This window comes from Beta vulgaris, chromosome 7, assembly GCF_026745355.1.
Source record: "Beta vulgaris subsp. vulgaris cultivar EL10 chromosome 7, EL10.2, whole genome shotgun sequence".
Taxonomy (NCBI): domain Eukaryota; kingdom Viridiplantae; phylum Streptophyta; class Magnoliopsida; order Caryophyllales; family Amaranthaceae; genus Beta; species Beta vulgaris.
The window spans coordinates 4,719,024-4,837,598 of record NC_079208.1 but is presented as its reverse complement, the minus strand read 5'-3'; the positions used below and the strand labels follow the sequence as shown (position 1 = coordinate 4,837,598).

Here is a 118,575-nt window from a genome sequence, read left to right as displayed (position 1 = left end):
AAAATACATTTCAACTACTGGCCGGAATTTTGCTTTGCTTTCAAATAGATAAACATGTCGGTGATTGCACAACCGCTAAAAAAAATGGCAAACAAAGTATGGCTAGTCCTAAGGAAGGAGATATTAGTAAAGGCCATAATTTGACAAGCACGCAACCCAAAGGAAAAAAAGGGTGCGGAAAACCTGCAATGGTGTGTTGTCCAAAACACAAAAAAGCAGAAAGAACATGTAGTGCAATCTAATCCCTCCGCGCATCATAGAGACTTAGTATATCTGGCACTCGGAAAAGAAAATGAAACAAATCCTTTAGCATACGAAAAATATGGAAGATAATAATGTGTTCCAAGAGGATGTGAAAAGTCCAATCTCATATTTTCCTACTTTGTTTTCTTTGTAAAGTTTTCATATCCTATATAATCTCCCCCCCATTTTGGGTTCTCTTAAACATCACTCCTAAAAAGTGCATGCTTTCTCTATCCTCCTCATTTATACTTCTAGCTCTCTCTCCCCAAAACACTATGGTTTAAATAGTCGATCTCCCAATCCAAGAAGAAAGAGAGGGACCTCTCTCTATCCCCATACCTTTTTGGCCTGACCTTCAATAGGGGATTTCTAATGCCCCGAATTGTTACCCTGAAATCAATCACTCCAACTCTCTTAAGCTTCATCTCTCATTCTCGTGGGTCGACGACAATGACTTTCCCATAAATTTGGATCAACAAGTTCTCTTGCTTCCGCCAAGGTTATATAGGGGGATGGATTGCCGAAGTCATACCAAAATTTGCGTATGGTGCAACAAGAAGATATGTAAGGTTGGTTCCTGCTCACGTTCTCAGATTGCGGTTGTGATGCAAATTAATAAGGTAGTAAGGGATGGTAGTGGGGCGGGTCAAGTAAGAGACCTTCCCCGTCCCCGCCCAACTGGGGTGGGGATAGGTCTAGATATGGCGAGGATGAGAATCAAAATCATACCCGCAATGGGTGGTGAAGCGGGTGTGAATTTTATGCTATACCTGCACTATCCGTGCCCACACTATCGCTCCGCCCCATCTCTTCCCCGCATATTTATTATTAAAATCCTATTTATATACTTTTATTATATAAGTGGGTGTGGATAAATTGGGTACAACGCGGGTGCGAAGCGGGTGCGGGTACCCATGTGGGCAGTGGGGCAGGGATGCATTTAAATACGTACCTGTTATGGGGGGGATGCGTCTGGAATTTTTCACCACAGTAGGTGGTGGGACAGAGATGGGGATGAGAATTTTATACGAGTACGGGTGTGGAGGGACCATCTTCAGTACCCGCCCCGCCCAATTGCCATCCCTAGACTAGTAGGACTAACTCTGAAACGGTGGATAGAACATTTAATAAGGGAGTTAGCATGGATCCCAGTTCCATGGGAACTCCAATTCATCTTAGACCTGATTCCCGTTCTCCTCACATCCGAAAACTTCTCACAATTACAGAGAATTGGGGAGTGATGCAATCGGGAGGATTAACAAATAACTCAAAATAATGGTTTCATGTAACATCGACATGCAACAAGATAAAATTGAAGGGTGCATGGGGGGCTCTGAAAGAAATGGGATCATTGTCGAGCCTCAAGTTGAGAATCCTCGACGAGGAAGATCCAATACTAGAAGTTCATAAAGAAGATCTAGTTCCACCATAACTATCTAGGAAGGACGCCACCAATTAATATTGGTATGCCGATTTTGCTATGAAATGCAAGATGGGTGGCGTGCCCTAATTTCTGCCGAAATATGAAGAAACTATTAAAAGATCACAACCCTGATATGGTGGTGTTAACTGAAACTCATGTGGGAAGAGAAACTATGGAAAAAATAGTCGAAAGCTTGCCATTTAACTCGTTTGATACAATTGATCATTGTGGCATGTTTGTTCTCATATTGTGGAACAATGGTGTTATGTCATTTACTGTTATCACAAAAGAGGGTAGAGCAATCCATGATATTATTAAAGTACAAAATTCTAAGCCTTTTTTTTTCCAGTTATTTACGCTCATACAAAGCATAGAGGAAGAGTAGAGATGTGGAACAATTTAGAGAATATGAGTACTACTGTGGAGTTATCTTGGGGTTTTTTTGTGGGATTTCAATCAAATTGTGGAAGCCAACGAAAAAATTGAATGAAGGAAGATAAATAAGAGAATGTTGAGAGAACAATGAACAATTGCAACCTTTCAGACTTGTGCGGGTAGCAAATTTACATGGTATAATAAAACAAAAGATGCTCCGATATATGAAAGGCGATTGATTTTGGGCTTCTTCGAACTGGATTCATGAATATCACACGTATCCGGTTACGAATTTGCTAAGAACGTCCTCGAGCCACAACCAGGTCTTTCTCAAGCTTAATAATAGATTAGTTATCTTTGGGCCAAAACCCTTCAAATTTGAGCCACATTGGGTAACTATTCTGTCTTTTAGTTCTCCGGTTATGAGAAATGGGACCATTTTCTTGGTCAATTTCAAGAGAATTTGGCTGCACTAAGTGACGACATTCCTAATTGGGCCAAAACCCATGATAAACTCCACAAGAAAAAAAATTGTTAGACCGTTTAAAAAAGTACCCAATATGCTCTTGAAAATAACCCGAATAACGCATTCCTTCTAAATTTACTTGTTAAGGAGTGGAATGAGATTCTTCTTTAAGAAGAAATTTACTGGCACACTCGTTCTAGGTCTAATTGGGTTATGGAGGGGTATAGAAACACCAATTTTTTTCAGCTATCTGCTACCATTAGGAGAAAAATCAAATCGTATTAATTTACTAAAATCTGACGTGGGAATTGAAATTGTGAACCAAAAGGAAATCGAGGATGAATTTAATAATGCAACCTAAAATTGTCTAAAAACTATATACAGAAATTACTTATCAGTCACTCTCTGTGTCTTGGAAAATGAAAAAGCAACATATCGTCTCTCGCTCCTCCGCCGAGGCTGAGTAACGCTTTATGGCTACTACTACTTGTGAGTTGATCTAGCTCAAGGCTTTGTTTGTTAGTCTTGGTATTGCTTATTCGCGTGCTATGCAAGTCTTTTGTGATAGCCACTTAACTTTATATATTGCGAAAAATCCAGTTTTTCATGAACGCATAAAGTATATTGAGGTGGATTGTCACTTTGTTCATGACACCATTCAGGCTGGGGTCATCTCCACTCATCATGTTTCTACTATGGAATAACTTGCTGATTTATTTATCAAAGCCTTAGGAAAACGTCAATTTCAATATATGCCTTTTCCTTTGCATATATATATATATATATATATATATATATATATATATATATTAATATATAATATATATATATATATATTGTATTTGTTATATTAGAGAGTATTATTTTTTGAATCCCGTTATCTTTATAATAATACACTTGAGTTCAATACAATAAAGGAAAACACAATTCCTGGCCTACACTCTGTTGCTTTTTCAGTTAGTGGATGATTATTTCAAGATCAGGATCAATTGGAACTTGAGTACCTGTTGTTTTAGACTTGGACATAAAAGAAACAAAGAAAAATGTGTAGTGAGATTGCGTCAATCGGAACTTGAAGTTCCAATGAGACAACAAAATAGTTCAAATAATTAATCAAAAAGCTAAAAAAACTAGCCGTCTCCCCGACAATGACACCAAAAAATTGATGAGTTTGAAAAGTAATACCACAAGTGCATGATGTCTGTTGTTGGCACAAACTTATCAAATACGGGTTGATCCCACAGGGAGAGGATTTTTATCGATTTCCACTTAATTATAATAAACTATCTCAGAAAAACGAATGTTTGATTTGAACAAATAATTAAACTAGAAGCAAGTAATATCAAAATGTTGGTTTAATCAATAAATTAAAAGTCTAGGGCATACGTTTGGTCAATCATGCTCATACCATTCAAAGAATACAAATCAATCCAATAATAATAACTAGAGGGCGAGTAATAAAATATGGTTAATCCTTCGGTCAGGTATTAACACTTTCAATTCAACCTATGCAGTACGATCGCTAACATATTCAGAATTGCCAATTGTAATAAGCCTCTAAGAATATGATCTTTCAATTTTAATTCCTATTAGCAATTTAATTAACTCTTGATATTGGTCAATTACGAGAATCAAACTATTTAAGACTTATCAATTGTAATTACTCACATGCAACTCTAATCTATAAATCTATCAATTTCAAAGTAAAAATATCATGGTATAAACATGACTTTCCTCCCTTTACCCTAGAAAAGAGACTACTCACTCATAATTAAAATAACTAAAGTAAAATCAATAATTAACCTAGAATTCATGATTAAGAAATAATGAAAACAATAGTAACAAACAATAATAATAAAGAAGAAAACAATATCAAATATTAATGAAGAAGAATGCAATGAAAAATACCTCTAAAATTTAAATTAATGGAAGAGAAGCAAAAACTAGGGTTGTAATTAACACCCCGATAATTCTCTCTTTTTAGAAAATACTTTTATAATGAATAAGTAGAGAATTACCTAAGTATTATCGCCCGTGTGATAACGTATCGTCTTATTCAAAATTTTGCAGCGGAAAACAATTAACTAACCTTTAACTTTATTAAAACTTCAATAAATAAATAAACAAGTGTTTAGAACTTAAACAATCTAATTTAACCAACTCAAACAAATTAAACTTAATAAAATATGCAGAATGTAAACTATACTAGTTACACATTCTCTCCATTCCAGATTCCCGATGATGCACATTGGCGAACCTGTAATGTCAGTGCTATACTGAATCTGCTTACCAAAATGATCATCACAGGATCAATAAGGCAAAACCATGATCACACACACAAACAAAGCACGTAATTAGCAAAGCTGAGTACTATATACTAAACATAAGCATTCCTAACATGATGCTAAAGAATAATGTGCAGGGACAAATAATAATATAATCATATAACATTCTGCAGACAACTTTTACTGAACTAAACTCTAAACATCTTTTTATTACTTTAAAATGAAATAGTTATTGGACCAAACTGTCCTACCAAAAATGCTTTCACTAAGAAGAAGAAATCCGGTAGCTACCATGTATCCCAGAATGACCTGCGATATCGAGGAACCTTTGAAATAAAAGAGGGATGGTGATCAATCCATTCCTAGATAAAGCCATGGCAAACTCACCATGTACTCCAACTCCCCATGTCCAACTCTAGACGTGCACTGGTCTAAAGTCTACAACTATTCTCGTCACACTTTATGTTAATACCAATTATTACTTGTTATGACACACACATACAAGCAACACATAAATAATCAAATAATCACAATGAACTTCTTTTATCTTAGGATTTAATAAGTGATCACAACTTACAACCCAAACTTAATTTTCCTTTAATCCAATCCATCTTATTTGTCGAACCTAGCCAACAATCCAACTTACCTTTACATAGGCATAACTCCAACTTACCAAATAAGGCCCACAGTCTCATAAGATAAAAATAATACTTGTCAGGAATACATGAATAACATGATTCAATCTCTACAACGTATATTTATTCCTCATGCGACACTACTACAAAAAAGCCTAAAGAGACCCCCCTAAAATCTCATTTAGAGACCACATGAGAGGTGGTCTACAGCTCACAGGTCTCTCAGGATAAATAACCACTTTGCGGGTGGTTTCTTAATTTGATAGAAGAGACCACTTCATTAAAATAAGTGGTTATTTATGAATTTAAATAGGGAAAAAAGAAGAAGGATAAGGCGCCACATTTTACAGATAGGTGGTCTTTTTTATCTTACAAAGAAATCATTTTATTATCGCGAATTAATAAATAAACTTTCTCTTCATGCTTGTATCAAATATCAGTGGCGTATCCAGGAATTGAGCCACGTGGGTTCGGAATTGCTGGAACATAAATTCTAAATTACATACATTTTATTATCGAGAGTTATAGTTTTTAAAGAAAAGGAAACTTTCAACAATTGTATATAACAAAACTTCCATTCTTGATTAGCAACTACTGCACATATGAAATCTGAATGACTAATAATGAACAACTAATCAACACGGCGACAACACTAAAAAGCTCTTTGCATTTTGGGTGATATTGAGCTCTGTCACGAATTTTGTTAGAAGTAATGTATAAAAATAAAAAATTAATGTATGCACTTTTAGTTTAAAATGCACAGTTAAAAAATTATAAAAATATATAACATTAATTTTTTACATTTTAACACACTTCTCATTACATATCATATAAACATATGAGTAGCGAATCAAGTAATCGGCAAAACGAATTTTTGACTAACTTTACTTAGGGCCTGTTATCCCCAACTTATTTTTTAGTTCAGTTCCATTCAATTCAGTTCAGTTCAGTTAGGTTAGTTCAGTTCAGTTCAGCTCTGGACAATACTTTTACTCTTACATATCACTATTCATTTCAGTTTTTATGTCGAAGATAGAACAGACCCTTAGTGCATAATTAATTTAAATTAAGCTAGAGAAAGAGGAAAAGATTTAAACCAAATTCATTATCTTCTCAAATCTCACATGTATTTCATCAAGTCTATACACATTATAAAAGTTGTTTGTGAATAGGAAACTATCTTCAAATAACATTTCTAAACAATAGCAACAATAGCAAAGGATATCTTAAATATCCTAACATAAAGAAAAAGAAGAGCGAGGAAAAAGAAAAAGAAGGCATTGAATAGCGAGGGAAAAAAAAAGACACTGGAATAAAACTTCCTCTACGGAATCGATCCAGCGACCACCTTGCGTATGACAAGTTAAGTTAACCTTGCACGCAGAGGTTACCACAATAGTATATTTAACATAATATACGTGTTTTGTTTAATATAACGGTTTTTATTTTGCAGTTTCTTCATGTTTTTTACCCGGATCCGCGTGGGTTCAGTTGAACCCACACTGGATCCGCCACTGTCAAATATTCCATACAAACATACAATCTAGTATTCATATAAATCTCAAATCACATGCTTGCACACAGGCATAAAACAAGTAACAATCAAATATTAGAAATCACATATATATGAACATAACAAGTTCCTATACATGATACTAAATTTCTTTCCTCCTTAAATCATGATACTAATCACATATCACGCAATTATGTACGTACCTCGTGTATACTAGTCTGCAGGCCACTTTTAATCCCTTAAAAGTCTCCTACGAAATATTCTCCGCCTAGAAATCAATATAACCGAAATTAATACCCTTAAATAAAAATTATAGCAACTCTAAAATAGTTAAAATCCCTTAAATACGTTCAAAGCTGATTTTAATATCAAAACTTCAATTACTTTTAATCCTAGCATAGTATGACATTCTACTAATTAAAACTCTTAAACTCCATTCATAAAACTTTCTGAAATTCCAGCAACTTTAAAAATAATAAACCTTCTTTAAAATATATAAAAATATTAAAATCATATCCAAATCAATCTCATAGTATCTAATATGCTACTATGGTTTTCTAGCAATTAAAACCCTTAAAATTCATGTTTTCATGATTAAAACTACAATCTAACCATAATAACAAATCTGAATTTTTATTCTTATAATTTAAAATATATATGAATCAAGATTACTACTTAGTAAAACAGTAAATTAAACTAATAATCATGATTAACATTAAAAGAAACATAAAATATAGTCTTTAATGGAATCTTGAGGAAGAAGAAAAAAAAACAACCAACAAAGGAGGAGAACAAAGAGGCGCCGAGCAAAAGGACGCAGAACAGAAGCAGCAGCAGCCGGCGATGGTATGGGTGATTTCGAACAATTGGTGAGGTTTCTTGTTGAAGAAGAAACGTTACTTGAACAAGAAGAAAAGAGTTTGAGAGGAGAAGAAAAGAACGTGCAAAGAGGAGAGAGAAAGGTCGAGTGAAGAATGGCGTGAAGGAGAGGGCAATTTAGATCCTGCACCAGGGTGTAGGATGAGGAACCTACACCTTGGCCAAAACTACGTAGTTTTGATGCTTTTAGGAGGGCCAAAATTTGGCAGGCCTTTTGGCAGAATTTTTAGGTGGGCCAGCTCTTTCTCTCTCATCACTCACTCATCACTACTTTTCTTTCTTCCATCATCTTTTTCTCTCTCATTTATTTTTCAAGAACCATTTCAATTATCCTCTCTCATTTATTTTGTTCTTCATTTATTTCCCCTTATTTTCATTCATTTCTATTTTAAATTTCCAAATGTTATATTTGATTTTATATTCTGTTTTGCATTTTTAAAACTTTTTTTAATGTACAAATGCATATGGTTTGATGTACAATAATATACGAGTGTACATTTGGGGATTTTCAGTGATCAAAGTATTGACCATCAGTGTACATTGTGATTTATCCTTATTTACGTTGGTTGCGGAACCTTTTTTTTATTATTAGCTCCACCTACAGTTGCATGTACATGCACGTACATTGCATGTACACTTTGTTGACATTCATGTACATTAAGTGGGTTACAATCATGTTGTTATGTGTTGACCTTTTAATCTAGTACCCATATTGAGTTTTTTTTTTGTTTTTTTTGTGTCTATAGAATATGTTATGCATGCATGTTAGTGAAGCTAATGTATATTTAGTCATACACAATGATCATTAACGCAATTTAATGTACACAGAACAAAGTCAGCTCTATAAATAACTTGAACATTCAGTCATAACAACATTGTACATTCAGGCTTAATAATTGAACAATCTTGCTAGAATAATTGTACATTGAGTCATATCCAGTGAACATTCAATCAAACAAAATGTATCCTTATTTTCAGTGATCAAAGTAATCATCAGTGTACATTGTGATTTATCCTTATTTACGTTGGTTGCGGTACCTTTTTTTATTATTAGCTCCACATACAGTTGCATGTACATGCACGTACCTTGCATGTACACTTTGTTGCATTCATGTACTTAACTGGGTTACAATCATGTTGTTATGTATTGACCTTTTGTTTATACCCATATTGAGTTTTTTTTGTGGCACCTGGAGCACTATGAGGTATAGGACAGTAATTGTACATATTGAATTTCATTAGCGAACAAACATCAACACACCAGTGTACAAAGATTGCAAATTACTCACTTGACATCAGCTTTAGAAATTGGGTTACTTTTATTCTATTATGTTTCTTTGTACATTCTTAGCTTCGTGGTTGTTCATTAACAAAATCAAAATGTACAATGACATCTCCCCATAAAATCGTCAAAACACACAATGAACAATAATAGACATCCAAAACAAAAAAAAACTCAATACGAGTATTAAAACAAAAGGTCAACACATAACAACATGATTGTAACGTTAACCCAGTTAATGTACATGAATGTCAACAAAGTGTACATGCTAGGTACGTGCATGTACATGCAACTGTAGGTGGAGCTAATAATAATAAAAAAGGTACCGCAACCAACATAAACAAGGATAAATCACAATGTACACTGATGGTCATTACTTTGATCACTGAAAATCCCAAAATGTACACTCGTATATTATTGTACATCAAACCATATGCATTTGTACATCAAAAAAAGTTTTAAAAATGCAAAACATAAAATAAAATCAAATATCAACATTTGGAAATCTATAATACAAATGAATGAAAATAAGGAAGAAATAAATGAAGAACAAAATAAATGAGAGAGAGAGAATTGAAATGGTGCTTGAAAAATAAATGAGAGAAAAAGGGAGGGAATGAGTGAGTGATGAGAGAGAAAGAGCTGACCCACTTTCATAAATACTACCAAAAGCCTGCCAACTTTTGGCTCCCCTAAAACCATCAAAACTACGTAGTTTTGGACAAGGTGTAGGATGCTCATCCTACACCTTGGTGTATAATCTACGGATTGGAAGGAGAGAGGGAAAAATAATAATCTTGTGTGGGGTAAAATAATTGGGTATTAGGATATTTATAAAAGGCTTCCTTTTTGGGCTTAGGAAAAAGAGATCGATAAAGTTTAATGAAAATTGATGATGAACAAGATAAATAATTTGGGACTTTAATCATCAATATGACTCTTTTTCCTTTATCCTTTTAGGATTTTTAGGTTCCCCAATTCCATTAGACTTCTTTTTCAATATAAATTAGTATTTAAAACTTTTATCAAAGCATGCTTAATTATAATATTTTCAACTTTATTAAGTCATGAAAATAATTTTATTTGACTTTTAAAATAGTCAACCTTTTTAAATAGTCAAATCATTTTAAAACTAATTTGTGTTTAAATATAAATATATATAAATACTAAAACATATTTATAAAGTCCTTTAAAATTATGGGGATTACAAGGGTTCCAAGGAAAGAGATGAAGAGGAAACGTAATACTCAAAACTAGGAAAATAAAAGTGTGCGAGAATAAAAGTCAATCCCTCTTTTTGTATATAATACCTAATGTAACCAAATAAAATAGACTCCTCCTCCAATTAGGAATAGAAAATAAAGTCACAAAGGAAAACAAGGAGAGAGAGGCGTGGAATCCTTAGCCGCCACTCGGCCAAACCTGCGCCCGCAGGTCTAGAGGCCGTGGAATCCTGCGGGTGGGAAGTACCGACGTGGAGGAAGTCATCGTCGAAGCTGCGGGCGGGTATGTAGTACCGACATGGAGGAAGTCGTCGTAGAAGTCGTGGGCGGGGGAATTAGCGCAACAAGGACCCTGCGGCCAGATTCTCAGCGCTGTAACTTTTACTCTAGAGTGAACTATGGGGAGTGTGACTTGTCGATTAGAAGCTCTTTGAGTCCGCTTTCAAACCCAATTGGAATCGCATCAATCCAATGTATAGAAATCAAGATATGACCAAAACAGTGAACATGTGTCATCTTCATCATTTCGTGACTATTGAATTTCTTCGATTACAACTTCTTTTCGTACTTAGAAGGCTCCTCATCGGAGCTAAGAACACTTCATTCAACACTAAAGCTCGCATAAAAACATCCACAAGCATAGCTCCTCAGTCTACAATATCGATTCATCGACTTCCACTTCAACTATCATCCAATTCGCCCGTATTTACTTCGAATGCATCCAAATAGCTATGAAACTACCTGCAACATAATGAAAACCACAAACAAAGTGTAATATATCCCAAAATGAATAAATTATGCAAAAGACACCTAAAATGAAACTATATGAACTAAAATGATCTAATAATGCAACCTAAAAATGCCTAAAAACTATATGCAAAAGTCAATCTCCCGTGTCTTGGAAAATGAAAAAGCAACATACCGTCTCTCGCTCCTCCGCCGAAGTTGAGTATCGCTTTACGGCTACTACTACTTGTGAGTTGATCTGGCTCAAGGCTTTGCTTGTTAGTCTTGGTATTGCTCATCCGCGTGCTATGCAACTCTTTTGTGATAGCCAGACAACTTTATATATTGCGCAAAATCCAGTTTTTCATGAGCGCACGAAGTATATTGAGGTGGATTGTCGCTTTGTTCGTGACACCATTCAGGCTGGGGTCATCTCCACTCATCATGTTTCTACTACGGAACAACTTGCTGATCTTATTACTAAAGCCTTAGGGAAACGTCAAAAATCAATATCTCTTGCGCAAGTTAGGCTCTTGGGCCTTTCCCTTTGTATGTATTGTATTTGTTATATTAGAGGGTATTATTTTACCATTAGGTTATATATAAGAAAAACGAAATTCCTACTCTCTATAACTTATAATATCATCTCATAATCTATTTATCACCTTGTCATGAAATAACCCAAAATATTTTACTAAATAATAATTATGAGTGCAACCTCATATTTTTTCCAATCATATCTTATGATGTTTTTACATGAGCCAAAAATACACAATGGGGGTGGCCTGGTGCCTGGTGCCTGGTGCGTACTTGGCCATGCTTAGTGCTCTTATACGAAGTTAAGGATATGTATCACTACTTCATCAGTGACATAAACTGGCAGTTCCCCTTTTCACAAAAAAAAAAAAAAAAAAACTTGTAAATACTTGTAACAAAAAAATAATAGATTTATTCCCCCAAGATCTGAAAGAGGTGGTACCATGAGGGAACAACGTAAGAGTAAGTGTCCAGCGTGGAAGAAAGGACACGTGTCAATCAGAGATACCCTAAAGTTGCCTACACTTCACATGTGTCCACTTTGAAATGGAGTTATACACCTGGCTTTCCTACCCCCCACGCGACTTGTGAAATTCCTAAACTACCCCTCTTCTGCCGCCCTCACATCCTGACCAAAAAAATATCTCAACCTCACATAAAATTATTTATACCACTATAGTAGTATACAATATTTTCATAATAGTTGGCCCCTATAAATTGGAAATAATTTTTTTGGTGCAATCCTTACTTTTCTTAGCTTGTCAGTAACTAATAGCAAATAATACACCAATACATAGTACTAGAAATATTGTCCATTGTTTTTTCTACCATGAAGTATATTATAACTATATAGATTAATAGATATACATGGACCTTACAATTTAGTCTCATTATATTACACAAGTAACGTTATATATTTAAGGGTTTAGTTGTTTATTATTAGACCTACTTTTAATTTTTGTTGTAGTTAGTAAGGAGGAATTAATATCATGATAAGTTTAAGCGGTGAGTCTAGCGATGCCTCTTCTGAGGCATCTACTGGTGGTGGTAGGGAGTTTGAGATAGCAAGAGTTTTGGCTAGCTTAGGGAACAATAATGATATTGATCATGAGGCGGCGGCCGCGGCGGAAGAGGAGGAGGAGGAGGAGGAGGTGGTGGTTAAAGAAAGTAGTGGCGGCCGTGGCGGCGGCTGCGGTGAGTGTATGGAAGGACAAGGATTTGATGGTAATAATAGGTGGGGGAGTAAAGGGAAGCGGTGGAATAATAGTAATAGTAATAGTAATAGTAATAATAATAATAAGCGTGTTAAGGAGGTTTCTTCATTGTCACAACTTCATTCTTCTTGTCATTCTCCTTTGCCTTTTGATCTAAATCTGGTACGTATTTTTCTCTTTTTTTTGCTTTGTACTAGTATGTTTTTGCCTTTGATTGTTTTCTGTAGAGATAGCTAGAAAGCATGATTAATGGTCATCATGTAGACGATTATGCATGGTACGACATTTAACATTTACATCCGGTCTGCATGCATGTACATGTATCGATCCTCTCACATCTCTTCATGTGGAGATCAAGAAGCACATATATGATGCATGAAAAAACGAGGGATAGATGTACTATGCTTTTGGCAAGATCGTGTTATAATTTTTGAGCCCGTATGCTCATTATATACTATCTCCGTTTCTGCGACGATTTGACATAAAATATGAGTAGAAAATGTCTAATCATTGTAAATAATATAAAACAGAGATAGTAGTCAAGATCTTAAATATAAAAATATTATGCATAGTTTGTAAAATTATAAATAATGCATTCTACAAAATATATCGATCATTGTTAAAATATTTTTGACAAATAAAACTTGGGTGGAATATACAGAACTTGTAGCAGATTTGAGTTATATTTTGGTTGGTTCATCTATGATATTAACTGGACTGATGCACATGTACATCCCTTATGTAATATCACCTTATTATGAGTTCACTGACTAAACTAATAAGAAATGACAATTGTTTATATTGATTGGTGGGTAAATTTGTTGCTACTCGTTACTCCCACTTTTTTTTGTTAAAAAATTGGTATATAATATATAAACTCACGATATTGGCTGGTTAGAAAATTTAATAGTCATATATATAAGCCACACCTCCTCTAAAACGAAACCCATGGTAAAGGGTTTCCCTCTGTCACTTTTTCCTTTTATTTTATTTTAAGCATGATATATAAATAAGGATGAATGTGCCTTATTAGTTGGAATCAATATTGCCATATCTGATTAATTAATGCACTATTTGTTTCCCCTCAAAAAAAAATATTGCCATATCTGGTGACTAATAAGGTTAGAGTACACCGAGTAAGGGTTAGTCTCGTATAGACATAGTGAAAGTTTGGCCTTATGATTTTAATTAGATTATGAAATCAAACTTCATTATGAGCTTTTTGGGGATGAGGTTCTTCTTATTATCCCGACCTAAAAACTTGACTGATTATACATGTAAAAGATGTTATTTTAGTAGCGTTCTTGCTCTTACTTATGAAAATAAGGAGAATGTCACCCTAAAATATCTAATAAAAAATTGATCCTACAAACTTTTACGATTAAACAATATAATAGAAATACTCGTTTCCTATCACTAAATGATAGGGGGGACACATGTCACTTTACCTTTCATAAGTTTGAAAAACCTTAAAGTTATATTGTGAATTTGTGATATAAGAGAATATTTTTAGAGTCATATATTTTTTATATTAGAATCATAATATCTTTAAGTTGGTACCTCTTTCATTACTTATCAATGTTTTTATTTAGAATCTTGATTCTTGATTCTTGATACTATTTAGAATTACATAGAATTATTTCTTAAGATTTTCCCAATAGGTAAGAAAATCATAGTTATGTGTGGTCTGATTTGATTTGTCAAATGTTATAATCTTTTACTAATACGTAACATATATTAATAGTCAATGATGTGCATCGACCAATATTGTGCAAGTCAAATTAAGATGAGTTTACATAATGCACAAGTATTTATCGTTCTTTTCTTATGAATATAGGATCAAGCTACTGTATTTCAAGATGAGTTTTGTGTGGATAATGATGTGAAAGTTGAGGAAGTTTACGAATCAGCTGAAGCTGGTCCTGTTCGCAATCAACCGTATAATGGTGGGAGGTCAAGACATAATCTAACTGAGGTACTTCGCATACAATTAATATACGTTGAGTTAAACTATTTAGAGAACTGTTCTCTACGAAACATGAGAACATATATATACTTTGAATCTTCCTTTTCTATTTCGTGATCTGATTAACCTTTACTAGCCTTTTGTTTTTATGATGCACATTGTGATTTAGGCGGAAAAGGAAGCGAGAAGAGTACGTAGAATATTAGCTAATAGAGAATCAGCTAGACAAACAATACGTAGGAGACAGGTATTGATGAGGCACTATTTACTATTGCCATAGCAATATTTCCCTTACTACTATAGTTGCCTTGGAAAAATCGTTATGCTTTCGTTTCTACATATACTGAATATCCTGTGTCATTGCATAATCTTTGTAACAAGCATACATTATGATAAATGCATGTTAAAGTATGTTCTGATAGAATCTGTGGCGCACACGGAAGTTTTGATGGACCCAAATAGTATCACAAAATTGCATAGTCATTGATAATTAATTGTACAAGTTTGTGAGAGCTCATGTCTCTCATTCACCTTGGTAGAACCCTTTGTTTCTACCTTTCCTACTATCTTGTGTGGAGCTCACTTGTTTGGCTCCCTCTTTCAACTCATGCACATACAACACATATTTATAGTTGTTGTAGTTCTAGTTTTTAGATTTCTCTACACTTGTCTAATACCTTTGATTTGTACAAGATGTTTCTAGATACATCACTTCATGTTTCATTACACATCTAGATTTTTCTAGACTAACCTCTAACATGTTCTATGCACGTCTAAATTTTCGTCTTCAATTGCCTACCACTACTTGTGTGCCACTTTATTGTATTGGTTGAAATTATTAGTATGGCCCGTAATCTTTAATCATATGTAACCAGTAAGACAAAGTTGCATATAAAGAGTGCACATAATGTGGGACAAATAATGTGAGTTTTGTTTATCATTTACTACTTTCATTCCACTGTAAAGCTAACATCTTTGATTTTGGAATGTCTTAAAATTAATCTGTTCTTCTCACTATTTTGTGGACATTTTCGATAATGGGATGTTTCATAGTTAAGTATACAACTTATATTCAATACTTATGCTAATTTTATCTTCTAGATTACCTTTTTTGCACTACCTCTTTTCCCTCAATCTCTGTGCACTTAGAAGAGATGTTAACTTAATAGTATGTGTGAGACGAAGTAAGGAGTATTTCTTCTCAGCTCCGCCCTTGTTGCTCACATGGAGTTCTTGTATGCAGAGCTTCGGCCTGTTTGTATTTTGACCTTATGCCATTGTGGTTCTGATGTCTAAACTCTTTAAGTATTCACATTTTCAAGGCTTATTATGAAGAACTAACAAGAAAAGCTGCAGAGTTGGCTTCTGAAAATGAGAGTTTAAAAAGAGTAAGTATGCTTTTCATCTCTGTGACATTGCTACAGACAATGGTTTTCTTGTTGCATTATAACATATGTATTTTTCAGTCTGATCTGAAACTGACAATCTCTCCGTTTCTCGCTTTCAATTACAATCTCATTGTGCGTCCAAAAGAGCAAGGAGTTGGCAGTCAAGGAGTTTCAGTCTCTTCATGTAACAAACAAAAATCTCAAGGGGAAGGTAAATCTGTTCATCATTATCATACTTCATTACAATAATTCATTATATGGTTTGACATAAACTATCACATATTTGACATTCCATAGTGTCATGCAGTTGTCTCAAACATTAGGCTTTAGACTTGGAGAAAGTAAGGAACAAGCTGAATCATCCTGTACTGAAACACAATATCTAGGAAACTGCTCACAATATATGTACAACACTTTATCAGCAAATTCTTTTGTATTCCCTGCATGTATGCCGCCCTCAGATTTGAACGTAGTATGTCAATCAAGCCAACAACTTTACAATCCCAACATGCTTACCGAGCAAGAGAATGCCTCGAATATCAGTGGACAAAATATGCCCTGGTGTATATTACCCTGTCCAGTGCTGCTTCCGGTATCCAGCATAAAGAACGGGAACCACCAACTTCCTTCTTTCCTTCTGAAAGATAAAGACGAAGGCAGTTCTGTTGATTCTAAACATGCTCATAGTCCGTGTTCAGTTATTCGTTGCCTACACAACTGTTCTGTGGTTATGCCAGAAGATAAGAGGAGTCCATTGTCGTGCTGCTCGAGAGGTAGGTTTTCCTTAGAGCGAGAGGATTGTATCACTCCACATTCTCAACTGAAGCCCGATTTTGATACTACACCAGAAAAGAAAAAAGAGCGCACTTTGGAGAATAAAGAGAGTAGTACAGTTGCAGGAGCAGAGGCCAGGAGAAAGCGGAAGGAGTTGATGAAACTGAAGGGCCGCCTCCACTGCCATCTGTTTGGGCGAGAAAATGGCTAAGATATGAACTTATATGTTCCTTATACTTATTTCTAACTCAGTGATGGACGTTTTATTCTCATTTTAAAGGGAATATACTTTCACCCCCCTCAGAGCCATGCACGACAGGGGACCTAATGATGCGCACGGTTGGTTGAACAAGGCTGTGAAGACATAATGGTGTACCATGCTGGTTGGATAAGACTCCAGTGGCTTACAATGGTTGGTAGTTACTTGCTTCTGTTGGTGGCTAAAAGAGCATTTAGTAAGGGGAAACCATTTTGTTTTGTAGGCTTTCATCAAAACAAGGGAGAGTTCAAGATCACTTGAAGCAAGTATGTGGCTGAAATTCTTAGGATTTTAGTAGTTTGTAAATTGATCTGTACTACTAGCAGGCTGTTTTCAAGAAATATTGTTATGTTGGCTTTCATCATGTATGGGCAAGACTGCATAGAAGTGAAGCCCAAGGTTTTTCTTCTTTTATAATGTTTTCATTTTTGAAATCGTAGTCGTTTTTATGCTAATGAAGCCCGAAAGTGGCTGAAACTTGAGATGTTTGTACGGAACGTTTCCATTGCCCAATGCTACATAGGAACTGACCAGATCTAGACCTTTGCAGGCTCTATATCGTGTTGTCGTCGTCTTGTTTTCATGTTATGGGTTGGTGGTTTCTTCTCTTTTCACATAGTAAAAGTCAATACAAGGTCAAATTTACAGCTGGGTTAGTGCTTTTTTCTGTTTTCATGTAGTATTGCCAATGCAAGTTCAAATTTACAGGTGACAAATGAACGAAAACGCGACTAGTTAGCACCAAAGAACCAATGAAGTTCAATCAATGAGACCGCGACCCCTAAATTAACGCTCCTAAGTAGAGGCTCAGACGATCCATTTTCTTAGACTATTGACCTGTAAATGACAACAGGACTTCTGACTCTATACTTGGAGTCATTCCACTCTAAGAATGCAGAGAGAGTATAAGGCGTATCATCAGTTATAGTCCCTTGGACCAGAACCTTGAAGGACTGTTTTTGGTGTGGCTTTGTGAATGTCAGCACATCAGGAATGACTTTGATAGCTAAACCCCTGGGTGATGTCACTGTGGCCTTGTAAACTGCAGGTCCGTATCCCACATGAGTCACAGACCGATGGAAAACTTTTGAAATTTTCGTGTCACTGGTGGGAAGTTGTACGTGCAACGACGGGTAATTCAGGCCATCGGCACCCTGGCCAGGCTTGACTTTCGAGCAGTTATAATGAACCTTTTTGTGCAACCCTTGGATGAGTGACAAGGTGGTTCCGTTGTACCCTTCCCTGCATAGGTACCGAATATAATCATTCCCTGAGAGGTCATAGATCAGGCCCGGATGGACTGCAGCAACAGGGTTGATCAACCCGGATCCTGAGTCCAATGGGTTCTCTGTGCCATTGCCGTTTACTGGTTTAGCTGCAGGGTGTACAGAAGAAAAACAATCAGCATCTTGTGTCATAAGTAAGCTATAGGAGAAATGTTGTGGTGGTAAAGGCCTGATTTGTCAAGTTTTGAACAGAACTTAAAAGATCAATAGTGCAATGTTAAGGAAATTGAATATAGTGATGTCAAGTTGCCTAGTTAGGCCATGTTCTTTTAGTCTGAATTAATGAAATTGAGTTCAGTTCAGACAAATTCAGTTATTTTTCTCTCACAATTTAATTCAGTTTAGTACAATTCAATTCTCAAAATTGGCATAGAACTGTTTTTTAATATATCTACCTATAAATTTATAGTGATCAAAACTATTTTTCACAATACTAAACATGCCATGGTAATATGGTATGACTTATTTTAAATTCAGTTTTGTGGTGTGAATACATTATACTTCATATTTACAGCTGCAAATAGCCTGCAATAGTGGACACACAATGTACGTATTGATAAAACTAGCATATTAGTAAATGATTGAACACCCTCTAGTAGGGAATAGCGATTACTCACCAGTGGTCATGAGAGCGGATTTGATGGCGGCAGGCGACCAATCGGGATGGAACGTCTTGACGTAGGCAGCTGCACCGGCGACATGAGGGCAAGCCATGGAAGTTCCGGAGATGATGTTGAAATAGCTGAAACGATTGTCTAAGTTTTCGTTTGTGATGGACACCAGTTTTGAGTAAGCAGCAAGAATATCCATCCCAGGTGCACTTATATCAGGCTGTATCATTTATTTACTTGATTACATCAATGACAAATCTCATTTCATCAATTGCAGAATTCACTCCCTTGTTCAAAAAGATTGTCTACTTTTTGATATGTAAGGGCTTTTGTTTCAGTATTGTTGTCTATAATATGAGAGTTTGAGACTATGGCACTATTCTTTTACACATTTTCGGTTTAGTTCAGTGAAATTTTATAATATGTTTAGAATGCCATGCATAGTTTAATGGCATGATTATTAAAAGTTATTATTAGCATCAATATAATAGTGTGATTAAAGTACAAATTTTAGAACCGTGAGTGTGTTAGATATATGATCTATCAATAGGGAACCAGATATTACCACTTCATAAAACTTGAATGAGCAAAAATGACCCCCCCCCTCCCCTCCTCTCCCCCCTCCTCCAACCTTTCCACAAAAAAACCCCCTGACCCACCCCCACCCCCTTTGAAGATTAACTCCCTTGATTGTTCTGTGTCCTTGCAGGTTCATGCAGGTATCAAGGGTATTGAAGGGAAACCTACTAACTCGACTCCGAGATCGTTCAGAGACTCTTTGGTCCCGGTCATGGTATATGATGGGAAAACTCATGAGAGTGAATCTCCTCCCCCCTCTTTTGACGAGAACAGTGAGATTTTTATTCCCATTTCAAAAGTTGATTACCAAGTCTTGTGTAATCCGTGGGCTAGCTCGTTAATCTCAAAGCCATGCGGGGAATCTTTTTCCTCCGAATTTGTGGCATCTCACCTAAGGAAGATTTGGAAGCTTGCCTCCCCATGCATAACTATCCCCATTGGAAAGGGATATTTCATCACAAAGCTTCCATCAATGGATGAAGTCAGTAGGATATTGTCTGAAGGACCATGGTCCATCAATGGTACCTTCCTAGCCGTCCAAAAATGGACCCCGGGATTCCAAGCATCGACGGCAAAAGTGCGTTGCTATCCGATATGGGTGGAGCTTCATGAGTTACCTGTAGAATTCATGTGCGAAAAAATGCTAAAAATGATTGGTAACAGCCTTGGGACATTCATTAAGGTGGACATGAAGGCCATTGATGAGAATAGAATGAGGTACGTTCGTCTATTAGTTATGATGGACATTTCGGGGAAGAAAAAAGAATCCTTATGGTTAGGTCAATTCAAACAACTCATCACGTACAAAGATTGGCCAAGGCTCTGTGAAAAGTGTGGAAGAGTTAATTCTCACGAAAACTCTTGTACGCTCCACGCCGGAGAAATGTCGTCGGTAAAGGCGAAGGAAACTGGTTCAAGAATAACGAAAAATCATGAAGAAGAGGTTTCAAAAGGGGAAGACAACTGGCGCCATATCAAACAAAAAAACGGATATGCGGGCCCGGGCCAAAAAGGAAAAATGTGGATACAAAAAAGAAACCCAGACAATCTAATCCAAGATTTGCAGAAAGTAGGCAATCCTTTCCTAGCTCTAAATGACACATACTCACTAAAAATCCTAGACCAGAGTAGGGGGAAGCTTCCCAAGGCTGCAACCTCAATCCCATCTCTCTGCCCTCAACCGCCACATAAAAAAAATTGCTTTGCAGGGAGCCATCTTATCCCTCAAAAAAAGGCTGAACCTACTCAAAAAAATTTCATGATGGCCTCCTTATACCCAGTTAATAAAATCCAGCATTCTTTTAATCTTCCCTTACAGAACATACACCCTCCTTCCATATTTGCTCTCTTAGAAAAAATCAACCAAAAAGATAATGGCTTCAAGCTCTCAATCCGAGGAGAAGAAAGACCCAGGTCTTACTCCCTTTCTTTTTCCACCAAAACCTCCATCTCAGGTCCATTTGATTCTGACCAAGGCTAAGAATGTCACGACGAGGACTCGTCCGCACTTAACGTATCCAGAGGTGTGGGTAAACAACTACTACTTCTACAGGATGGACATGATGGGCAATTGGTCAAGAGTTTACCCACGTGTGTTGAAAGAAATCATCCTGAAACCAATGGATGTTCCCCCTATGTTGCTGAACATGATGATGGTGTATCCGGAGGAGCCGGGGAGGTTGGTCCCAGCCCATATTCCCTGCCTAGCGGACATATCAAAAATTTCAGAAGTAGTGGGAGTGTACCTCAAATGGTGGATGAAGAAAACCATAGACGAGTTCTCAAGCGAAGCAATACCGTGGGAACTTCAGTTTCTCTCCGACCCCGTACCCGTACTTCCTCGAGAGCGAAAAGCCCTATCAATTACCAAGAATTGGTTAATGGTGCAAGCGGGAAGCGAAACCGACAACGTCAAATGGCTTCACCTCACAAAGGTTTGAACCCAGATTACGTTAAAGATGGCGTGGGGGGTATCGACTATCGACACAAAATGGGGGGATAATGTCAGGGATAAAGACCAAGGTCAATGGAGAAATTCTGTACAGCTCCAAGGCAGAGAAAATGGTGACGCTAGATTACAACACTCACCCAGAAATTCTAGCGGAAATCATGAACCTCCAACCATTAAACCCGGGAATGTCGATTCTATTATGGAATGCTAGGGGAGTGGCTCGGCAAGGTTTTAGGAGGAACATTCGTCAACTTATTCGGGACCATGATCCAATGATCATCATCATTACCGAAACTAGAGTGGCTCGTGATAGCATCGAAGAGATTGTTAGTAGCTTACCATTCAACTCCTTCGAGACTGTGGAACCGCAAGGATATTCGGGTGGCATTCTTATGATGTGGAATGAAGGACTTCACTCCTTCACTACCATAACTAAGGAGCCTGGAGCAATCCATGGAGTTATCCAGGTTCAAAATTATCCATCCTTCTTTATTTCAGTTCTTTACGCAAATACTAAATATAATGGAAGACTTGAAATGTGGAACAACCTAATTGAAACTAGTAATACAATTAATCTCCCATGGCTAGTTACTGGAGATTTTAATGAAGTAGCTTTTTCTCATGAAAAATTTGGTGGGAATCCGCCAAAAGAATACAAGATGCGCCGGTATAAAGATACTATGAATGTATGTGGGTTACATGATTTGGGTTTCATAGGAAGTAAATACACTTGGTTTAATAAAAGAAAAAACTACCCCATTTTGGAAAGACTAGACAGGGCTTGGGCTTGTGACAACTGGGCCCTGACGTTTCCGGATGCAGTGGTTAATAATCTTCCCAGACTCTCATCTGATCACAACCCAATATTGATTAGCTTAAAACAATCGACTAATAATGGGCAGCCTAGGTTCTTTAAGTTCGAGCCCATGTGGCTACAAAATCCACCTTTTGACCCCTGGATTAGGCACCAGTGGACTGAAACACACAATAGCCTATGTAGGAAGCTTGTTGATTTAAGTAATAAAATCCCTGGTTGGGTTAAAAATGAGGATAGCCTCGCTAAGAAAAAAAAAAAATCCAGGCCCGTATCATTGGCACCCAACGAGCCTACGAGGCAGACCCTAACAACACCTATCTATTTGGGTTAGAAGAATCTCTCGTTAAGGAGCTTAATTTGATCCTTGATCAAGAGGAAGAGTATTGGTTTATTCGCTCTAGGACTAATTGGCTTTTAAATGGAGACCGGAACACCCATTTTTTTCACCTTTCAACTATATTTAGAAGAAAAGCTAATAAAATCTTAATGTTAAAAGATGAGTCCGGTAACTCTATTTCTAATCCCATTGACATTAACAAGGCAATCTTGGACCACTATAAGAGCCTTTTTACTTCTCAACGTTTAGCCTTACCTCCTGACATTCTTTCTACGGAGTCCATTGATTGTAGTGGGGAGCCTAACCTGTTGGAAACAAAAGAGGCTATTTTCTCCATTGGGAGTAATAAAGCTCCTGGGGACGATGGTTTTCATGCTTTCTTTTATCACCATTTCTGGGATACTATTAAAGAAGATTGTCTCTCGTGCGTTAAAGAGATTTTTGCTTCTTTGACCATGCCAAAGGATCTAAACTCCACTCTTATAGCTCTTATTCCAAAAATTGCTAACCCTTTAAGATGAATAATTTCAGACCAATAAGTCTTGTGAATACTTCTTATAAGATTGTCTCAAAAATTTTAGTTAAAAGAATCAGAACCTTTTTAAAGGACATCATTTCCCCTAATCAAAATAGTTTTATTCCGGGCAGGGGGGCGGAGGAAAACTTCATTATTGCTTCGGAAATTCTTCACTCAATGAATAAAAAAAAGGGAAAAAAAGGGTTATTTGCCATGAAACTAGATTTGGAGAAAGCTTATGACAGACTTGAATGGCCCTTCATAGAGTACTGCCTTAAAAGAGTCAATTTTTCCTATAATACTATTAAGCTAATAATGAGTTGTGTTTCAGCGGGTCAAACTTGTATTCAGGTAAATGGGAGCCGTACAGAATCTTTCATTCCTTCCAGGGGTATCAGACAAGGAGACCCCCTATCTCCTTATCTGTTTATCATATGCCTTGAATATCTTTCTCGCACTATTCATGAAGCTTGTGCTTCTAAAGAGTGGAGACCTTTTAAGGTTAGGGGGGGAGTACGGAGATCTCGCACCTATTTTTTGCTGATGACATACTTTTCTTTGGTGAAGCTAACCTTTCTACCCTAACCTCAATGAAATGCATCATGCAAAACTTCTTTGACATTTCGGGCCAAAAAGCAAATGATTCGAAAAGTATGATATTTTTCTCTCCAAATACTAATATTGAGATGAAGGATGACTTTGAACAAGAACTGAACATATCCAGTACGAAGGACCTGGGAACGTACTTGGATTTCCCTCTTTGTCACAAAAAACCTTCTAAGAATAAGCTTAACTTCATTATTGACAAAGTTGCGAGCAAACTTACAGCTTGGAAAGCTAAGAGCTTGAACAAGGCAGGTAGGACAATCCTAATTAATGCAACACTCCAAGCTATTCCTAGATATTACATGCACTTAATTGACTTTCACATGGCTATAAAAAATAAACTAGATTCGTTATGCAGTAATTTTTTTTGGAATAGCAGTGATAACAAAAAGAAAATTTCTTGGATTGCTTGGAAAAACACTTGTACACCAAAGAGTGAGGGGGGTCTCGGTTTGGTGTTACATAGAAACCTAAATATTGTAAGCCTCGCTCGTCTTTGCTGGAAACTAGATAATAATAGTATGTGGGCCGGAAAGATAATCCAGGAAAAATATTTTAGGAAGAATCATGAGCCTATTAGTTTCAAAAAAGGGTCCCACTTATGGAAGAGCATTGGAGTAGGGTGGGATAGTTACAACCAAAGCTTAGCGTGGGAGGTTGGTAATGGGGAGAACATAAGTCTTTGGAATGACAAATGGGTTAATGGTGAGAGCTTAAGGTCATTAGTTCAGGGGCCTTTGGAAAGAAGTGACTACTCTATGAAAGTAGAAATCCTTAAAACGCATGACATTTCCCGAGTATCGACTATAACCTTAACCCAGGAAATTGTGGATAGAGTTAGATCCGTAAGAATTTCGAATGTATCTGATAGCACATTTTCTGTTTGGACTCACTTAGGGAAGTTTAGTTCAAGGAAAGCCTCGGCTGCCCTCTACCCTTCTAAGACCATGGAAAACTGGGACTGGATATGGAAGGGGCCAGGAATGCCGAAACACCATTTCTTCATGTGGCAAACTAGATGGAGTAGAATGCCAACTAACGAGAATATAAACATCCGTATTAGCAACCACTCTAGAAACTGTCCTTTTTGCCCTGACGCTACGGAAAACATGGATCACATTCTAAGGTCATGCCATAGAGCTACTGAAATTTGGGATGCTGAGGACTTTAATGTAGTCAAGAATACAGACTTTAATACTTGGCTAAAAATGAATTACACTAAAGATAATAACGTTAATAAGGATAATATTAGTATCCCCTCGAATGTCAGATTTATTTTTATAATTTGGGGAATTTGGCTGAGACGCAATGCGTGGGTTATCAATAGAAAGAACATTCCTTCCCTCTCCTCTATAAAAAATTCCCGTTGGGCCGCCACCGAATGGTTTTATTCACAAAACCAACCTAAGGTGGGTAAAGCTCCCAACAATCTTCTTTCATCCTATAATGTTACCACTGCATCCTTGGGGCCTGGGCCTCGCTGTTGGAATCCCCCTCCGCGAAATAGTCTGAAAATAAATGTGGATAGTTCCTTTATTTTAAATTCAAAGGAGTCGTGTTTAGCGGCTGTGTGCAGGAATTCGATCGGTTCTTGGATGGGAGGCATTGCGATGAAGACATATTGTATTGATGCCCACGAGGCCGAGATTCGAGCAATATATATGAGCATCCAGTGGGTTCACCAAAACCAATGGACATCAACCATAATTAGTTCGTTGATGAAATAAATAACAAAAGGATGATTAAAAGTAATTTTTGTAATGTCATTAATGCATGTAGGGAGTTGCTCCGAGAAACAGGCGATCACAAGCTTTGGCATGAAGGTAGAGAGACCAACAGGATTGCTGATTCATTAGCAAAATATGCAAGAGGAAGGCAGCAAATCCAAATTCTCTACAAAATTTTCCTTTCCCTCCCCCGGTCTGTAATGATATTCTATTAGAAGAAACTCCAAACTGTATTCAGTCTAGCATGGTGTATGATGACCATGGCTGATGTTCTGTACGCTTTAAACACGCTTTAAACTCTGTTATGTTAATTGTTCGTTTGCTACCAAAAAAAAAAAAAAAAGATATTACCACTTCAAGGCACGAAAACTACGCTTTTGTATTAGTTTAATTCCACCCCTTTAGGATCAACGGGTTAACACTAATGAGATACAACGGAGAGAACAATTCACAAAGATGATCTTGTGAGTGAATCAACAAGAACTTTTGTGTTTGTTGTTTGTGAAGAACACATGAGAAGAAAAGTACAAAAGTTTCTCTCAAGAAAGCAAGTTTATGATAATATGAAAACTGAAATTTTCTCTCTAATCCACATCTGAATGGCAAAGGTTATATTTATATGACCTTCTTAGATTAGTGTAGTTATGGCCTGAATATCCTTCTAATCCTCTGATTAAATTACTAAATGTCATTAAAAGGATAAACGTACACAGTACAACGGATATGAACCGTTCACACAAAAATTCATGCTTCGAATCAGGAAGTATGGCGCGACCCGCGAAACAAATCGCAGGCCACGACAACACCCAGGTCGCGGCCAGTGACAACCTTTCTGTTTCGCTTGATTGTTTCACGTGTTCTGCGTCTTCTAATCTTAGCATACTAGAGCCCTCCTCTTTTAGTATAATACCATATGAACTTACAACCCCATTATACTCTATATTTTCCAACAAAGTGCCTTATAACAAAGCTAAGGACGAAGAAAGTAGTGAAATTATTACCTTGAGGATGTTCCTAGCTAGTAGTTGGGGACCTCTTGATGAAAATGAAGCAACCACAGGTGCTTTTGTTGTCTTAAGAGTTACTGTTTTGTATATGGTAGCCTGTGGTGACCTGTATTCACAATCTCAATTTTACTTAAATCATGGAAAGCTTAAAGAAAAGACTAAATATGTATAATATGCCCTTAAACTTGTAATAACTTTTAAAAATATGTCATGCATGAGTTAAAACTAATTATATCAAATTGTAAATTAAAACCAACTCCAATATAATCCAATAAAAATGATGAAAAAGGAACCTTGCAATCCTAAGTATATCATGAAATCATAATAAATCTTACTCATAATAAACTAGTTTCTAATAAGTTGAGCAATTATCATTGTGTAACTATTTTATTTGTTATATAATTTGCAAGGATGTATCATTTTAAAAGGTCAAACCGTCTAACACAAGACTAACTGTCGACTTACTTGGTCGTGTTTATGTAGTCGCCAATGAGGTGACCATCCTCGGCAGAAACAAAAGAAGCAGGGAGGAGAGTGGTGGAGGCCATATCTTGAAGTTCATCAAGAGCAATGATAGTGCCAGCTCCATGGCTCGATCTCACCGTCCAATCAGCAGATGATAACCCCAAACACAACACTATCTTCCCCTTTACCTTACTCTCCGACAAAGTACCCGCATCACACATGCTGCCATATAAACAAGTTTAGTATATTGTTATCATTCAAGTATTTACCTATAGCTTAATTTGACTTGAAAGTTTATTGAATATTGCATTTAAGGATTATATATTAATTTGGCTTAATAATGTGTGGTTATGTGTTAATGTGTGCTCACAAATATAGAAATGACATAATTTATTAATACACCACAAATATAAAAAGGATGTCTTGACCTGGCGGTTAAGATTGAGGTGTTGTGAATGATAGGTCACAGGTTCAAGTCCCCCCCCTCCCCTTCTTTATACTTTATACTGCCTTCGTGGCTCATATGGATCAAAATAAAAAAAAAAACTATAATATACTTTATATTAGCAAAAAGTTCGATGATTGCAAAAATGATCTAAGATGATAGAGAAAAATAATGGTTTTGCTCTTATGTTTGAGCTATATGTTAGAGAGCACTTTAAAATCTCTATTAAAGATTATCAAATGACAACTTATTTCGTGGAGAAAAAAGAAAAGAAAAAGCTCGTACCTTACATTGGTGAAAGGACTTTCGGTGCCGTTAAACGCAGAAGCAGCACTTATTAAAGGATACATGGTTTTCTTAGGTGAAAATGTATTGATTGACATCCCCTGAGCCATACAAGAATTACTAACATCAATCAATTTTAGTCAAAATTCAATGTTTTGGCCATCCATTAAAAACTTCTACATCTCATCTGCAAAGAGTTAGGTTATTTACCCAATGGTTCTTCTATTATTAATAGAAGAGGTGTGTACTAAACTTGTGCTTATAAACAAAAGAATAGCACACAGAAAGCAAGATTAAGATTGTCTGTTAATATACACTTTTCATCTAAAAAGCCTTTGTACTGCAAATATTTATCATAACGAGTACCTAAAGTTTTTCAGATATAAGTTGAGTTGTACAAAAATGACAAACGACCAAACCATAAAGAAGGAGAAAGGCTAGATATCTAATTGTTAAATATCTAAATGTGAAATAGAGAAACTAGTAGGTCCCGCTTTAAGTGAAATTACAAAACTACCCCACACACGCAGATATATAACAGTTAAATATCTAGGCTTTCTCTGGAAAAAATAAAATAGAGGGAGTTAGAATTTACTTGTAGTTTCATGCCATTTCCAAGCTCAACCACAGTCCTGAATTCCCTATCAACATTAGTGGCACCAACCGTCAGCACCCAAGGGGCAACATTACTTATACTCCCTTCATCAGGTCCTTCATTCCCTCCTGCACAAACTGTCAATATCCCCTTCTTCATGGCATGAAAGGACCCTATGGCTACGACATCGTCCATGAAGTTCTTTGTTGGACCACCAATTGAGATCGAGATGATGTCCACTCCATCAGCAATTGCATCGTCGAAACCAGCCAACAAACTCATGTCCGAGCACCCAAAGTTGCCACACACTTTATACATTGCAATGCGGCTATTAGGCACTCCACCTCGTGCTGTTCCTTCAGCTACCCCGAATAGGCTTGCACCGTTCACTGATCTTCCTGCAGCTGTCGATGATGTGTGAGTTCCATGCCCATCTGTGTCGACTGGGGTTGGGTCCATTCCGATGTCTGGTCCTAGGTTGTAGTACCTTGCTCCTATCACCTTCCTGCATATATATAACTTAAACTTGTCAAGAATCCATTCGATCTCAAATGATCCATCATTGATAAATTCTTATGTTAGCTTATTATTTGTGTTCCCATAGCTGAATTGAATCTTTCCTAATTACATCCCAACAAGTACCATGAATCTTTAGAATCCATATTATGCAATGAGTTAGTATATATTCTGATTTGTTATGATGTTATGTTATTCTAGATTCCTAGTTGCTTCTTGTTTCCCTCATTAACATGCATAGGCTTGGTGTTAACTCTTCTAGTGTATGTATATATATTGTTGTACATGGAACATCATTACTCGAATAAATAAGATCATTTTCCTTATTTTCTCCACATTTTATCATAGTACCAAAGTTCAAGGCCTGAATATTTTAGGTCAAGATTATGGACAATTCACATGTGAGAGGGAATATCCAAATTCCATGAACAAACCCCGCGTGTGAGTGGATTTGTTGTACTACATTGAACAATAAACGAAAAAAATAAACAACTATATAAGTTTGATGAGTTACTTCTTTCCTATTCACCTATTCGATATATGTGATATAGAGTATAAATTTACTCGAAAAAGGACATCTGATTTGCAATTGTATAAAGAGAAAATGACCTATTACATCCGGTGAAATTTAGGCCTTTCTCACATGTTCCTTTCCATTTGGACGGGGGAGGACCATATCCTTCGTCACTAAAGCTTGGAGCATCGATATAAATTCCTATTACCACAAATGAAAATGTTAGAAAGTACTGCAAGACATACATGACTAATAAATACAATCCATATACTTGTCTGACTCAAGGATGACCTAGTTGGTTGGAGATTTGTGACAATGATAAAGTAACTATTAGATAAACCAAGACTTGTGACATGGAGTACTACCTCCATTTCTTTTTAATCTATACACTCCTTTTTTTTTAACTTGGTATGTTCCTTTTTAATTTACACATTCTTCCTTTTTGGTTCAGTATGTTTCTTTTAATCTATACACGATTAATTTTACTATTTTTTGATAACATATTCAATCTATTTCATCCCTTTTTTCCAACAATATGATCTACATGTTAATTATAAGGGTTTTTTGTCAGAAACCACCTTTTAAAGCAAGGTTTTTGTCAGAAACCACCTTTTAAATTTTTTTTTGTCAAGAGAAACCAAAAGGCAAAAATATTTTGTCAAGAGAAACCTGAAGCCACTAATGACGTTTTGACCATTGTTTAATATGTGTTGACTTTGATTAAGGTTTGTTTGGTGCTTTTAACTTAATTAACCAAGTTTAATTAATTTATCTCAACAAAAATTAAGCACCTCCACTTACTCCCACCCACCACCAACCCCTGCAATCCAAGTTCATCTCTCCTCCACCACCACAACCAATACCACCACCTCAAGACCCAACCACCTCCAACAGCAGTCCAGCACCACCACCCCTTGCAACCCAAATTTGAGCCTCCCCATCACCAGCACCAAGCTACACAATACCACCACCACCACTTCGCCTCCACCACCCCTAATTTGAGCCTCCCCATCCCGAATTCAAGCCATTTACATGTCATTCGAGTCACCCATCCTTAATTTGATCGACCCAACCCTTAATTGAGCCACCCACATGCGAAATCGACCACCCATGCTCAAATTGGGTTTTTGAAAATGTTGTTGGTTCGATTTGGGTGCTTTTGGGTGATTGGTTCTTCGACGGTTGTTGTGTCGAGTCGGTGATTGTTCATGGGGTTGTTGATGGGGAATTGATTGTAGTTCGTGGTGTTTGTTCGAAGTCGTTGGAGATGGCTGAGAAGGGGATGCGCGAGGAGAGAGAAATGGAGATGGCGGTGAGTGTCCTGATGTTCGATTTGGTTGTTCGAGGGTGGGGTGTGCTGGGTGGGCTGTAGGTGGTCTTGGGTGGTTGGGTGAGTGTTCAGGTGGTGGTTATTGGGTTGGGTGGTGGTGATTGGTTGGGTGGTGGTATTGGGTTGGGTAATTAACTTATTGTTAATTTTTGTATTTTTTGGGTAGATTAGATAACATCTCTATATTAAAAAATGAAGGTTAATGTTTTTAATTGAAGTTTAAGCATTGATTAGTGGCTTGAGGTTTCTCTTGACAAAAATATTTTGCTTTTTGGTTTCTCTTGACAAAAAAATTTTGCTTTTTGGTTTCTTTTGACAAAAAATTTTTTAAAAGGTGGTTTCTGACAAAAAACCTATTTTAAAAGGTGGTTTCTGACAAAAAACCCTAATTATAATGACACACCATCAAATTTTCCTCTCCATCTTTTTAAGACGTCATTTGGTTCACCTCAAATTCCACTAGAATTTGGATTTCCTAGGAAGTACAAAATAAGATAGTTGTTTGGTATGCAAGAAATAGAAGATTCATGGAAAATAGAATTTCCAAGCAAATAGAAATTCCTATAAAGTGTAGGAAATTAATCACCAACCCTTCTTGATGATTTAAAATCCCTGTGTCAATGATAAATTTCTATGCTCAACCAAACGCCCAAAGCCACTCCCTAGGAAATAGACAAGAGAATTTACTTCACATGAAATAAGACTTCCCATAGGCATTAAGTTCCAACGGTAACCAAACGAGTCCTAAGTTTATCTCTCACTTTTCAGTTCCCTTCTCTCTAACTTTTGGACTTCCCCCTTAATTCGTTGATTCTCCCTCTCAAACTGTAGCGAGTAAATTTTACAAAAAAAAAAAGAAAAAAAAAAGAGAAAAGAAAAACACATTTGAGTATTTAACAAACCAGTATCCAAGAGGCCAAGAATGATGCTGCTTTCTGTTTGATTATTCCGTTGCCTCAAATCTTCAGGCATTCCCAAGTAATCCCATGATCTTGTTGTGAGAAGTTTCCGCATCTTGTTTGGAAATACTGATACAACATTTCTTTTCTCTGCATTTATTTTCCAAAAATGAGCTTTGCAAAAATTAATTCCAACTTTTAATGTACTACAACTAAATTATGTAAAAAAAAGTATTATTGGCTAATTACCTGATAATCTACTTGCTTCATGAGGTAATAATCTCGCTGCGAATCCGTTAAAACTCTTCCCATAGCTGTGTATCTTAGCTACTCTTGCTATACTTTCACTGCCACATTTCGAAATAATTACAGCACACAAATTTGCATATGAGACATGAGTATCATGTCAAAATTCTAAGAGAAATAATATGCAGTCTTTAGAAAGCTAAAAATTAATACTACTATCAAGCAATAAATAAGGGTTGTGATTTTTTTTAACCCCGTTTGAGATCTCATGGTAAATTAGTAAGATGAAGGACTCTCTTAGATTAAAACCTCTCGTAGGTTAATCTGGCTTGGGTTTGCAGGCAGACACTTTGAGAGGGAAGGACGATGAAGGAAAAACCTCTTCCAAGATTCTTAATCAAGTTTAGGGTATAAATATTGATAGTCTTAAGGGGAGTCTTGAATAAAGACTTTGAGAGTCTTGAGCAAAGAGTATGCAATAATGTTGAAAGAAAAAGATGGGAGTCTTGGAGTGAGTTTGATAATCAAAGACTCCATCCAAGACTATGACATGTAAGGAGTGAAATTTCTAGCCACTTAAAAGTTGACATTTGTCCCTTTTTTTTTTTGGGTAAAATCAATTTAAAACATAGTCTGTGAAGAGTCTGAGGGATATAGTATAAAATTGAAATGAATATGGAGTGAGTCTGTAAAATTAAAAAGTAGTGGAAAACTGATGTGGCACAGTTTGAAATTTGGAGTTGAGTTTGAGGGATAAAATCACCCTTAGCTTGGTAAGAGTTTTGCTATTTGAGGTCATAAAATTTCTTACTAACGTTCTAAATGCAATATTTTTATATCATAATATGTACCTACTTGAGGGAGAGATAGTAGCTCAGTGGGGTACCAACCCGAATTACAAGACATTGCCCATGGTTCGAATCCTCGTTCCGACAATATGTTGAGACATTTACTGTCAAGTTGTTTTAGGCTTGTAGAGGTTGGTTTGCCAATTATCCTTCCTAATAAAAAAAAATAAAAACAACATGGCAGATGCCTCTTCCTATGGTGGAGCGCCTGCCACGGACACCCACTTCAGTGATGGGTTGTCCATGGCAAACGCCTCCCTCTTTCTTTTTAATAAAAAAAGAATATATTTTCTTCTAGGAGGCGATACAACAGGTGGAAGGCGGTGGGGTGTGATAGGGGTGAAGGTGGTGGTGGAGCGTTAAGGTGGTGGTTGGGGCGTGAACTCCAAATGGGTTTCTCCAAAGTATGGTGACGGTGGTGGTACGGCAGTGGCGACGTCAGTGGTGTGTGACGGTGGTGGTGTGGAAGAAGAAGCGGAAGGGGAAATGAGGGAAGGGAAGAAAGATAGAAAAAAATAGAAACTATACAAATATATTATAAAAATACGTATTTAAGGCGTTAGTAAGATTTTATAGAGTGTCGAATAACAATTAAGATAAATAACCATTATTCTAAAAAACCTTTGTGTCCCCATTTAGTTGTCACAAATAGACGTATTTCTCCTCGTAATTACATATACGCCATGTGCATTCACCTAAATAAAATCATGGCATATATCATAATAGATCGGTATTTACAAATTTTGATAACTTTGTTATTAGTTGCAAAGCGTTCTTTCACAACTTTGATCAAGGACTCTTTTATTCTGCGTTATCATGATGAAAAATTACTATATACACTTCTTTTGTGTGTTAATACTAATTTCATGTGAGCTAAACACATAATTTAAGGAAGATATTAGAGAAATAAATGGATTTAACAGCAAGTCTTCTATGTAGTTGGCCGCATGATTACAACCATGTGTTCAGAGCGGTTAAAGACAAGCTAATTATGTTAACATATAAGTAACCCTTAATAATTATAAGTAATCGCTTCTATATTAACAAGTAACCTTTTTTTTTTGACAGGAAAAAAAAAAATTTGCTTTGACAAATAACCTAATATAATAAGTAACTCCTAATAGTTTCTAAGACAAATAACCCCAACACAGGCCATAAGTAACCCCTATATATGGTTAGCTAACCATTTTTTATTTTTTTTTCGACAAGTACAAACAGGTTAAACCTAATGGATTAACTTACCTAGTCTAGCAGCTACGGCCAATCTGTGTGCCGGGGTAACATCCAATCTACCTACATACTTTATCTCACAGTAATTGAACTTACTACGAATGGCTTTGATATCTAAAATAAGGGAAGTTATTTCAAAAGCCTGATCTTGACCCTCACAGGCACGTACGGCTTCCTTAGAGTCTGAGTGGATTTGAAGATGTCTGATGCCTTTGGCCTGAGCTTCGTAAAGGCCTTTATGAATTGCAAAGGCTTCCGCTTGAAGAGCTGACGATGCCATGACCATTTCATTTCCTTCAAAAAGTTTTTCTTCATTTACATAGGTCGCCCAACCAATCCCCGCCCTTGGAAATTTATTACTGAGACTTTTCCAAGCTCCGTCCACAAGGATAACACATACCTTGCTGACTAGAACTTCCTGGTAATCCGGGGTTTCTCTGCTGGTCATCAACATTAAAAGAGGTTGTGGTCCTGTAAGACTCCTTTAATCTGTTGCTCTCACTGCAATCCTTCACCAGGTCGTTTGTTCGTTTTAGAACTATTATTGGATTCTCATATAGGTGTCTGAATACAATGTTATTTCTGTAGATCCATATCGACCAGAGAGTGGCTACGAACACCTTGGCTCTTTCAGATTTCACTCCTTCAATTTTCCAGAAAAACTGGAGAAAATTTTTTGCCCAATCACCGAAGGGAATGAATTTACTAGAGGTGGTCTTGATACCAAGATTAGAGCTCGGCCAAATACGGGTCACAGTATCACAATCTCGAAACAAATGGCTTTCATCTTCCATATGCTGATGACAAATGTAACATTCCTTTTGCAGAGCAACTTTTCTCTTAATCAGATTGGAGTTGGTGGCTAAAGCCTTATGGAGCAGTCTCCACACAAAGAACTTCCATTTAGGAAGTAGATCAGTAGCCCATAGCTTACTCCAAAAACGAGTATCATTTTGATTCAATCCTAAACTTCCTTTACTCATCAGGAGATGGGCGTACACATCCTTCACTCTCAAAGTCCCCGACTTGGATCCTATCCATTTAAAATGATCTTGACACTCCTCCTTAGGAATATGAGTGGAAAGAATTTGAATAGAGGTACTAGTCGAGAAGACTTTCCATATAAGGGCTGGATTCTAGGATTTTTGAGATGCATGCATCAGGTCTCTTACTTTTTGAAGTCCAAGAGCTTCCAAATCGATGCCTTGCTTTGTCTCAATACCATCGCCCTTCAACCACTTGTCCTTGAGGATGTATGTGTCTGCACCATCCCCAATTACTTTAGCGAATCCTTCTGAACAATCTTGAATTGCTCTGCAGAGTCCCCTAAATCCCCAGGAAGTTTTCCCTAGTTTGTGCTTCTGTAGAACCAAGTTGACCGGAGAATTTCTGTATTTAGCGCAGTAGATCTGGGATATTAAGGAATGACTTGAATTGTGGATCCTGACAGCTTGCTTTGTAAGGAGGGCCTTGTTAAAAAGATTGACGTTTCTGATTCCTAATCCTCCTCCTCCTTTAGGAAGCTCCAGAGTAGACTTATTTTTCCAGTAAATTGGTTTTGAAACCCGGGAGCCCGCCCACAAGAAACGGGCAAAAATTTGAATTTAGCTTGTCTGCCGTTGTCTTGGGGATGAGGAATACACTTAGAATATGTAAGCTAAGCATGGAAAGAACATTGTTTATGAGCATGACTCGACCAGCTATTGAGAGAGAGAGATGATGCCAGCTCGAGAGGCGTTGCTCGACCTTTTCAATCAGAGGGTGGAACTGTCTGGTATTTCTTCCATTGACCTCGATGTTACATCCCAAGTACTTCCCTATGGAATCTGCAGAAGGAGTATTAACAATGCTTCTCATTTGATGACGATAATCCAATGGTGTGTTTGGGCTGAACATAATGAGAGATTTGTGATAATTGATGACTTCTCCCGAAATTCTACTGAATTTTGTCAGAATGTTTTTAACTCCTTCGCAAGATTCAGGTGAGGCTTTGAAGAAAATTAAGGAGTCATCTGCAAAAAATAAATGTGAAACAGCTGGTCCAGTTCTATTGAGTTTAATGCCCTGAAAATTTTTATCCTCAGTTCCTTTTACTAGCATTCTAAATAGAATTTCCATAACAAGAATAAAAAGATATGAAGATAGAGGATCTCCCTGTCTGAGTCCACATGATGGAATGAATCTTTTTGATGGCTCTCCATTTATAAGGATTGAGTAAGAAACCGTCGTGACACACTGCATGATCCAATGACGGCAAATAGCGGGAAACCTCATCTGAGAAAGTAACCAATCAAGAAAACCCCAATCAACCTTGTCATAAGCTTTGAACATATCAAATCTTCAGAGCCGCTAAGTGAAGCTTTCCTTTAGTTCTTTGCTTAATTCCGCCCACCAGTTCATGAGCTATTAAGCAATTATCCGTCATAAGTCTACCTGGGACAAACGCATTTTGATACGGGGAGACTATGCTCTGCAAAATTGGTTTGAGTCTATTCGAGATGATTTTAGAGATGATTTTATAGATCACATTGCAGAGGCTTATAGGACGGAACTGACTTGCTTCTTCAGGTCTCTCCTTCTTGGGGATTAGGCAAATGTTTGTTTGATTCCACTCCTTTAGAATATAACCCGTGGAGAAAAAGTGAGAAACTGCTTTCATTATGTCTTTCCCAACCAGAGGCCAATACTTTTGATAAAACATCGCAGGAATTCCGTCTGGACCGGGAGCTTTGAGGCTTCCCATCTGAAACACTACTAGCTTAACCTCTTCAAAGGAAACTGGCTTAGCAAGATTTTGTTGCTGCTCTTCAGTAATGTGTGGAATCAAGTTTTGTATTGTAGTCAGCTCTTCCCAATATCCTTCATCATGCTGAGCTCCTTGATAAATATGAGTAAAATGTCGTATTAATTCATCCTGAATATCCTTCTTACTTGAGATCCAATCACCATCTGCCGTTTTGAGCATTAGAATTTCATTGCGTTTGGAGCGTCTTTTTGCTTTTCTGAAGAACCATTTGGTATTTGTGTCCTCCCAGGTTTTCCATTTGCTTTTTGCTCTTTGCTGCCAATATTGAAGTTGCATTCTAATTTTCCCTATGGCTTCTTTCCTATACTCCTCGTCCAATAGCTCTCCTTGATCACATGGAAGACGGGCTTGGACTTCACCGCAATTATTAACGCATTCTTCCCAGCTAATGTTATGAGATTGCTTATAATCTTTGCACCATTTGAACATCAAAAATCGAATTTGGTGACATTTCTTTGCCAGTGCAAACATTGGGGAACCATTAATCTGGGTTTGCCACTGATCTGAAATGATATGAGCAATTTCCTTGAAATCGAGACACCAAGCTTCCATTCTTATGGGCGTTCGCTTCTTTGACTTTGGCGGAGAAGTGAGTAATAGAATAGGACTATGGTCTGAGACTAGTATAGGAAGGTTCAACACCATTGCCTCCGGTTTCATGTGAATCCATTCTTCTGTAGCATACACTCTATCAAGTCTTTCATAGATCCTATCCTTTCCTGATCTGTTGTTGCACCATGTGAACGGTTGACCATGAAAAGTTAGTTCAGATAGACCCAAATTGCTTCTCCATACCGAAAACTGCTCTTTACCAGGTATACGATCAGAGCCCCCTAATTTTTGGCTGAGAAATTCAACTTGATTAAAGTCTCCCATGATCACACTATCCAAGTTATTTCCATTTAAAAATTGTGTGATGCGTTCCCATACTTCTTCCCGAGATTCAACATAAGGTGATCCATACAGCAAAACAAAGTTCCATTTATATATATTCTTATCAACTACATCATTTATAATACAAGCAAAATGATTAGCAGAGGAGGATCCGACTTCCAACTTTACATCATTACACCAAAAAACAGCTAGCCCACCCGCGTTATTTATTGGAACAACGGTGGCAACATTGGGGAACCCTAAATACATAGCTATATTGTTAATAAATGGGTCATCAGACTTAGTTTCCGAAAGGAACAGGATATGAGGAGAGAACTTGCGGACAATCCAACCCAGGAACGGAATTGTAGGGGAGTCCGCCATCTTAAGACCCCTACAATTCCAAGCCATAATTCTCATGGGGCTTCCGGAGACTGTTTGGGCCCAGTCTCCAAGCCATCTTCACCGAAAAACACCCTGTATTTGAACTTCTTAAACTTATGAAATATTTCCTGCCTTTTTTCCGCAATCCACTTATGAAGGTCAAGGGTAACTTCATTTATAAACTCCTCAAGCAAATGTTCAAATTCTTCAAATTTTCTTTTTTTCTCGCAAACTAGTGCTTGAACCACCACTCGCTTGGGCCGCGGAGGACGACCCGCTGGACGACGTGGGGCTTCATTCTGAGCCTGAAGTTCTTCATTGGCATTATCAGAAGAAATAGGAGACTTTATTTTGAGGACTTTACCTGCCAATGGGCTAGCTTTGGAACTAGTCTGGATTTCATCGTTTTTTACCTTGCTTTTTTTAGAACCACCTGCTTTCTTTTTTTGAATTATCTTGACTTCACGCTTGTCAGGAACTTCCGAATCCTCTATCAGTTTTCCAGTGTTCTTGGTCGTTTCCATCTCCGCAGAATGCTCACATATTGAGTTGACTGGAACCTCCACAAGACGGTTTTCTGGATTCACCACGTTCTCTATGACATCATAAAGTTCATCAAAAGACCGTTTGCCCAGAACTTTTTCGCCACCAGCTTTTGCATCCATTATAGGATCCTGATTACTCTGCCAGACCGGAAAAATTTGCAAGTCAGCAAATTCCGACGCCGGCAGACCCGCCACTGCTGAGTGAAACGAACTAGACGACCCTGTTTGTAGAGAAGAGTGAGAACCAGGGAAATGAAGAGGAGTTTGAGGAGAAGGGTTAGAACTTTGGCCTTGAATGAAGTTATGGAATTCGTCCCAGTTTATTGGGTCACTTATAGTGAAAGGCTCAAACAGTGGGTCCCTTGCAAATATGGCATCGTCAGGATTAAAATAGGATGAAGTACTGTTGGAGATAAGAGGATTTTCCAAATTGTTAAATTCATTTGCGCTGACGTGGCCGAATAAAGCATCATATTGGAACTGCTCCTGATATTCTTCAAAGGGTACTATTATATTTGTTTGGGGAGTATTAACATCAATATTCTGTGGGTCATTTGGGGATAAAGGAAAGAGAGGGGTTTGATTAATAGAGTTGGAAGAGTGAGGTGATGAGGTAGTTGAAGCCATTGGGCCAGGATTTGTTTCACATGAAGTGGAAATGGATGGAAGAGATTTAAATGAGGAGAGAGATGAAATATTACTGTTTAAGGGGTTGGGGTTTAAAGGGAGAAAGGATCCGATTTGGTGAGGTTTTATCAAACTTTTCGGGTCAAAGAGATTAATGTGAGGGAGAAGAGAATTAAATTCAGGAGAGAGAAAATTACGGCTCCTGCAGCCAGGTTGGCGATTTCCATCTTTTGGCTCCGGAACAGAAGTGGCAGTACTTTGTAATTGCATTAATGGCTCCGGAAAAAACCCGCGAGTTTTCTTTCTTGATTTTTTGAAGGATGGCTTTTTACTGAAAAGACTGATTACCCTTTGCCTTTAGAGATTTTTTGTGCATTGCATGGGGATCACCCGAAAGCTTTTCTAGCCCAGCCCATGCACTAGGCCCGCCAATCTCGAAGTGGGAGTATCTAGGTCCGAAATTTGACGGGTTTGCTGATGGGCCTGAATTCTCATTACCATCACTACCCCTCTCATTGGCTCGTGGATCTTGATCCGGGGATGCATTTTGCATATCTTCATCATTTGAGGCATCAGGATCATCACCATCGCTATCATTGTTCGAGCTGCTACTTGAATCACTAAAAGGAGGTGGAAGGCGAGGCTCATCTAATTTTACTAATGTCGTCATGAAATCCGGAGACTAAGGAAGGCCTATTATTTTATTCGAATACAATGATGCATTTGGACTTCCGAACATAATTGGAGTTTCTGGGATGCAAGCTGTGGAAATAGCTTTTTCAATTGAAAGCTTAGCTTTATCCCACGGGCGAGAACACGAAGAGCTTTTATGACCAATTTTACCACACCTCTTACAAAAAACATAAACTCCTTCATACCTGAGATCGATCCATATTACTCTCCCCTCTTGCATTTCAAGAAACATACCTGGGAGAAGAGGTGCCTTGACTCTGAACCATACTAGAGCTCTAAACTGCTTTTTTAGACCCGGTTGACTCGAGGCTTCGTCGAAGTATAGGACCTTCCCTAGTCGTGAAAAAATTAGACTCGCTAAGGATTTCGAGCTAATAACGAGCAGAATGCCCTCAATTTTAACCCATAAAGCAGATTCCGAAAAATTAAACGATTTAAAGGAATCTAAAGGTTTCCAGGCTTTAATGATAAGAAGGGCTCCTCTGAAATTCATTGTGTCATATAAACCAAGTATATCTGACCTATCTTGAGTCTCACGGCATTGAAAAAAGTAGAGGCTACCCTCTTTATTAACTGTTATACGACCCCTAGTGAACCATGAATCAACCCATTCTTGCACCAATCTCACGGGAAACTCCCTTTGATCAAGGAATTTGCCTACTAACATTGAGGATGCATCTAAAGATTGGCTACTAAACTGTTCAATAGGAGTTTTGAGAACAGGGCCTTGTTTCCGGTGCCAAATTACGAAATTAGAAGTTGATTGGGACTGTTCCATTGGACATAAACTAACTATCGATTTAGCATGAAGTATGATTTAGAGGAGATTGAAGAAAGGCTACTATGATTTGAGTTTGCGGAAAGACTTCCAATGGAGAATAAGTTAGGGGTTCTATTGAGAAAAAGTGAAACGTTTTAGGTAGAGAATGAGGTGAGAAGGATATATTTCTAGAGAGAAGATGGACTTCTTAGAGAGAGAACCTCTCTTTTTTTTTTTTTTCAAGTATTGCTACTTTGCTCTAACTAACTACTAACATGTATTACATGGTTAGCTAACCATATATGTGGACTAGCCACATCAATAATTAATAGTGCGCTTGACCGCAATACCGCATATGAAACTTTGTGTTTTCTAAAGTAATTTGTCCATTTACTTCATCTAATCTCTTTCTGAATTTGCACACCTAACATATTAAAATAGATGAAGTACTCCCTCTGTTTCAAAATATAAGGCATTCACGCTTTACGAAAATTTGCTTTGATCACAAATATCTCTCAAATACGATAAATAAAAATTATAAAAATTATACCGTTGGATTCGTCTTGAAAAACACTATGATAATATTATTTTTTTTTAATTTTTTTATCAACATAAATTGAGAGTAATAAATGGTCAAAGTTCGAACTCGAACCTCGTGCGTGCCTTATATTGTGAAACGTAGGGAGTATAAAATAGTGAAATATGGTCAAAGTTTATGAAATTTGACATTAGAGGAAAATGTTGACACTAATAACGCAGAAAGATGTATAAAATGATGTTATACAAACTGAAAAAAGCAATGAAAAAGAATGAATGAAAATACATACTCTCCGATGGCTTCAGCAAGCAAGCTATGATGATGCTTCACCACAGCTAGTCGTTCTATCCCTTGTGATATATCCCCCATGTATACTATATACGACTATATCATTTCAAAGGTATTCCAAAATATAAAATTACATGTTAGTTTCTCTATATTTTACACTTGTTAACCTACACAATGTCACTTTGACACTTGCTAAGCAGAATTCCCATTAATATTAATAATGCCTGTAATTACAAACAAGTAAAAGTTATAAAACATACGTTGTTCTTTGAAAAATATATGATGAGATAAATCTAATAACACAATCTTATGTAATTATATTTTTCCTATGTATAGATCATAATTCACAAATGATGGTAAAAGTGAAGTATGTGAAATAGGATTAAGTTCCAAATTGTGTAAATTAAAAAGAAAAGATAGAGTACTTATCTTAGCTAAATATATACTACAAATTTACTTTTTCACTTTTCAATTTTCTCAGTCACACCATGTAAACACTTTAATCATAACCACCAATCAATACACGTGTTAATCTACGTTTTTTAAAACTATTTTCGATACATACTCAAACATTGATATCTTGAATTACGCATTTTATGAATATTGATGTTCTGATGTTACATTTGGAGTAAAACCTAGCAATTGATAATGTATATTAGTGAGAATTTACAACCAACACTAGTAGTATAATCAGTTGAGACATTCCAACCATGAATATTAACAAAACCATAGTAGATTAAACTAATTAATACATTAATAGATTTTACTCGAATCTAGAATTATTTGTATTTTTAATGTGAAGTTGAATCAAAATCTTAACTATTATATTTTCAGAGAATAGAGTAGATCCACACATTTACACTATAATAAGAGACTATATACTATTAGTAAGACATATAAAAATTCCAAGAGTAAAAATACCTTTCTTCCATCATCGTTTAATCCCTGGATCAATGTTACTCCAAAGTTTATAATTAACAGAAGAATTATTATGTTCTTCATCTTTCTTTTTTCAATCTCTTTAACAGATACACACACTACTGAATAGTGAAGAGAATTTTATCTGAGCAGTAAAACATTATTAAAAAAAAAAAAATAGTATTTATAGTAGTTGACGAGGTAGCTAAGTAGAGTTGTTTTTGGCTTTCATTAAGGATCTCAAAATTGTTACACTCATAAAAAGGAAAAAAGGATCCCAAAATTTTTATACTTATTAGATCTCCCCCCATGCACACCGGGACGTCCGTTTTTTTTTTTTTTTTTTTTTTTTTTTTTTTGAGGGGAGGGTCCGTTTCACAAAATGTTTTTAGGGTTGATTGTGGAAATTTTATGTTAGGATTATTTTCTTTAGCTTATTATTATTATTATTATTATTATTATTTTTTTTTTTTTTTTGAAATATTTTTATGGTATTCTTTGAAATAATTATTAATAATATTAATCTAAAGATGTGAAAGGGGATTAAAAGATTTTGAGAAGATATATTAGTTATGGTAAATAAATCTCTTGAATATTTATCAATATCAGTTATTTTGAAATGAAGTAGGAGTTGTCAGTTTGTCAACCCTAGAGGCCTAGATTCAGTTCTATTATTATGCATTATGCTATGCTATGTATATATAATTTCTTTCAAAAAGAAAAATATATATATAATTGTTTATTTCATATGCATAGTGTGCTTAAGCTTTTTTTTTAATATTATCTTTAATCCAATCATTGCATAAAAGAACTATTCTAATCAAATTCATTCGAAGTGAAACCAAAACTCGTATGATAATGCGCCATTTGACAATAGACCTAATATGTCGTGCCAACTAAGCAAAATCGCATCACCTTATTGAAGTCATATAAAGTACTGTTTGAGAATGTTGATTTTATTTGAATTCTTGAATTTGAATTTAAGAATTATAAATTTCAATATTGAATGACAAATTAATTATTTGGGAAATTTAGAAATTCTAAATCCGTTATTTCAAATCCAATGCATGTTTGGATAGATTTTAGAATTCTAATTCCACACTTCATCACTACAAACGAGTTTTTCACCACCATTATAAAAAATTAGCTACAAAATTTTAAATGTAAAACAACTATAATAAGGCTTTGTTTATCATTATAAAAAAAATAAAGGAAAATTTGAGAATGAGGAAGATGAAGCAAAAACCATAGCTGCTTTGTTTATCATTTATCAAATTGTACAAAATGGAATATGGTGCCATGGTGGTGAGGTAGAGGAGAGAGAGAGTTGACAAGGAACCCATATGTTTATGGCCGAGAGAGAGAAAGTATGAGTTTGTCATTTATAAATATTAAGAAGTTCACCAAAAAGAAATAAAAAAGGAAAAAAAAAACGATTTCAGGAGAGAAGAAAGAGAGCAATAGTGTAGCACAGGAGTGTAGTCTGATGTGATTTCAAATTACATGGTTTCAAATGTCATTTCGAATCCTTTCTTGTATAGGCTTTTTTTGGTCGTGTGGGTTTTGGGCTAATTTCATAATTGAAATTCTTTGTCCATCCAAACATGTTAATTATCCAAATCCAGCATTTTAAATGAAATGCTCATATCCAAACAGGCCATAAGCAAATTTAGTTAAAGAGTTAAAAAGAAAGAGTCGAGCAGGCTAAATAAGCACTTTTGGCCTAAACCGCCTTTTGAAAGTCCGGCAAATCCCCCAAAAAATCAGGTTGAGGACAAGTAGGCCTAAAGCAAAAATGGAAATTCAGGCCAATGCATTCTTCTTGAAGCTTTTTTAGCTCAATAATGTGTCAATTTATTCAATTTCTTTTTTAGAAATAAGTAACCCTATATTTACTAGAAGTGTGAAAAAAGTGATAGTTGGGGTAGGGAAAAGGTGATGGCCAATTGCTAGATCTGATTAAATAACGTGATAGTCGCATAAGTATAAACTATAAAAGATCGAGTACAATTACGAGGATTATATTTGAAGAAGGCTTCAATATATAAAACAAAAAACCTCCATTAAATGGGCAAAAAAAGCAAAAATATATAATATTCCACAATCGATTTACTCTCCACACGACTATGTACGAGCTGAGTCAAGTTGTAACTTGTTCAAGCTAAGATTGATCGAATTACGAGTTTGAACATTATAGCTCAAACATTCTATTAGATATATAGTTTGTGATTGACTCATTAAGCATTTGACTTGTTTGAGCTTAGTTAACCATCTTGCTCGTTTATTTTGCTTGTCATCACATGTTTGAGGTCAAACAAGCTTGATCTAATTAACGAGCCTCGTGATATCTACATCAAAATGGAAGTTCATTATAGATCATATATACAAATTTTCATCTTTTAAGATTTGTTGAGGTCCACAAAATGTCATCTTTTAAGATTTGTTGAGGTCCACCGAGTTTTAAACGAGTTATTTGCAAATATTAACAAGTCGAACATCCCGTCAAAAAAAAAAAAAAAAAACAAGTCGAACATGAGAGTGTTCAAATTAGGATCATTTAAAAGCTTTTAAGATTTTTGTTTGTGCTCTTTATTTCTTAGCAAACGAGCTCCCAAGGTCTTGTTGGCAGGTAATTATAGAAAATAGTACTCCTTCAATCCCATAATATAATGCTTGTTTCTCTTTTTTAAAGTCAAATTTTAAAATATTTGACCAAATATTCTCATTTGTATATGTAAAAAACTTATTCATGCGGAATCTTGTTAGATTCGCCTTAATGTGTAGTTTCATAATATTAACTTTTTATATTTTTTATTAATAAGGAATTAAAGATATTAAAGGTCAAAGGTTTATCTTGAAAACTGTGTAAAAAAGGAACAAACACTATATTATGGTACGGAGGGAGTAGTTCATTTGCACCTTCTCCCTCTCTCACCTATCTCCTTACTTCTCTATTGACCTGTCCATTATCGACCTACAACCCACTGACCCAGGTGCTTTTGCTTAATAAGTGACCTAGTATTTACTCGACCAACCTCCAAATGCGACGCTCAATAACCACACAGGTGACTAGGTGAGAAGAATAAGATTAAGATCAGAGCACTACGATAACTATAATCTAAATTATCTATAGGTACATAATAATTTACCTAGGAGTTCACCTCCTTAACAGTTTATTATCAAACTTAGGGGAAACAATCTCTTGACACCGCACAATTCCAGCTGCTCCACCATAGCACAACCATCTCTCACTTCCCTTGTTCATATTCCATCTGACTTTGTACATAGAGACAATCTTTGGAGGAGGAACTTCCACTTGCTTACCTGCTTCCTCTTTAACCTCAGGCTTCCCATTCACATTGTCCCCATCTCCGTCAGCGCGTACCAGTGCTAGATCTTGATTTTCCTTTCTCGATTTGCTTGTTTTTTCTTGTCCGCCTTTTGGATTCGTCTGAGCCTCTCTTGTGTCTCCATTTCCAGACTCTTCACCGTAACACAGTGCTGCAATATTGTGGGGGGTTTCGTTACTGCAGATGACAAAACATGCTGAGCAGAAAAGATATATAAAAGCTTACCAAGAGCCTGATCATCTGGTTGTTGGCTTTTTTCAGTCCCTTTTCTAGTCCTTTTAGCATGATTTAAGCCAGATGCAACAGTTCGCGATGGCCTAGGTGTAGTTGTCCATTCGGTTGCTGACTTTTTCATCCGGTGTGGAGAGCTTGGTAGTTGAGTGTTAATTGTGACTGCTGGTTCTTCACTAGCGAATGAGCCACAGAGAAAATGTGGGGCTCGGTATCTTAAGGGGTCTTTGTCCACTGCCTTGTGTGTTAGCTGGTTACACAAATATAATCAAGCTTAGCTGTAGCGCAAGAAGCTTTCTCAAATGAGATGAACTGAGTAAAAAAAAAACCCAGAAATTGAACTCATCACATGCTCGACTTTAATCAGCTTCTCACCCCCTCTGCTCCAAACCCTAAACAGCCCTTAAAAGAATACTCTCGAAGGAGAGGCTCCAAATGTTACTCCGAGTTCTAAGCAGAACTGATTTACTTGATTCAAAACATGCTTCCCTGGTTTCACCAGGTTTTGATAATTTCTGGCTAATTTACTACGCCAGATAGTCAATTATCTCCTGATTGACCTGGTTTAAATGGCCATCCAATGTGGTCACCACTCACCAGAACACGGACATATAAGCACAGAAGACCAGCATTCAAAACAATTTACCTCACATCAAGGCCTTGTCTCTCAGTTATAAGATGCATATTTCCATGTCTTGCCATTGTTTACAGCAATTTAATGAAACTTGAAAACATGTTTTCTAGTGATCCATCCAAAGTGGGAATTCGTGGCTGATGCATATAGTCATATAGTCATATAAATGCCAACTTCGGAGATGCAGAGCTCAGTCCAAAAGGACATACCATTCAAAAAATAATAGTATCCCGCTATTAGCAAGTGAGCTTTCCACGTAAGAAAGATATATCCGTTATCAACCTAAAGATACGCATAGAACTAGAACCTACTAATTGAATAACAGTGTCGACAGGTGATTTAACAGAAAATGGGACAAAGGAACATGGCTAAATCTTCTTCCAGGACTAGTGAACAGGTGGTATCCAAAACCCAACACTAAGACAACAAGAAGATGTCACTAGAAAGAATTACTGATGGAAATCTATGAATTGAGCAGAAAGTCCGGGTCATGTCAGTTCCACTCTTTTCAAGGAAGATAGGAAATGCAGAAGAGCATAAGATTGATGAAAAGCTTGTGATGATTGTTACATTATTAAAGGGACCTTCAGGAAAAACAAAGACAACATAAATGAAATTAACAGGAATTAGAGGTGCAACTTACCTGAAAGTAGAGGACAGTTCCATCTGCACAGCAATATGCAACCATCCCTATATAAGGAATAGTAATGTCAATCAAAGATTGGAGAAGGATAGCTACCCTAGAGAACTGGATGAAATAAATGAAATCCATAATGTTATAGAATTTGGCTTTCTTTTGCTTGAGTTGAACAAGATAAGGTGACTGAAAAGGGCTTCTATACAGAAAACTCAGAAATCATTGGATTACTAGACCAGAAAGTTCAAGCATGGGAATATGTACGAAATCTTTAAAGCTGAGAAGCTTAGCATGTATCAGTCAACACCAATATTATAGAATTCCAAGGCACACAAGATGAGGCCAAAACACTTTCTTAGTTGTGCTAAAATGAAAAAGAAAAAAAAAATGCCACAAAAATAAAATAGCAACCCCACCTGTTAGTCTTGACACATGAATGCTCCATACGGCAAATGATGAGCAACAAAAACTGTGCAATCCTTGTTGCTGAGTCCCACTAAAAGGCTGTCCAGTAACTGGAACATCATACGCAGCTTTTGATAAGCTAACCATCCTTAGTGTTCCGTCATCATAGGATACAAGGACACATCTTGACAGAAAAAGCATGTCATGTAAGTAGAGCAAGAAAGAAAGATAATCAGTCTAAGAGAACAGAAGGGAAAGATAACATTTGACCAATACTGAATATATGACGAAAATATTGACAAGAGCGAAAAAAGAAACCAGAAAAAAGGCACATTACGTGAAAATCAGAGCTATGCAATTAGCTCCATAGTTTATTAAGTCAAAGTATGGCTCCACAAACTGAGAAGTGCTTCAAAATTTTGAAAGACTCCATGTTTCCAGCCAAGGTCCTAATAATTAAAACCAGATTATATTTCTGGGAAAAGGCCTTAAGAAACAAACTTCCAAGATATGCACTACTGGAGGCACAAACTCAGTCACTCTCTTAATTTGGTGGATGTTGAAGAATACTTAGTTACTGACGGCCTGTTTGGTAAGCTATCATACATGTTGATAATGATAATGCCTAGTGTAAATTTGTAAAGTAATTCCCTATGTTACTCAGACACGGATTGAGTGTCTACTCGGATACGGGTGTCCAAGTGTTCGATTCGGCTATTTTGTAGAAAAAAGTCAAGTTTTTAGTTTAATTAAAGTATCCAAGTAAAGTGTCGTGTCGGACACGACACCCCTTTTTTTGAGGTAAATGAAGGTGTCGGAGTAACGCTGGTAATTCCCATGCAATATCCAATTATCCATGGCAATGCTACTTTACCCCAAAACATCTATATATCCCCTTCAATACCCTCATTACCACTTGGGATGGTGAAACTGTGGCATTGAGTGGTAATAAAAAGATTAAAAAAACATATATTTGGGGATGAAGTTTCATTACCATGGATATCGACATAAAATTTTCTTACAAAATTACACTAATATTCATAGCTTAACACCATTTATTATCATCCAACAAATGGGCTGTTAGCCGTTAGGGAATATTGTCATCATAATTTGTAAATTATTCCATTATCATGAGGAGCTTGCAAGGAGTTGAATGTGCTGGTATAGTCTTGTGCAAGAAGAGCATCCCGTTCAATTGAATCCCTTGGTTTGATATGGTTTACGCGTTATTAGTTCCCAGAAGAGTTAATATGCCCATTAGCTAAACCCTTTCTCACCCTGCCTCAACGATACGGTAAGGACCTTCTCAGGGTGGAATTTACCTGCGGCAGGATCTCTTGTGTTCTGGAATGCTTTCCGCAACACCATCTCCGGGGAATGAGTTCATAAACAGGATTCTTTCGAATCGCTTCCTGCTTCTTCACTGTTGATGTATATGGTCCTCTTAATAACTCATATGTTGAATATTGAATCCTGACCTGGAATTAAAGCAGCATATTGTCTAGCCACTTCCTATATGCTATGGAAAAAATAAGAGAGAGGAAGTACAGGGTCTTTGGATTAGCATTGAAGACAGATCTTGAGACAAAAGTGCTGACTCTATCAAAGAGATGGTACTCTTTATTTTCAATGTTTGAATTTCAAGAGCACCGGCATTACACCCTTAATTGTGAATCAAATGAGTATCTATAGGACTATATAGCTTCTTTTTCTTGTAAGGTTGACCTTCCTATAAAAATGTTCCTTTCATTCAATAACAAGTGGAGGCATTTCTCTCGTCAAACTTTGACCGTTGGCTAAATGGCTACTAAAAGAAGTTTGTTTTAATTTATAAGAAGAAAGTATTACTGTATATTTAGTAATAAATACTTCATCCGTTTCATATTACTCGCTACACTTCTCAATTCACGGACTCCTAGGTAATTTTTGGAAAAGAGAGAGGTAGAGAGTAAAAAGAAAAAGGGCCCATGTGAGAGGAGAGACATAGAGAGAGTTTATTGCCCAAAAACGAAGTGTAGCAAGTAACGTGAAACTTCCCACAATGGAAAGTGTAGCGAGTATTATGAAACGGAGGAAGTATAACTTTCATTGGATTATTCTTAATTAAATCTATGAGTACACTTGTGTATGTATATTGAACTTTCCCATTTGAACTTGCTAATCATGTCAACAAGTACGCCAATGCCAGCCTAAGAGCATTAGCCTGTGGAGAAATGGTAGGAAAGGACCGAAAGGTGCCATGCCTACCTAGGTTAATGTGGCCATGTGGGTGCAAAAGGGAAATCCAAGAATGATGTGGGTCCAAAATGGAAATCCAATTAATTATTTAATTGGACTATATGATACTTGGGTTTGGGTGATTTTTCGAGTCAGAAGTATAAATGGTGTATTTTCTGGCTTTAAATTCATGAAGGCCCATGTTGTGAGTTGGATCATTAGAACTTTATCTTATAATTTTATTTGTTTTTAGGTTAAGAGATTTGTTATTTTTTTCCTACGGATTATGTTAGTCTAATAACCTGACATAAAAGGGTCATTATGTATAGGGGAGAGCTGAGTTTATGGAAATTGATCAGCTATGTGCTATCTTTAGGTTTTGTAAAAATCAAAAATACTTATTGCGTTTGTGCTGATCTTGTTGACTGCAATTGACAAGAAACCCTCAATTATCTTTACCTCTATTTGTAACTATTTTTAAAAAAATAAAACTAAGCCTAGCAAAAAACTTTACCGAAAAATAATAGTATAAAAATTCCTAATGATCCAGCTAACAGCATGGGCCATTATTAATATTATAAAGTCCAACTAAATAATTAAGTTTGGATTTCCCTTTAGCACCCAAATCGTAAGTTCCAACATATTAGGCACATTGCTAATCTTAAGAACAGTGACCCAATCAAAGCGGATTAGTGTAGATCCTGCTACAAGTAAAGCTTGGGGGAGGTCCATATATAGTAAGGTCTTATCCATCCCTATTCTAAACAATAAACTCTTTAAAGACACACCGAAAACAGTATCTTGAAGACAAAGTAATAAAGAGATGATGTTATGAATAAGAAGATAATAGCAGTCACACACAAATAGAAACGTGAATGATAGAAAAATATTAGCAACGCAAATTAGTAGAATGTGTTTCGAAGAAGAATCCACCATACCTCGGATCAGGCACCCAATCAAGACCATATATATGACGCTGCGAAGGATGTGCATCCCACAAAGGCCGGAACGGATCACTGCAGATGACACCAAGTAGTAATTATTAGTCAGTTTATCGAGGTATACAGTATAGGACAAGGGCCACATAATTGAACAAAACAGATCTTATTGAGGTACTACACTACTAGTCCCTTTCTAGTTCATTTATCTTTATCCAGGCTACCACAAGCGCTTCACTTTGCACTAATGGATTGATGTCATCATTCTTTGCAGTATTTATTCAGTCATCATTCAAACAATGTTCTTGAGAAAGTAACATGATATAAAATGATTTTTACTTTTAAATCAAACAGTTACTAAATTACCGCAAGTCCCAAAATTTCAGCCCTCCATGACCAGCAGTGACAATAATATTTGAACTCTCAGGGTCACTGAAACAAAAGAAAGGATATTAGGTATCTCAAAAAATTACACATCTAAACTACTAACGCGAAAAGTAAGATAATTTCTTTGCTGGGAATGGAATCACACTACCGCAGAAAGAATTATTAAAATAAACAAATTGGTTCAACCATTATGCTTCTTTATTTTTTATATATTGCTACATAGCAATTATTTGTTGCCATATCTGATCAAGATTGAAGGTAATAACTTCTCAGTCATTGCTCATCCAATGAGTAGGAGTGCATTTATCTAGCCAGTAGCCACTATAGTTTATACAACCTAAAACACTAGTAACAATAGTTTTTCACATAGTAAAGTCAGCTTATTTGTAACGAAGTATAATGAATGATACACAATGGAGTTTCTCGAAAGATGGACCTGAGCAACTAACCAGTAATACATCAGTAATAGGAGTCACAGAACGCCATCCTAAAAAAAATACCCCAATTACAACATATGCAATTGCAAAAAGGCATTATTTTAAATTCTGGAACCTATAAATATTAATCTCCAATGTTTCATCAGTAACGGGAGTCACAGAACACCATCAGTAATGGGAGTCACAGAACGCCATCCTAAAAAAATATACCCCAATCACAACATATGCAATTGCAAACAAGGCATTATTTTAAATTCAAGAACCTACAATTATATCCAATGTTTCATCCTGCTCCGACATGGTCAGGAAAAATGAAAAAATGACGTTGTGTATCAATCAAGTAACCTACCCTTCATAAGAAGCCCAAGTAAGGGATCTGATAGGACCCGTCTCTGCACTAAAGCATAGCAGAGGCCTGGCATCTGTAGTCAAAAGCAGCGCTTAAAGTTAGCAAATCAAATCTGTGAACGGCACAAACAGTATAGACGTCTCCTTTCCAAGTTTAATTCTATAGGTTAAACATTCCTGCAAACAGGATTGCATAACTAGTTACTAGGTGGCTTCATGCCGAAGCTGACTTAGCTCAAACCCAAATGTATTCTGCAAATTAGAAAAATGACAGTTGCCTATCATTTAATAAAATAAGAGAGGGGGACATGATGAAGAAGACTAGATCTATCACTCGTAATAACTGTACCTTCAGATGGAACATCTGCAGAAAACTTCCACAAAGCAACCTGCATTAACTTTCAAAATTAGAAGCACAAATAATAAAAACATAATCAGGGTCATTGGAAAATTGGTCTTCAAATTATTTAAAAGAGAGAACTGGGATCACAAATGTCACAATCACCAGTCAGGCACCATCAATTACATGAGAAACACAAAGAAAAAGTAAAGGTTCTATGATGCAATGAATATGCCAGAAATTGACATGCAAAGCCAAATTGATTAAATTCCTACCACTCCATCATGACATCCAGCCAATATCAAATCGTGTGGAGGGGAAGCCGACCATTCCACAGTCAGAGGCATACTGCAAAAGTTGACAAAGGTTAAGTACAAGTTGCCAAAGAGCAAAGACACTTGTCGAAGGTTCTATTTTCAAAATAATAAAGACGATTAAATGTCCAGAACAAGATTAGCAGGAACTCCATCTATCTATACCCATAACTGACCATTTTGTTTCCCAATGCCCTAATTTGCACTTAATAAGTCAATAAGATAGATTTCAGACCATGATACAATGCCCTTTAGCCACTCGTACCATAAGCGATAACATACAGTGCAGCTTGTGTCCAGGCATGAGTGATTAGGATGATGTTGGACTACGTTAAACCTTTTTCCAACTCCATCTCAAGAAATATACAATTGATATACTTCCTCCATTTCTAGATACATGCAACATGTTGACTTTCACAAATGTCAATGCACTACTTTGACTGTTAATATCTTTAATTTTCGATTATTAAAACTTACAAAAAAGTGATATTTTCAACACATTTTGAGACTCATCTAGCAATGTCTCATATGATAGCATTTGTGTGCGTGTATATATATATATATAAAATAGGATCCACTAAAAACTAAAAATTGAAAACCGACCTTTTTGCTCATTTTGCAGATTTTTGCTACTTTTATGATTTTTGCTCATTTTATGTTTTTGCTTATTTTCAGAAACTTTTGCTCATTTTAGCAAAGTTTCGCTCATTTTACAAAGTTTTTGCTCATTTGAAGAACTTTTGTTCATTTTATGTTTTTTGCTTATTTTATGTTTTCGCTCATTTTAAGAAACTTTTGCTCAGTTTACAATTTTTTTGATCATTTTTAGAAACTTTTTGCTCATTTTATGTTGCAGTTTTCAGCATAAGGAGTGGTTTTCACGTGATCCTATTCCTATATATATATATATATATATATATATATATAGGTTTAAGTTCATATGAGAACCACCCTTATGGTGAGAACCGTGAGAACCACTCATTTTTCCTCATTTTACGAAGATTTTGATCATTTCATAATATTTTTGCTCATTTTTTGTTTCACTTATTTTATGATTTTGCTCATTTAACAATTTTATGCTCATTTATCAACGTTTTTGCTCATTTTACGTTTTGCTCATTTTACTTTTTTTTCTCATTGAACTTTTTATGGTCATTTTACGTTTTTCTTCTTTTATATTTTTGTTCATTTTACGTTTTTGATAACTTAATGTTTTCTACTCATTTTATGTTTATGCTCATTTGTTACTTTTTTTTGCTCATTTTAGGAAGTTTTTGCTCATTTTAAATGGTTCTCACGGTTCTCACCATAAGAGGGTTCTCATTAGAACCCAATCCTATATATATATATATATATATATATATTAACTTTGAAATGCAGTCAAAGTTAGTATTTGAATAGTGCAAATTTTCAAATGTTGCATACTTGCATTTATTTAGAAATAAAGGTATTATAAGATTACAAAAATCAGAACACGTCAGATAGTTAACTTAGCATAACTTTCTCTTATTAAGGTTACCTTGAGGATTGGGTGTTTGTTCAAGAGACAAATAATTCCAAAAATACGATTATCTTCTGATCCTTTGTGTCCTAAGACACATCTAGTTCTTATTTATCTAAAATAGTGTAGAATATAAAGATCAGAAAGTAGACTTGATTTTTGTTCAATCATCAACGCAGCATTATGTACACATAACAAATATATACATTGGGATTGAAATGTGGATCAAAAGATGACTGGCTGAAATATATAAAACTTAAAACATAAGAAATTCCCACCACTCACAATAACTGCTTAGATTATAATATTCAAGTGTACAGAGGCATCAGATGTACTTTACCTCTGTCTATCACCATTCTTCAGTATTGAGCATCGGAATACCGGCTTCAATTTTGCAAAGCGAGGATCTGTACCCTTTGCATGTCGAGATGCATATATACAACTGATTACTTGAGGAGAAGGAACCTCCCACCTGCATATAATGTAAGAGACATAAAGAACTTGTGCTAAATTAAGAGTTGACATCACCAACCTCAGTAACTTATGGCAACATATTGCTTCTACGGGACATCAGACATTCAGGAATCAGATATATTAGGGTAAAACCAAGTTCTGTTTTCAATATTGTAGTGTCTCCCTTCAAAAAGAAAAATATTGTAGTGTCATATTAAGAAGCAGCACATAAAATATTAGGACTTAGATCGTATTCACAACAAGAGGATGAAACATACAACTAATATGCCCAGAAAAAGTAATTTTATTAATTCTAAATACAAGAAACTTTCATCAAGGATATAGAACAATTTGGCAGATTGCGGAAAAAACAATTATGACAACTTAATTTTAAGAACATATAGTCTACAATGAGGCTTTGGCTCCAGTAACTTCAAATGGAATGACCCCATGGTCCGCTCATGATTTCTTTCTCAGCAGTGCCAAAATTTATTACAAATCAATATAGCAAAGCTACTATTATTAAGAAAAAATAGCCTACTGATGGTAGACCTACAGGGGGTTTCCTTGTGGAATTTTTATGCTCTTCTGCCAGCAATAATGCAAAAAATGGTTAAGAAAATAGATAAGAGCACAGCAGTTTTTAAAAAAAGTAACAAATCTCAATGGCATGAATAGCTTTCAGCTCTTGTAAGTTTTGAGGAGTTTCAAATTTGGAGAACTCTCTTGTAGCGAGAAATAGGTTGAATGTTAGACCAATGATTTGGAAAATCATAAACATAAAAATAATTGGAATGACACCTATAGGAAGGTACATCTAGCTTAATAGAACATCTTCAGTCTGAGTTAAGTCATTAAGCACAGTACTACTTATGTCTTAGATTCACCCTATTAGCTTGACTGAATTGAAAGTTAAATGCCATGTGGGTATTTATGATATGCATGTTGGCTGCTTCTTCTGTATTGACTTTTAGGCGTGGTTAAAGTAAGATTTCTAGATTCTTTGGATATAAGACACGTACAGCTTTTATAAGCTTTTAATGGAGGTATCAACTATTGACAATCAAAAGCCTTCACACAAGATCTAGTTTTAGTTGAGGTCAATACAAATGTCCACTATAACAACTATATAGATCCATAAGATGCAGAGTTTGAATTCTGCGGCACAAGCGAAATAGGAAAGATGTTGATCATAGGGGACTTCAAGTTTAGGACTGACTCTGGGGAGAGATTTGTAGGACCTACATTTCCCAGTCATCAATCACATGTAATGCTAATGAGTAATGATCTTTCTGTCGATAGACAGAGTCAAGTCAATGAGGAATCGATCTTTTCATTTGGCTCTGGTGTTAAATCCTATGTTACTTTGCACTCTTCATTTTATCTCAAGTACTTGTGTCAGAGTCTCGACACTCCACACGGGTATGGAGTATGGACACTTTGACGCTTCATTTGAGCCAAATTTATGGAAAAGTTCACAATATAGTCGTGTGGAACACTCAGGCGTACCCATATCAGACACAAGTACTAGGGTCTAAGCAGGTTAATTTAATACGTGTTCTTTTAGATTGTTGTCATGACGAATGACAATCAAACGGGGCCCTCACATAATAGTCTAGCTTACGCACAACTCAATTCTCTTGCTTGCGCCAAATACACGAGAAAGTTGTGAATCTTGCACGTGGCTTGCACCTTTTTCACCTCTAGGCAAGAGTACACCAAACTAGTGCAGCCAAACAACACGAGGAAGGGAGAACAGAAAAATCTCAACAACGTCATTGAATTGTAGATGCAGATGAGAGGTAGACACAGGGAACTTACACTTCCACAGATCCATTGCCAAGAACAACAGCAAGATAGCCCAATCTATGCTTGTTAAAAGATTCGTCAGCATTAAGGGGCCGCCATTTCACATCCCATGCAACCTTTCCATCATGACCCAGGCACAAGACAGCTCTAGGGAGAACATCATCCTTTAGAACATGACCAGCACCAGAACCCAGATCTGTAAAACTGTCACGCACAACATTTTCTTCTAATACCGTGTTGTCTTTTTGCAAGTAATTTTCGCCTAGGCTTGCAACGGAAGGTCCCTCACCCATATTTTCAGATGGTAAACCACTGTTGTCAGGATCCAGGCTATTACATGCTTTTGACTTTCTCGACCTTCTCCTTAACACTGCAAGTGTGCATTCCAAATCAGTTGCAAGCACTCTTTTACTGGTATGCCTTTTGTCTGTTTGTTCAAGCGACCCTGACGTCTTAACTAGGTCGTCAGTTGCTGGTGAAGAGTTATTCATACTTTCCGGAAACTCAATGGCAAGAACTTTAAAGGTCGATCCTTCAAAATTTTGAATACCAGTTTCATCCATTGTTATCTTTTCATTATACACAGCCTTCCTTTTCCTTTGTTTTGCTTTCTTCAGGGCAGGGTGACTAACTACATTCTCATCTACAGGAGGCACACTTAATGTATGTTCAGGAAGCTGAACAGCAAGTGCCGGAATATACTGGCCTTCGGAATCTTCAATTGAAGCTTTATTTATTGATTTATTTTTATCTTTACCTCTGGGTTTCTTTTCTTTATTTTCTTCCTTTGATGTAACATAATTCTGGTGTTTTTCTTTCGTTTTATTGACAGGAGACGATATGTCCTCGGAGGTGTGAGCACTTAGCATCATTTCGTCAGCAGGAGGGACTCCTAAAATATCTTCTGCAGGCTGAACAACAAGAGCCTGAGAAATTAGCTCTTCAGGATGCATGACAGGAGTTTTCTCCACTGGAGTCTTTCTAGGTCTTCCTCTGGGCTTCACAGGTTTATTCTCTTCCTTCTTTGCAACCTTGTTCCTTTGATATCTCCGTTTTATGATCCCTACAGGAGCTTGCATAACTTCCTCAGTCATAGAGTTTATCAGACACCAAATCTGAATCATCCCTCGGCCACTAAGAGGAGCTCCTAGCTTGTGGTACGTCGAATCAGGAGGATGGGCAGCAACAGCAATAAACTGAAAGAAAAGACAAGAATACGACAATGAGCCAAGGTATGAGATTAAATATCACTCATTGTTATAGTCCCTGCCAGTATGGGATTTGGTGAGTCCAGAACCAGCATGCCATGGCCATGGTAATTAGTTTCTCAATGTATTGGATCCACCCTCCCTCTTTTACGTTCAATTGAAAAATTAATAAATTATGCCAGCAAATCTGTAGTTTGAATACAAACACTGGAGCTTTTTTTTAATTAAGGGGAATACAAACACTGGAGCTAAGACAGCATGACTTCAAACTTCAAGTGACAACTTTATGATACAGTGGAGCAACTTTGAGTTTTTTATGAACTCCAGATGTATAAGTCAAGATCTTTCGATGGAAAGTTCTGACAAGTATAATTGTTTCAAACTTCGAGCATAATTATTCAAAGATAGACTTTTCTAACCTATTCCACAAGGCATAGGTTAAAAATTTCAAGATTTTATTAAAAATATATATATAATACAATAAGATTCTATTTGGAGATAATAAATAGGATAGATACTAAAGATAGAGAGAATCATATAAGATTTTTTTAGTTTGATTGGTTTTTGAAATGATAACTTTTTGTATAACAATATCTTATATAGGAATTTTGATGCTCTTAATCTATGCCTTATGGTACAGGTCAGAAAAATCCTTCAAAGATTAGCCCAGGCATAAAAGAACTTGAGCTAAATGAACACCTAGCACAATCTACAAACTACACAGCTTCTTAAGGTCTACAAATCTTTTTCATCCACATATCAGTTGAAATTGACCACTATGTTACCCTGCCACCCAAGGCTCCTATTCACCTGAAGTATGCGAGCAGCAAGAAGCAAGCTCAAGGGCAACGTGTGGAGCAACTGACACTTTATTCTACTGGATAATGAGAGTTGTGTTAGGAGAGTAATGAGGTGGCAGAGTTTATTACAAGGGGGGAAGCAGAAGGGGAAAGAGTAAAATTGAATAAGACCTTCCAAATAGAGGTATAAATTAGTGAATAACTGAATATATTAAATTACCTGCCTTCATTTAGCCCATTCTGCTTTTTCTCAATATTTTGGCTTCAAGGATTCTTAATCTATAGCATATTATAGCCATGAAACTAGAAAGCTTACTGATAGTAGTTACTATCTAGTACTCCCTACATTTTGTGATACTTTACTCACTTTCCCCTTTTGGAATGTAATTTTAAATTTCCCTGTGATTACTGTTTCTTGTCAACGAATGAGACCCACCGCCTTATTTACAACTTGATCTTTTAAAAGACATACACTAAACAACCCTTTAATCTTGTCGCTCTTGCTTTTCTCTTCCTCTCTCTATTTGCTTTGTTCCACGTGAAAATTAGAGTGATTGAACTCAAAACTCGATAAGAGTAACACACAGAAGGGCTGCAACAAGAAGTATAAATATATAGATATAACATATAAGTACATCATGAAAGAAAGTGAAATCCCAAAAGAAAAAGAACTGACACCAATACTTGCTTGCTTCAATCTTCATAACCATCAGTACAACACAATGAAAGAAGAGGTCAATCTTTTTTTTGAAAAATTAAATAGGAAAGGGAAAGAAAATTTACTGGAAATGAAAAAGTGAATAGGAGGCACAATATCGGTACCTCACATTTTGCATCAGAGTTTGTTCCTTCATCTGTCCTAGGACACCAATCCAGTGACCAAACAAGTCCACCAACATAGAATACAAAATCTTTCCTGCTACAAGATTCAAATTTAGAGACAACTCTAGCATATTTGAAACATAACAAAATGTATATGTAGGAGCTAAGTTATGAAAAGACATGCCAAAAGCACTACGCACACGTATATGACTAGATTTTAATGAGGCACAATTGAGGTGTCCAGCGTCCTAACTCCCATACTTAATTGCGCTAAGGTAGCTTCAAGTCTTTTGGAGAGAAAAAGTTTCTAATATGGTCAAATAGACAGTCTGACACATTGCTATGGAAGACTAAGCAATATTCATAACTTGTTACTTGTTAGTCGATTGCATAAAACATGAATTTGAATTGTCTGCAATAAGTGACTACATTTCAATCATGGTCATGTACACCACATTTTGACTCATATTATATTTCACCCCTCACCTCATGCCTAGGTGATAAGCCCATGTCTCCTAAATGCAACTCAAGCCTTTCGAAACTTAGCATCGATTAATTCTTTTTTTTATTGTAAGAGAAGTATAATTTAAAATTGTGATGTCTGCGACTAGCAAAACTTCAATCATAATCAATAATTAGAGCAGTAATATTCCAGACTTCTTGGTGTTGGTCTGTATATGACTTTGCATGTATTTTCTATTTATGAATTAGCGAAAATAACAAAAATATCTACCAATAGACCTGCTCAGAAACTAACATAGTTAACAATTTTGGTTTTGAAAAAATAAAAATAGTTTACTAGGTGCTGAAGTTAATTATATTCTGCCTTTCACAATTACAGTTTGAGCAACCGCTAACATGAAACACGCCTCCAGTGGCTCGTAAAAGGTCCAGAAGCATGTAGTCTCACGCCTTAGGTGGGGCCATGGAGGTCAATAAGGACATTAATTTGGGACAGGCAGGTAGTACAAGACTGAATATTTAGCATACCTGGAATCAGGCAACAGAGCACCATCCCCCTGTAATGTAAGGATAAGAATCAGCATCAGCAAGTCATTGTTAACTAGTCAAATTTGTGTCCTGTGTATGCAGGAGCAAGGATTACCTCCATACCACACTTTGGCACCATAACAGCTGAGAACTGAGGTAAAGTTATCTCATTATGAGCTTCAGTCCCATTAGGACGTCCTGTTTCAGACACAAAGCGAATAGTTCTTGGATTGTAATTGAAATATCTCCACTCCCTGCATGCACACAAATAATGTTAAAGAAGCACGTATGCAGTAGAGAGGAAGAAAAAAATAGAAACTGTAAAGATAAGTACACAGTCACATGTCTCTCAAACTCAAAATCCTGATCTCCGACCTGAATCACAAAACATTACATTTAACAAAAAAAAAAAAAAAAAGAGTACAGCACTTGTTGACTTCCCAGCTTGGAGTTATTGAACAGGAAGCCATTATCAGTTAATATCACAAGAAAAACATATAGGCGGGAGTTGTTAAAAAAGATAAGGGTGGTAGTAGTGTACTACGTTCTCCTAGACAAGTACTTGCCATTGATAATCAAGCCACTGTCTCTGTTATCAGAAAAGCTTCATTTGCCAGTCAAGAGAAGTGTTCGTCAGCCACACCAAAAAAAAAAAAAAGGAAACTTGCTAGATGTAATCATAAAAATGATGGAGAAACACTTACCAACATACACCCTCTCTGCTATTTTGACTTCCTATTTTAATTGATAGAAAAAGCTTTTTCCTCAAGAATCCACTCAACAGCTATTCACCAAACTGTTGTTTAATATGACTTAATTTTATTACCTGGAAAAAAAAGGTTCTCTACGTAAGATCTATCAGATGATTAAAAAAATAAGCTCTAGGTGGCAATTCAGGCACTACAAGGCAGCCACAAGCCCAGGTGCTGTTGCTGGATTATGTCAACCATTTGTGTTCGGAGTTTGAGCAATTATTTTTACCTTTTGCTATAGAGTATGTTAATAAAAAGCTCATTGTCTTGCTACATGGGCTACTTCTAGCTTTTGTGATGAAATTTGGCATAGGGGTGGTCCTCCCTGCCTCCTGGATCTCCGTGACTCCGTCTTGATTGTATCGGACTCTGAACATATCTAATTAATAATATGCCTACCTTTTCATTTAAAAAACAAAAAAGAAAAGAAAAGCAATCCTAAAAAGTAGCAATATACCTCCAAGGGAGATGCAAAGAAAATGCCATCTAGAGAGCATGAACCCCTGCAACTTGCAAGACTGCCCCCATCACAAAATCATCACCCTCCACTAACACTCAACTCATCCAGATATATACCTCTACACCACCACCGTTTGCACCACCACATCCCTCCTACAAACCCTGGGATTAGAGCTTTAATTCTTCCCATGAAGGAAAAGATGAACATAAAGTTCCTTACAATCAAAATACTAAATCCCTACATCCACCATAGTTATAAACTTATGACCATACACCATCCCAAAGCCATTACATCCACCATAGTTATGACAACCACAAGAAACTTATGGTCCTTACCACAGTCACCCTAACTAACAGTTACAACGACAACCATATTATGACCACAGCCATCCAAGCTATACACCCTCGACGTTGAGTACTTTTGTCCCTCTGGATGGAATTAAATTCATCAAGTAGCAACAGGAGAAAATACAGAAGAAGGTTTATCCCCCTTTTACTCCCTCCAACATGCTAATTTTTCCTAACTTTTATCCTTCTATTGAACTATCTTTTTCGCCGAAAATTTATGTGGAAAAAGCTTGCCTTTCATCTTCTACACTTCACCTTAGATTGAACATCATTATCCAGATTCCAAATATTCCAATATTCACAACCTATATAAATCTATAGCATTACACTCAAACTTAAACATTTAAATACCTACAAAATCTCCATCTCTAATTTCCAGCAAATTTCTATATAATAGTACTAAGTGCTGGTTCTCCCCAGCTTATTTTCAGTTCACTTCAGTTCCAATCAGTTCAATTCAATTCAATTGCAATCAGTTTAGTTTAGCTCCAATTATCATTTCTATTAGTTATAATTTAATTCATTTCAGTTCAGTTGCAATCAGTTCACTTCAGTTCAATTCAGTTGTTTTAGGTCGAATAGAACCAGCCCTAATTTTCCAATCCATCAAAAAGCACACAAAAACAACAATTTTCCCCTAATTTCTCAAACTAACAATACAAATTAAAATTACCTAAAATAAACACAAGCATCAAAATTACCTCAAGAAAGTAATGCTAGAAGCTACGCGTTCAATCTCAGAATCAACCAAACCATCTTTGTTGTTTTCACCACAAATCTTATAGATCAAATTCATTGCATTAAAATGATTCTCAACAGAATTATCGAATATCGAAACCCTAATTCCCGAACAATCATTGTTAGTAGTAGTAGCATTGTTAGTAACTTCAATCAAAGGTACTGTTGCTGCTTCAGCTTCAGCTTCAGCTTCATAATCCTTAGTCCTCTTCTCTGCTGCTTTTTTCGATTTTCTCTCTCCTCTTTTCTTCTTCTTTTCCTCGTTTTCTGTTGATTCTTTGTGGATGATCTCGATCTCCATTGTTGCGCTTCTCGAGGATTTCCAGAAGGCGCGTGATATCAAACGCCGTCGCGCTGTGGTGGTGTAATTTAGGGGTTTAGTAATTTGTTGGTGAGGTCACGGGTTCGAATCAAAGTGGAGAGATTATGATGAAGATTTGAAGAAGTTGCAGTTGAGGTCAAAAGTTCGAATCTTGAATCATACTCACCAACAGTTTTCATGTTTCATCTTTTAGGGAATAAATAGAAGCCTATGAGGACACTTAGATTATAGTATTCTTTTAGATTTATTTTCAGTTTATTTTAGTTAATTTTAATTCAGTTTAGTTTCTCTCAGTTCAATTTAGTTATAAAAGTAGATTTTTTTTTCTAGAAACTTTAGGAAAAACAAGAGTTTTCAATATAGGATTTTAAAGTTTAGTGTGTACGTTACAAGTTATAATAATTAGAATTTTTTAGTATTATCCCTTTCATTCATTCTAGGGTGACGAGAGGATCGTATCGTTCGTGCCTTTTTATATGTCTTCCTAGAGGTGTGTAGCAAACTACAATTGATAGGATTTGCCCAATCCTCTTTTCTTGGAAGGAAGAACGTGAAATTCTTTTTCCTTTCCACAGGGACTAGGAGATTTGATCAAGCTCATTAAACTAGATAGCAGGAATGAACAAGGCGCCCTTTTTTTTTCTTGACAGAATGCCAAACTAATCAATCAAGGACAAAGGTCCTAGATTACATAAGGGAAATCACTGCAGGATATTTTTATATTCAAATTTGTTTGACACGAAAGGCACTAGTTTAGCAATGTGATGGGAAACAATATTTCAATCCTTTTTGACAAAGAATTTTACTAAATAAATTAAATCGTTACAAAATGACAAAATGCCCACTAGAACATTATCTGAGTTGGAAAGATAAACTGTAGCTTTAGAGAGACGATTAATAAGAAATCCCATATTAAATAGTCACATGGAGCTTTCACACCTAGGGTTCGTTTGTTTCAAGCCAAAAAATGAAACAAAAAGATATCATACAAGGGGAAGAAAAGGAATAAAAATTAACCCATTTTGATTCATTGATAAATATGTTTAGTTCACTTTTTTTTTCAATTGTTTCTTCTCAAATAAACGCCTCCTCGAAGCTTCCTCTTCTCTCCTAATTTGACGCTCCTCAATTTTTCCAACTCGCCGCCAGCCACTTTATTTAGATATATAAAGTGTCTCTTTCTCTCTCATCTTCATGTAATTCTAGCTAGAGTCGATTATGGACGGGACAACCCGGTAGACCTGCCCATCTCTGATCACCCGCAAAATTTAGCGGGATTGGATAGTTTTTTTAAAAAAAATGAAAACTTGATCGGGCCAAGCCCGTCCGTTAACGTTAATGAGCAGGTATAGAGAACAAAAAAAAAACCCAATGAATCGGACAAGCGTGCCCGACCATTACAATTTATGAATGTTATATTTTTTTCATGAATGACATTAAATATTACTACCATTACAATTTAGAACTATTTGACATGCATGTATTAAAGCATAATTTGAGTATCATTATTCTGAATGTTCATTTGACATATTTCAAATTTTAATTCCACTTTTATGTTTTCCCTTTCACTTTAATCAACATCTTCTTTCATAATTTTATTAATACTCATTGACAACTGAACTTTATATAATTTTTATCATTAATTTTCATTGCCTTAAGAGTTTAATATTTTGTTTCTTGAGATGTGTATAAATGTCGCTTATTAGACAATTAATCACATGTCTTTTCCCCCTAAAAAAATGTATTTTAAAGCATGTTTACCTGTCGAGAACCATCTGCTAATAAAAGGGCAGGTAGCGGCAAAAAAGATATGTCCGCTAAAGCAAGAGGGCTTTACAATTCTTGACCCATTGGACAAAATTTTTGGAGTAAGTCCGACCCGTTTCTGCCCAAGCTCGCTTATGATCACATCTAATTCTAGCCATATATGGTTTTTTTAAAGATAAAGTCAGCATGGCGGTGGCATGGGTATCGACGTGCCCAGCGTACATAGGTGGTGACACGGGTGTCAAGAAGCCACTGTGGGTAGGGGTGTGCAAATGGTAGGGTCGGATTGAAATTTAGATCGGACTAGAATTTGGACCGGATCGTACCACACCTAAGATTTCGGTCTGGCCCCCGGTCCGTCGAAAATCAGGATTGCGTGTTTTCGGTCCAAACTCAGAGAATTTCGGTTCGGATCGGTGGAGCGAACTTTCTGTATTTTTTGTAAAATAAAAAATAGTTTAAAGGTTAAATAAATTTCAATGCTATGAAGTTAATTAGAAATCTAAAAACCTACTCTTTATTAAATTGAAGATTATTGTTGTTAGAATTATTAAATTTTAATGTATATAATTTATAAATATCGATAAATCTAAATTAGAAAAGATTCTTTTTAAAAGCATAGTCCGGTTCCAGTCTAAAGAAATCATGATTTTTGGCCCGGACTATGTCTCTAATAAGGTTCATCGTTGTTAAATAATGGTGGAGATAGCCCAAGAAGTTTTTCGTTACCTTTTGATTGCCATAGACCATAGTAACTGTTAGTAAGTTATAGCCTCTAATAATGAGGTGATTAATAGTTTAATACCCTGAAATTATGCTCCTCAAACACCTTCACGGAGCATCAAAGCTTAAACTTGAAGTACATCTTCAACAAATGCAACTTGTTTGGAACCCATTAAACAGATTGAGTCAAATGACCCTAATTGACAAAACCCATTGATCTACTTGCTAGTACTTCTACAACATGATGTATAATATATTAGGAATGCAATTACAGGACACAAGTACTCTTATCTTGTACATTATTAATTGAAATCATAATAAACAATATCATGATTATTTTTTAAGGAATCATATACATATTGAAGCGAAGTTTGTGTATAAAATGTTGGACGACTAATCTATATAGTACATGCAGGAAAAAACTTTATCCACCCAATGGATCAACAACCCACTACTAATAGAAATAAATAAATAGTAGAATTCAACTCATCAGTTCTAATAGTTTTTTAATGCTCTATTTCTAGTAGGTTAACTACCCATCGGATAGATGTATCATTGTCCGTACATACATTATTCCTCCTCGTGGAACCCCTGAAAAAGCTGCAATTGGATCACATTTGTGAGGCACAAAGAAATAGCTGTCATTTGCAAATTGCAAATGATAATTCAGATTCCAAATATTTGCATACCTAGGAATCCAGATGCATGATTTGGCATCATTCACATACATACAAGTATTTCTATATCTATAAACAACATTGTTAACTTGTTCAAGATATTACTACATCTTTTCCCTTGTACAAAAAGTGACAGGCAATCCACCACTAAAGCTAGCAGTTAAACCAGTGGAGAAGCGTGGAGTTTGGCAATAAGAAGTGTTTGGTAACTGAAAATGAAACTCTTTTAGAAGAGAAAGAACAACACATTTGATCTCCATTAGTGCCATTTCTTTACCCAAACAAACCCTAACACCAGCTTGAAAAACAGGATACTTGAAAGCATTTTCATGCATAAACACCCCATCTTTGAGCCATCTTTCAGGGTTAAACTCCAAACAATCTTTACCCCATATTTGTTTCATTCTTCCCATAGCATATGGATGGTAAGTAACCCTAGTTCCTTTCATCACTTTGGTGATCTTATCAGGGAAAACATCATTGTTTAGAGCATATTTTGAGTCAAATTGAACAGGTGGATAAAGCCTCATACTCTCAAAAATTACTGCTTGTAGGTAGTTTAGTTCACCTAATTGATCATATGAGGAAACATGTTGTTGTTGGCCTTGTCCAAGAACTCTATTTGCCTCTAATAAGATGGCGAATTCGACTCGAGGATGTTGAGCCATTAACAAGAAAATGCTGGTTAGAGCTGATGCCACTGAATCTCGGCCTGCTAGTAAGAAACTAACAATGATGTCCCTAAGATATTGATCATTATCCTTTACACTACTTTTCATAAATCTTGAAAGGAGGTTGTTTTCTTCTTCATGGATTATTAAAGAAGGTGATGAGCTTAGTTTCTTACGCCTTTGTTTGATGACTTCCATGGCTATGACATCAATTTCTTTTATGGCGTCTCTTAGATTCTTCTCTTCTCCTATGCCTAGAAACCGTTTTAGCCTCCAAGAAATCGAGCATACCTCTAGTGCTCGTTTAGCTGAGAGCTTGGTTGCTAGATCAAAAGAAGAAGAGAAGTCTTTGAAGGGACTAACAATGTCATGTAGTGGCTCAATTTTCACACCAAAGGAGAATTTTGAGATTGTGCTAAGTGAGAATGCCCTAAAAATCTCTTGCAAATCTACTATTTGGCCATCCATTTTTGCATAAAGGTAGGGCAAAAGATGGTTGTCTATTTGCTCCTTCACCACCTGAAACAACACCAAGTTAGAAGATCTCTATGATATACTCCCTCCGTCCTATATTATTTTACCCTTTTCTTTTGCACAGAGTTTTAGGAGAAATAATGTTGTGAGTCATTAAAAGAAAGAGAAACTATTATTTCATATTAAAGTTGAATGTATGTGTGATGAAAAGTTTGTGGTCCCATTCCAAAAACAACAAAAAAAAAGAAAGGGGTAAACTAATAAGGGACACACTTAAAAGGAATACGGATAAACTAATTGAGAACAGATGGAGTAATTTACTAGCTTCTACTAAATAAAGGTATTGAAATATACAAATCTAGCCTTTTTTGTTTTCCTCAGATCAGGTTTTGTCCTGCTAGACAATAAAATATATATGAATCACAAGTTGTGACCAAGCTCCTTGTTAGATGAGTTTGATTTGCACATATATATTCTGAAATGAAAGTATATATAACATATTTCTTTTGTGTTAGCTAGATACTTGAAGAACTCTATGAAATAGAAGTTTCATCATACTTGTGACCATGCCACATATAGATAAATTAGTAACCTACCTTTTTGTTCATAAAAAGTACTTATATACCAGCCTACTTTTTCTCTCCTCTTTCTTAATATATGTATCAAGAAGCTCGGTTACAACTTTGCAAGTAGAAATAAAAGAACGAGACATATATTATATACCAACCTACTTTTTCTCTCCTCTTTCTTAGTATGTGTATCAAGAAGCTCGGTTACAACATTGCAAGTAGAAAAAAACGAATGAGACATATTATGTATACAATAATGGTTAGCTCTTGCCCTAACCTGGAAGGAATATGATCGGACCGAGTACCTATCAAGCTCGAGGCTCGCCATCTTCCTCTGAAATCTCCATGCATCACCATCAACGTTAAAGATTCCATGCCCTAAGAGATCACCCAAGATAGTGGAGAAGGGTTTTCCTTTAGGATAATTGTTGAAATTGGTCTTTAACATATACTCGACGTTCTTAGGATTGGCTGTGATTATGTTGTCTAAGACATGTATATGAATGGTCTTAGAGGGGGAGTTTTGAAGGAGATGGGTGTACCAATCACATATATTTGGAAACTTTTTGGACCAATTGGAAGTAACATAAGTATGACATATATCACACTTACAATGAAAATATCTTCTTTTGAGTAATATAGAAGTTATCAAAATAATTATCACAATAATAAGAGAGCAAATTAGCAAGAAAAGTGGAACAATTAATTCATAACAGCTTAAGAAAAGTTTATGTTCCATCAATTGGAGAATACAAGAATCTATTTTTTTGAGGGGAGATGTGAAAATGGAGTGGGACGAAAGAGAAAAGATTGAGTGTTAAAAATAGAGAAAAAGGAAGTAATGACAGCAAATATATGCATGCTTTTAATTTTATAATCTAATTGATTGATACTGTGTGTACTATTGAAAAGTTCCATCAATGATCAATAATATATTTACTTCAATTTGATAGTGTTTTAATACTCATTACCAAATCTTAGTCTTGGTTCACTACTTTAATTGATGATGCTGCCTCCTCCACTAACATATAGAAAATTGATTGTCTAGCAATTTTTAAAGTTGGTTTTGGAGCACGTGGGCTAGAATTTAAGTGACTATTTTGTCATCCACCAAAGATGGTACTAATAATAGCACTGATTAAATTGCATAATTAGATAATTTCAAATAGGAAAAATCGACAGGAACAGTCCTAACTACGAGAATTCCGCCATTTCCGGTCTCAACTAAAGATTATTTCTAACTTCTAAGTAGTCCCAACTATGTATCATTTTTGCCGAATTTGATACCAGCAGGTTAATGACCTGCTACAACAGGTAAAACGAAATTTATTTTATTTTTCTCTCCCAAATTTTATTTTCTCTATCCTCTAGTAGGCATCCACCCTCCCATCCCCCACCCTCAAAACTCCGACCCCCCACCCATGTGACACCCCCTCCACAACCCCAACTCTTGGAAGAAAATAGAAGTAACAGACAAAGATGGCGCATGACAGAAGGTGAGGGTTTAGGTGGCGTATCAGGGACACATGGTAGTGGTTTGGGTGGCAGCGCAACTGGGTTGAGTCGAAACCACACAGAAATACACATCAAATCTTCTGATTATTCAAATTATTCTTATCATCTACATCTTATCTTGAATAATTCATCCCTAAAATTCTGAAAAAAGAGAACAATCAACCACACCAAAAAAACAAAATCTCAATTTTCAAATTGGAAAACAAAAAAAAATCCTTTGCCAGTGCTGCTTGCGATAGTTCGAACGGGGCAGTGCAACAGGTAGTTCGAAAGGGGGGGTTGCGATAGTTCGAAGAGAGCAGTGCAACAAGGTGGTGTTGGTGTTTTGGTATCGACATAAAGCAGAGGAGAGAGAGTGGTAATGGAACTTTGGGGATTCCTTTGTCGGTGCTTTCCGGTGAGATTTTGAGGGGGTGGCGGGGGAGGAATGCAGGAGGAAGGAGGGAGGAGGGGGTGGCAAGGACGAAGGACGGGGCTGCAACTGGGAGAAGGTAGTAAGGAGAGAGAAAGGGGAGGGAGAAGGTAGTAAACCAGGTAAAAAATAAAAGTAAAAATAAAAATTAACCGGTAAAATGAGTCACCGGTCAACTGGGACCATTTTTGTAAAACATACTCCAAAGTTGGAACTACTCAAAAATAATCTTTTGATGGGACTGAAAATGGCGGAACGTCCATAGTTGGGACTGTTCCTGTCCATTTTTCCTTTCAAATAAATTTAGTTTATATATTACACAATCATATTTAATTATCAAAATGTTTATTGAGCTATAATCCAACAAAAATATCTTTATTGTAATATAGGGTCGTTTTATAATGTTACCAAAATTGTAGATATTGCAATTGTTCAACATCTAAACCATTGAACCCTGATGAGCAATATTATCTATCAACTATTTGACTATGTAAAGAAGAATATTAAAGTTGAGATTTCTAATTGGCAAATTTTTGATTGAGAACGTCTTAGTCAATTGATTGACTGAAACGGCTCAATCCTAAATCTCGTCTTCTCTTTTTTTGAGTGTTTCACTCCTTTTTCCTTCAATAATTCTTCTGTGTCTCTCCTTCCATATCATCTTTATATCTAATTACTTTGATTTTTCAACATTGATTTTAATTTCATGTTAAAACGGAGATGATGCATGTGGCATTGGTGGCGGCCACCATGATTAAACGAAGCTCGCCATAGACTGACTGAGGAGAAAAAAAAAGTATATTTATATGTATACATGCATAATCATTGAGCTTACAAGCATATCATAAAAAGAGGAAGAAAGAGAGAGAGGGGAAGAATGAGAATCAGAATCATAAATTGAAAAAGTTTTTTCATTATTTATAACATATGTATGACAAAATTAGGTTAACATGCATGTGTTTATTTCAAATATTGATTCCTGTATAAAATACTCCATAGTTTTCTAATATTCTTCCCATTTGGTATTATTTTTGCATTGCTCACATATTCTATTTATTTTAAACATCATTGATGATTCATACGTAAGGAAAATTGACACATGTATTGTCTCATTACATATTTTAAAATTTTTAAAATTTTACGTATTAATAATCAAATATATTGACGTTGAAAAAATATATAATTATATATGTACAAATCAAAATGTTTGCAAAAGTATTATGAGAAATTTCTAAAATATGAAAACAGTGGTTTGTGTTCTCTCTAGCTTAAGATAATAGATTTCAGGCAAAATAAGTTTTAATTAGTTCTAATAAGATTAAATAGTAACTCCAATAAATTTCGATACAATAAGAATTAATAAATTTGTATTATTACATGTCAGCCTAATTCATACAAAAAGAATACAATCATAAAATAAATATCACTATCTGGACTAATCAAAAGTTAATGGTAAAAAAAGCGACTTGTTCTTTTATAAAAAAAAATTCTATAGTACAACACTATATATTAAATAACTTACTTTAGGAAATATTAATGATTATTTTAAGGGGGGTACTCTAATTGAATAAGACCAATGCTTACTTTGATTGGAATTGATTATTATGCTCCATCAGGGTTTCGGGTCGAGTTTGTCTAGGCAACCAACCGTTTAAGTCTCTTAGGGGAGTCAAACGGGGGCAATTTGGTCATTTTAAGCCTTGGAAATTTCACGCGCGTGTTGTTTGGTACCAATGCTGGGTTAGATTGGTACCATTGTCCGAAAATTTTGATACCAAAGTAAGGTTGCTTGGTACCAATCGTGATAACAATGTGATACCAATACCAGGTTATAATGGTACCATTGTGTAACTTTTTGAGTGTTTGAGTCTTTTTTGGACTCAAACAGTTGATTACTAAGGCTTTCTCACTGTCTACCTGCGAAGGGTTCACCTCCAGTCTCCAGATACACATGCTTTTATTCGTATCCGTACAGTGTGCTGGTTACTAAAGTAACTCCATTTTAGGGGAAACAAAGTAAAATAAATTGCAATATTTATGAAGTTTGGACTTTTCACTAATTAAAATACTAATTTGTCAGATACCAAAGATTGACAATGCAGAACCTACCTCCTAATTTAAACCTATTTGTTTATCGGAGATAGATGCATCTATCTATTATATAGATTATTCACTGGAAATAGATAATTGCAAAAATAACAAACTCTGCTATAATGTAATTCATCAATTATTAATGTCGATTTTTAGAGGGTAGATTATCAATCCAAAATCCAATCTAACTCAATCTGAATTTATAACTCGGATCGTATTGAAACTGTATTCGGATTGGATTCGAATTGAGTTTTTTCAAAAATTGAATTTTCGGATCGGATTGGATTGAGGGTAATTGGATCCAAAAATCCAATATAACCGAATAATAGTATGCATTATTGTATTATGTATCTGAATTGGACTTAAGTGCTTAAGTGATTTTTTATATATATATAAAAAAGCCTAGTCCATAGCCTAGTAGGATTAGCACTTCAAACCTTCCCCTAAAACCCTAACAACACTTAATTCCTCATTCGTAAATCTACTAGGCTGCTATTGTGAATAATTTATTTCATTGAAAAACTAGAGTTTTAAAAAATCGGATTTTCGGATTGGGTCCAATTTAGAGTATGAAAAGTCGGATTGGATTGGATCATATTATTCAAACTCCAATTGGTTTGTATTCGGATAACTGAAATCCAAATTTTGATCGGTTCAGATTGGATTAGGTCTTAATCCATATCGTACACCGAACTTTCACCCCTACATCTATCCATTGTATAGACTATTCATTATAAATAGACAATCAAAAAATAATAAACTATGCTAAAATGTACTTCATTAATTATTAATGTCTATTTCCAGTGGGTATATTACCCAATGGGTAAACAAAGTTTGTTCCTTGTTTGCATACCACAATTTATATAAACATAGCTAGAATTGTAGTCAATCGCTTATGACTGGTTCTAGTAAAAATTATTACCCTATTAAAATGCACATTCAGCGCAGAAAGAGAAATTTATGGTGAACTAAAAAATTACATGTCGTTTTTTTTCTTTCCGTTCACCAATTTTTAGAAAATAAATAAAATAAAAAATTTCTTTAATTTCGCATGCATCACGTGTATATCTAGTCCACCTTTTGCACATATTCCTATGTAGTATTGTTGTGATTGAACGCATGTGCATGATTCTCAAGGCATAAAATCATAATCAATACTGACAACATAACTTTTACATCATGTTATATAACTATTAAGAATAAATCAATAACTAATAACATTTAGGTATTAGTTACATTTTTTTATTAGTTATGTTTTTCATATAAAAAGTTAAACTTTCAAATGCAAAAGTTAGTTTTTGATACCAAAAGTGATTTGACATGTTTCTTCAAAGTTTTTGCAAGTACAAACTATCGTCTGATCATGGGTAGTATATATTACCTTTTATGATGAATTTTTGTCAAACTCTTATTTCACTTCGAACATGACCGACATCTTATCAGGTGAAACACATCTTATTAGGTGAAACAACAACAAAATAAGTGTTCGTGGACATTGCCATTACAAACTCGTGCTAATATATTTTACTTACATTCAAATTAAACAACGAATTTAGGTTGTATGCATAGAATGCAGGAGGAAAATAATGCAGGTTTTAGGATGTTTCCATTGATTAGAGAAGAAAAAGGAAATGATTTATGTGTGATATTGAAGTTAGGGCCAATAAAATGCGTTATAATATGGTTTATATGATATACTTAGTATACTTAAGCGCTTCGCTTATATATACTTTAGTGCTTAACTAATATATTAATAATTCATTCAAAAGCAATTTAAAGCTAGTATAACTAGTAGGTCCAAACGCTAACTAATTCTATTGTTGGTTCGATACATGAGCATGACATCAACATGACATCAGTCAGTCTCATATTAAACAATGGACTCTATCTTCTAATCTTCTTTCGGTCCAATTTTATTATCCACATTTATGTTAGATCGACTATATAAATTATGTGGTTAATTATTTAACTTTTATACATTATCATTTGTCATTTTATCCTTCACTAGTGGAAAAAAATTTCTTTTGCTACGTTGCACTTGCACATACTACGGTTTCAATAAAACGGACCATTTTGAAATCATAAAATTGAGAATTTTTTTTAAAAAAGAAAACGTCAAACGCCTCGCACCCATTCTCTCCATAGTTCGACCACAAGGCCTCAATCAGTCTTCTCTCGCAAGTCGCAAGTCGCAAGTCGTAACTGCTCTTCGCTCACTATAAACCCTCAATTCCCTAATTTCTCACCTCCTTTCTCTCCAACACTTCCCTCACATTCTCTCTCCTCAATCATTCTTCTCTCGCAACTTCTCTTCACGCATTGTAAATCCTTTTTTTTGGCCGGAAATCGAGAAGTTTTGAGTTTTTTTATGGAGAGAGTAGAAATGGCGGCGTAACGGCGGAGACACCGTCATCTTCATCGGAATTCGCAATCGCCGGTTCGTCAATTGGCAGCTCAGCAATTGCCGGTTCAGGTGGTTCAGCGAGCAGTACATGTACATCATGTACCTAGGCCGGCATTGACGGCGACAATGTAAGTTTCAGTGACATAATTTTATGATTTTTTTTTTGGTGCGATATGAATGAGCTTAAATCGGTGTTTATTTTGATTGAAATGTTAAAATATTTGAAAGTATTTTGAGAGTTTGGAAAATTAGGTCTATTTTTGCTGTTAATTTAATGCTGCAAGTATGTTTCCTTATTTAGGAAATGAGTAATTGGTTGTTATTGCACGGGAATTGTGTGTTTGTGTCTTCAGTTTAGTATTTGAGATTTGAAAATGGAGGTAATAAATGTGCATCAGTTGATGATATAAAAGCTATGGTGCATTTCTATATACTAGTTTTTATATGCACGCGATGCGTGCGAAAATACGTAAAAAATTAATTTTTTTAGGGGATGTAAAAAATTAAATTAATTGTTAATTATATTTAATAAAATAGGGATATTTAAATTGTTGATGGTTTTCTTTTGTAATGTCTTTTTTTACTTTTAAATTAATTAGGTAGTTTTCTTTTCTGTTTTTAAATTTTTTACTTTTTATTCAAAGTAAGTAGTTAGAATAGAGATGTAATAAGGGTAATATGGGGTTTCTAATATTTTGGTGTCCTACCCCTCTTCCCATATAGAATAAAGATGTCAAGTGTAAATTTAGAAGCGCAAGTGTAAGCGAGACGAATTTTCGAGTGTTCCTGTCTGTTCGTTCGAGTTTAATTGAGCTTGAGTTAAGCTGTTTAGGTGAAGTTTGAGCTCGATCATGAGCATAAATCTATTTTGTGAATGTTTTGAGAAAAATGTTGGAAGAGATAGAAGAGAGATCTTCTTTGAATCTACACAAGGTGATTTACTAGAAGGTGTTAAAGTTTAAGACAAACTCTGGTGTTACCTAATCTGCGATACAAAAATGAGTGAAGAGGATATGCATTTTGCTACCTAATTTAAAGAACGGAAAATTTCAAAAAACGACCTTTTATAACCAACTTTTTTTTAAAAAAAGTATTTTCAAAAAACTATCTTATATATAAATTCCTTTCAATATACTACCATTTTACATTTATATTTAATACTAATCAATAAATGGTAGTCGCAATAGGGGTGGTTGCCGATAGAGTAGCGAGAAAAGAAGAGAGAAACAGAAGGGAAGACAGAAAAAACAATTTACAGTTTAATGATTAAACCTCATTTATGATAAAATGGTAGTATATTAAAACATATTTGTTATATAAGATAGTTTATGAAAATTTTAAAAGGTGGTTTTTTTGAAATTTTTTGATTATAAAAGGTAGTTTTATAAAATTTTCCTAATAAAGAATTGTTAGGCATGCATATAGAGAATTATTGATTTTTGTAGATCCTTCTAGAAGTAAGTTGTTGATAATTTAAATATAAATAGGACTTACAACTTGTTATTTTTCCATAAATTCATGTGCATCAGTTTTGTGTATATTCTTAAAAGAAAGTGAGCATGTAAATATGCAACCATGTAAACGTAATGCAAAAAAAAACGCACCAAAAAATTAATATACTCAATTCCCATACAATTATTGAACTGACTTTCTTATATATCATACATTATTATTATTACCTTATAAAAAAATAGATTATTATTATTACAAACAGTTTCGAGCAAAGGATAACAATCTCATCAGACTTGTATCTTTCCTTACAATTTATGTTATAGATTTGTATCGATCATCTAATGACAAGAAGTTGGAGATGAAAGGTAGTAATCTGAACCCACAGCTCAAATCTGGATCAATCTCCTCCATTACAAGAGACTCTCTCTTTCTTGTTCCTATATCAAAAATCACAAAATTATTTTTGAGACGCGATATCATTAGTATCTTGCCATTGTCGAGGACTTGGATAAACTCCAATGATTCACCATAATAATAATCATCCATCACCGAAACACGAAACCAAGAACTCATCACTCCGTACTCCTTCATCACCCAAATTTCAGGACTGCTATTATATGTGCATATACTGGAGGCTCCAACACAAAGTAACCCATCTAACAAGCTTAAGAAGCTAACATTCATGATCCACTCATCGTTGTAGGGTGTAGGAAAGAACTCGAAAACCTCAGTATCGATGTCGAATCTTAAGATTGAATTTCCGTGACTTGTTAGCCAATGCAACGAATCATTCACCAAAACTGGAGCACTTAAGACATTATAAAAACCATCATGATCATCATATGTACCAATCGTTCTCCAAATTTTGCTATTGCCTAATAGAGTTAAGACCTCAAGAACTCGGTGTCTTTCAGATATATTTTCTGTAAACCTAACCACTTTGTATTGTCCCGACTTCTGGCTATAACCCAGCCCATATTTTGGTTCCATTATCAGAGATGGTTCGTCATACTCAAAAGCAGTATAACAACGACGTGTCACGGGATTTACCAGAAGCAAAGACTCGCGAAGACGACCAATAGTACCATCATTAATCTTGTGTATGTACCTAACAAGAAGCACACCATTGCAAGAACACAAAACGTGCAAATTTGACATTATTATTCTAGAGTCCTTGTCATTATTTGGTACAAGACAATTCGTGTCGAATTTATGAGTAAAGACAAGGGTGTTATTTTTCTTCTCGTATTCTATGAGATAGGAGATACTAGAATTGTCATAGAAACCCATGAAAGTGGATGGAGAAGTTATATTATTATTGTGATGGCGTTGGAATAGTTTAGCAAAGTGAGGATTTTTGACAATACGATTAAACTCGACATTAATACCAGTAATACTACGTAATGATGAAGGACGGGAACATTGAAGGATGGTATAAATAGGTAACCTACTTATAATTTCCATTAAGATATCAGTAGGTAGCACAGTAGGAGATTTTCTCTTTCTCTTCATCATTCTACCTCTTTGCGCCATTATTATAGATTATAGTTGAAGCTGTTCTTAGTTCAGGTGAAAACTAAGAGGTTGAAAATTGAGAAAGACAGAGAATTGGCGTTATACTGTTATTTGAGTTATTATATATAGTACCCGAGTAAACTGAATGATAATAGGTTTAGGAAACTAACATAAATATCTTTAACACCATATAGTAACAAAATATACTCTTGAAGATAGTGAGGTTTAAGGAAATCCGAAACCGTGTCAACAAAAAAAAAGTAATCTTATGTAGGTGAAAAGTTATAATGTTATCTCTTATTCTATTCGTAATAGAGGAGCTAACTTATAAAGTTATCTCATATTTACTTTTGGGTTATCTCATATTTTTAGGATTTCAGAGAATTTGTTGATTTTAGATTATGAGATTTTAAATAGATTATACTAAATGATAATATGATATGTTTTTTTTTTCATCAGCGCCGTCAGAAAAAAAAAGTTTTCACCTTTGTTATACGTGTCATCTTCTCTTTCTATTAACTATTACTTCCTCCGTTTCATAATACTCGTTATACTTTCCATTGTGGAAAGTTTCACATTACAACTATTACATCCTAATCTGAGAAATAACTAAATCCAATTTAAGAAATTTACATAACCCAATATTAAGCAAACTATTTAAAGAAACAGAATAACTCAAAAGTCCAGCTTCCATGCTTCATTTTTAACTACTTGAATCACACGCATACCCAAGTAAGAAATCCTTCCCACCTTTTTCTTTCTATTCCTGCAAATTAGGGGACTCTGTCCCCCAACCATAGCAAAACATTCCACAATATACTCAATCAGCAAGGCTGGTACACAAGCTCCACTTATCACAAAAGAAATAGAAAAAAAATAAAACGTGTCTTTCCATAAAAGTGATAAATTTTCTTCCTTATTACCATTACTAAAGATCTTACCAAACAGTTTCAAATCTTATTCAAATTGACTTACACAAATATACAAATGGTTGGGAATAGTTATAAATAGATATACGATTTACTTTAGACCCACATAATTTTGATTAGGGAAAGAGAACCTGATTAGAGAGATATAATTGTGTCTAACTGATGAGGGACGTCTCCCTTCTCTTATCATTTCTGCTTGCAAGACTTTCAGGACATGTCCCAATACATATTCATATTCCTTATCATTCACATAAACAAACATCACTGCTAAGCAGCTTCTTTCCTCAATCGATTCATATATACAAAATAGAAATCATCGTTCTTATACAGTTAATATACGAAACAAAACTTATTTAGAGAATTGATGAAAATCATTCTTTAACAAAGACTATTTAGAACTAATCTCATCATGTGAAATACAACAATTTATTTGATTTCAGGCTTTAAGGAAACGTTATATATTAGAGAGGGAAAATAAAAATAGTTCTTTCTTCGAAAACACTATGGATACCTAATTGTAAAATATTGATTTTTAAAGAAAATGATTAACTAAGTGAAGGTTGAGTATTATTCATCAAGAGTTCCTTTTCTTAAGGTAAAGTAAACTATACAAAGTTTTCTGTGAAATTATGAAATTCAAAAGTATAGTTTAAGATTGTTATTCAAAACTATTCTTGAGAAACACCTATTATTAGTAGGGTCTTATGTATCTAAATATTACTTTGATAGTATTATTATATTAATAAATAGACCTTGAAATCGAAACAATCCATTTTTGTTTCTTTTCCGATAAAAATATAATTTAATCGTTAAAAGTGCTTAATCATCATGATTCAATAATTTTGACTCCCATACTATTATATTAAGCTACTGTCCCTTTATGTTAAATTACTCAAAAATTCTTCTTAATAAAGTTCTTAACACTTTAGACAAAATTTAATCTCAAAAGTCTAGTAACGATAGTCACAATTTGGTACTTAACTCAATTTTAGTTCTTAGGTACTTGTATCCACTAATTCTTAAAATTAACTATAGCATAGCTACTGCCATATTATGTAATACTTTAATTAGAAACTTCATACAAAACAACTAGATACATATCCATGAATTATAATGTTCAAAAATCATGTTTTTGTGACAAACTAAGCATAAAACTAGTGGGAAACTTCACATGCACTTGATTAGTCACCAAAACAATAATTATCCAAATATATAATCATCATAAATCCACATGCACACAACAATTTCGTAGCAATAATCACACACAAATAATTTACAGAAATTTTTAACCAAAATTAAGTGTTTTAGTGTAATGCTTGTGTACCTTGCTTGCTTGCTAGCTTTTTCACTCCTAAACCTCCTTGAAATCTTGATTCTCTACTGAACTTCTTAGTACCTATATCCAAAATAATATCATCAATAATCTCATAAGAATACTCTCAAAAATCAACCCAAAGAATCAATTTTTCAACCATACATTACTTACCTCACCTACCTTTTTCTTCCCTTGACTTTGATTAATCTCCTTGGACCTTTGGCTTGAAAATTTTTCTTCCCAATACCTATTATCAACTGAAATAACTAGATATCAACTTGCATGTAAATTTTAGGAGTTTTTATGCAGCAATCTAGGAGAGGGAGACGAAGAACCAAAACTGGTTCCTAAAAACCAGAACAGGCGAGTAAGAGAGAGAGGAAAAGAAATATCCGGGTCTTTCTGGTTTTCACTCTAAATGGAATGAAATTTCTACCCTAAGTTCCCTATGTATTTAAGACACCCTCATGTAATTATTTTAAGCTTTGACGGAATTTATAAGGTTCAAATCTCTAATTCCCATAAAGGTGTGTTCAGAAATTTCTGAACAGTCCCCATTTAATGTTTTACCTTTGTTTACCCACTTAAGGCTTGGATATCCACTTGAAAATTTAAACATAAACTCCCAATAAGCCCATATTCATACCCAATTCCTTTTCTCCTCTTGGATCCATCTCTTTTATTTTATTTAAATCATTTCTTACTAACTCGTTATTCGTGAATTCTATAAATAAATTATTTAATAATGCATACTTGTAACTAATAATGTAAAACAAATCTTAATCCTATTACTTGATATTGTACATTTAATAACCTTAAGAACGTTTAGCAATTCAAACTTAGATTCAAACAATTCTACACAAAAATCACTAAAATAGAGAAGAACTTACTTAGTTTGAATTGCTTCAGATGATCGAGCACCGAAATTGAGAGAGATGAGAGGAGCACCGAAATTGAGATGAGAAAGAAGAGACGAATGAGGAGTGGAGGATTGAAGGGATAAATTGGATTGAGTTGAATTTGTTTGGGTTGAATTTGTTTGGGTTGAATTATTAATTGGGTTAAATTATAGACTGAGTTAAATTTGATTGAGGGCCTAAACTGATAAGCTTAATTTCAGTTCAGTTCAGCTCTAATCAATTCAGTTCAGTTCAGCTCCAATCAGTTCAATTCAGTTCAGCTCCTACTATCCTCCTCACATAAACAATTCAGTTCAGTTCAGTTCAGTTCAGCTCCAATCAGTTCAGTTCAGTTCAGCTCAATTCAGTAAATTAGAACAGGCCCTGAGTTATGTCCGAGCCAGGCAGCTTGGCTCGCTTTCAAGACAATATGGTCTTGACCCAGTCTGACATTTAGAGCTTTGCCCCGAAAATACGCAGAAGAGCTTTAACGTGGACGAAGCTGGAGTCGTAGATGCACTGTAGCCTGTAGGAGAGTCATAGATGCACTTTGGTTCCCCCGTGTCGCTCGTGGATCACCCACCTTAGGCTTCTCTTCGATCTAGTGTTGGTGACGGCGTGGTCGGTTTACAACATCCAGAAGGAGTCCACTTTTATAAAGCTAATTCATAATTCATTTACAAATCGAGCATTTGCTCGGGGCTTATCTAGTAATATTAATAACACAGCACGTGTGTAATGCGCTATTTTATAAGCGTCATAGTTAGATGATAAATATAGCGCTTTTATAAAGCGCTATGATTAAAACTTAAAAGCTACATATTATTAGCGCTTTTATAAAGCGCTATAATCTATAAACATATATTAAAAGGAGTGCCGCACAATGTCGATGCACCACATGCACTTTTGCATCTTGTAGTCGCGCCACATGGACTCTTCCAAATACGCCATGTGTCCATGAATATATTCAACTAATAAGATTAGTTAAAAAATTGCAAATACAAAGGTTTGAACCTATGACCTATAAGATGAAATGTTAAGTTTCAACCACTAATCCACAACAATTTTATTAGTTACAACATCAAATAAATTATTATAATTAAGTCTCATAGTCATATTTAATTAACTAATTTAAAGGTTATATATTATTTATTTTTCTAATATTTTTAGCTACAACTACGAATATTATTTTCATGCTAAAAACTTTGATCTATTGTCTTTTAAATTTACTTACCAAAACTCACAAAATAAGCAATTTTATATACGGAGTACTCCGTATAATATACATTAATTCACTTACCAAAACACTAGTTAAAACTTAAAAGTTATTGTCTTCTAATTGAATTGTCATATGGAGTACTTTACTTCATAATTTTATTGGAATACAAAAAAAATTAAACCACCTTTTTTCAAAAAAAAATAAACCACCTTTTTTCAAAAAAATTGAACCACCTTTTTTCAAAAAAAAATAAACCACCTTTTTTCAAAAAAATTGAACCACCTTTTTTCAAAAAAATCAAACCACCTTTTTTCAAAAAAATTAAACCAGCTTTTTTCAAAAAAATTAAACCACCTAAACCATTAACCTTCGCTCATCCTCTTTTGTCGCTGCTTCTCGCTGCTGGTGCTCACTCTCCTCCTTCTCCACGCTGTTGTCGCTGTAATTCGCTTTTTCGACTCTCCAATCAGGTACAATTCATTACTCTTCCCAATCAAGTTATATTCGTACAATTTATGCAATTAGCGGTTGTGAATTTGGGGTTGAATTGAGTTCGAACTAGGGCTCGGATAATGATTGGATTTTTGCTCGAATTATGTTCCAATTGTGGCTCAAATTATGACTTGAATTAATTTTTTATTTAGGGCTCGAATTGTCTTCGAATTATGGTTAGAATTGTGTTCTAATTAGTGCTTGAATTGTGCTATTTGTTTTGGAGTTCATCTAATTTTGGGTTGAATTTTTTCTCAGTTTTGTGTTCTGATTTTGGTCGTCTTTTTATGGTGTAAGTGATTTTGGTCGTCTTTTTATGGTGTAAGTGAATCATGAGATGAAGGTTTTGATTCGTGACATTAACAGGACTCTCCAAGGAGAGTGGACTGTTAACTTCATGCATGCTCCAAGGAGTGCCAACTGTGTGGCACATGATCTAGCTGCTCATGCTCTTTCCATGAATTGCAACACCAAAGCTTATGGCTATATTCCTGATTGTGCTAGTATGACATGTCTTCAGATTGGTCCAATATTGGAGGTTGAGGTTGAGGTTGAGATGTGGGCAATACCTCCTCCGAGACCGGCACTGACACCGGAGTCTGAAAAGATGACCAGAGGAGTCAAATATACATGATATGTAGTTAAGTACACAACACAAACAAGGAATAACATGCACTCTTGAAGTTACCTCATTCTCCACTGGAACTTCATTCTCCACCGGAACCTCATTCTCCACAGGAGGCACAGGAACTTCATTTTCCACCGGAGGCACAGGAACTTCATTTTCCACCGGAGGTGTCATCAACAAGGGAACAGGACCTATTTGATTCAGAGGCACAGGTTCGCATATGTGGCAGGGTAATATCTGAAAAAAGAAGACAAATAGTTAGTGCCTTTTAAGTAGTCAACTAATACAAAATATTAAAAATATTCAACTTTAAACTTACTTGATCAGCCGTTAGGGCTTTGAGATTATAAACTTCAGCCCTTTTAGAATGGTACTTCTCAAGACCAATCTGAGATATGTTATACTCATACGCCATCCTAGCACAATCAGGAATATAGCCATAAGCTTTGGTGTTGCAATTCATGGAAAGAGCATGAGCAGCTAGATCATGTGCCACACAGTTGGCACTCCTTGGAGAATGCATGAAGTTAACAGTCCACTCTCCTTGGAGAGTCCTGTTAATGTCACGAATCAAAACTTTCATCTCATGATTCACTTACACCATAAAAAGACGACCAAAATCACTTACACCATAAAAAGACGACCAAAATCAGAACACAAAACTGAGAAAAAAATTCAACCCAAAATTAGATGAACTCCAAAACAAATAGAACACAATTCAAGCACTAATTAGAACACAATTCTAACCATAATTCGAAGACAATTCGAGCCCTAAATAAAAAATTAATTCAAGTCATAATTTGAGCCACAGTTGGAACATAATTCGAGCAAAAATCCAATCATTATCCGAGCCCTAGTTCGAACTCAATTTAACCCCAAATTCACAACCGCTAATTGCATAAATTGTACGAATATAACTTGATTGGGAAGAGTAATGAATTGTACCTGATTGGAGAGTCGAAAAAGCGAATTACAGCGACAACAGCGTGGAGAAGGAGGAAAGTGAGCACCAGCAGCGAGAAGCAGCGACAAAAGAGGATGAGCGAAGGTTAATGGTTTAGGTGGTTTAATTTTTTTGAAAAAAGGTGGTTTAATTTTTTTGAAAAAAGGTGGTTTAATTTTTTTTTGAAAAAAGGTGGTTTAATTTTTTTTTAAAAAGGTGGTTTAATTTTTTTGTATTCCAATAAAATTATGAAGTAAAGTACTCCATATGACAATTCAATTAGAAGACAATAACTTTTAAGTTTTAACTAGTGTTTTGGTAAGTGAATTAATGTATATTATACGGAGTACTCCGTATATAAAATTGCTTATTTTGTGAGTTTTGGTAAGTAAATTTAAAAGACAATAGATCAAAGTTTTTAGCATGAAAATAATACTCGTAGTTGTAGCTAAAAATATTAGAAAAATAAATAATACATAACCTTTAAATTAGTTAATTAAATATGACCATGAGACTTAATTATAATAATTTATTTGATGTTGTAACTAATAAAATTGTTGTGGATTAGTGGTTGAAACTTAACATTTCATCTTATAGGTCATAGGTTCAAACCTTTGTATTTGCAATTTTTTAACTAATCTTATTAGTTGAATATATTCATGGACACATGGCGTATTTGGAAGAGTCCATGTGGCGCGACTACAAGATGCAAAAGTCCATGTGGTGCATCGACATTGTGCGGCACTCCTTTTAATATATGTTTATAGATTATAGCGCTTTATAAAAGCGCTAATAATATGTAGCTTTTAAGTTTTAATATAGCGCTTTATAAAAGCGCTATATTTATCATCTAACTATGGCGCTTATAAAATAGCTCATTACACACGCGCTGTGTTATTAATATTACTAGATAAGCCCCGAGCAAATGCTCGATTTGTAAATGAATTATGAATTAGCTTTATAAAAGTGGACTCCTTCTGGATGTTGTAAACCGACCACGCCGTCACCAACACTAGATCAAAGAGAAGCCTAAGGTGGGTGACCCACGAGTGACACGGGGGAACCAAAGTGCATCTATGACTCTCCTACAGGCTACAGTGCATCTACGACTCCAGCTTCGTCCACGTTAAAGCTCTTCTGCGTATTTTCGGGGCAAAGCTCTAAATGTCAGACTGGGTCCGGACCATATTGTCTTGAAAGCGAGCCAAGCTGCCTGGCTCGGACATAACTCAGGGCCTGTTATGATTTACTGAACTGAACTGATTGGATCTGAACTGAACTGAACTGATTGGAGCTGAACTGAACTGAATTGTTTATGTGAGGAGGATAGTAGGACCTGAACTGAATTGAACTGATTGAAGCTGAACTGAACTGAATTGATTAGAGCTAAACTGAACTGAAATTAAGTTGATCAGAACAGGCCCTCAATCAAATTTAACTCAGTCTATAATTTAACCCAATTAATAATTCAACCCAAACAAATTCAATCCAATTAATAATTCAACCCAAACAAATTCAACCCAATCCAATTTATCCCTTCAGTCCTCCACTCCTCATTCGTCTCTTCTTTCTCATCTCAATTTCGGTGCTCCTCTCATCTCTCTCAATTTCGGTGCTCGATCATCTGAAGCAATTCAAACTAAGTAAGCTCTTCTCTATTTTAGTGATTTTTGTGTAGAATTGTTTGAATCTAAGTTAGAATTAATAAACGTTCTTAAGGTTATTAAATATACAATATCAAGTAATAGGATTAAGATTTGTTTTACATTATTAGTTACAAATATGCATTATTAAATAATTTATTTATAGAATTCACGAATAATGAGTTAGTAAGAAATGATTTAAATAAAATAAAAGAGATGGATCCAAGAGGAGAAAAGGAATTGGGTATGAATATGGGCTTATTGGGAGTTTATGTTTATATTTTCAAGTGGATATCCAAGCTTTAAGTGGGTAAACAAAGGTAAAACATTAAATGGGGACTGTTCAGAAATTTCTGAACACACCTTTATGGGAATTAGAGATTTGAACCTTATAAATTCCGTCAAAGCTTAAAATAATTACATGAGGGTGTCTTAAATACATAAGGGAACTTAGGGTAGAAATTTCATTCCATTTAGAGTGAGAACCAGAAAGGCCCAGAGATTTCTTTTCCTCTCTCTCTTACTCGCCTGTTCTGGTTTTTAGGAACCAGTTTTGGTTCTTCGTCTCCCTCTCCTAAATTGCTGCATAAAAACTCCTCAAAATTTACATGCAAGTTGATATCTAGTTATTTCAGTTGATAATAGGTATTGGGAAGAAAAATTTTTAAGCCAAAGGTCCAAGGAGATTAATCAAAGTCAAGGGAAGAAAAAGGTAGGTGAGGTAAGTAATGTATGGTTGAAAAATTGATTCTTTGGGTTGATTTTTGAGAGTATTCTTATGAGATTATTGATGATATATCATTTTGGATATAGGTACTAAGAAGTTCAGTAGAGAATCAAGATTTCAAGGAGGTTTAGGAGTGAAAAAGCTAGCAAGCAAGCAAGGTACACAAGCATTACACTAAAACACTTAATTTTGGTTAAAAATTTCTGTAAATTATTTGTGTGTGATTATTGCTACGAAATTGTTGTGTGCATGTGGATTTATGATGATTATATATTTGGATAATTATTGTTTTTGGTGACTAATCAAGTGCATGTGAAGTTTCCCACTAGTTTTATGCTTAGTTTGTCACAAAAACATGATTTTTGAACATTATAATTCATGGATATGTATCTAGTTGTTTTGTATGAAGTTTCTAATTAAAGTATACTTAATATGGCAGTAGCTATGCTATAGTTAATTATAAGAATTAGTGGATACAAGTACCTAAGAACTAAAATTGAGTTAAGTACCAAATTGTGACTATCATTACTAAATTTTTGAGATTAAATTTTGTCTAAAGTGTTAAGAACTTTATTAAGAAGAATTTTTGAGTAATTTAACATAAAGGGACAGTAGCTTAATATAATAGTATGGGAGTCAAAATTATTGAATCATGATGATTAAGCACTTTTAACGATTAAATTATATTTTTATCGGAAAAGAAACAAAAATGGATTGTTTCGATTTCAAGGTCTATTTATTAATATAATAATACTATCAAAGTAATATTTAGATACATAAGACCCTACTAATAATAGGTGTTTCTCAAAGAATAGTTTTGAATAACAATCTTAAACTATACTTTCGAATTTCATAATTTCACAGAAAACTTTGTATAGTTTACTTTACCTTAAGAATAGGAACTCTTGATGAATAATACTCAACCTTCACTTAGTTAATCATTTTCTTTAAAAATCAATATTTTACAATTAGGTATCCATAGTGTTTTCGAAGAAAGAACTATTTTTATTTTCCCTCTCTAGTATATAACGTTTCCTTAAAGCCTGAAATCAAATAAATTGTTGTAATAAAGATTCTTTTATTCTCTTAGTGAGGACTTCACATGATGAGATTAGTTCTAAAAAGTCTTTGTTAAAGAATGATTTTCATCAATTCTCTAAATATGTTTTGTTTCGTATATTAACTGTATAAGAACGATGATTTCTATTTTGTATATATGAATCGATTGAGGAAAGAAGCTGCTTAGCAGTGATGTTTGTTTATGTGAATGATAAGGAATATGAATATGTATTGGGACATGTCCTGAAAGTCTTGCAAGCAGAAATGATAAGAGAGGGGAGACGTCCCTCATCAGTTAGACACAATTATATCTCTCTAATCAGGTTCTCTTTCCCTAATCAAAATTATGTGGGTCTAAAGTAAATCGTATATCTATTTATAACTATTCCCAAGCATTTGTATATTTGTGTAAGTCAATTTGGATAAGATTTGAAACTGTTTGGTAAGATCTTTAGTAATAATAATAAGGAAGAAAATTTATCACTTTTATGGAAAGACACGTTTTATTTTTCTTTTTCTTTTGTGATAAGTGGAGCTTGTGTACCAGCCTTGCTGATTGAGTATATTGTGGAATGTTTTGCTATGGTTGGGGGACAGAGTCCCCTAATTTGCAGGAATAGAAAGAAAAGGTGGGAAGGATTTCTTACTTGGGTATGCGTGTGATTCAAGTAGTTAAAAATCAAGCATGGAAGCTGGACTTTTGAGTTATTTTGTTTTTATAAATAGTTTGCTTATTATTGGGTTATGTAAATTTCTAAAATTGGATTTAGTTATCTGTCAGGATGTAATAGTTGGTAGTTATTTTCTTTTGCTAATTATCAAGTAAGTTAATTATGATATCATTAAGCTACCCCGTTGGTGTTTGGAGGTAGTTTCAGTAACACCACTCTGGTTAGATGCTTAGCTCATGTTCAACTAAGGGTTTATGAGCGGCTACACTTCCTTTTTGGGCAATAAACTCTCTCTATCTCTCTTCTCTCACATGGGTCCCTTTTCTTTTTACTCTCTACCTTTCTCTTCTCCAAAAAAATGCCTAGAAGTCCGTGATTGAAAAGTGTAGCGAATAAAATGAAACGGAGAAAGTATGTAAGATTTGTAACTCTCTCACACCCATTCCATTTAAATGATTTATTAACGGTCAAAGAAAGTCATGTTACTTGAATAAAATATTGCATTGGATTATGTGTAGACTGTAGAGTATATGCTTTGTGTTATAAAAAATTTAGTAAGAAATGAAATTCGTTTTACTTGAATAAATATCAGATTTATGTGCAACATATGTTTTATATAAACTATAAGTATTATAACAAATCACAATTATATCAAAGTTTTCACAAATTAGTTGATCAAAAAAGTGAATCGTAATATTATTATCTTAGATAATCTAAGATATTTTTAGAGAAATCTTTTATCTTCTTCTACAAATTTTTAACCTTATTATAAATGGATCTTTTTAAAGTTATTTTTCAACTTCTTTCGAATGATACAAATCTTTATAAATTTTCTAAGTATATATACATTGTATAAAAAAAGTTCGAATGGAGTCGGTGTCCGGTAACTTATTGTGCACCACGTGTCATGTGATGTAGTCAATTTTTATTTGATATAATATATTTTTATTTAATATAAACAGCTTTTGTATGATATAATCATCTTTTGTATATTCCGTTTTGGTATGGTATAACTAGATTTTCATATAGTCAATTAACATAATTAATTTTCTCTAACTTTATCAATATTTTCTATAATATAATCGGTTTGGGTGGACAATTTTCCCTTAATGGACAATTTGGCCCGTAATCTATGATAGATTGCATTTTCCCTCAAAAATAAAAAAAAATAATTGCTTTGGGTCTACAATAAATTATTGTGAACTAAATCCACCCAAGAATTGCTTTATATAATTGTAAACCATATTTATCATCAATTTAATATACTTAAACATCTCCATAATATATTGTAAACAAAAATCTTATTTTTTTTATCTAAATTATAAATAAATTATTGTGAACTAGATCCATCCGAGAATTGCTTTATATAATTGTAGAGTTTGTCTTGCAAGAGACACTCTACTTTTAAATTAAAATTAGGCAATGGTAAGCCCAATATTAAAAAGAGAATTAGTCAATAGTAACTAGGTTAATTTCTTTCTATGACTAGTTTAATCCATTTAATGATTAGGGGCATGTTCTCTTCGGCATAAAACAGCTGAACTGAACTGAGCTAAACTAAATTGAACAGAATTAAATTGAATTGAATTAAATTGAATGTAACAAATCTATAAATAATATTTAAACAATAATAATATGAATATTATATAATAATTATAATGATAAGTAATAATAATGAATAATAATAGTATTTTTGGATATTTTTAAATGATAGTTATGAAGAAATAATGTTAATAATCATAAATTAATAATAATAATGATAATTAATAATAATTATTTTATATTATTTTTATTAATATATTAATACTTGATGATGATTATTGATTATATAATAACAATAATATATAAGAAGTAAATTAATATTACTATTTTAATAATTAGATTTAATAATATAATATATTTAGTAATAAAAATAATGATTGGATTCGGACCGCGCAAAATTGCATCATAAACCGTTTTGACGTGATTTGATCGATTTATGGGCTAAAAAATGTGGGTTTATTTGTGTTTTTGACCTAAACCATGTTCCTTCTAATAGTAATAGTAATAACAATGAGTGAAACTATAATAAACAAAATAATATATGGAAATAATAATAATAATAATACTTAATAATAATGATATAAAAATAAATATAATAATAGGAGTAATTAGTAAAATAAATTAGACCAACATAATAATAATATTAAAAAAAATGGTTATAAAAGAATGGAGCTGAACTGAGCTGAGTTGAGCTGAAATGAACTAAAAATAAGCTGGGGAGAACAGACCCTAGGTCTACTCTTATATTAAAATTAGATTGCCTCTTTTAATAATTTTTTATAATTGTAAACCATATTTATCATCAATTTAATATACTTAAACATCTCCATAATATATTGTAAACAAAAATATTATTTTTTTTTTATCTAAACTATACTCCCTCCGTTTCCTAAAGATCTTCCCTCTTTTCGTTTAAGTGCGTTTTCAAAAGATCTTTCCTCTTTTACTTTATTCCTTATTTGGAATTCTTTTCCCTTTTTACCCTCTTATGTCCCTATCATATGGTCCACTATTACATTATTAATTCAATTTTACTCTCTTTCTCTCTCCTACTTTAACCGCTTTTTATTTATTTATTTATCTTAACCCCTTTTTCTCTCCTACTTTACCCACCCCACCCCACACAACTTGATTTTTATTGGTATCTGTAGTAACAGTAACAAGGAAGATCTGTAGGAAACGGAGGGAGTATGTGTATATGTATTATCTATATGAAACACTATTTATTCTAAATTAATAACCTAAAATTATGATATAGCTTATTAAGTGGCGTGACATACAGTGTTAAATTAGAACGTTTAATGTCATGAGCTCGTAGGTAAAATTTTGGTTTAAATTTTTATTTCCTTTCAGATTCCTCCATTTTTTGGAGGGAAAGGAAAGTTAAATTTTTATTAAAAAGTCTTTCCGTCCAATTCCTTCTATTTCCTTTCACTAATTTTTTTTTGAACCAATCATTGGAAACTAATATATACCCTTGCACTTCCTATCGTTTCCTTCCAAATCCTTTCTGCTATACAAACTGTAAGAGTTCTATTAATAAAATGAATGTTCCTCTTCGTGCTGGTGCAAGTTGGTTTGCGAACAAATGCAGTTGATAATCAAAATCGTTCTGGTGGTCATCACTTCATTGCCAAGTCTGCTTTGCAAGCTGAATTGGTTGCAATTCTTCATTGTATTAAGTGGGTGATAGGAAAGGGTTTTACTGCTATTCATTTGCTAACTGACTCTACAGGTGTTATCCTCCTCCTTTGAGCAAAAGGTTCATCTAATCTATCACTCAAATGGACGGTTGAGCATATCCTTGCTATTGCTTCGTCTCTGTTAGTTTGTATAGTGCGAAAGGTGGAGAGGTTACAAGTTCAAGAGCCCATGTTTTAGCTAATGGGTTTAGATGTCACCCTTAATTGTCTTTGTTTGTTGTTAGTTTAGTGGTAGCCTTTGTAAAAAAAAAAAAAAATGAATTTCATCTCCTAGAAGCGGAAGAACTTTTGAAACTGTGCGAAACTTCACCAGGGTTCATGGACAAAGAACGGGCAAACCCTTATGGGTTATATCCGAAGATATGGAAAGATATGTTTTTATGTCAGCAACAGAAGTCCAAGCTCATGGAATTATTGATCTTGTAGCAGTCGAATAAAAATAGTTAGTTTTGCATCTCTTTATACTTATTACTGATTTTAGCTGATTGAATCATGAAATTGTGAGTCAAAGGAAGTATTAGGTTTAATGAAGAATTAAGAAACCTAAATTCTAATCTTACATCAACGAATCACATAATTTTGCTGGAAGTTGAAAGAATCAATAAGTGTGCAAATAGATAAAGGAACAAACAAAGAATCGATCTCATTCACACATCTTACATCGATGAAAAGCACAATTATAAACACTAATGAAAACTTATGTACAATCACTTGTACAATTTTTATTACTCTAAAAATTATTGACCATTTTTCTTAGAAAAAAGAAAGCCTTAGCTAATTAATGTTGTAGTTCTTCAAGATTAGCTTGTAAAGCTAAGCTTAGAGCTTCCCAACCTGCTTGTGTAGGGTGTACTTCATCCCAAAAGAAGAAAGACTCTGGGTTTTGGCATACCTTGTACATCTTATTACCCTTTTCATCTACACTTCCACAGGTATAATTTTCACTTATGCCAGTGCAACATGACTTCATTGTGTTGTCAAATTTCGAATTATTTCCTGCATAAAAGAAGCAAAGTTATTTAAAGAGACGGTCTAATTTTAATATAAAAGTACATCTAGTCACTAAATGGATTAAACTAGTCACCGAAAAAATTAAGTAGTCACCGGAAAAAATTAACTAGTCACTATTGGACTAATTTTCTTTTTAATATTACACTTATCATTGCCTAATTTTATATTAAAAGTAGACGGCATCTTACAAGACAAACTCATTATTGCATGGTCAAATATTCACATCTATGATAATAATTGGTAACTATTCCTCGAAATATAAAATATAAAAATTTATTTCAAAACAAAGAGAATATTATGTATCTCTATTATATATGAGAACTTTAAGTACTTTGGTGTCCATTGTTTTTTTTACTAATATATATCCTTAACTAGAAAATAAAATTACAAAGCCTAACACTCTATTAGTTTAAAAATAAAAATAAAAATAAAAATAAAAAGGGGAAAACGATCTAAAAAAGTGCAAAGCAATTACAATTACAGTTACCACTCATCCTTTGACTTTGCATGCATAACGTGCAATAAAGACTAGTGCTACTAAAAATAAGGTGATATTAACCAATGAGGCAATGACTAACCTTGATTATTTTCTCTTCCTTGAAAGATAGAGAAAAAAGCAGTGTATAAATCAATAATGACGATCGGAGAGCCATGATCATTGGTAGTTTGATTGTTCAACCTGGTAATTGCTTGTTGCAATAAGAGATTATGGAAGACAACGGCTTGGTTGAATGTGTCATTGCATTGATCATTTACTAGGTTTCGAGGTAGACATCCCAAAGGCTGTAATGCTGTCACTGAGATTTTCTTCACTCCTAAGTTGTAAATACGTTGAATATCCACAACTAGTTGATTAACAACTTGGGGAATGAATGTTTGAAATCCCTATTTCAAATACAAGGGAAATAGTTAGTTTACTATTTATAACGAAGTTATATATAGATCCTACATGATTATATTTCGCCTTATATAAAATTTAAAAACACATAACGAAAAAATCAGACCGTGATCAAGTATATATTTTGAGACGGAGGAAGTATATATATAGTAAGTTACCTGAATGGTACCACCTCGAGAAAGGTAAGCTGAGTAGTCATTGCCAACAAGACTAACATGAGCAATAGAATTTTGTAGATCAGAATGTGTAAATAAGGAGTCTTTGTGAAGGCGTTCAAAGAAATCGATTTGGGTTGTCATGTTTGGGTACGGTGCGAGTGTATCAAATACTCCGGTCCCTCCAAATGCAAAGTTCATCCCATACTTCAAATTGTTGGGTTTGTACTTTCTGAACTTGTAAGGTACTGGGGATTTTAAACCCAAATATTTAGCTGCGCAATGCCAATCAACAACATAATTAGGAGGTTGTGTTGAGCTATTTAATTCAATTCAGTTCAATTCACTTTACGTACATATTTGTAGTAATTTGTTCACTAGTGTACACTAATTCACACTCTCATGCATTAATTATTCTTTCAGATTAGAATATATATAAATGTCATGAACATAAATCTTCAATCTTGTCTGAACTTTTGGGATGTGATAGCTTTAAGGTTGAAAGCTAGCTGATGAGATTAAAGTGGTAATATTAAGCCATTGTGTTGTGTGGGTGCACATGGTCTTTAAAATAGAGAGTAGAATATGATCTAGTGTACTTTAATAGTAACATGATTGTAGATAAATAGATCAGAAGTGAAAATTTTTGGTTGAGAAAAACTAGATATCTAAATTATCAGTATTAATTTTTTTATTTTCCTTTGTTTTTTGGTGTTGGAGAGATTTGTATTTACTTTTATACCATTCAAATATGTGTTACAATGAAGGGCAATATTGTCAGTATTAAATTTTTATTTTTTTTTTTTACGTATTTTTCACCCAATTTCTCCGAGTAAGCCTTTTTCTCACCAAGACGTTGCTCAGACCCTAATATTAACTACTCCCTCCGTCTTTTTTTATTTGCTACAAGCACTTTTTCACAAAGACCAAGGAGGGAGTGGGGACCATTGACATAAATGGAATTAACAAAAAAACAAATAGGTAAATTGTGGGACCTATGTATTATATATGGAAACATTTACAAAATCAAGAAGGGAGTGATGGCAAATTTGTAAATAAAGTGTGGACCTATGTACTATATATGGAAATATTTGCAAATGTAGCAAATAAATTGAAACACCCCTAAATGGCAAAATGTAGTAAATAAAAAAAGACGGAGGGAGTAGTTATTAATGGTTATAATGTCTATGAAAACCACAAAATAGTAAAGGAGAGAGGTCTTTGTGAAACATATAGGGAGTACAATAATCTTAATTTCGATAAGGTGTAATAGAAGGTATTTTGCCTTTTGTATGACTTTCAAGAAACTTAACTTCAGGGCCGTCTTAAAATTTTTGGAGACCCAGTTCTAACATGAAAATTGGTCCCCTAAATTTATAGAAAATAAAGATCGAAGGTTAGAGTTCTAAAAATGGAAAGTTGAAAATCTAAAGATAAATCATTGGCAAATTTATTAAGGGTGGGAAACAATGGTTATTTCTTCAAATATGAAGTAAAATTTTCAAAATAATATATTTTGGGGTATTCTTTATAATTTTGGGAGTCCTGTGTTGTTGGGCTCCTTACACACCCTCATCTACCCCTCTGCTTAATTATATGGTATAATATGAAGTAATGAAATGAGAGTCTAATCATGAGGTACAAAGTTTATCAATAAACCAAACTAATATAAGGTTGGTGCAACATTAATCAGTTAAAGGTGACCAAATAATGAGAACAAAGTATATACTGAAAACTTTGGCTTTACATAGAATTCGAAACGTTATAGATTATACTCCCTCCGTCCCATAATATAGTGCCTATTTCATTTTTGGTGGTCAAACTTTAAAATCTTTGACTGAATATTCTCATTTGTATATATAGAAAAACATATTCATGTAGGATCTTGTTAGATTCGTCTCAATGTGTAGTTTCATAATATCAACTTTTTATATTTTTTATTAATAAGGAATTGAAGATATTAAAGGTCAAAGTTACATTTTGGAGACCGTAAAAAAAGAAACAAGCACTATATTATGAGACGGAGGGAGTAGTACCATAGTAAATAGGTCCCAAAGATGAAATGATGATATGGGACACATCACACATTACAAAGTAACAAAATGTAACAAACTAACAATAAAGTATGAAGACACACCATCTGTAAAGATTAGCCCCACTATAAAATAAAAATCTGTAAAGATGAGAAAGAATATAAGGGCCCTTCAATAATGCAAATTTTTACAGCCGTACGTAGAGATATACTCATATGAAAAACAAAAAAGAGGGAATCTCATCTCTCGATACTACAAACTCAAACTTTAAAGAAAATGGTGAAAAAGAAAAGAAGCAAAAGAAAAATGGTTAAAGGAAGCATATATAGCTAGCCACGAAAAGATAAAGGTTTTTTTTTTTTGGTGCTAGCTAAGATGTCATTGTAATTCTGGAAGAAGAGGTGCAAATTATATAATTCCTCCGTTTTCTTTTAGATGTTACACTTTTCAAATCACGGACTTCTAGGTAATTTTTGGAGAGAAGAGAGATAGAGAGAATGAAAAACAAAAGGGTCCCATGTGAACATGTGATAGGAGAGAGATAGAGAGAAGTTATTACTCAAAATAAAAGTATAACATCTATTTTAAAACTTCTCAAAATAAAAAGTATAATATCCAAAAAAAACGGAGGAAGTATACCTTTTTTATTTTCTTTTTGGAAAGGTGGATCCTACATCATACTATACTTCAGTCTTCACCAAAGGAAAAACAAAAGGGAAAATTCTCCATTCATGGGGCACCCCATTTTTTCTCTCTCCTCACCTTATTTGTCCACCTCATTTTCCACTACCTCCCCATTTTACCTTACTCAAATTTGAAACACATACCTCCACTCATCTACCTCCCCATTTATCTTCTCTCTCTTATTTCCTATACTCCACCACCTTTTCTCTCTCCTACTTTCCCATACCCACACAATATTTTATCTATTTATTATATACCCCACCACCTTTTCTTCATTTGGGCACCTCCCCTAAAACTTGAGCATCCTCATTAAATGGGGAACCAACCCCACTCATGGGGAGCCCCATTTGAGGAGAGAGAGTCCATATGGGGAGGGTAAAATTTGCCATTGGAGGTGCTCTTAGCTACAAAGAAAAGGGGGGAAGGGGGGGAGCTAGGAGGATTTTAGAAGTCATTTCATCCTTTGTTGACTAGCCATTATTTGATTACTAAACTAGTTATTAGGTTCGGATTATATTTCGTGTAAGAAAAAATTTCATTTATTAATATTGTATTTTAAATAAATGATAATATTAAATATAAATTGGTTTAGTGTTTAAAACTTTAGTATACGAACTTGAAGCTAGGGGAACAAAACTTATACTATGCAAATTCTAATTTTTTTTATTGTACATGAATTACATGAACTAAAACTCCCTGGGGAGAGCACCACGTGGTACAGTTCCTTGTTTAAAAACGTCTTTTAATATATTTATATAGATTGAATTGTATATAAATTTTTTATTCATTCTTTTATTTGTAGTAAACCAAGTTTATCTTTTTTTTGAAAAAAATATTATATATTCATGGAATCATATAATTATTAGGACTCCTTTTCATTAAAAAAAAAATATAAGAGAAACCGTTTTACTGAAATTCAGATGTTAAAGGCTGATTTTTAAAGGGTATATATATGCATAGTCTATTTTTGTTATTTGTTCAAAAGTAAGTAATGTAGTTGGTGAATACTTTTAGAACCATTGTATAAGTTGACATCTTCAAGAGTCAAGCTAATTTTTATTTATCATCAACAAGTACTCCTCTTAGGTTCTTATTACACCTTCAAAATAGCTACAATAATAACACCAAAGTTAAAATCTATTAATTCTCTCTTGTTCTTTAGAAAAAACATTAACAATGACTTTCTGAAGGCTACTCCAAGAAGAAACAATCAATCCTTATATTGTGTGATCAAAATTATTAACGTGACAACGAGATGTAGACAAAATCACAAAAATAAAGAAAAAGGAAAAGAAATAGTTCTTTATTTATTATTTATATTAAAATTTCATATTTTAACCTACTACAATTGTTACGTACTTACGTTACATCATTTATGTTGACTATTTGAGCAAGCTTCATTAGCCAAGTATTAAGTATACAATATAAGATACTCACTCGTTAAGATTTGTTTTTAACAAAAATGGTAATTTAATATTATGAATTTAGCCAAAGAAAGTATATAGTTTATATGTGCACTCAACATCATGAAAAGAGAAATACTTCTATATGACAATAAAATTACGTGCATGTCTAATTGTCTATTACCAAGACGTGTAATAATCTCTTAAATAATAATACGACCGATGGGATAATATGTATATCTTACTCATCATTAGCTTATTTGGTTAGTGATATACTCAAACTCATAACCTACTACTAGTACTTAAAGAATATAAAATAAGCTAATGAAAGATCAGTTGAGAGTGATATTGTACGCAATAGTTAGCTAGGTACTTTCTAATAACCCATAACTTATATATTAATTAATGTCACGTTTAATCAAATTACATTATATTACAATTGTTGCAATGCACTCCACGCATATATTATTTCATTGATTTCGTATTTTAGTAAGTAGCTAGTTTTTAGATCAGGGTTATGCCTCGCGTAGTGACTTTTTCATTTATTAATATTTTATGACAATACAAAATATGACTAAGTTTAGTGGTTAAGATTATAATGTATGATTTCGAAGTCACGGGATTAAATCTTATACAAAGTATTTTTCTAAATGTGATTCTATGTGAATTACATGGATTAAAAATTCCTAATGAAGAGTGTCATGTGGCATCGATCCTGGTTTAGAAACACCTTTTAACATATTAGTATAGATAGATGATCGATTGTATAAATTTGTGAGGTTACTTGAATATATAGCCTATATAATAATAATTAATGAAAGAAACTAATATGTAGTTTAGCAAAATTAAAGAAAAAAGATAAATTTTGTATATACCACTTTCGAAAATGACAAAAACTTTTTACGAAATACAAATTGACTACTCCTGTAGGCTGTAGACTGTAGTCCTATCTTTTAAAGAATTCAAAGAAAATTTGTTCAATTAGCATGAAAGTTGGAAATGGGAGGGGAAAATATTTACGGCCATGCATAATTATGGTTTAAAATTTCATAAAAACCATTTAACAATAGTGATCATTCAGTAATTTTTTGTTACTTTCATAACTAAGGTTATGTACATAATTATCATCAAAATAGAATTTTTTTCTTTTAGATTAAAAGAGAACTTACAATCTTCATTAAGTATATTCTTATGTAGTTGTTTGCATACTATCAAAAAGTGGTAGTTGTTTGTAGATAGTGATATACAAAATCAAGTTACCTCATGGTTTGTCCAAAGTAAAAATTACCAATAATAAAAAGAAATACTTTCATACTTTTTTAATTGACTCGTTTTTCTTGAGCATACATCTCAATGCAGTAATTTAAACTTTTATATTTTTAATTATTAATAAGCAAAATTTACAAAAAGTTGATATTATGAAAATATGCATTGAGACGAATCTAACAAGATTTCAAATGATTATATTTTCCCTTAGGTACAAATCACAAAAATGATTGTCAAAGTTACACATGTGAATAGTGCATGTCAAAACGGATTATAAAAAAACAGAGAAAGTATAAAGCAATGAGAAATTGTGAAGGAAAAGTATCACTATTTATATTATAATCAAATATACAAAAAGTAGCATAGAAACTTTAATCTCAAAAACTTAGCTAATTAATTAATAAAAAGAGGTGAAAAGAAAGTTACCTAGGAAATCAGTGAAGACACGACCATCAGAGAAACGGCCAGAAGGTTTCCCGGGAAAGGTGATACCATATGGTTCTTTCCATGATTGACCAATTGAAATTCTGTTATTCCCTGTATCAGCATATGAATCTCCAAATACAAACAGCTTCTTTGTGTCATGATCATCATTATGATTATGATGATGATGATGGTGGTGGTTCACTGAGGAGCTTTCTGCCACCTTGATTCCTAAACAAATAAAACAAAGTATACACACATTTTAAAAAATTAGAATTATATATCTTAATACAAAATTAATTTGCATTGTTTGAGACTTAAAAGTATGGAAAATGCATACTAATTAAAGAAGGTATATTATTATTTTTTTTCCTTTGATAATTTACTAGGACAAGCCTCGAAGGGAATGTCCCTTCGAGCTCAATTTATGAAACACGTAAAGAGAAACTCAAATAAAAAACTAATAATAACACGTTTTCTCAATAAGTAAATTTTGAAAAGGATCGAACCATGAGGTTGGAGGGAGTAAGATAAAAATCGAACTCCAACCTCATGGTTCGAAGAAGAGAGCTCTACCATTGAACTTCCACGACTCTATATTTTTTCTACAATCAAAGATTATATAATAGTGATATATATATGTATAATTTATGTACCTATGAGAAGAAAAATGGAGGAGGAAAGGAAGAAGGTGAAGAAGAGCTTTTGTGGCAACCTCATTATAGCTATAGTAAAAAGCAATGATGGAATAAACTATAGTCTATATATGAAGGGTGTATTGAGATGTTGTGGTCGTAAAAGGGGATTGCTTTGAATCTTTGATGGCATAGGTTAAAGCTATTTATATATATATAGTGCTTTCTTTATCCAATAAGACTAAAGAATTTAAAATCTAAAGATAATTAGTAGGTTTATGCATTCTGACCAAGTGTAGGCGCACTTGGCTTACAAAGACATAGAAAGAGTGTTTCTTATTTTCAAGTGTATGACTTTATTCCATCTTTGCCTTTGTGTGGGCCCCATAGCATCATGCCTTCCTCACTTCAATTTTTTTTTTTTTTGTCTATTTTATCTTCAAAATGAGGTGGAAAAAAGATCATATTTGTCATAAAGAAATTTAAAATTAGGAAGGTTAAAAATAGGACTGCTTATCGATCGAGCCGAGCTTATAAATTGTGGTTTGCTTGGCTTTTGATCTTTTAAATTTATTCGAGCTCGAGCCGAGTCCGAATCCAAGGCGAGCCACTATAAGCCGAGTTTTGACCGAGCCGACTCCAATCTATTCACGAACATGCCAAACTCATTAACACCCCTTAGTTGAAAGTTTCATTTTCATTACCCACAATTTTTTTGGTTATTGCGATAGTTGTTGTTGATTGGCTAAGGGTTTTAGTTACTAGTCTAATAAGTTGTATTTTTAAATGTTAAAGACCCCTTTATTTCTCCCATCGTGTAGGAGTTGTCCTATTTAAGACAAGTGAATATCATTATTAAAATAAAAGAATAGTATATTGAAACAACGGTAATTATAGTAATATGAGATAACTTCAGGGGTTCATATGTGTAGCAGATAACTTTCAGTGAGATCTAGGATGATTTAATTGTTAGAAGTAGGGTAAAGATAAGCCCGGTTATAAAATTTGACAATTAAATTTTGGAATTTATATATGACACTGAAACGTAAGTAAAGATCAAACAATATGGACATAGTTCCCGCTTTTAAACTCAAACCAGATCTAGAAATTAATATTTTTTGAACCGTATATGTAATAGCCCTGTTTTTAAGAATGTTTATTTAGAAGTTAATTATATATATTAAGTTAATTATGTTTCGGAAATTCTTATTTTATATGTGATGTGGGATGTGAATTATATTGTCGTGTTCGTAAAATATATATTTATTTAATTTTATGGTATTATTATTTTATATTTTGAATTTTGTGCATTTAGTTGAGCGGTATTTGGCCCAAATAGAAAACCAAAGTCGGGTTCCTATTCTGTAATATTGTCAGTTAATGAAATAAAACCCCAAATCCTATCTTTGTTTCTCTCAACCCTTATCCCGCAAAAACATAAGAACCTCAATTTTGTGAAACCCTTATTCCCCTGCATCTCGCTTCCCCTGCTTCTTCGATTCGCCGCATAAGCTCGCCGGAGCTTCGTCGTTTGCCGCCACTACATGGTCAATTTATCATTCCGGTCTCTTGCCGGAGTTTCCCCCTTGTCGGCGTCGTTGATATTCTCGTTTTCACTCTCCTGCTCTGTTCCGTGCTGCTGTTGTTATTGGTGGTTGTTGGTGGTGATTTTGTTGTAGCTGCTCTGAGTTGTTGTCGACGAACGGCCGCCGGATTCCTACTGCCGGCGTCGCGTTGCTGCTGCTACTGCTTTGCGTCGCACCACGACGCGGCGAACCGCCGGAGCTCTCTGCTCCCTTGTTGTCCCTGCTGTGTTGAGCAGAGGTATAATATTACCTCTTCCTCTTGTTTTTGATTTTCTATTTGTGAATTAAAGCCCAAGTTGTTGTTATTGTTGTTGATTGGTGTTGTCGTGTTGTTGGTTGTAGTTGTTATAGGTTGTTTTTCTTCTGTTCTTGTTGTTGTTGCGTTATTGTTAGTGTTGTTATTGTTACATTGTTGTATTGCTGTTGGTTGTTGTTGGTTCAGTGATGTTGTAATTGTTGGTGGTATGCTGCGTGGTGGTGGTGGTGGTGAAGTTGTTGTAGTAGGTGTTGTTGGGTGAGTGTTGTTGTGGTTATTATTGTTGTAATTGGAGTTGTTATATTTGAAGATAAGTATAGAAGTTACATAGAATTAGTTAGTTTTTATTTGTGGGATTTATTAGTTTGATTAGCATAGTGGTTGTATTAAGAGAAGTTAATTAGATTAGTTAAGATTGGTTATTGATTACTGTTATTGTCATGAGGTAAATTGTTGGAGAAGGATTATGGAATTGAATCTCATTTGGAGATGAAGATTAATAAAGGAGGTTATGTTGGTGGAATCTGAATCGCAGTTTAGGTAACTTTTATGTTCAGTAAAATGTATTACTTATGCCCATGTGTGTGAATCTTTTTGTTATGTTTTCGTAAATAACTTCGTACTATGGCCATAGATATGAATGTGATGATGAAATGTCATTGATTGAATATGAATACGCAATTGTTTTGCTGGCTTAGTTTATGAACTGAAAATAGAAAGTGGGCAAGGTATGGGTGGATAATGGTTACTTTTTGACCTGATACGGTCGGCTACGCTCCATAACGAACCTAGGGGGTAGTATTATTGCTGGGCTTCATAACGAATGAACCTTGGAGGCAGTGTTTGTCCTTTGTCCAAAGCCTGTACTTGCCACTGATTTGTTTAAGAGAATGAGCTATGCCAGCGTTGTAATGAAAAGGAAATGATTTGAGAAATAAAATGTTTATAACGGGCTAAAGTAAAGGTTACGAGTTTTCCACTCATTTTGGATTTTTGTTTGTTTTGTATTTCTCCCCTTAATTTGCACGTTTGGTATCAAGAGCTCGAGAATGGAAGTGAAACAAGATTATGATGTCGTCCTAGATTAAGGATTGAGCTTGTATCTAGTTAGTTGATTCGAGAATGGTTATCAGTATTTCATTGTATAATATTTTAGGAATTTAGTTCAATTATTGGTGTAATTAAGGATATTTTTCCGCTGCTATTTTATTAATTAAGATTCGGATTCTAGTTTATGGTTGTCAAGTATGTCTCGCTAGCAGCTCGATAGAGCGGGCTGTTACAGTATATTAAACCATATATCTTTAGTTCGATCATATTTGATCAAATGCGCTCCAACTTTAATGTCCAAATGGATTTTCAACAATCTTATAATGGATACCGATTATATTGAAGTTGGTAGTTCCACGATTGCACGCCAAATCTATATATATATATTAAAAAGGAATATCTTTCACAAGACTCCACCACATAACATCTACACTTGAAGTGACATGACGCTATGTCATACATGATTGGGTAAAAACGTAAAGTCATATAAAAATAATGTTAGGAATAGTAATATAGAAAAATCTAGTGTAAAAATCAAGATAATATATAGAGTTATCTAAACAAATATCTATTGTAATTAAAGCATATTATAGATATTGTAGGAATGAATAATCTAGAATAATCTAGCATAAGATATGATTAGATCATATAAGATTAGTGTAGAATATTGTAGATTGAGATATACCACTCCTATAAATATGTGTTAGCATTGTACATAGGAGTGTGGAGTCATATGTACTTCCTACCATATTCATAAGCAAAGAGTTCTCTTATGGAACCTTGCATATCACAGATCATATGTATCTCCCCCAAAGTTTGTAACAAATTATTCCAATCAATGAAAATTCATAAATTACAAAATTGGCCCATTAACCTTCTGCATGCGTCTGTCAAAATTTTTTATCATGGTATCAAAGCCAGAAGATTCTGTCTCCTCCAAGTTTTCACCAAAAATACGGTAAGTCATTATATGCATGCTTCCCGAATCATGCATGTTTCTTTCAACATTACTCCATGCATGTTTCATTATTCAATATGTAATTACACATTTCACATGCACATACATATGGTGGCTAAAATAACAACCAAATTAAGTTGCTGGCTAAACAAAGCCACAATAATACAAGCATATGGGTGGCAAATACAAGCTAGCCCTATGCATTCAAGGGTGACTGAAAAAAAATGTCAACCTGATTCATCAAGGGGCAAAGAAAAAGACCCCAAATATGTGTCGGGCAAAGAGACTCGAGCGTAAAAGGGCATTAAACCCTAATACAACAAGCTGGGCAAGACCCAAGCACAACATGAGCAATAGACCCAACAACAGTGCATGTGATTGACAAAGACCTAAAATACATATTGAGGCAAGAAAATCTCATAAGTCGGATCAACAATCAAAATGCTGAAAATGGAAGGAAACAAGGAGCATGAAGTTCACTAACGATGAACCAAGCAAATAAAAAATACACAAAGAATACAAGGGAAGCAAAAGTGGAGGAGTAAACAAGAAGATAAAGGTCGGGGAGCATTAACAAGGTCACAAAGACATCAAGAACACCAGATAAGTGTGCAACTTTTGAGCTTTGCAAATTCAAGGAGGACATTAAAGGAGGACCCAACAAGGATAGAATTATGGGGGAGTTGAGCAAAATTATTTACAAGTATGAAAGTCAAATTTTTCAAGATTAAGGGGGGAGTGTTAGGAATAGTAATATATAAAAATCTAGTGTAAAAATCAAGATGATATCTAGAGTTATCTAAACAAATATCTATTGTAATTAAAGCATATTATAGAAAATTCTAGGAATGAATAATCTAGAATAATCTAGCATAAGATATGATTAGATCATATAAGATTAGTGTAGAATATTGTAGATTGAGATATACCACTCCTATAAATATGTGTTAGCATTGTACATAGGAGTGTGGAGTCATATGCACTTCCTACCATATTCATAAGCAAGAGTTCTCTTATGGAACCTTGCATATCACAGATCATATGTATCTCCTCCAAAGTTTGTAACAAATTATTCCAATCAATGAAAATTCATAAATTACAAAATTGGCCCATTAACCTTATGCATGCGTCTGTCAAAATTTTTTATCAAATAAAGAGTCAAATAATTATTAGTTACCAATACTTGAATCAAAGAATCAAGATCTTCAATACTCCTTATTTATACACACTTCAACCATCCTTAGAGAAAATACACTTTAAAAATCGCGTCAATAAATCAAATTAATTTTTTTTCACTTACATGTGTTATTATCCATGAGAGGGGAAAAAAGAAATAATAAATATTAGAATGATTTTTGACATAACTATTTCCATGACCAATCTAGATATTTAGTACATCAATAGCCAATATCTCGTAATTACCATCTCCATTAGCATAACTTGAATTTCTAAACATGTACTTCTTACTTTTTACTTCTTATTTCTTACTTCTTACTTCTTAATTCTTACTCATGCCATTATATTAAATTAATTTTTCTTGTGAGAAATTGTATTAATATTGTTTATACGCGTAACAAAGTGGTATTGAGTGCCATTTTGCTCTGAAAAAAAAAGCAAGTCAATGAAACTCAACTACTCAATGAGTCATTTGGTGCAACTTGTAAGGTCGACTAAAAAAAGAAAAAAGAAAAAGAAGAAGCAATTTTCGTGGACCGTGGACTAAGCCCAATAACCAAGTTAAACTTTCAAGAGTTAGCCGTCTTCTTCCGTCCAGAAACTACTTATTTGGTCCAATGCTTATTTCACACTTACTAATATAATTTTTCAAATTAATCTCGCACGTTTTTTTAAAGCTAAGAGCCTAAGACTGATTATTTGAATTTTTATGTTTATTTCTCTTTATTTTTCTCATCCATATTGCCTCTCTAATCACTTTTAATATTTTCTATTTTATGTGTTTGTTCTTTCACCTTATTTTTTCTTACTTATAGAAAAAATGATTTTTTGATGGGAATAATCTCATCTTTGAGCGATCTTCTCAAAATAAATCCACCTTTCATAAATTTGGAAACAATTTCACTTTTAGAATGTGTCTGCTCAAAATGGACCTTTACCTGTTGGTAACCTGTAAATTTAGGTTTTCTCTTCTATCTTTCCTCTACTTCTTCTCCTCCACAACTACCATCACCTAGCCACCGACCCTTGCAGTCCCCACCCCAACAACAAACCCCAATTCCCCACCCCCTACTAGCTCCACCACCCACCCTCCCCACCCCACACTCCCACCAGATCCCCACTCCCTCCGCCGCAAACCCTCTCTCCCCGCAAAATTCCCTCTGTCCCAACCCTCCCTCGCAAATCCCACACACAAATCCCCCTCCCTTACAACCCCCCAAATCCCCTCCCCCGCAACCCCCTCAACCCCCGCGCTTTTTCGGCGAATCCCCCGCTCGCGCGCTTCCACGACAGATATCACAATGAGAAAAATAACTTATTTTTTCTTATCTGAACTAATATGAATTCATTTTTGCTGAAAATAACTTTAAAAATAAGTTGAGAAAAATAGAGCTTTCATAAAAAAAAACTATCAACTCAATCTACTATAATGAGTTATCGCTGCATGTATTGCGTACATGCAGATATCACAATGAAAAAATCGCCATCGCAAGTATCGTATGCAGTGGCGGAGCCCGTATAGGGCACGGGGGGAATCAAAAAAATTATTCAAAATTAAAGGATTATTGTATGATGATTTAGTTTCTTCATTAGCTTTTTACGTACTTGTATGATGGTAATCTATTGATTGATTTTCATATAATTAGTTTATATGTGTTAATTTGTATCATATAATGAAATATAGGAAACGATGAGTGATATACTTAGATAAAAAAATCAAAGAAAATGGGAAAACAACCCGATATTAAACAATGTTTCTTTGCATTGTAAATTCTAATATTGAATATTTTTTATCTTTTTTTTATGCCCCAATTTTGAAATCCTGACTACGCCACTAGTCGCGTGTTTAGTAAGTTAGTATTATTTATACCATCTCTATTCTCTAAATTAGTACCTTTAACTTTATGGTGATAATTAATCCTTCACTTATTATAATGTGTACGCAATCTCTACTCCCTAAATTGGTAGCATACATTTGTATTTGGGTTACAAGAGGAAATTTGTACTTTTTTTTAGCTGTATTGGGCTCCTTTTATTTCCAATCTCTTTCGTTGTTCAAAAATCAACATCCGAAAATAAGACATGTGATCATATGCAACTATCATTGGCAAAAATCCAAGGCTAAAATCAACCAGCTACACTGGGCCTCACCTTGAGCTATTTTTCACATTTCATTCCACGTTAATTACGTTTCATTCATAATATTTTTGGGTGTTTCAGTTTGTTACGTTGCTCTAAACGATAAGAAGACAAAAAGCACGATTTGTTTTTTATTACTTTGGAGTTTGGACAAATTATTTAAATTATATGAGGAGTGATGTTGGGACCGTAGGAGTTAGGACCAGCCAGAGGAGTGTTTAGAGTTTAGACCACGAGGACGGACATTATGGTTGGAATTAGGGATGACAATGGATCGGATTCAGACCGGATTATGTATAATTCGACTCCGACTTACAGGAAGTCGGATTTTAAATTTGAGTCCGACTCCGAACATCCAACTTCGATCCAACTTAAAATCACAACATCCGACTTCGATCCCTATCTGATTTATTTTTCTGCCCATTTTTTATAATAGAAAAGTCTTGTATAATACAATTATCTAATCAGTTAATTACTCTAATAGTCATATGAAAATCTTATATAGTACAAATAATTAAAATATTACTATTATTTTTAACAACAATTTCTTCAATGGGAAAATCTTATATAATACAATTGGCTGAAAGTCGAAGTAAAGTTGTACATAAATAATACATTAACATTATAAGAAAAAAAAATATTAATTGACTTAAAATTGGAGTCGGATTATCTTATGAGATCCGACTCCGACCCTCTTCCGACTCGGAGTCGGGTTCGGATTTTTTTTTTTGTCGGAGTCGGCTTGGATTTTTTTTGCTTCGGATCGGAGTGGACTAGGGTCGGATCCAGACTAAATTGTCATCCCTAGTTGGGACTTGGGAGCAAGAGGGATGAAATATTACTAGAAAATCTAAATTTAAATACCTATCTCCATTTGTTACCATTGCACTACATCAAAAGACACATGAAATGAGGAGGAGAGAGTAGTAAGAGCCTGTTCTCTTCGGCATAAAACAGCTGAACTGAACTGAACTGAAGAGAGCTGAACTGAACTGAAGAGAGCTGAACTGAACGGAACTGAACTGAACCGAACTGAACTGAACTGAATTGAATTGAATTGAATTGAATTGAATTAAATTGAATTGAATTAATTTAATGTAATAAATATATAAATAATATTTAAACAATAATAATATGAATATTAAATAATAATTAATTATAATAATAAGTAATAATAATGAATAATAATAATAATAATAATATTTTGGAAATTTTAAAATGAGAGTTATAAATAAATAATATTAATAATCATAAATTATTAATAATAATAATTAATAATAATTATTTTATATTATTTGTATTAATATATTAATACTTAATGATGATTATATAATAACAATAATATCTAAGAAGTAAATTAATATTATTATTTTAATAATATAATAATATTTAGTAATTAAAAATAATGATTGGATTGGACCGCGAAAATTGCATCATAATCTGTTTTGACGCGATTTGATTGGTTTATGGGCTAAAAAACGTGGGTTATTTGCGCTTTGACCTAAACCATGTTCCTCCTAATAATAATACTAATAATAATGAGTAAAGATATAATAAACAAAATAATATATAGAAATAATAATAATAATACTTAATAGTAATGATATAAAAATAAATAATAATAATAATAATAATAAATTAGTAAAATAAATTATAACGACATAATAATAATATTTAACAAAATGGTTATAAAAGAATGGAGCTGAACTGAACTGAACTGAGCTGAACTGAACTGAACTGAACTGAACTGAACTGAAGAGAGCTGAGCTGAACTGAACTGAAGAGAGCTGAACTGAACCGAACTGAACTGAACTGAAAATAAGCTGGGGAGAACAGGCCCTAAATCACCACCCATTGTAATCAATAATAAAGTAAGACTTTCTTTGTAAAAAATCTACCCTGAAAATTAAAGAAGTATTATATATAAGTGATATGAAACGTCATAAAAATAAAAACTTGCAAGTATAACTATTAATACGACGCTTTTATTTTTGTAAATGGATGTTCAATTCTCTTTGTTTCTCTTTTTATTACACAACTTTATCTTTTTATTTAATTTATCTATCCTTCTTATCTAGAATGAAAAATAAAAATATGAGAAAATCAATCATAAACTAATTCAATTGTTTATATAAACAGAATTACAAGGGAGTTTGGGTTATGTTTAATTTATCAAAGCCACTTGCAGATATTAATTGGTTCACACCTTTTAACCATGAGTTGAGGATCTCTTCAACTACAAATTTGGGGTATAGTGGCTTCTTTATGTTTATAGTATAAACCCCTATTTATGGTTGACTACTTGAATTTGTAATTTGTGCCTTAAATTGATGACAGATTGATAACAGGTTGATGACTTTTAGGTGTAGAATTGCGTTGATAACCTAATTTTGTCATTTTGTATAATACTCCTACTTATCATTGCATTGTTAACTAACCCTTTTTTTTGAGGGGTCGTTAAGTAACCTGGTAGTATTCTTGAAATCCTAGATATATTTTCTTGCAAGCAACAACCCTATATAATTAGGATTAATTTTGACGAATTCAACTATCTCTTGGTACTTCGACATCAATATTCGGAAAAAACTTTGTCTACCAACTAGGATGTCGCTCGACTCGATCGAGCGGTAGCCGATTTTGACGCGAAAACACGTTTTCTAATGTGGGGTATAAATATGCTAGTTGTTTTATATCATGAATTAAGGCTATGTTTAGTTCACCTGAAATTTTCTGATCTGAACTTATCTAATCTGATCTGAACTTATTTTTTTTAATTTGATCTGATCTGATTACAAGATCTTATGTCTTAGATTAGTCTCAATATATAAGAAAAAAATATAGTCATGTGGGGTCTTGTTTGATTCGTCTCAATGAGTATTTTATTAATATTCAATTATTATAATTTTTATTAATATGTAATGAAAGATATAATGATTTTTAAATATAAGCATGAACTGATCTGATCTGAACTTATTTCTTCTGATCTGATCTGATCTGATCTGATTAGATCTGAAATACTCTGTAATCTGGTTTTCCTCATATCAATAAAATATTATCTATCTGTCCATGGACATAGCCAAAACTTTATTGGTGAACCACGTAAATATGTTGTGCGTTATTCTTTGTTTTGCATTTGATTATTTGTTCTTTCTCACATCTGTTATAACAAATATTAAGAAGGTTACCTTTTTTTCTTTTGAAAAAGATAAAAAATGCTCTCTTAACCAAAATCTCTTGTAAATCAACCCGGCCAGAACCTCTAAAATTAAGTAGCTTATTTTTTTTTAATTTTTTTTTTAAGGAGGGGATGAAGAAGCTTACCTTTTTCTTAAGGTTACATTTTTTTGCCTGATAGTATGAGAAATTACTTCTGACAACATGTATACTTTTGAAATTGAAAAGGTGCATGTGCTGAGAATTGCGTTGAAATATTTTCCTTAGTCGTGTGACTCGTGCATGTATTACTATCAACATTCTGGTTATATAAAGTAACAAAAGGATTAGGCACTTAAGGCCAAGCTACATTAAGAATATAAGATATAGGCATATAACCCAACTATACATAGTACTACATCTTTAACCCAATAGCATGTACATTTAGATGAAGAGGGGCATGTTTGAACAAGAAATGGAAGCAGAACTATATAAAGAGATGATGTCCTGAACTCCTGAACATTGAGTCCTCGTACATGTATGATTGGATATAGTATATATAGAGAAACAAACGTCAATGCTTTGGCCCAATAATATTAAGGAGTCATTTGATTCAAGATATGGAATGGAAAGAAAATGGATACAAATAGAGGAAGGGAATGGTAACAAAAATGGTTACCTTTATTGAGTGTTTGGTTCAAGCCAAGGAATGGAAATGGAAGGTAACCATTAACTTCAAGTGATGGATTTTGTTACTTGAGAGGGAGGAAAAGTAACAGATTGGGGGAATCCATTACTATCAAGTAATGGTAAGGGATTGATGAGGGGTTGAACCAAACAAAATGAAAGGGAATCGATAATTGATTCTGTTTCTTGAAACCCAAAAATAGTGAACCAAATGACTCCTAAGTATATACTTATAATAATAGTCATATACACATGGAGTTTGTCATATAATCTATCAATATTCAATGGTTAGCAATGGGGTTCGGCTCGTGATGGAACTAACTATGGTTGTTCATGTTGTCTCAATGATCGAGTTTTGCAAGGTGAGGGATCTTTATGCTATGGAGCTTCTAGATAGCAAGATCGTCTTAAAAATTTGGAGGTCCTTATGTTAATTATAAATTTGGGCTTACATATAAAAATATTATGCATACAATGATAATTTATAACTAATGTATTCTACAAAGTATATCATTGTTATTTGTTAAACTATTTTTTTGCAAAATAAAGCTTAGGTTGAACGATATGGCTAAAAAAACATTTGAATTAAGACTTTTGGGCCCTCTAAAAAGCGGGATCATATACTGTTGGTCGCTTTACACGCCCTATTAAACGGTCCTGTTAGATAGCCTTCTCCTACATGGCCATATAACTGTTGCACATGGAAATTCGTTGGGCTTTTGGGAGAAATTGATTATATATGTTTATTTATGTCTGTTAAATTTGCCATATTGTTTTAAGAAATGTATGTAATTTCTCCAGCTTGTAGCGTCATTTGCTGCAATGTGCAATGCGTTTTTAGTTGTTCAAATTTTTTTTGGCTAAGATATGAAGTATGCAGCTAAGGCCTAAGGGTCAATAAAGAGGAAGTTCCATCCACCTAAACCTAGGTACAAGTGAAATCTTCTATGTATTGGAAAAACTGGAAAAAGAAATTGTGTTTTCTAGCACTTTTTTTAGCAAAGTTCAATGATTCTCTTCCAATGTTCATCTCCTCTGTATCCTTCGTACTCTTCATTATTGTAACGAATCGAGACAGAAAGACATGAATATAAAGCTACATCCCGTAGAAAAAAGAAAATGCAACATTATTTAGCAAGATGTATTATCACAAAAGCTGTGTATAAGATGAGCACGAGTTTGAAAGCTAGTACTTTCTCTGTTTCTTTTACTTGCAACAGTTTGACTTTCATGCTTGCCAATGCATAATTTCAACTATCAAGAAGTTTATTTACCGATAAATAAAAATTATATATTCGGGATATATACATTCAGACGAATCTAACAAGATCCCACATGAAAATGTTTTTCCTTGACTATAAATCACCAAACATAAACTAAGTAGAGTTGGTGAATAGTGTAAAAGTCAAACCGTTGCAAGTAAAAAGAAACGGAGGAAGTATTTATTTCCAGTAGCCTCACTCTATAGCAACAAAAGCCGACGTCTACTAGAAAACCTAGCAGTAATTGTGTTTCAATAGCACAAACAAAGGTGAAGAATGTATGGAGAAACACTAGCTAATACAAGAACATAATGCTAGAAGTGGTAGTTTTTAAGGTTTTATTTTGGGTTTAGTACTTCAGTCTTGTGTGCTTATCTTAGGAATCATGAACAATTATGAAGAGTTGAAAGGTGATTTGTGCTTATATCACTTTGAGGTGAGTGGCTTTTCTTTTAATCGTTTGGTAAAGGGTTTTTCACCTGGATAATCCCTTTGGTATTTTTGAGTATGTTCAAAGTTTGAGAGATGAGGGCTACAAGTTCTACAGAAAAGGTGATTTTTAATCACCAATTTCAGGATGTTTCCAAGCCATCAAGATCTATTTTTTGCTCAAATTAAAGATGAGGAGGAGAAGTCTGTTTTTCTTAGCTTAGCTATCTCTATTAACTTGAATTTGGCTACATATTTTATCAAGGAAAGGGATATTCAGAAAGTGGGTGAGTTATGTTCTCTAGTTTTGAGTTATGATACTATAAATGCAAAAGCTTATTTTAGAAGAGCAGCTGTAGCTTTTGAAATTAATAAATCAGATTTAGCTTTTATTAATCTTACCCATGCTCTTAAAATTCACCTAAACAATGGAGAATTTCAACAAAAAGTCAATGATATAATGTTATTGTTTTTTTTAATATATAATTTGAGTTTATGTTATATAGTGAAGAAATAGGGTGGCACATTTTCTAACTTCAAGAGAAGAGAGAAAAATGGCAGCACAATTACATCAAGGCACCACTATTACATCATCACATATGGCACATTAGTAGACTGATCATCGAGCTTACAGTAGATCCATCATGAAATAACATTACTACCAAGTATTACATCCAAGCTAGAAACTCATTCTCCCTTCTCAAACCTTGCTTAGCAAGAGCGTTAGCTACCTCATTTGAGCTTCTCCCCTTATGAATTATTTGAATATTTACATGAGCTTTTGCGCATTTCTAATGAAATTCAAAAGGAAGTTTAGATTTCATGGGCCTCCATTACAAGCGTTACACCAAGCCACCGCATCTGCCGAATCGGATTTGATAATGATGTTCTTTGATCTGATTTCTTCGCATGCCATTGAAATTTTGATGGCTCGGAAAATGGCATAAACCACCGCGGAGTTTATTTCCATCAAAGGGATGGGACTAGAAAAAACACACAAGAACATCCCCACATCATTTCTTAGTACCCTGCCTACGGCACTTAGGCTGCAAATAGGGTCAAAGTTGGCATCGACATTCCATTTAAAACATGAGCATGAAGGGGGGCTCCAAGGTTGATGGATAGCCTTTTTGTTAATCTGCGGTGCTGACCTTGACACCATTTTTAGGCACAGAGGGTGTCGTAGAACCTCATCCGAGGAGTAAAGGAACCAATCACCCCATCCCTTTATCCACCAACATAACCTCAGTAGAATTAAATCATGAGGTTGTTGTAAGGAGCAAAAAGAATTGTTAAAGATCCGAGCATTGCGCTCCTTCCAAGCGGTCCAAAGGATTATGAAGAAAGATGCTAGCCATACCTTTTAAAAAAAAGGAGAAGCACCCCTATACTCCCATTGCCGAAAACAATCAGTTAAGGATGAAGGCATACACCAATGTAGGTCCAAAAGATGTAAGTTCTATTGACTATCAATCTAGAAATAATATCAAACAATAATAGAACAACAAATAACAAAGCAAGAAAGAACACACAAGAACTTTTACGTGGAAACCCAAGAACTGGGAGAAAAACCACGAATATGCACTAGGAATCGATGATTATTAAAGCGCTCAAGAACTCTCTCTATAGCTTTTTCTCTCTCTAATCTGTGAATAATGATGAATAATACAATAAAAGGCGTATTAGGGCACCTATTTATACCCCCCTCGAGAAAACCGCATTTTCAGAACGAAAACCGCGTAAAAACACCCCCCCCCCCCGGATCAGATCGGGCGCTTAACCCTCGAAGAAATTTTGTCCCGGGCCCCGATCGGGCAACGAACTCCCGTGTCGTAGTTCGTTGTGCCGCCCGATGCCATCGGGTGTGCCTTCAAACAAGCAGCTGCCCAGTTTCGTTGCGGGCCCGATCGGGCTCCCTCGCCCGACCCGATCGGGTGAAACATAAAACAGCCATAACTTCTTCGTTTCTCAGCGGAATTGGGCATATACCCAACAATCTCCCACTTGGAGATAGGTGTAAGTGAAGAAAACTTCATACCTTCATCATCCTCTCATTCATCATCCTACACACAACTCCCACTGCAAAAACAATCTCTAGTCAAGTCCAAACTATGTCATACCTTAAGCATTCCATGACATCACATCTCCTCTACACCAAGGAAACTAACATTGAAGTTTGCACCAACTCCAATACAAAAGACATCAAAGTCTACACCGATTTTGATTCTTAATCACTAACCTCCAAATCATTGCACCATCACTCCATGAACCTACACACCCTCCTACCCCGAGGTCGGATCACCTTAGAGACAAGTACAACCAAATGAAGATCCCTTCCTCTACAACTAAGGAAGGTAACCACTTCCTCTCCAACCAAAGAAGCACATTGAAGTCTCATCAAACTTCAATAAAACAAATTCACCTAAGCCAAAGAAGCTTCTCATTGTTCTGAAAACAAACTCACATTGCTCCCACTCGAACAATACACCCTTTGTTCCACCTAGGATTTCTGGCATAACATGCTTGTGTGCCGTCTTCACCTTGTTCGCTTACCGGTCAATTTGCCACCAGGATACCGCTTCACCACGGTTCTCATCCCTTGGCCCACTATCGATAGTTTTCAGACCAAACGACATTTACATGAATTTCTCATCCCAATCCCGGACCCCTTTAATTTGTTGTGCTCCCCATGGTGTAAAGTGTTCCACTCCTTTCCCCACGAGCTATGATCATTGCTCCCTTGACAATCTTCCAAGAACCACCATCAAACACAACCTTGTAACCCGATGTAGCAAGTTGGGCTACCGATATCAAGCTTTTCTTCAACCTTGGGATAAACTTGACATTCTTCAACTCCAACGAGCCACCATGAGTGAGTTTCACACTCACATCACCTTTCCCCATGACTTCCACTGCCTTGCCATCCGCAAGGTAGACCTTTTCAAGTTTTCCGGATTTGAAATTCCGAAACACTCCTTGCATGGTGAGGAATGATGGAAGAACCCGAATCCAAGACCCATGATCCGAGCACCCAACAACTCTTCCTGATCATCCATGCTTACCATCAAAGCATCAGAATCGTACTCGAAATCAAGTTAGTTGATGCACTCTTCTTCATCATCACTTTCTTGAACCTTCTTCTTCCCTTTCCCATTCACTTTCTTAGGACAATCTCTCTTAAATGTCCTTCATTACCACACCCCCAGCAAGTAACACTAGCCCTGCCTTTTGACTTACTCCGGTCCCCCTTTGACTCCGATTTTCCCTGAAAGTTCCTCCCTTTTCCCCTCCCTCTACCTTCTGCACTGTATGCTCCAGATGATTCTCCACTCTCCTTCCTTTGAATGCTCTCACTCAAAATCAGATCACGGACAACATCATAAACCAATTTTCTTTACCAGAGAATTACTAACAGCAGTTACACAGTTTCCCAAGCAGTAGGTAAAGAGGACAACAAAATTAGGGCTTTCACTTCATCCTCAAAGACAATATTAACCGAAGATAACTGACTTATTAATGAATTAAATTCATTAATATGTTCAGCAGCAGAACTACCATTATTCATCTCTAAATCAAACAAACGACGCATCAGATATACCTTATTCATTGCGAGGGCTTCTCATATATATCTGACAGTGCTTTGATCGTCAGTTCCACCGTTGTTTTGATATCCTTGACATTGAACGCCACAATCCGTGCCAATGTCAATCGCACCACCGCTAGTGCCTGCCTATCGAGTACCTTCCACTTAGCCTCTTCAATGTCATTCGGCTTTGCAGACAAAGGTTGATACAGATTTTTCTGATATAAGATGTCTTCTATTTGCATCTTCCAATATCCAAAATCTGTCCCATCAAACTTCTCAATTCTAATCTTTGAATCCTCCATTGTTAATTATTCTAGATCTAGACAATAATCAAACCTAGCTCTTGATACCACTTGTAAGTTCTATTGACTATCAATCTAGAAATAAATCAAACAATAATAGAAATCAAATAAAAAGCAGAAAGAACACACAAGAACTTTTACGTGGAAACCAAGAACTGGGAGAAAAACCACGAATATGCACTAGGAATCGATGAATATTCAAGAAAGATTACAAAAGCGCTCAAGAACTCTCTCTATAGCTTTTTCTCTCTCTAATCTGTGAATAATGATGAATAATACAATAAAAGGCGTATTAGGGCACCTATTTATACCCCCCTCGAGAAAACTGCATTTTCGGAACGAAAACCGCGTAAAAACAGCCCGCCCGTTCAGGTCGGGCGAGACCCGCCCGATCGGGCGCTCAGCCCTCGAAGAAATTTTGTCCCAGGCCCGATCGGGTAACGAATGCCAGTGTCGTAGTTCGTTGTCCCGCCCGATCGGGCGAGATGGTCCGATGCCATCGGGCGTGCCTTCAAACAAGCTGCTGCCCAGTTTCGTTGCGGGCCCCATCGGGCTCCCTCGCCCGACCCGATCGGGCGAAACGTAAAACAACAATAACTTCTTCGTTTCTCAGCGGAATTGGGCATATGACCTATCGTTGGAAAGCTCTCGGAACAAGCTACCACATCCACTTTGAATCACCTCAAAATTATTTATAGATTGAAAGATATGTCCATTCAAAGTTAGACTTATGCCCCATATGATGTTTTCCCTTTACGCAACCTGATCTCCACACTCATACACCTCCATGAGCTCCATATGACGCCATATACCCAACAAAAGAGAGAGCCACCATGACCATAATTGATGAGTGAACTCACAATGTAGGAAGAGATGGACTTCAGTTTCAATGTGGCTTTTGCAGAAAATGCAGAGGGCCTCATGGTGAGGCAGCAATCCCAGCTTAGAGAGTTTTGACCTTGTGTTGAGTTTGCCCATGAGAGAGAACCATACAAATACTTCAATTCGTAAAGGGACCAAGCCTCTCCATAATCCTTTAATGGAGACTTGAGATATGTGGGGGGGAGGTTTTGTCCAGTTCATAACATAATGACTTGACCGAAAATTCCTCTGCCTTGCTAGGGGTCCATACAAAACTGTCCTGAGAGTGAGTATCGAGCAATACTTGGTCAAGGAGAGAGAGAAGTTGGGCGAGCTCCAGATTATCGTGAGGACGCAGATTACGTTTCCATTCAAAACTCCAAGCCTATTGTGCAACATTCCAAAACCCCATTGAGATGATGAGGGAGTTCGGGATTGTTGATAGAAGGAAAAGTCGAGGGAAAGTAATCTTGAGTGGGGAGTTTCCTACCCATAAGTCATGCCAAAAAAGGGTGGAAGAACCATTACCCACCCTTTTTCTCACACATGTCGCAACTAGGGGTTTTACATTATGAGCATGTAAAATAGATGAGCAAATGTGCTTCCAAGGGCCCCCATTAGAAGGTACCACTATATCAGTCAAAGAAAATGGGGCACCATAGCCATATTTGTCATGGACCACCTTGCGCCACAAGGCATTTGGCTCGGTGATGAAGCGCCACCACCATTTGAATAAGAGTGAAATATTGCGGTGCAAAAGATTACCAATGCCTTGTCCTCCAAGCTTTTTGTGAAGCTCGAGCAAGCTCCAAGAGACTAATGGAAAAGCCTTCTTCTCGTGGTCACCACTCCATAAAAACTTACGTTGAATCTTGCAAATCTCTTCAATGATTTCCTTAGGGATTGGGAATAAAGACATATAGTATAAGGGTAAATTGGATAGAGGTGCTTTTATGAGCGTGATTTTACCCCCAATAGACAGAAGCTTCCCCTTCCAAGAGGCAAGCTTAGTGCGCATTCTATGGAGTATCGGGTCCCAGGCTTTAAGTCTAGATGTGCTTCCTCTAATTGGCAACCCAAGGTAGGTGAAAGGGAGAACATATATTTTACATTGTAGCGGGCGTGCAGCAAAACAAAGCCATAAAGGATTCACATTCACGCCAAGAACGGAACTTTTATGAAAGTTCACATGCAAACCAGAGGCCATATGGAATGTGATCAACATTTTCTTGATGTTCATGAGATAATCAATATTTTGGGGGTAAAAAATCACTGTGTCATCAACATATTGCAGGTGTGTAAGCTTTGTGCCCCCCTTTAAGATTTCAATCCCTTCCCACAATTGCGTGGCTCTATGTATCAATAGATTTAATGGTTCAACCGCGAGGTCGAATAAAAAAGGGGAGAGGGGGTCACCTTGCCTCAAACCTCTTTGGAGCTTGAAAGGAGAGGTGGGAGATCCGTTGATGAGAACTGAAGCTGAAGCCAACATCACACATGCTCTAATCCATCCTCGCCATCGAGAAGGAAAACCAATTTGTGCAAGTACCCAATCTAGAAAACTCCACGAGATGCAGTCGAAGGCCTTGTGAAAATCAAGTTTCAATATTACTGCATTTTTAATTGTTAATTCATTTGCACGAATCAATAAGCTCCCCCCCCCCCCAATAAGGGTCCCATCGAGGATTTGTCGGCCCTTAATGAAAAAAGT

The 118,575-nt window shown here is 34.9% G+C and overlaps 7 protein-coding genes and 1 long non-coding RNA gene across 17 annotated transcripts; 2 read left to right on the top strand and 6 right to left on the bottom strand.

Moving 5' to 3' along the window:
* Positions 1-12,281: 12,281 nt before the first annotated feature.
* On the top strand, positions 12,282-17,685 carry LOC104898393 (hypothetical protein). 2 transcript variants are annotated; one of them, XM_048647958.2, is made up of 6 exons: positions 12,282-12,963; positions 14,639-14,776; positions 14,937-15,014; positions 16,090-16,155; positions 16,301-16,366; positions 16,453-16,624. In XM_048647958.2, the coding sequence occupies exons 1-6, from the start codon at positions 12,577-12,579 to the stop codon at positions 16,483-16,485; spliced, it is 768 nt and encodes a 255-aa protein (XP_048503915.1). In that variant the 5' UTR covers positions 12,282-12,576; the 3' UTR covers positions 16,486-16,624. The 2 variants fall into 2 exon arrangements, with proteins under 2 accessions (XP_048503915.1, XP_010683778.2); XM_010685476.3 differs by having other exon boundaries at positions 12,284-12,963; positions 16,463-17,685.
* Positions 16,713-43,354, bottom strand: LOC130592048 (subtilisin-like protease SBT4.15). Its single transcript, XM_057396128.1, has 11 exons — positions 42,435-43,354; positions 41,515-41,609; positions 31,925-32,022; positions 31,679-31,825; positions 29,542-29,647; positions 28,417-28,921; positions 27,822-27,922; positions 27,092-27,313; positions 26,621-26,732; positions 19,092-19,305; positions 16,713-18,563 (listed from the first exon to the last, which is right to left on the bottom strand). The coding sequence occupies exons 1-11, from the start codon at positions 42,513-42,515 to the stop codon at positions 18,013-18,015; spliced, it is 2,232 nt and encodes a 743-aa protein (XP_057252111.1). The 5' UTR covers positions 42,516-43,354; the 3' UTR covers positions 16,713-18,012.
* A 2,160-nt stretch (positions 43,355-45,514) lies between these two features.
* On the bottom strand, positions 45,515-63,053 carry LOC104898392 (uncharacterized). Of its 9 annotated transcripts, XM_048647712.2 has the most exons (18): positions 62,513-62,648; positions 61,462-61,616; positions 61,234-61,373; positions 60,957-61,078; positions 60,368-60,506; positions 60,253-60,281; positions 59,263-59,359; positions 56,445-57,628; positions 54,511-54,642; positions 52,631-52,703; positions 52,365-52,404; positions 52,017-52,089; positions 51,210-51,275; positions 50,844-50,921; positions 47,700-47,872; positions 47,290-47,336; positions 46,007-46,262; positions 45,515-45,932 (listed from the first exon to the last, which is right to left on the bottom strand). In XM_048647712.2, exons 5-18 carry the CDS (start codon positions 60,389-60,391, stop codon positions 45,589-45,591), a joined length of 2,616 nt encoding a protein of 871 aa, XP_048503669.1. In that variant the 5' UTR covers positions 60,392-60,506; positions 60,957-61,078; positions 61,234-61,373; positions 61,462-61,616; positions 62,513-62,648; the 3' UTR covers positions 45,515-45,588. The 9 variants fall into 9 exon arrangements, with proteins under 9 accessions (XP_048503669.1, XP_048503667.1, XP_048503668.1 ...); XM_048647710.2 differs by lacking the exons at positions 61,234-61,373; positions 61,462-61,616 and adding an exon at positions 60,587-60,627 and having other exon boundaries at positions 62,513-62,640; XM_048647711.2 differs by lacking the exons at positions 60,957-61,078; positions 61,234-61,373.
* A 2,943-nt stretch (positions 63,054-65,996) lies between these two features.
* Positions 65,997-68,569, bottom strand: LOC104898458 (cytochrome P450 94C1). The gene is made up of 2 exons (XM_010685543.4): positions 68,030-68,569; positions 65,997-67,228 (listed from the first exon to the last, which is right to left on the bottom strand). The coding sequence occupies exons 1-2, from the start codon at positions 68,489-68,491 to the stop codon at positions 66,143-66,145; spliced, it is 1,548 nt and encodes a 515-aa protein (XP_010683845.1). The 5' UTR covers positions 68,492-68,569; the 3' UTR covers positions 65,997-66,142.
* A 7,369-nt stretch (positions 68,570-75,938) lies between these two features.
* On the bottom strand, positions 75,939-77,159 carry LOC125491755 (F-box protein At3g07870-like). The gene has a single exon (XM_048633845.1). The coding sequence runs from the start codon at positions 77,157-77,159 to the stop codon at positions 75,939-75,941; it is 1,221 nt and encodes a 406-aa protein (XP_048489802.1).
* A 5,336-nt stretch (positions 77,160-82,495) lies between these two features.
* Positions 82,496-83,468, bottom strand: LOC125491754 (uncharacterized). The gene is made up of 3 exons (XM_048633844.1): positions 82,943-83,468; positions 82,684-82,860; positions 82,496-82,594 (listed from the first exon to the last, which is right to left on the bottom strand). Exons 1-3 carry the CDS (start codon positions 83,204-83,206, stop codon positions 82,496-82,498), a joined length of 540 nt encoding a protein of 179 aa, XP_048489801.1. The 5' UTR covers positions 83,207-83,468.
* A 1,473-nt stretch (positions 83,469-84,941) lies between these two features.
* Positions 84,942-88,409, top strand: LOC125499401 (uncharacterized). Its single transcript, XR_008970469.1, has 4 exons — positions 84,942-85,209; positions 85,845-85,921; positions 86,023-86,094; positions 87,593-88,409. It is a non-coding gene; the product is annotated as an uncharacterized LOC125499401 (long non-coding RNA).
* A 3,120-nt stretch (positions 88,410-91,529) lies between these two features.
* LOC104898391 (GDSL esterase/lipase At5g03610) lies at positions 91,530-99,677 on the bottom strand. Its single transcript, XM_010685469.4, has 5 exons — positions 99,441-99,677; positions 98,788-99,015; positions 92,979-93,250; positions 92,501-92,807; positions 91,530-91,907 (listed from the first exon to the last, which is right to left on the bottom strand). The coding sequence occupies exons 1-5, from the start codon at positions 99,502-99,504 to the stop codon at positions 91,690-91,692; spliced, it is 1,089 nt and encodes a 362-aa protein (XP_010683771.1). The 5' UTR covers positions 99,505-99,677; the 3' UTR covers positions 91,530-91,689.
* Positions 99,678-118,575: the final 18,898 nt, after the last annotated feature.

Coding starts and splice junctions, on each gene's coding strand:
- LOC104898391 (XM_010685469.4), bottom strand. CDS start 99,504: ATGAGGTTGCCACAAAAGCTCTTCTTCACCTTCTTCCTTTCCTCCTCC. Junction 93,251..98,787: donor TGTCTTCACTGATTTCCTAG/GTAACTTTCTTT, acceptor GGCATTGCGCAG/CTAAATATTTGGGTTTAAAA. Junction 91,908..92,500: donor AGGAAGAGAAAATAATCAAG/GTTAGTCATTGC, acceptor TCTTTTATGCAG/GAAATAATTCGAAATTTGAC.
- LOC104898458 (XM_010685543.4), bottom strand. CDS start 68,491: ATGGAACATAAACTTTTCTTAAGCTGTTATGAATTAATTGTTCCACTT. Junction 67,229..68,029: donor TCCGATCATATTCCTTCCAG/GTTAGGGCAAGA, acceptor GTGTTGTTTCAG/GTGGTGAAGGAGCAAATAGA.
- LOC104898393 (XM_010685476.3), top strand. CDS start 12,577: ATGATAAGTTTAAGCGGTGAGTCTAGCGATGCCTCTTCTGAGGCATCT. Junction 12,964..14,638: donor TGCCTTTTGATCTAAATCTG/GTACGTATTTTT, acceptor TTATGAATATAG/GATCAAGCTACTGTATTTCA. Junction 14,777..14,936: donor CAAGACATAATCTAACTGAG/GTACTTCGCATA, acceptor ATTGTGATTTAG/GCGGAAAAGGAAGCGAGAAG.
- LOC125491755 (XM_048633845.1), bottom strand. CDS start 77,159: ATGGCGCAAAGAGGTAGAATGATGAAGAGAAAGAGAAAATCTCCTACT.
- LOC125491754 (XM_048633844.1), bottom strand. CDS start 83,206: ATGAAAGTTTTGATTCGTGACATTAACAGGACTCTCCAAGGAGAGTGG. Junction 82,861..82,942: donor AAGCCCTAACGGCTGATCAA/GTAAGTTTAAAG, acceptor TTCTTTTTTCAG/ATATTACCCTGCCACATATG. Junction 82,595..82,683: donor AAGTTCCAGTGGAGAATGAG/GTAACTTCAAGA, acceptor TCATCTTTTCAG/ACTCCGGTGTCAGTGCCGGT.
- LOC130592048 (XM_057396128.1), bottom strand. CDS start 42,515: ATGAAGAACATAATAATTCTTCTGTTAATTATAAACTTTGGAGTAACA. Junction 29,648..31,678: donor TCTTGGCCTCTTGGATACTG/GTTTGTTAAATA, acceptor TTGTGGTAATAG/GAATTTATATCGATGCTCCA. Junction 27,314..27,821: donor AGTCCTTTCACCAATGTAAG/GTACGAGCTTTT, acceptor TTTATATGGCAG/CATGTGTGATGCGGGTACTT.
- LOC104898392 (XM_010685470.4), bottom strand. CDS start 62,850: ATGGAGATCGAGATCATCCACAAAGAATCAACAGAAAACGAGGAAAAG. Junction 57,629..59,262: donor ACTCTGATGCAAAATGTGAG/GTACCGATATTG, acceptor CTTTTCTTTCAG/TTTATTGCTGTTGCTGCCCA. Junction 47,337..47,699: donor TCATGTGTCAAGACTAACAG/GTGGGGTTGCTA, acceptor TTCCTTATATAG/GGATGGTTGCATATTGCTGT.